Genomic DNA, 144,179 nt, shown 5'->3' with positions numbered 1-144,179 from the left:
GGATTAGCTGCTAAAAGGCTATTAGCAGCTTAGCGCTTTAGAAAAAGGCGCTGGGGAGCGAAAAAAACCCTCAAGAATCGCAAGACATTTTCGTCTTGCGAAGCAAGCCCATAGAGAAATTCATCCTGCGAAGCACCTCTGAAAACGAAAAACCCTTTCGTCTTGCGGGTTTTCCGTCTTGCGAGGCATTCGTCTTGCGGGGCACCACTGTATTAGTTATTCGGTATCACAGTAAAAGTTCTACTGAATTATGAATTTATTTGTCTGCAAAATTTCAAACATTTTAACAGCAATGGACGTTTTATTTCAGTTGCCTGCAGTAGCTGGTTGGTCACTTGATGGTGCACTGCCCTCTACAGCAGGCAAAGGCAAACTCAGCCCTCCAGATATTTTGGGACTACAACTCCCATCATCCCTATCTAACAGGACCTGTGGTCAGGGATGATGGGAGTTGTAGTCCCAAAACATCTGGAGGGCCGAGTTTGCCTATGCCTGCTTTAGAAGCTATTCTACAGAAAAGAAGGGGGGGACCCAATAGAGGTTTATAGGCTAAGCCTGTGTTGTGAGCTTTTACCACCACTTTACTTACTTTCAAGCCTGACAAGTTTCTAACAGCACACCGGCTATTCTCCATGTTCCCCTTCACAGAAAAGTTTCTGGGCAGCTATATGTGGACCACTGTTTAGTCACAAATGTCAAAAGGGAACTTGTCATTGCACCATCCTTACCATGTGGAGCCAGATGATCCAGTGATGTATGAAACACAATCTAAAAGATTCAATTTTTGAAGACCATACAGGTTGCCATGTAAAGCTGTGAATGCCCTGGCACCTCCTCCTGTTGTCATGACAGCCACCACTGGCACCTGTTCAACATAAAACATTTTTTAATAATCAAATGTTAGGGTGCATTAAGAAACCAATGATTAAAAGTAATAAATGGGGATACTATGATGAGGTCCTCACAGCCCCTGTTCTTTCTTTCTAAATAGGATGCTGAAGTCACTCTTAATATGATTTTGATATTGAAGTCAGTTGTACATCCTCTGAAGGAAGCAAGGTTCAGATCCGGGGAGGGCAGTGCATGAAGGGTGCGACAATCATGCCACTCGGGGCTGGTGTCACTCCAGCGGTGGCAGGGTCTGGGTGGGTGTGGTGGGCTCCATTCATCCCCCGCACCTCACTCCAACCCCAATGCAGGGCACAGACACACACACAGAGGGCTGCATGGAGACATGCTCTGTCACTGCCTGCTAGACCGACTTCCTCTCTGTTTCACAATAAGGATAGTAAGATTAATAAATGGAACCTTGGGAGAGTTCCGGCAAGGCAAGATGGCAAACGCCACAACCGCGTGGAGCTCCTGAGGACCGGCAGCACCAATGGCACATCCTTAAAGCCTTTGATTGCTTAAAATGGAAATATCTTCCTTCCTTCCTTCCTTCCTTCCTTCCTTCCTTCCTTCCTTCCTTCCTAATTGTTTAAACCAATTCATGAGCCAAGAACCTGTGATTGACCACTAATAATAAAACATACATTGTAGATATTTTTCCAATTTATTATGCTATTTTTGCGATATACAAATGACATGAGAAAACTTGGTACACTTGTTTGTATAACATTATTCTTGTTTATAAAACCCAATTTAAAAAAAAGAATGGCAATATCTATTAGCAGTATTAACTAACATGAAATTTGGCCCTAACTTCCTACAAACCCTCAAACAAATTTATCCCCAAGCCTCAGCAAAATGCAGAATTAACAATATGGACTCCAATAGCACAGCAATCCAAAGAGGCACAAAACAAGGATGCCCACTGTCTCCCTTCCTATTCATCTTGGCCCTGGAATGCCTAGCAATCCGACTCTGAGCAGCCCCAGATATCACGGGTATGGAAATAAAAGGTTTAAACCAAAATTCACCCTCATAGACAAAATACCCATGATCAAAATGATCACGCTCCCAAATCTAACCTACTTATTCCAAACCCTCCCAATCGGGATTCCCCCAACCTAACTCCATAAGTGGCAGAATAAACTACACTAGGTCCTTGAGCATCTTCGAAAACCTTCTCCTGACAACAAACGGACACAGCAAAGGGATGGTATCCACAATATACAACATACTGCTCCAAAATCCCACAAACCCCTTTGATGCAATCAAAAAACAATAGGAGCATGACATAGGCTATGAAATAAAACCTACCCAATGGATTAGAATGTGATCTAAACCTCCCTTTAAGTCCACATCAGCCAAAAGAAGGAAACTCACTCTGAAACTCACCTACGGGTGGTACTTAACACCATGGAAACATCTATAGGCACATACCTTCACATGTGGTGGGAATGCCCTAAAATCCAACCCTTCTGGACAGCACTTCTACAAGAAGCATGCAAAATAACTAAACATGTATTAGAACGCACCCCAGAACTGGCTCTACTGAACATCTTCCAAGATCATAATGACCACTCACATTATACAGAGCTTATAACCCACCTACTCTCAGCAGCCAGAAACCTCAGAGCCAGACATTGGAGAGACCTGTCAGGAGTAAACATGGACCAATGGTATCAAATTGTATGGGAAGCGGCCTTACTAGAAAAGCTAACCAACTGAAACTGACACAGGGATAAACAGAAGAGGATGCCTTCACCCCAGTATGGTTCCCCTTTATCACAAACACAGTCCAACAAGACAGCAACAACTATCCACCGGCAGCATGTGAATCAATCTGGCTTATCTGACTCAACAAGCCCTCTCCCCTCACAAATGAAAACAAACACCACTGCAGCCAACCACAGACAACCAACCACACCCTGCCCCTAGATCTTCTGCTTGTCTCTCATGGGGAGGCATTATAGATCAGTGGTATTTTTTGCTTGTTTGTTGTTTGTTGAATTTGTATACTGCCCTATACCCGCAGATCTGAGTTTTGCACACATTTGCATAAGGTCCACAATTCATTTTTTTAAATAAAATTTTTATTAGGTATTTTATACTTATACCTTGTATATAAGTATAAAATACCTAATATATATATATATATATATATATATATATATATATATATATACACATTAGGTATTGTATATATATATATACTTTAATTTATCGTGATACAATTTAATTTTCAATTTCCCAATTTAACGCATTAACACTTACTGTTCATATCGTTCTTAATATTCCTTCTGCTAAAACCGTATAGCTTCATTCCAATATACTTCTAACATTCATTAATTTTACAATATTTTTGTAAATATACTTTAAATTTTTTCCAATCTTCTTCCATCGTCTCTTCTCCCTGGTCTCAGATTCTGCCGGTCATTTCCACCATTTCCATATAGTCCATCAGTTTCATCTGCCATTCTTCCCGAGTGGGTAGTTCTTGTGTCTTCCAGTACTTTGCAATGAGTATTCTTGCTGCTGTTGTGGCATACATAAAAAAGGTTCTATCTTTCTTTGACACCAATTGGCTGACCATGCCCAGGAGAAAGGCATCTGGTTTCTTCAAAAAGGTATATTTAAATACCTTTTTCATTTCATTATATATCATCTCCCAGAAGGTCTTAATCCTTGGGCACATCCACCAAAGGTGAAAGAAAGTGCTTTCCACTTCTTTAGATTCCCAGCATTTATTGTCAGACAAATGGTAAATTTTTGGAAGCTTGACTGGTGTTAGGTACCACCTATACATCATTTTCATTAAGTTCTCCTTTAAGGCATTACATGCTGTAAATTTCATACCGGTCCACAATTCATAAGGTCCACAATTCATAAGGTCCACAATTCAATCCCAAGCATCTCCAATGGAGTGGGAGTTCATTAAGACCAACGTAATGCCAGGGACTTGGGAAAACCACAGTCACTCAAAGCAGACAGTACCAAGCTATGGGCAGACAAAGGGTTTCCCCAGTGGAACATGTCTACCAGAGGCGGTTTTAGGCTAGCAGACTGGTTCAGCCACACTTGGTGCCACACTGCTGGGGCACCGCAATGATACTCTAGAATGGAATGCAGTGGGTGTGTGTGTACAATAGTCTGCCATTGTGTCTACTGATAGTGGGAGGAAATTTTGACCAGTTTCCCCTCTCACCTGCAGCTCCCAGAGCTCTCTGAAAATCTGTTTGGAGGAGCAACAGCATACAGAGCAGCAACCGGATTCCATCCTGTGTTCATACATGTTCAAATACATCCCTTTATGGTGAATTCAGCCTTTATTATATCCCGTAAATAGTAAATTTGCTGAATTTTGTTTGTTTGTTTGTTTGTTTGTTTGTTTGTTTTATTTGCTGAAAACAGTCACACAAATAAAAACCACAATCAAACTGTGCCTACGAAGCATCTTTTGGTAAAAAAAAAGGAGAGGCTAAATCCTTCATACCAAATATTTATTAAGCAAAATGTTGTCCTACATACCTCATGATCTTGTAAGCCCTTCTTTAAGCCGAGAGCCCTTTCCAGGGCAGCTGCAACAAACTTCTTCCGTTTCTGTATAACTGTTTGTTCATCCATACATAGTTCATACCCCAAACGCACATCCAGGTTTCTCAGCCTTGCATGTAGGCCAGAGCAGAACAAAGAAAGCATCAGTGCACTGCATCCCCCACCCTCCATTTGTTATCATGTTCTTATGAAGAGCCAGAGTCTCAACAAAAAACACGAATCCAAAGCAAATGTTTCCATTTCAAGGAAAGCTTCCATTGACCCCTCTTAGAGGCCAATAGCAGCTTCAGGACCTTGGCAGAGCGAGAGTTAAACTTCATTCTCTATTTTATCCCCCACAGCTAGTATTTACTAGTTTCATGTAAATACTTCATGTACCAAATCTGGCCAAATCCTAGGAGCCCCCCTCAATGTACTATAATCCTCTAATTATTTAGATATATATTTCAGATAGTAAATAGAAGTCAAGTAGGCAGAGTTGGGTAAAATTAACACTATCGTGTTACCATTCTTTCACGTCCACACATAGATCAACTGTTTTGTCCTAGAGAGAGAGAAAAGATGGAATGTTGTCAGTAACCTGCCATAACATGACATACTGTTTGGTCTTCCTGGTATCCCCAGAGGAAAGCAGGCAGCAGCCACACATACCTCCATTCAGGGCTAGCAAAATGGGGCCTTGTATTTGATTCTGGAATGTCCCGCTTTTCCTCAGAACATCTCCATTTTCATCAGAGAAATATTGGAGGGTATGGAGTTATGCGACCCCTAAGCCAAGGAGATAAGCAACTACACAACCTTTAGAAGGCATCTGGAGACATCCCAGTAAAGGGAAGTTTTTAATGTTTAATATTTTATTATGTTTTTATAAATGTTGGAAGCCACCCAGAGTGGCTGGGGCAACCCAGTCAAATGGGTGGAGTATGAATAGTAGTAGTAGTAGAAATCGCTTCTGCACATGTCTGCAGCGCCGAAAATTGCGCCTGTGCAGAAGCAATTTCTGGCATCTGGGCATGTGCAGAAGCAATTTCCGGTGCCACGGACATGCGCAGACATGATTTCCAGCATCTGCTCATGCGCAGAAGCGATTTCCGGAGCCGTGGAAGAGAGTCCCTGCGCCGCACTGCGCCAGTTTAGCGCAGCACACTGGGACTCGCCGAGCAGGCGGCTTAGTTCTGGGGCGGCTCGTGGGCCAGTTAAATGGCCTCCGCAGGCCACTTCTGGCTCATGGGCCGCACGTTGCCGACCCCTGATCTAGCCCTTTTAGACAAAATACTGGTGAAGTCCATGAAGTAATATTAGGAGCTGCAGAACAATCCATGCAACTTTTAGAAATCACTAGCGTGTGTGAGTGTAAGAGAGAGAGAGAGAGAGAGGGCAGGAGGGAGGGAGGGAGATCTCCACCAGAATTTAATCCACAAGTAGCCACAGCAACTGGACCTTTAATAGTTGTGTGGATGAGGCTACATAAACACATATAGTCTGTCATCCAAAGATGAGAAAAGGTTTTGCTCATTGAATCACTTTGTTCTACACAACTCTTAAAGGAGCTAAGTTCTCCCTTGACTGCAGTCATCCTATTCCCAAGCATGATAGGCAAAATGTATGAATCACTTCTTCAAGTTTGAAAAAGCAGGTGTCATTAAGTTGTTGGGCTCCAATTCCTATTTTTTCATGCTGGCGGATGTGAATTGGAGTCCAATTAAATTGAAGTGCCACAGGTTCTCCCTTGCACACTTACTGGTGGTGGTGTGTGAGATGCTTCCCTTCATTTATTCCCATGGCTTTCTGGCAATGTGTGTGAAGGAATCCTACAAATGCAGCGGTGGCACAGTTCCTTTCTGTATCATCATCATCATCCTGCCCACATAATTTCTAGCAGGACCATGTTGGGTGCAATTTCCCCATACCTAAATGTTGTACCTTCTGTGCCCCAGATTTTGTACTTCCAGACACTGAACAATCAACAAATTTGTCCTGCCCATTCCAGTTTCTCTACATTTTTGCGTAGAATTATCCTTACCAGCTTGATTAGAGGTACTTTGCACAGAAAAAGGCTCTAGTACAATCCCAGGCTCTCTAGGTAAAACTGGGAAAGATCCCAATTCTGGAGAGCTTCTGCCAGTCAGTATAGATCAGCTTTCCTCACCCTGATGCTCTCCAGATGTTTTGTACTACAATTCCCATTCACCCTGCCTATTGGCCATGCTGGCTGGAGCTGATGGAAATTGTCCACAACATCTGGATGGGGCACCAGATTGGGGTATACTAGCATAGACGATGCTGAGCTAGACAGACATGGCTCTGGCTTGGTATGAGGCAGCCTCCTGTGGTATCATGGAATTATAGATTCTATGGTCCTGCTACAATTAACTGAACCCCCTTAACACTGTGATGGATAGAGGGGGGTGAAATCCCCAAAAAGGATGTTACTTTTTTTCCTGTATGCCACAACAGCTGCGAGAATATTATTAGCGAAGAATTGGAAGAAACAAGATGTACCAACTATCAAAGAATGGCAGATGATGATGATGGACTATATGGAACTTGCCGAGCACACTGGGAGACTCCAGGACCAGAGAGAAGAGACGGTGGAAGAAGTTTAAAGAATATTTGAAAAAATATGTTAATATTTAAATCTTAGAATAGCTTCGGAAGTGGATATAGGCTGTAGGGTTAGAAGTAGAAGATAGTGTATTTTAAAATAGTATGATTGGCAAGGGATAATATGTGAAGAGAAGGCTGATCGCCGAAGAATTGATGCTGTTGAATTATGGTGCTGGAGGAGACTCTTGAGAGTCCCATGGACTGCAAGAAGATCAAACCTATCCATTCTGAAGGAAATCAGCCCTGAGTGCTCACTGGAAGGACAGATCGTGAAGCTGAGGCTCCAGTACTTTGGCCACCTCATGAGAAGAGAAGACTCCCTGGAAAAGACCCTGATGTTGGGAAAGATGGAGGGCACAAGGAGAAGGGGACGACAGAGGACGAGATGGTTGGATAGTGTCTTCGAACAAACATGAGTCTGACCAAACTGCGGGAGGCAGTGGAAGACAGAAGTGCCTGGCGTGCTCTGGTCCATGGGGTCACGAAGAGTCGGACACGACTAAACGACTAAACAACAACAATATGTGAAGATTTTAAGTAAGTGTGATAAAAAAAATGGTTAAAAATTATGATATATGTAAACTGCTAAAGATGAGGTAAAATGAAAATCAGATGGGGGCACTTGGGAAAGCTCACTTAACAATGTTTAGAAAAAATAAGGATAAGACAAGAATTTGTTTGTATTGCTTGTTTTTATAAAATGAATATTTTTTGGGGGGGGGGACAAAACACTGATGGATAGTATGTAATTGCTGACTGACTAATCTTCTGCTATTCATCTTCTATTTGTAAATAGAACAACCACTTGGAGGATTTTTTTTTCACAATCAAGTGGTGTATGAATTTTGTTAATAAACAAATGATTTCGGCAGCACATATACTAAAATAAATAAATATATTTCCTCCCCGATTTTCCTCTTCCACTATGAAACAATACTTACCTTGCCTATGGTCACTTCTTTTTCCATACTAAGTGAATCAAGAGGCAAAGTGAAGCAAAGTCTTTTATTTGCATCATTACTTTCACCAGGAGTAAACTAAAAGAGAAAGAAGAAAAATTAAAATTATGCTTGCACACTTTCTCCAGACCATATATATGTCTTGAGAAAGTGTAGGCTCTTCAGTATTTTGATGTAAAATGAAAGCATTTTATACAGTGGAGGTAGCTTTACATTGCTTTTTAAATTGAAGAGATGATTTAAAAACGTACAAAGTGTGGCTTCTTTGCTGGTTCAATCTCCAGTGCAGATTCCATAGTCTTGATGCAGTGAAACACAAGAGGATCAGCAGGGCACAGCTCAGAGCCCTGGCTCTTTTCATAGGATCCTTTCACACTGAATGTGAAGTTTTGCTCTACAAAGGAAATAAAGAACCCTGATGTAATTGTCACAACATAGTTCAGTTCATGAGCATGTATAAATTCCCCTAAAAAAAGCAAACAAAGATTCTAGCAAAAGGGTAGCCAACTTGCTGCCTTCAAAATGTTGCTGGACTACAACTCCCGTCTCCTCTGACTGATGGCCATGCCGGATGAGTATTGACGTGAGCTTCAATCCAACATCTGGAAAGCCCCATTTTGGTGACTCCTGGTCCAAACTAATCTTACTGGTGTCAGTGCCATTCTCATGTGACCTCACCCTCCCTTCCAAATGTGTAGGTGTGTAACTACCAACTAGCCCTCCTCCATTTCTAGCTGGATGAGATTTGTGATGCTTCTGGTTCAGTGAAATCTGGTCCATTGTGGAAAATAGGGCACTGCCCCTCTGACTGCAGTCTTGATTCCTCCAAGATCACCTACCTACCTTCTGACTTAAAACTTTAAGAAGTTTAGATAAATCCATGAAAGAATAAAGAATGGGCTACTAACCATAATGGCTATATGTTGGAGGCAGTGTGCTTCTGAATATCAGTTGCTGGGAATCACAGGAAGGTCTTGCTTGGAGGCTTCCCATAGGCATCTGGTTGGCCATTTTGAGAACTAGATGGGCCACTGGATTAGGGCAAATGGGGCATTGCCCTAACAACCTTAGGTTGCCCTCAGCCAGCCACTACTTGCCTGCCTTCTTACCTACAACTAGTCCAGAGGGTAACACTGCCTGCCAGCTTCCTCCTCCTCAGTCTCAGTTTTACTCTTGTAGAACTCAAGTTGGAGGAGGATGGGGACAAAAGTAAAATTAATGGGATTCGCCTGTCCTTGGCTCTGGCTCACCTCCTATTGGCCTCTCTTGCCTTCCACCCTACCACTCCTAATGGCCACCAGCCACCACTGCTCTAGTGGTAGGTTCACAGCTCTATAGTTTGCTACCACATTTGCTCAGGTTTCTGAAGCTCAGTTCTTGACACTGGTGTGTGTGGGACAAGCGCCAGAACTCTGGGGATCAGGAGCCAAGCCAAGAAGATGTGCATGCCAACAGCAATTAGAACATTCAATTCCACCATTAATCTTTCACACATATGCTGTTGGCAATGAAATTATGATTTCATAAGATAAATACTTCTGCTAAGGTGCCAATAAAGATTATTGATATTTTTTTAATCCCACCCTTCAATAAACTTCGGCCTGGAAATGGACTGGGAAATAGTGTGGCTGGTATAGAACAATAATAATAAGATGAAGTGCTAATGGCAACTGAGCAATATTGCCCAGATGTATTCCATGCTTTAGTTTAAATGCAGTTTTCAAAGGGAACACCACAGTAAAGGCATTGAGACCTATAGATTATGATAATCATTCATTTACTTACTGTGTAAAATATACTACATCAATATGTCTTAGGATACACTTGATCATTTAAATCAGCTTTGATTTTTTTCCCCATTCGGGCTTGCGCTTACATTTGTGTTCAAAATAAGTATTATTTGATTATACACTATAGTGGAAGCCAATTAGCACATCATATTAAAATAGTTTTGACCAAACTGTGGGAGGCAGTGAAAGACAGGAGTGCCTGGCGTGCTCTGGTCCATGGGGTCATGAAGAGTCAGACATGACTAAACGACTAAACAACAACAACACTAAAATAGCAAAATAACCAAAGTGTTTGTTTGCAAAAGTCCAGCAATGAGACTTTTAATGAGCAAGTAAAGGGTTTTAATGATAAAACCTTTGAAACCATTAACTGTAAATCTATTTATATCTATACATAAAGGTACATATTAACCTCCTTGTTTCTTCTTCATTGCTGTCCCTCCATTCACCTGTACACCCAAGCAGGAAATTTCACGAGACTATAAGAAGAGAAAGGGAAATAAAAGAGCATAAGGTAAAACCTTACTGGTCACGATGTAGCTGTGATGTAACAGGTCCTTCTTTGGCAACGTTTTAAAGAAGATAGAACAAGCCTGGAATATGCCAATAAGTTATAGAATAGGGGTTGGCATATGGCCCTGAGTACATTTCATGGGAGTATGGGAGAGACCAAAATGGTGGGCAGAGGGGGAAGGGGGGGACCTGAAACTAGTGGGCCCTGACTGATTACACACTACACGTTAGCGTGTTGATTTAGGTGTGTCATACGAACGCTCCCCACGCTGCTCCCAGGGCTGGAAAGTGGTTAGTCACCCTTCGGTTTGCTAGTAAAACTGAATGACTGTGTCGCGAAATGATGCATGTCTAAAAAGTGTGCCACCAACATGAAAAGTTTGGAAAGCTCTGGAGAAGGCAGCCCTCGACTGAAAAAAGTTTCACCACCCCTGTGATCGTGCCAGAGCCGTTTGCCGGTTGTAAATGCATGACATCAACATAAATGTGCACAAACACAGTGACTGCTAAGCCACAAGAGACATACATGATGAACTCATTCAATGGTATTGTGTTGTGAAATGACTTAGTCCTCCTGCCCAAATGTGAAAAGAATTGACCAAGCTTCTAGAAATGATATTAACCATAAATTACAGCTGCAGTCCTAAGCACGCTTACCCCTGACTACAGTGGGCCTTACTTTTGAGTAATTATCATAAGTGCATATTTCTTGGTACACATGCACAGAACCTGGCTGCATAATTTTGACCCAGAGACTCAACACACCAGGGATCCTGCTTCTGGTGTTTCTGGACCTGGTGTTTACCTCCATGGATGTTGGTGATCTGACACTAAGTAAAAGCGAAACGATAGAAGTGCCATGGTCAGACCACTTCCTGGTGCAACTTGACTTCTCTGCGACCCTTCCCCTCTGCAGGGAGGTGGGACCGATTTGGATGGTCCGCCCCCGCCACTTAATGGATTTGAATGGTTTCCAGAGAGTGGTAGGGGTAGTGGTAGGGCTTTATCCCATGTTGATGGCCTTTCAGATGATTCCCTGGTGGCCCGCTGGAATGTGGAGTTAACCAGGGCTATTGACTGTTTGGCTCCGAAGCGCCCTCTCCAATTGCATGGAGCCCGGACAGCCCCGTGGTTTTCCACGGATCTGAGGGCAATGAAACAATCGTTGAGACGGCTAGAGTGCCGGTGGCGGAGGACCCATTCTGAAGCTGACCGGACACAGGTTAGAGCTCAATGTCGAGCCTACCAAGTGGCGGTAGCGACGGTGAAGAAGACTTTCTTCACCACCTCTATTGCATCTGCAGAAAACAGCAGCAGGAGACTTTTTTAGGTGGTCCATAATTTAGCGGAACCACCTGCTACATCGGGGCCCAGTACAGGCCACATGATCTCCTGCAATGATTTTGCACAGTTTTTTGCAGATAAAGTCGCTCAGATTTGGGAAGAGGTAGACGCCACCGTGGGAGCAGGGCCGGGGCGGGAGAGTGCTAGAGTCCTGTCTAGTCAAACTGCGTGGGATCAATTCCAATCTGTTACCTCTGAGGATGTGGACAGGCTGCTTGGACAAGTGAAACCAACCACCTGTCTCCTTGATCCTTGCCCATCCTGGCTTATAAAAGCTAGCCGGGAAGGGCTGGGCGATGGGCTTCGTGGGGTGGTGAATGCTTCCCTCCGTGAGGGAGCCTTCCCAGACCCGCTGAAAGAGGCGGTTATTAAACCGCTTCTTTAAAAACCATCTTTAGATGCGGCCACAATGGCCAACTATCGCCCAGTCTCAAATCTTCCATTCTTGGGCAAGGTGATTGAGCGAGTGGTTGCTGAACAACTCCAGGCATGCCTGGAAGAAGCGGACCATTTGTATCCCTTCCAGTCGGGATTCAGGCCGCATCACGGGACTGAAACTGCCTTGGTCGCACTGGTTGATGATCTCCGGCGGGCTAGGGACAAAGGTGAGAGCTGTTTCCTAGTTCTGCTGGATCTCTCAGCGGCGTTTGATACCATCGACCATAACATCCTTCTGGACCGTCTTGAGGGTCTGGGACCTGAGGGCACTGTCATACAGTGGTTCCGCTCCTTCCTCCTGGGCCGTGTTTAGAAAGTGGTGTGGGGGATGAGTGTTCAGACCCCTGGGCTCTCTCTTGTGGGGTGCCTCAGGGTTCTGTCCTCTTCCCCATGCTTTTCAACATCTACATGCAGCCGCTGGGAGAGATCATCAGGCGGTTTGGGCTGGGTGTTCATCAGTATGCGGATGATACCCAGCTCTACCTCTCTTTCAAATCAGAACCAGTGAAGGCGGTGACGGTCCTGTGTGAGTGTCTGGAGGCGGTTGGAGGATGGATGGCGGCAAACAGATTGAGATTGAATCCTGACAAGACAGAAGTACTGTTTTTGGGGGACAGGAGGCGGGCAGGTGTGGAGGATTCCCTGGTCCTGAATGGGGTAACTGCGCCCCTGAAGGACCAGGTGCGCAGCCTGGGCGTCATTTTGGACTCACAGCTGTCCATGGAGGCACAGGTTAAATCTGTGTCCAGGGCAGCTGTGTACCAGCTCCATCTGGTACGCAGGCTGAGACCCTATCTGCCTGCGGACTGCCTCGCCAGAGTGGTGCATGCTCTGGTTATCTCCCGCTTGGACTACTGCAATGCGCTCTATTTGGGGCTACCTTTGAAGGTGACCCAGAAACTACAACTAATCCAGAATGCAGCAGCCAGACTGGTGACTGGGAGCGGCGGCCGAGACCATATAACACCGGTCTTGAAAGACCTACATTGGCTCCCAGTGCGTTTCCGAGCACAATTCAAAGTGTTGGTGCTGACCTTTAAAGCCCAAAATGGCCTCGGCCCAGTATACCTGAAGGAGCGTCTCCACCCACATCGCTCAGTCCAGACACTGAGGTCCAGCCCTGAGGGCCTTCTGACAGTTCCCTCACTGTGAGAAGCCAAGTTACAGGGAACCAGGCAGAGGGCCTTCTCGGTAGTGGCGCCCGCCATGTGGAACACCCTCCCACCAGATGTCAAAGAGAACAACAACTACCAGACTTTTAGAAGACATCTGAAGGCAGCCCTGTTTAGGGAAGCTTTTAATGTTTGATGTATAACAGTATTTTAATATTATTTTGGAAGCCGCCAGTGGCTGGGGAAATCCAGCCAGATGGTCGGGCTATAAATAATAAATTATTATTATCATTATTATTCTGTCTCATATAGGCCCATGTCTCTCCTTCCTCTCCCCACAGTGACATCTGCTAATATAAAACAAGTAGCACTGACCCCAGTCAGTTTTATTAGCTACTACTTGTGTGGGCCAAGAGATCAGATATAATGTCATATTTTTTGTAGTAGAAGATGTTACCAAGGAGGAGAGCATGCAGGTATGTGTGCTTCATAACATCTCATCCCTTTCAGCCAAAGTTTTATATATATGAGAGAGACTCTACTGGTCACTGACCATAATAAACAGATGCTTCAATATATGAATCTACTTTTAATCACCGTATTTAATAAAATTTAATGACTAGAATTTAATAAAATAGAATATTGGTGGTTTTATTACCTTCAAGTATATATTTGAAATGGTCAGGGATATTTTATTATTATTTATTACCCATCCTTCACGCAAAGGTCCCAGGGTTAATCTGATAGTTAGGTACCCCTGCCTGTTAGGTCCAGTAGTGAAGAACTCTGGGATTGCGGCACTCATCTCACTTTACTGGCCAAGGGAGCTGGCGTTTGTCCACAAACAGCTTCCGGGTCATGTGGCCAGCATGACTAAGCCGCCTCTGGCAAACCAGAGCAGCGCACAGAAACACCATTTACCTTCCCACCAGAGCAGTACCTATTTATCTACTTGCACTTTAATGTGCTTTCAAACTGCTAGGTTGGGAGGAGCAGAGACTGAGCTCACCCTGTTGCAGGGATTCAAACCGCCAACCTTCTTGTTTAGCTTGTACGTAAATCCGGCACTGCTCTTTTGCATCTGATTCCCTACTCACATCCCACAGATTATTAGCTTCAGTGAAGGGTGGGTAATTAATCTAATCATTACCATCACGCTGGTTGTGTTAAACTATTCAGTCATTCTTTCATTCATTTTCATATACCACCCTTCATTGGAAGAACTTGGGGCGGTTCACCGAAGTTACATCTTTCGTAACTGTCCTGTGTTAAATCAAAGTGGGAGTTTCACTGGGGGAACGCATGCTTTAGACCTCGTTTAGAATTCAGCCTGTGCGCCATGCACCCAACATATTGCTGCCCTTGCTAATTTCCCAGGCTGCTGATTGGACTATCTCTGTAGAAATAAGTGACCACATCCGGCAGAATCCGAGACCAGGGAGAAGAGTTGGTGGAAGAAGATTGGAAGAAATTTAAAGACTATCTACAGAAATATTGTAAAATTAATGAATGTTAGAATGATGTTGGATTGAGGTTAAGTGGTTTTTAGTAATAATGTCATGAAGGAATATGCAAAAATGGATTGTTAACAGGTGAAAATTTAAAGTTATAATATATTAAGATCAAAGATAAGGATAAAGGTAAAGAGGGAAAGGATTTGCTGAATAAACAAATTGAACTGGAATACAAAGAGGGGAGGTGTGGGGAGGTCCGGGAAACAAGCAAATGCAAGATAAATTATGAAATATTGAATTGTTTTTAATTGTTTCTTATTTTTGTATTTTTCTTTTTTCTCTTTTTTCTTTGTAATGTTTTGAAAATCTTAATAAAATATTATATATATAAAAAAAGAAATAAGTGACCACATGGTTTGCAGGTTTCTAATGTGCCATGTTCACTGAATATTCTTTTAAAATAAAATCTCTGTAAGGACACTTTGCCTCCCCACACTAGCCTTCTGACCCGGAAACCCTACCCCCACCCCATCCTGAAATGTGTGGCCGAATGATATTAGAAGCAAGAACTTTTGGAACTGCAGCAAGATACCACAATCATATACCCATAACAGATATGATTTAAATATCACTTTTGTAAAAAGAGAAATCATTTTTAAAAAATGATATTACCACTAATACGCCATTAGTAACAATATGCTCATCAGGAACTGGGCTGCAAAACAAAATAAATATATTTGACATGTCATATCTGGTCTTTGGTAATGGAAATTTACGTTTCTAGTTGCTAGTTTGACATTCCATGTTAATGTAATTGACTCAACATAGCCCAGATCATGTAATCTAATTACAACAAGACTGGGGGGGGGGGGGAATTATCTGATAGTTACCCTTTGGCAATGCTTTGCCAGATCACAAGAAACTTGAGCTCCAGGTCCATCTGATTTGATATGCAACACAGTTCCGAAGTTTATTTTCTAGTGTTATATATTCTTAAATACATTGCATTGTTTGGGGTGTACTTACATGCTCTCCCGGCTAAACTCTACCTCCAGAGTTTCTGGAATCTGTAAAAGGATAATTACATTGTTTTGGTTTGAGATAATGTTTTCCTCAACTGTTAACAGAAAGAAAAGCTCCATGTGCAAGTATGATAAATCCCATTGCTGAATGGATCAATTGGGAGGGGTGGACAAAGCTCTCCATTTCAGTTTCTCTCTGTTTCACATTTCAGTTCATCTCATTTCCACATCAGTTTCCACATCATACACATTTGTTCGCATTTCTCCTGATATACACATTTTTGCAAACAATTTCCCATAACATAATGCCCTTTATCTTTGTTAAATATTCTCATATGCCCTTTCCCCTACTATACTATATGCTTTTACGCACGGCGATTCCACCTGTTAATAATGCCCTCCCAGCAGCCTTCGGTTCTACCTTCTTACTTTTGGATCCAATGGAAATGTGAGGTAAACTCTTTCTCCAAGCTGGATCTTGGAAACATCAAAGAGAACAGTGCAGAGATTCTTATCCACGAGGCAGTGGTCTTCATCGTGAACCATCATCTCCAAAACATTCTGAGAAGGGAAGCAAAGTTGATCATTGTCAGGGATAGAACTCAAAAGGGTGAGATGGAGGAGGAGGCTGGTGGGGAACACACACACACACCCTTCTCCTGACGCTGCAGGAGAAGAGGGAGGCAGCCTTGATTTACAGCAGGGCTTTGAGGAGTCTGAGGAAGGTCACAGTGTGGAGATAGACAAACAAAGGAGTGGAACATGTTAGAAGAAGAGGGGGAAATTGCAACAGGGCAGCCAGCTGACCCATTGTCATTGGAGAGTATTTCTGATCCCCCTTCTCCCAGAACTCGGTGTTCATTAAGGGTGTAGGAACAATGGAATCAGAGACTTTTGGCTACAAACAGCTACCCTATGTGGGAGGAGGAGCCCAGTTTGAAGCAATGCCATGTTAAGGCGTGTTGCGTTCTTTTGTCTCTTAGGATTGAATAAAACTAATTAAAAGGGACTCTCCTTGTTTTCTATGCTCTTGCTGCAGCCAGGAGAGGAATAGCTTTCCCACAGCCTTGACAGTCATCAAGGCTTGCTTCTGGACCACAAAGCCCAAACAACTAGAAAAAAGAATGTGTCAGCCCATTCTTTCCATACATTAGAAAGGAAGACAGAAAAGGCACCGGAAGGTATGTGGACATGAAAGAGAGAAAACTGGCATAAACTATCTTCTAAATCTGAATCAGTTACTTACTCGAACAATGGCTTACATCTTGAAGTAACATATAGCTGCAGTAGTACCCAGTGTATACTAACACAGCAGCAGCTGAAGCAACAGTGTGTCTTGTGGCAACTTGAAAGTCTAAGAGCACAATCCTAACCCTAGATCTGCTGGGATGTGGTGAATTTCCAGTTCAGGGAACAGGTTCCTGGCTCTGCCAGAGATATGCTGGCATACGGGCCCAACCCTGGCTCAGCTAGGGTAGGTTAGGTGAGCTAAGGTGCCACCATAAGCCCTGAAAAAAGAGCATTTGGGACATTCTATTCCACCTGTCATGACTAATAGCTGCTAATAGATTTAAGGTTAATAACTAACAACCATCTCATCTTCTGTACCCAAACAAGCAATGATTTTGGTGGGTCCTTTGTAGGTAACAACTTAGCAAAACAGTATTCTAAATATGGCTGAGGAGTTCAGACAAATTATTAATCGTTGACTTTGTGCCTTACTTTGACCCGCGTCTGTATCCTGAAGTAGAAGGTTTCATTCCATACTGGATCCTTACAGTCCTTAATAGTCTTGGTCCGAGGTCTTTCAAATGAAGCTGTTGGCAGGTACAAGCTCACATAGCAATCAGACTGGCTAACTGTTTTAAAAAGAGTCAATTTATTATTATTAGGCCACATTAAATCCTTAAACTTTAATGTTTACCATTGTCATGATCACACAGTGTATACAAGAGAATACATGGAAACCAAGTCACTTCTTCATTGTATCCCTTCTCTGTGCTCATCCATTTTAATTTTTATACCATAAAAATCTATTATATTGCATAAGCACTGTGAAAGAATTGGACTTCATTGTCCCTGGTTACGTGTATGCACTGTTGCATATTATATGTGGAAATACATATTTCACTTGTATGGGTGGTTGTATATCATAGGGTCATGCTGTAGCCTTATTAGACTTTACCGATTGGTTGGGTGAGCGTTGCTCCCGGACGGGAGGAAGGAAGTCAAATGACACCGAGGTTTGGTTCAGAGAAAGAGTTTATTCTGCTCTCCGGATAGTAGAAGGCACTGCGTGAATCGGATCACAGCAAGCACACTTAAAGAGCGGTTACACACAGCTTATATACCCTTTCTGGTCCCTGAGGAGTATTATTGGAAGTAATGCAAAAATGGAGAAGGGGAAGGATGATTTGTTAAGAGATGTAAAGGCAATATAAAGTTAAGAAATGCATAAGAAGTGGTTAAAATGGTGGATCATCAGAGGTGCTGATGGAAGTCTAAAAAAGATTGTATAAGTGATAAGTTTTGTGGTACATTTTATAATTTATATGTTAAAATCAATTATATATATGCCCCCTCCCCAGAAATCCAGCCACGTCAGCTTATACACATAAGTTGACATCCATGACCATAAACAGATGTTCCTGTTCCTGTACTCTTGACCATAAAAGGATGTTCCTCTTCCTGTATTCCTTATCTTGGGGTAAGAAGGTCACCAACTCTAAGAGCACTCCTGGCATCATTCCCGAGCGTGGGGGTGTCAGCGTCACACAAGATAAGATAAGCTCCAGCTCTGTCATCCTGTCTCCACTTTGGAACTGGAAAGGGCATTCATTAAGCGTCACATACTGATAAAGGAGAGAGCTTTGTTTATACAGCTGGGTTCTTGGCTCAAGTGCTCAAGTTAATGCATTTTAGCTAATGGAGAAGGAAAAATTGGGATTTTGGGGCCCGTTTCAGACTGACTGCACAGTCGGATTTTAGATTTGGGAAACCCATTCCTACAATGCATATTTTTTCTGTCTTACATATCTTTCTTGTTGTCCGTTGGGGGGTTCTAGAGTTATCCTGGAAGCCTAGCAAATAACCTGTGGCTCAAAAGTCAAGGCAGTTTCCCATTGTAGATGTGGGAAAGGTCATGTCTCCTGTTTGAAGGATTCCATGACTTCCAGTATCCTTTTAGATGGAGGCTCTGACTGGCAAGAAGAGGAGGAAAAAGAGTCACAGCAGCCTGTGGTTTGCTGCAGGTCATCCTTGTAATGCTAAATCATAGTTTGACATTACATAATCAGCTGTAGGACCGTACTGATGTAGCCTTTAGGATTCAGTATATGTGAGTTGTCTCTATTTTTTACCCATCCATACGCTACTCCAGTCACATGTCAAAGTTATATAACACTTATTTCATCTACAAACAGTGGAAGCTTTAGGAGTAGCAAAAAGGATCCCACAGTAATATTTTCAGTCAATTTGGTATGTCAGTGGCACAGAGCCATAGATACACAGCACCCAAAAAGCTTATTTGCTAGTGCTGTGGCAGATTGCATCAGATTCTTTGAGGAGCTTAGAAAACAAGCAAGAAGTGAAGAGTTATTTTGTAGTTAATTAGTAAATTATTCATAAATAATCGCTTGCCACTTTTCAAAGTGCCTGAAGAAAATAATATAGTTATTATAGGACAGGGTGGCTCTGTTGTTGTTGTTGTTGTTGTTATGCAACCCATCTGACAAAGTCTAATGAATGGACAATCTACAACATTCCTTCCTGATAGCGTTTTTTCCCCTTGCCGCTTTTGACATCACAAGTAAGTCAGAGCTAAGTCAGTAGGACATATATAGGATATAAAAACCATGTTTTGTTCCTGTTGTCCTATTTCTCTCAGAGGCAGGTGAAATTCATATTAAGAAGAAATGATGACTAAGCACAATATGTTTGTTTCCTTATGATGGAACATCTTCCTTGGTGTGGTTTTGTTTTGTTCTGTTTTAGAAAGCTATCATAAATCACCCATTTAACAGTTCTCATGGACTGCAAGAAGATCAAACGCATCCATTCTTAAGGAAATCAGCCCTGAGTGCTCACTGGAAGGACAGATCGTGAAGCTGAGGCTGCAATACTTTGGCCACCTCATGAGAAGAGGAGACTCCCTGGAAAAGACTCTGATGTTGGGAAAGAAGAAGGGGACGACAGAGGATGAGATGGTTGGACAGTGTTCTCGAAGCTACAAACATGAGTCTGACCAAACTGCGAGAGACAGTGGAAGACAGAAGTGCCTGGCGTGCTCTGGTCCATGGGGTCATGAAGAGTCGGGGCAGCATGATCCCATGGTGCCTGGCATGCTCTGGTCCATGGGGTCCATGGGGTCATGAAGAGCCCCCGACAGCATGATCCCATGGTGCCATCGCAGCTGCCCCACCCCTGCCTGCTCTCCACCTCTGGTGCCAGAGCATGAAGCTCCGCCACTGACGGAAGATGGTGTTGCTCTGTACATGGTCTGGAGAAAGCAGAGGGGGAGCGGTTTTTCTCCCTCTCTCATACATTGAAAGATTCAAGACAACAAAGTAAGAAATGCACACAGCAATGCACACAGCACATTGCTGACCTATGAAATTTGTCCCATAAAATGTAGCGGTGGCCCCAGTTTTGAAAGAGAATTAGAGAAATTCATGGAGGATAAAGCTATCCACTGTTACCAGGCACGATGGCTACATTCCCTCTCCTTGGTCGGAGGCAGAATGCCTCTGAAAACCAGCTGGTGGGAAACACAAGTGGGGAGAGCACAGTTGCATTCAGGGCCTTTTTATGGTCCCCAAGGCACCTGCTTAGCCACTGTGAGAAGAGGATGCCAGACTAGATGGGCCTTTGTATGTTTATAGAAAAACAAACAGAAGCCTATATTATGGATCGGCTCTGTAATAGAATTAGAGCAGGGTAGCTAGCATGGTTGCTTTTTTCCCAGCTGAAACTCGCCAGAACCTCACGGTTCCAACACCTCATGGTTGGGCGCCATTGCCATTCTAAGAGAATGAGGGAGGTGTTCATGGTGAGTTCCAGCCCCTCTTTTTCTAGAAAAATAGCACTGGTCTTCAACTTCCGTCAGCTGAAACTAGTTTGGCCAATGTTCGGGAACAATGGGAGCTAGCATCATGTTCATGTCTGAACTTCTTCATGGTAACCATTGCTCCTGTGCCAGAGTCATGTACAGTATATATTGTTGTTTCTGGCTCTCCTCCTTTATTGGGCGAGTGATGTCCCAACACTCCCCATGAATGAGCGCAATTGGCAGTTGAATCTGATCTACAGTTTTGTTATAAACTCCTCCCACGCCCTTTCCCAACTTCCATAATTTATGTAACCTTTATCGCAGTCTGTGTTGTGCCTTCTTTATATCTGATATGTAACTGAGATGCTCCTCAAATCACTGTCCTCCTGACAGCCTTCATATTCAAATTACAGGATAGCTATCATAGCTCATGCAAGATGTAATCAAGTTTTCTGCCTCTGTAAGCTACTGCTCTTTTAAATTCAAAATTATAATAATATAATAATAATAAATTTTATTTATATCCCGCCTTCCCCAGCCGAAGCCGGGCTCAGGGCGGCTAACAACACTAAAATAGTGCAACATTATAAAAACATTATAAAAATTAATTAAAATCAAAATTGATGGCAACCATAAACTAAAGTTTTGTAAAGATTGCCAAAGGAGGGAGTCAAGCTGCATCCTGACCAAAGGCCTGGTGGAACAGCTCTGTCTTGCAGGCCCTGCGGAAAGGTGTCAAGTCCTGCAGGGCCCTTGTCTCTTGTGACAGAGCATTCCACCAGATCGGCGCTACAGCCGAAAAAGCCCTGGCTCTAGTTGAGACCAGCCTAACCTCTCTGTGGTCTGGGACCTTCAAGATGTTTTTATTTGAAGACCGTAAGTTCCTCTGTGGGACATACCAGGAGAGGCGGTCCCATAGGTACAAGGGTCCTAGGCCGTATAGGGCTTTGAAGGTTAAAACCAGCACCTTAAACCTGATCCTGTACTCCACCGGGAGCCAGTGCAGCTGGTATAGCACTGGATGAATGTGATCTTGCAGCGAAGACCCCATAAGGAGTCTCGCTGCGGCATTCTGCACCGCTGGAGTTTCTGGGTCAGTCTCAAGGGCAGCCCCACGTAGAGCAAGTTACAATAATCCAGTCTGGAGGTGACCGTCGCATAGATCACAGTGGCCAGATCAGGGCGAGAGAGGTAAGGAGCCAACTGCTTAGCTTGGCGGAGATGAAAAAATGCCGCCTTTGTTATAGCTGCAATCTGCGCCTCCATGGAGAGGGAGGTATCGAAGATTACACCCAAACTCTTAACGGATGGTGCTGGCACTAATTGCACCCCCGCAAGAGATGGGAGTTGCCTCCTCAATCCCATATCGTCCCGTCCCTCTGTCTTCGAAGGATTTAACTTCAACTGGCTCCCACGTAACCATCCAGCCACAGCTTCCAAACATCTGGTCAGTGTGTCTGGGGCCAAGTCAGGATGGCCATCCATCAACAGATAGAGTTGGGTGTCATCAGCATACTGATGGCAGCCCATCCCAAAACTCTGGACAAGCTGGGCGAGGGGGCGCATAAAGATGTTAAAAAGCATCGGGGAGAGTATCGCACCCTGGGGCACTCCACACACCAAGGAGTGGCGTGACGACAATTCCCCCCCAAGCACCACATACAATTCTAATTAATAGAAACTGCCTAAGTATGTTACAGTTTGTTGTCGATAATTAGGTTTGTTATGTACTGATGTTCTCACCCTGGGCCAGCAGGGGGATACTGTAGATAGTTTTCACTCAGGTCCACGTCAGTTATTTTAGGCGGGAAACCCTGGGTTGTTGTTGATAGGCTTGGGCAAGGTCCAGCTTAGCGAAGACCTTACCTTCACCCAGGGAATGCAGCAGGTGTTGGACAACAGGAACCGGATAAGCGTGCTGCTGAAGTGCCTTGTTGATCGTGCACTTGTAGTCAGCACAGATTCTCACAGACCCATCTGGCTTGACAGGCGTGACGATGGGTGTTTCCCACTTGGCGTGGTCAACCGGCTCCAAAACTCCTTGGGCGATCAGCTTGTCCAGTTGTTCGTCCACCTTAGCCTTGAGAGCAAAGGGAACCCGGCGTGGCTTTAGCTTGATGGGGGCGACTTGTGGATCAAGGCTAAAGGAGATGGGCATACCTGTATATTGCCCCAAAGTGCCGTCAAAAACCTTGGTAAAGTCTTTGACCAGACCCTCAGTCTCTGCGTTAGAGATGCAGTTGATGCCAGTGACTTCCAGGCCGAGGGCATCAAACCAGTCTAGCCCTAGGAGGCTTGGCCGCTGACCTTCGACCACCACCAACCGGAGCAGGCCCGAAAAATCCTTGAGGGCGATCCGGAACCGGCCAACGCCTACCACGGGAATGTCGTTTCCCTGGTAGTCTCTCAGGTGTACGCGGTGAGAGTCGAGTTGCCTTTTGGACACTCTGGGTACCAGTCTTTTGATGGTGCTCCAAGACACGATGGACAGGGCAGACCCGGTGTCGATCTCCATGTCCCATGGAGCTCCTTCAATGAGCACCGTGACGTTCAGCTTGCATCGTGTAGGCGAGTCGGTTTGGCCAATCGTGGTTCCAGACGGGCAGCGGCAGTTGGTGAGAGTGAAATAGCTTTCCTTGGCAGACTGGAGTGAAGACTTGGACTTGCGAGTCGGTGAAGGGGGGGGTCAGATGGAGCCGATCGGCAGACCTTAACGATGTGGCCCCTTCTGGAACACTTCCTACAGATGGCGTCTCTGAATCAACACTTGGCACGGGAATGGTTGCCTCCGCAGCCGGCACATTCCGGTTGGCCCTTGGACTTCTGTTGGAACTTCCTGCGCTCCCGCTTTTTCTGGTGCACGTCATCGTCTTCACTGGAGGATGCCTCATCACTGCTGGCCTCTTCATGATGCACTGGAAATGGCTTCCTAGCAAGGCGCGGGCTGCTGGACTTGCGGATCTCCTGGGCAGAGCATTCAGCAGCTTCTGAGGCCACAGCCTCCTCAATGGCTTTCTGTAGTGTGAGGTCTGGCTTGGTGAGGAGACGCCGTTGCAGATGGATGTCCCGGACCCCGCAGACGATTCGATCCATCAGGGCATCGTCTAAGTCTCGGAACTCGCAGTTCATTGCAGCCTGTCGCAGGGCGGTGGTGTAGTTGTTGATTGACTCCCCCTCTGCCTGGTTCCGGTGGTAGAACGCATGGCGGGCAGCAATCTTGGATGGCTTTGGTGCGTAGTGGTTGCGGAGCTTCTCTTGGATCGTGTCCCATGGTGTTGCCTGGACTGCTTCAGGCGCAACCAATGCTCGGGCCGTCTCAAACACCTCAGGCCCACAGAGGCTGAGGAATAGGCCCCGCTTACGCTCCTGTGATACTTGCGTCAGCTCGTTGGCTTGGAGGTAGCAGTCGAACCGAGCGAGGTAGGAGTCCAATGATTCAGAGGTTGGCGCAAACGGCGGTAGAGGCATAAGTGAAGCCATGATTCCAATGCCGGTGTGAAGGGCGATGGATGGAACACCGTGCTCTAGCCAGAGCAGTCAGCTCTGAATTGGTTCTATTCAGTGATTTCGCTCAGTGATTCAGCTCAGTGATTCAGCTCTGCTCAGAGGGTGGCTGCATCTGGCTGTGCTCTGATGTCCATCGATCCCATCCTCGCCGCCAGTGTTAAGTTGTGGACGAACAAAGCAGACGACACAGTGATTTATCCAGAGCAGCTCTTTATTGTCAGCTGGACAGAGCTGAACAGCCACAGCTCAGCCGGCCTGCTTTTATAGGAGCCAGCTGTCAACATTGTAGCAACAACAATCCAGGGTTTCCCGTCTAAAATAACTGACATGGACCTGAGTGAAAACTATCTACAGTATCTTTGGCATCTTCCAAAGCCTTATGGAGCATCTCCTGCGAGGGCTTCCAGGCGTGGTACCATATTTTGATGACGTCTTGGTGTCCGCAGACTCACACCAGCAGCTGTTCGAGCGCCTCCGTGCCGTGCTGACCAGGTTCCAACAGGCCGGGCTCAAGGTAAAGAGGGAGAAGTGCCAGAGTTCCTGGGCTATCTTATCGACGCCTCTGGCCTTCACCCGACTACATCCAAGATCCGCGCTATCCAGCAAGCCCCCATCCCAAAGAACAAGACGGAGTTGCAGGCGTTCCTGGGGCTGCTGAAATTTTATAACATGTTCCTGCCCCACAAAGCCACGGTGGCTGAGCCTCTTCACCGACTCCTCAGCACAAAGACGCAAAACAAAACAAAAACAAAAACATTTAAAAAGAAAACACTTCCATTTTTCAAATTCCATCTTTCAATAACTTATTTCCTCGGCCTCCTCCCACCTCCCTTTTTGTATTCCAGTTGTTAATCAGATCAGCAAATTCTTTCCATCTTTCATTGCTTACTCGCTTATTTGCCTTAGACCATTTAAACCTTATTCTCCCATCAGCATCGAAAAAATTGTCCAAACTCCAATCTGCTAAGCAAAGAAAAAGAAGAAGAAACCTTAAATCTTATGCCCTTAAATCCTAATATCGTATACCCTTAAATCCTAATATCTCAAATCTTTATCTTATTTCCACTAAAGCCAAATAGAGTCATTCCACCATCTCCCAAAAGTTCTTAATCATACAATGTTATGCTAAATACTATTTTTAAAAGTTCCCAATTTTCCCCACCATCTCATCCCCCTGGTTTCGGATTCTGCCAGTCTTTTCTACAAATTTTATCAGTCTTTCCTGTCAGCCATTAGTTCCATCAACCCGGTTCCCTTATGTCCGAGGCTCTTAAATCTTCTCTCTGGACTGCCTGCAAGTTTCTTTCCAAGCCTAAAATTGAGTCCCAAAGAACTTCTTTCCCGACGTCTCCTTTTCTCCTCTTCAGCATGCTTGCCCAAGCTCCTTGTTTCAATTTATAGACCAAAAGATATTCCAAAGCGTACTCCACAGTCTCTTTGGGGTTGCAGAAATCCATTTTTCCAAACTTTCCCGCAGTGCCACCCTCCAACATATAGACCATCCATCTTGCCTTACTCAGTCCAAGTGGGGCACTGCCTCTCCAAGTCAAGTCAAAACCTTTATTGCATTAGCAAACTGCCATAGCAAAATAAGACAATACAAAAAAGAAAAAAGACAAACTAGAGACAAGCAACCCAGCAAAATTCAGGTGTTTTGGCTGGCGTAGTGACATTTAAGTTACCCGAAGACAATAATGCAAAGATATAATAGCCAGCGCCCAAAAACTAGTATGCGGGTATATATAAAGCACAAAATGGCCCCAGAGCAGACTCAGCATATTGAGTTAAAAGTAATAAAAAGATTAAAACAGGTCCAGGTCTAGGGCACGCTACCCTGTCAGAGTAGCCCTGAGTTTCAGAGCCTGCACTATGAATATTGCCACCCCACGTGAGATTTGGGGATTTGCGTCCACAAGAAGCGATTTCAAACAGTCTTCCTTAGATGTAATGGTGGACGGGATCAAAAGGAGGAGCTTAGATCTTATTGGCTCATAAATAGGGCAGTAGAAAAAGAAATGTATGAAGTCCTCTACTTCATTCATTGTGCATGGACATAGACGCTGGGTAATAGGGGTCTTAGAATAAATCCCCTGCAGGAAGGCCGTGGGTATAGAATGGAAGCGGGCCATAGTAAACGCTCTTCTCAAGTTGGGCTCCGTCAGGTCTATCAAGTAGTTGGCAAGTGATCTTACCACTTTCACTTTAGGGAGCCACATGGAGAGGCGAGCTGAGGTGGACTGTGCCCGGTCCATGGCCTCGTCTCTTGTAAGAATCCAGGCCCGGATTTTATGTTTGTCCCAAGAGGACAGCGAGTCAAGATTTGGGAGAGAGTAGCGTGCAGTAATAGTCACCATGGCCTTGGACCATTTATTGCTTTGAGAACACGTTAAAAAGGCTTGCCTGGCTAGTAGGGGATCTGGGGCATTGATTAATTTACAATAAAAGCTAATAATTCTAATGTGGGCTCTCGCAACAATGGAGGGGAGGCCCAGTTCTGTTCTTAACTGTGCTGCAACCGATCCCTTGGGGAGACCCAGTATCTTCCGTGCAAAAGAGTTTTGTAGAATCTCCAGCCGTTGTAGTGTTTTTAAATTCCACCCCCAGATTTCAACCCCATACAATAACATCGGGAGGACTTTGCTGATAAATGCTTTTCTGATTGGTGGAACCAGCTGGCCGCCTTTTGCATAGTAGAATTTCTCCAAGGCTTTGATGGTTCTGCGGGCAGCCAGGATGGTTGTATTTAGGTGAGCTGACCAGCTAAGCCCATGCTGAAAAATGATACCCAAATACTTGAATGCTGAACAATGTTCAATAGAATGGCCCTCAAAATTCCAGAGTGACTTCCGAGTTTTCATGCCAAAAGTAAGAATTTTGGTTTTGGCGAAATTAATTTTAAGGGAGTTGGTATCACAATATGTCATGAGCCCTCTGAGCATGTTGTTTAAGCCCAGCTTGGTTAATGACAGTATCACCATGTCGTCCGCATAGAGTAATATGGGGATCTTGAGCTGTTGTAAGGAGGGGGCAGATTGATTTAGGGCCTTCGTAGTTGTGACGATGTCATTGATATAGAAATTGAATAGAAAAGGGGCCAAGAGGCAGCCCTGTTTGACCCCTTTATTCAGAGGGAAAGAATCAGAAAGAGCTCCCAGAGGGCCGAATTTTACTCTGGCCGATATGTCATTATGAATTTCCATAAGAAGGAGGAGGAGTCTCTTATCTATGCTGGTATGACTAAGCTTCTGCCATAGCCTATCTCTGGGAATGGAGTCAAAGGCGGAGGTCAGGTCCACAAAAGCCGCGTGTAGTTTGCAGTTGAACCTGTTTAGGTATTTATCAATCAGGGTAAGTAGAACAAGACATTGGCCAGATGTGCTGTGACCTTTGCGGAAGCCAGCCTGTTCCGGATGGAATAGCTTTGTTTCTTCTGCCCACTCAATTAATTTCTCTAGCAAGAATCTAGAGTAAACCTTGTATGATGTGTCCAACAGGCTGATAGGTCGGTAGTTGCGCGGATCTTGTGGGTCCCCCTTTTTATGTATTGGGATAACTATGCTCTGTTTCCAGTTAGGTGGAATCTTAAGAGTAGCATTAATGGTGGTAAAGAGAGATGCTAAGATAGGGGCCCACCACGACTGGTTCGATAAGAATACCTCAGGTGGTATCATATCCTCCCCCGGGGATTTATCCCCTGATAGCATGCTAATTAGTTGAGTACATCTCTCTGGGGAGACTGGCTCCCAGGTGGGCAAGGCAGATGCTGGAAGGGTGGTGACTACATTTACGTCAGAATCTGAGGTGGAATACAGCTGAGCAAAGTGAGAGTGCCAGCTGGCTGCTGTGATGTTATTAACAATGAATGAGGGGGGTCTTAGACCTGCATTAATTAAATTCCAAAATTTCTTGTCGTCACGGGTTTTAATGGCCACTGACAGAGCCGACCAGCGTTCTTTCGCAAAGAGCAATTTCTTATGTTGGAGCAGCTTCTTATAGTATGAACGAAATTGGGCTAACTCCCTGATTTTGCTCTGAGTGCTGTCTGCTTTCATGTCTGACTGGAGAAATCTAAGCCTACTTCTGCACTGTTTGCATTCTTGGTCGAACCAGGTTTGATTCTTCCAGGATAGAATCGCACGGGAAGGTTTCGTAAGCAAAGGGAGCAAGTAGACTAGAATTTGCTGGAAAATTGAGAAATGATTCACATTCGTTGTTAACAGCTGAGCTTTCAGGGCTAGGATCTCAGGGGAATTTAGGAGGACTTTTATGTCTTGCTCCAGGTAGATGTCCCACTTCTTGCGTCCGGGGGCCAGGGTCGATGAATCCTGGGGGTGTGGTGAGCTGGGAGGCCCCAGCTGTGTGTGGTGAAAGGAGATGGCAATTGGAAGGTGGTCACTTTCGGTTCTGTTGAACACATTGAAACAGTATGCCTCATCATTAAATGCTGAGGAGGACCAGATGTAATCTATAACACTTGCCCCTCTAGATCCTAGAAAAGTATAGTATCCCCCGGACCAGTCTTTGGGTGTGCCGTGCAAGCTGTGCAGCCCGCAGTTTATAGTGAACTCCAGCAGTATGATGCCAGCCCTATTAATGGTCTTGTCCTGTGAATTCCACGTAGGAAACCACTCCTCTTCTATGAATAATTGCGACTTATCGGTGAATAAGCTTATATCTGCTCCGATTCTGGCATTGAAGTCCCCCATTATAAGGATCTCTGACTTTGGAAATTCAGCCCCAGATTTATCTAGAATAAATCTTAAATCCTCCCAAAGCTGATTTGAGTGAGAGGAGGAGTAGGTAGATGGATTGTACAAGTTTACACATATGAATTCCCCAAGCGAGCTGTTAGTGATGTGCAAAGTTTGAATGTAATTACTCTCTAACCAAAAGATAGGAGAGATATTAAGCTGAAGCTCCTGCGAAACAAATGTTACCAGGCCTCCACTAGGGCGCCCATACAAGTGTGTTTTGGTCGCAGGAATCACAAAGGCGTCATAGCCCGGTAGGGATGGGGGGGGTGAAGATTCTAAGCACCAGGTCTCTTGTATACCCATAATCTGGAATTTCGCTAAAAACTCTTTCATATCCCCGTCATCCTGTTTGGACGTCCATCCTGCCACATTCCAGGATAGCACATTAAGGCAATTTGAGGAGGGACTATGTGCTAGTCAATTGCTCTGGTTGCTGGTGGGAAGGACATTGCCAGGGGTCTGAGACAGCTCCAGGCGAGGTACTACCGAAGGTATCGAAGGGGTGGTGAGTTGATTGATGCGACCAGCAGGGTCTTCAGTAAAACCTAAGTTGTCTCTTTGCACAGTGGGTTCCTTAACGTTTATATATTGGCTTGAAAAGGTTGCGGATAAATGAGGTTCTACCAAAAGAGGTTGACTGGCAAAGGACGAGGATATAGAGTCATTTGACTGGACCGCACTGAATGAAGACTCCAGGTCAGGCATAGAAGAATAGGACATTGACAGATTACCAGGATGAGGTGTGTTTGGCGCGTTACTCTTTAAGGCGGAGGACGAGGTAGTTGATTGCAGATCTATTAGTAGAGGTGAAGGGGGTCTGCGTTGCGACGGTGTATGAGGAGCTTCCGCCAGGCAGACTGCCAAATCATCCGTTATTGGAGTCCCAGTATTTGGCAGGGGTTTCTGGGGTGTTAGCCCCTTCATAACTGGTTTCCTTTGATTTAATAGGTTGCTATGTCCAGGATTTGAGGAGATTTTCTCTTGAAGTACATGTGTAAGATGCTGCTTGAGTGTATCAAGCCTGTTTATAACTTCCTGCTGTTCTACTAATGGCAACTCGCCATAGGATGAAATAAGGTCCCTCTCCTCTGAGATATCCAGATGGCTGGGCCCGCTTTGGTCATGCTTCTTTGTTGCTGGAGTAGATAAACCAGGAAGCTTGGGCTGAGAGGGAGGGTGAGGTTCCCGGGTGGACAACTTGAGTTTCAAGACTGAGTCGCGCCTGTCTGGCGAGCAGCTACCTTTTTGTACGGTGCTGCGGAAGAGAGGTTTAATCCTGGTGTCATTAAAGACTCTTGTTGGGAAGATGCCCCAGGTGGCCAGAAACGCTTTACGCCTAACCAGTATGGAGGGAATTTTTGGAGACTGGAAGGAGAGCAATACTTTTTGGAGCCGATGGTGGTAGTTTAAAAGTTTCACTGTACTGAGGTCTATTAGCGGAGGCCAAATCTGAAGGAGTTGCCTCAGATGATCTTTGACATCTCTCGAATTATTCCACCTTGGGGACCTGGGGTCCCTACTGTGTATAGTTAGACATATTTTGTTTGGTTGTAAAATCAGAGATTGAGAGTCCAATTGAGTTTTTAGGAGGTGACCACCAGTACCGCTTTCATGTCTAATAAGGGAGGTATACCTCTGTCCCTTTAAATCCCTCGGAGGCAGAGTGTGGTTGAGCTGGAGCTCTAGCAAATGGGCCTCAAGCTTTTGGTGGAGATTATCCACCTGCATGGAGATCCCATTTATGCTCTTAAAGATGCAGCGTAGGGTCCTGGTTATTAATTGGAAATGATCGAGTCCCATGCCATCGCCGAGGGCCAACTCGGGCTCCCCCTTCGAGGTGGCTCTCACCTCTTTGTCATTATCGTTGGCATTATTCGTTGTCTTCGAGTTCACCCCCTCCACTTCTATATCGGCTGCGAGGTCAATTAAAGGATTAAAACGATTGTGAGTTTCAACCATGTAGCTAACTCCCTCATTATTTCTATTACAGTTAAGAAAAAAAGTATCAATCTTGGACTGTTTGGGCCTCGGGGGGGGCATTGCCTCATCCAGGTCCCTTGGCCGCTTGCCATGGCCCATAGTGGAGATTAGAAGCAATATCCACAGTAATTGGAAGTATCCTAATACACCTTAGAGAGTATTGTAGGAAGCAGGGGAGTGGAGAGCGAAGAAGAAAAAAAAAAAAAAAGTAAAGTTCGTTGCTTACTTACAATTCTCAGTCATTTCGGTTCAATGTCTTAAAGGTCAGACTTAGCCAATTTGCCTAATCAGTTTCCAGAGCAATGGGGAGGACTCCTGGCAACTGTAGGATAGTGCCGATATAGACCATCCATCTTGCCTTACTCAGTCCAAGTGGGGCACTGCCTCTCCAAGTCAGTCCTTCAACCTCCATAACCTCAAACTTCAATTTATATCCATCAGTTTGAGGCCCTAATATTGGGGCTTCCACATGAAATTCCTCTTGCAGAGACAGAACAGGTTTTGATTGTCCCATCCTCTTCTCCAATGCTCGTCCTTGCAAAGTTGGTTCCACTTCCCGAACCGCACCTGTTGAATTACTCACTTTCTGTGCCAAAATAGCCACATTTTGTTTCAGACCAGAGATACCCTGTTCAAGAATGCCCACTTTCTTTATGACTTGTTCCAACAGAGCTGTTATTCTATCAGCCATGTTCCCAGGCTCTTCTTGTTTTCCAGTGTTATCTACTACTCTTCAAGGCCGCTTGTTTGCAGCCTCCATGGAATTTTCCATCTCAGAAATGTAACAGTCACAGTTTCTAGAACTCCCTCTGTCGGCAACAGTTTCTTTTTGTTATTTTCAATCCGAGTTTCAGTTACAAAGTTACAGATCAGCTCCTTTTCCTTCCAAATACCACGAAATCAGTACCTAAAAATATATATCTCTGTTCATCCTTCCATAAAAGTATACTCCATTCCTCCGTTGTTGTTATTTTTTAAATTATAAAACCTTTTGACAGCCCGATCCCAGGCTTGAGGTCGTCTTTTTACTGTCCTGCAGGTCTCAATCATCCACCAAAGAATCTCCCCCTCTTCCCCTGCTTCCGAGGGGGGGGGCTCAGAAAACTTGAATGATGAAAATTTATACTTTACAAAGTCCTTTTCACAAGCTCCAGCTTACAGCAGCTTTGCTTTGATCTTTCTACAAAACGGAAGGTGGGCTTCCTGTTTAAACCTTCATATTCAAGTGCCAAATTCAGATATTTTTGTAATCCAATTCCGTTTACTTATGAAGTTTATTTAAGTCCAAATGTCCATAGGAAAAGTTGGTGCTTTCTGGTAACAGCTGTGCGGCTTCACACCCTGAAAATAGCGGTCGATTCGATGTGCCACGCCACTCACCCCACGTCGCTCCAGAGCCCCGAAACCGGGTCTCCCCATGAGTAGGGGAGGCGCAAAAGGCATGTGCCGAATCCCAAGCCCACGGTCTTCCTCCGACCGTGGTTTTTTGCGGGTCTCCGCCATTAGCCAGACGCACCAACCCGGAAGCCCCAAAAAAGAAGCACCATAGTACACACAGTTCAGCAATAAAGCAATAATTAACTTTTTACAATGTGAGACAAAATTCCTTTGAATTTCAGCTGGGTTTGCAACTAACCATGTGCCATTTTGAGTAAGCCTCACTCCCATCCTGTTTTTCAAAGCTTACCTTTCAGCTGCAGTGAGAGTGTGGTGTGTTAAAGCAAAGGATTGCTCCTCTAGCCTTCATTTGGCCTCAAACCAGACCTCCAAGTGTCCCTATTTTTCGGGGACAGTCCCGGATTTACAGAAACCATCCTGGTTTCTGATTTGATCCCAGAATGGCCTGCTTTTCCTTAGGACGTCCCTAATTTCATCTGAGAAATGTTGGAGGATATTGAGTTATCCAACCGCCAAACCATCTGACATCCCCTCCAACATATGAAAATAAGGATGTCCCATTCCATAATGATAATTATACTATTTATACCCCATACATCTTATTGGGTTGCCCCAACCACTCTGGCCAGCTTCCAACATATATAAAAACATAATAAAACATTAAACATATTTTTTAAAAAATTCCCTATACAGGATTGCCTTCAGACAGCTTGGGAGTTGAATAACTCCATACCCTCCAACATTTCTCCAATGAAAATAGAGGCAGCCTAAGGAAAAGTGGGACATTCCAGGATCAAATCAGAAACCGGGACGGCTTCTCTAAATCAGGGACATCAGACATGGAGGGTCTTATCTGAAGGCAGCCCTGCATAGGAAAGTTTTTTTTTAATATTTTTAATGTTTTATTATGTTTTTATATATGTTAGAAGCTGCCCAGAGGTGCTGGGGCAACCCAATCAAATGGGTGGGGTATAAATAGAACAATAGTAGTAGTAATAGGAGTAGGAGTAGTAGTAATAATGGAAGAGGATGTCCCTATTTTCGTGAGAGAGATGTTGGAGGGGTTTCAAAGCCTTAACAGCATGTTGAATGCAAAACATTCTGGGATTTAAAGTTTGTGCACTTTGGGGCACACAGAGGAACACAATTTATCCTTTGAAATAATTAATCAAATAAACAAAAGAAATGAATTATATAATCTTAGCATCTTTTCCTTGCTTATCTGCTTTCGCGCAATGGCAGCAGTTTTGCTATGTTACTGCCATGTCAAAATTATCATGCAAAGGCACTTCTGCTGCACAGAACCCCTGTTAGAAGTCAACATTACCACAGATTTGTGGAAGCAAGGGGGTACTCACATAAATCTGCCTTTCGTAGATTTTTTATTTGTACGATTTTCACACACAACAAATGGCAAGGTGACACCTCCATCTGCAGAACAATGACAAACAAAAAGTTAGTGAACTGTGCAGATATCTGTACAAGGGTTCATTTGGTGAAGTAGACATGAAACCTTATGCTATAATTAATTTGTTAGTCCTTAAGACGCCACAGGAATCTTGGCTGGTGTCAAGGGCGCCAGCTCCAGGGGGCCGAGCCCTTTTCGGCCCCCTCAATATTTGGGGGGTAAAGGCCAGGACCCCCAATGTCACATAAGCACAGAAGTGAAACGTGGAGCCCAGCATGGTACGACTCCAACTCCGACTCCTGCTATGGAGGGGAGGAGGGTTCAAGCAGTCTCCCACTGGTGGCAATGCCAGGATAGGAGAAGCCGCAGGCTATTGAAACTATGCAGCCACTGAGTTTGACTCTGCCCCTAGCTCCTCCAGATGTCAAGACGTCATGCACTGGATGTCAAGATGTCACATGTGTGTCACATCACATGCACAATGTTACCCCCCCCTCACAAGTTGGCACCTCTGGTTGGTTTTGTTGCAATTGTCAGCTACCCCTCTGTAAAATAAACTATGTGCTGGACAGAAATAAAATGTACAGATTTCTTTCTGCAGGTTCACAGTTACGTAGGCAGTGGTTTGCAATCTTTTGAAGATCCAGTTCTAAAGGATTTTTTAACCATAAATTTGGATGGCGCCAGAGCTGCTGTTGGGATCCACCTTAGGCCACTCCACCCACAATAGGTCTAATTGCTTCTTGGTGGAATATGTCACCATCAAGAAGTATGATGCCCTTATCTACATTGAGAGTTTAGTTTATCCAGCTCATTGGCCCTTATATAGCCCATTAATTCAAGACAGCTATTAGGAATGCCTCTAAGTGCTCCTGGAGACATGGAAAGGAAAGATAAAGACACATGTCACCTGCATACTGATGATATTTTGCTCCTGTTTTTAGATCTCCCCCAGCCATCTCACATGAAACAGGGCTGGGGAACCTACAGCTCTCCAGATGTTGTTAGACTCCAACTCCCCTCAGCTCCTCAGCCAGTGTGGCAGCTATGAAGAGCTGGCAGACTGCCAGGCTTGAGGGATCCTCTCCCTCTCCTAAATGGCACCAAGAGGCAGGAAGGAAACCAGAAAGTTCTTACATATTATTACAGTGGTACCTAGGGGTACAGACGCTTCAGGTTCAATTTACAGACTCCAAAAACCCAGAAATAGTACCTCAGGTTAAGAACTTTGCTTCAGGATGAGAACAGAAATTGTGTGGCGGTAGCTAAAGTGGCTACCTCAGGTTAAGAACAGTTTCAGGTTACAAACAGACCTCCAGTTGGCTCTGGAACTCTTAGCAATCCGATTCCGAGCGGCCACAGACATCAAGGGAATGGAAATAAAAGGCAGAACCTATAAATTAGGGCTCTTTGCAGATGACCTAATGGTCACAACAGCAGACCCCATAAGCACAGCAACCTCCCTAATCAGAGAACTCAACACATTTGCAATAGTGTCGGGCCTACTATGTGCTTCAACACCCCTCCTCACACCCAAAAAGAATTCACTAATGTCACCAAGATAAAACTTCGCCACACCAAGTTCAGATACCTAGGCGTACAAATAACCAGAAACCTCAATAAATTGTACCTCCACAACTACAAGCCCCTGTGGCGACAAATTAACAAAGACCTAAAGAGATGGAACAACATGAATTTCACTCTCTCAGACAAAATAGCCATAATCAAAATGATCACCCTCCCAAAACTAACCTACCTATTCCAAACCGTCCCAATCTGGATTCCCCTAACCAAACTCCGCAGATCGCAGAGAAAACTACACTCTTTTAGCTTCTCACATAAAAAACCAAGAATAAGCCCCAAATACCTGCACCTCCCCACCTCAGAAGGAAGATGGGGAATCCCCAACATAGAAGCATATTACATTGCCTACCGAATACACCATATAATCCCATATATACTAAAAGATGAGACAAAACAATGGATACACCTAGAGAGGCACACAATAGAAAATACCTGCACCACAGCATACCCACTCCTCCCAAACAAACTAAGGAAAATTCCCACAACACCATGCTCAAAGCATGGAAAACAGAAATAGGCAAACTATCCTCAACGCCATCCCCACTAATTCCCCTAGCGTACCACCCATTATCCCACCATGTAGCACAAAACCTCCAGATAAAAACCTGGAAAACCAAAGGCTTATGTCACCTAATAGACTTCTATAAAAAATAACAAATCTTTGTCAACACAAGAAATACAGGACAAACTAGAAGACACCCAAATGCCCTGGTTAGCACAACACCAATTACATGCCCTCTTAAACAACCCAGCAGTAAAATTAGCAGCAACTAGGCTCCTGAAACCTTTGAAAACCTTCTCCTAACAACAAAGGGACACGGTAAAGGGATAGTATCCACAATATACAAAATACTACGCCAAAATCCCACGAACCCCCTAGACACAATCAAAAAACAATGGGAAGATGACATAGGCTATGAGATTAACTCCACTCAATGGACCAGAATGTGGTCTAAACCCCCCTTTAAATCCATATCAACGAAAAGAAAAGAACTAACTCTGAAACTCATCTACAGGTGGTACCCAACACAAAGAAAATTAGCGCTAATACGACCAGGAACCTCACCAAAATGCTGGAGAGGGTGCACCACCACAGGCACATATCTCCACATGTGGTAAAGGTAAAGGTAAAGGTACCCCTGCCCATACGGGCCAGTCTTGACAGACTCTAGGGTTGTGCGCCCATCTCACTCAAAGAGGCCGGGGGAGATAGAGGGAGCTAGAGAAAGATACAGGAAATTGAATGCAGAATTCCAAAAAATAGCAAGGAGAGACAAGAAGGCCTTCTTAAATGAGCAATGCAAAGAAATAGAGGAAAACAACAGAATGGGAAGAACCAGAGATCTGTTCAAGAAAATTAGAGATATGAAAGGAACATTTCGTTCAAAGATTACCATAATAAAGGACAAAAGTGGTAAGGACCTAACAGAAGCAGAAGACATCAAGAAGAGGTGGCAAGAATACACAGAGGAATTATACCAGAACGATATGGATGTCTTGTACACCCCAGGTAGTGTGGTTGCTGACCTTGAGCCAGACATCCTGGAGAGTGAAGTCAAATGGGCCTTAGAAAGCATTGCAAATAACAAGGCCAGTGGAAGTGATGGTATTCCAGCTGAACTATTTAAAATTTTAAAAGATGATGCTGTTAAGGTGCTACACTCAATATGCCAGCAAGTTTGGAAAACTCAGCAGTGGCCAGAGGATTGGAGAAGGTCAGTCTACATCCCAATCCCAAAGAAGGGCAGTGCTAAAGAATGCTCCAACTACCGCACAATTGCACTCATTTCGCACGCTAGCAAGGTTATGCTTAAAATTCTTCAAGGAAGGCTCAAGCAGTATGTGGACCGAGAACTCCCAGAAGTGCAAGCTGGATTTAGAAGAGGCAGAGGAACCAGAGACCAAATTGCAAACATGTGCTGGATTATGGAAAAAGCTAGAGAGTTCCAGAAAGACATCTACTTCTGCTTCATTGACTATGCAAAAGCCTTTGACTGTGTCGACCACAGCAAACTATGGCAAGTTCTTAAAGAAATGGGAGTGCCTGATCACCTCATCTGTCTCCTGAGAAATCTCTATGTGGGACAAGAAGCTACAGTTAGAACTGGATATGGAACAACTGATTGGTTCAAAATTGGGAAAGGAGTAAGACAAGGCTATATATTGTCTCCCTGCTTATTTAACTTATATGCAGAATTCATCATGCGAAAGGCTGGGCTGGATGAATCCCTAGCCGGAATTAAGATTGCTGGAAGAAATATCAACAACCTCAGATATGCAGATGACACAACCTTGATGGCAGAAAGTGAGGAGGAATTAAAGAACCTTTTATTGAGGGTGAAAGAGGAGAGCGCAAAATATGGTCTGAAGCTCAACATCAAAAAAACGAAGATCATGGCCACTGGTCCCATCACCTCCTGGCAAATAGAAGGGGAGGAAATGGAGGCAGTGAGAGATTTTACTTTCTTGGGCTCCATGATCACTGCAGATGGTGACAGCAGCCACAAAATTAAGAGACGCCTGCTTCTTGGGAGGAAAGCAATGACAAACCTAGACAGCATTTTAAAAAGTAGAGACATCACCTTGCCAACAAAGGTCCGTATAGTAAAAGCTATGGTTTTCCCAGTAGTGATGTATGGAAGTGAGAGCTGGACCATAAAGAAGGCTGATCGCCGAAGAATTGACGCTTTTGAATTATGGTGCTGGAGGAGACTCTTGAGAGTCCCATGGACTGCAAGAAGATCAAACGCATCCATTCTTAAGGAAATCAGCCCTGAGTGCTCACTGGAAGGACAGATCGTGAAGCTGAGGCTCCAATACTTTGGCCACCTCATGAGAAGAGAAGACTCACTGGAAAAGACCCTGATGTTGGGAAAGATGGAGGGCACAAGGAGAAGGGGATGACAGAGGACGAGATGGCTAGACAGTGTTCTCGAAGCTACAAACATGAATCTGACCAAACTGCGGGTGGCAGTGGAAGACAGGAGTGCCTGGCGTGCTCTGGTCCATGGGGTCACGAAGAGTCGGACACAACTGAACGACTAAACAACAACAACAACAACAACAAAAATTACTTATCCATGCAAATTGAGAAAGGCAAAAATGGATCTTTTCTGGTTCATCAAACTGCAAAAATTGATGATCTTGTTGAAATGCTATGTTTAGAAAATGGAAATGGGAAGGAAACGCCTATGGTGTGTGGTTTCACCTTTACAGGTGAAGATAAGCCATTTCCTAACAAAACTTTGTATCGTTCTGCTATAGGCAAGCTAAATTTCATTCAAAGAATCTCAAGACCAGATATAACTTATGCTTTTCACTTTCTGGCAAAATTTGTGGAAAAGCCCACTACACAATGTTTCTCTGCTCTTAAGAGAGTGGTAATGTACCTTAAACATACCAAACATTATAGGTTGCGGTTTACATCAAATATTGACAAAGGTTTTGAAATTTTCTGCGATGCATCTCATGCAGTGGAACAAAATAATTGCAGGGGTGTGTCTGGTATGGTGTTTTGTTATAATGGTTGTCCTTTTGAATGGAAGTCCCAGAAACAAACCATTATTTGTCTCTCCACAACAGAGAGTGAATTATGTGCATGCGTTCAGGCCACTCGTGATGTGGAATGGTATATGCAAGTATTTGCAGACCTACAGATGCAAGTAACACTACCAGTAAAAGTTTACCTTGATTCCCAGAGTGGACTTGCTATCCTATGTTCAGAGACCAATACGCAGCGCACTAGAGTCTTAAGGTTACATTTACAATTTGTAAAGAAACTAATTGCTGACGAAATGATTGTATTTAAATATGTTCCAGGTGACAATCAAATTGCAGACATTTTTACTAAAGCACTTCCAAAGGTTACACATGAAAAACATGTACAAAGTATGCTTTATGTTTTTGTTCCACAATGATGAACCGCAGGGGAAATGTTGAATTGTTTCTTTAAATGTAAAGGTTCATCATTGTTTCACCCGATGTGTATATCTTTAAGGGGCCAGAGCAAAATAACGAGATCCAGCTTTACAGCTGTGAAACATAGCAGGTGCTGCTGAGTTGCATTGATTAAGCCGTGTCAGGAATTGGGTGTAGTATATAAGGAGCAGCACCTAGCTCTGCCATTACCCTGGGGGATGGGTTGGTGGTTGGGTCTGGTTTGGTTTGTTTGTTGATGTATTTAGTGTTTAAGGAGTTTTTGTTTTTGTAATTAAAGCCTTGTTTAAGTTATTTTTGAGTCCCTTTTTAATGCATGGTCTCCCCAGCAAGCTCTCTGCAGCGTTACTATACTGCAAAAAGCCAACATCCTAAGCTGCAGAGGCTCAGAGCAGAGAGGCAGAGGGAACTGGTTTCTCCCAGGAGGAGTGCTCGCCTTAAGGCCAGGAGAGGCGGGTCTCCTGGGGGCCGGGACCACCCCTGGCCTCAGAGAAGATAAAGGCCAGTCAGCCCAGTCCCAGGTTGGGGGAGCAACATCGCTGAAGAGCTGTTTCGGCCAGCACCCAGTCCAGTCCTGTTCCCCAGAGTTCCTGTCCTTGCCCAGCTCCTCGCTGTGGACCCCGCTTCACCCGTGGAGGACTGTCTGCCCACCCTCGACTCAGGTCCTGGACCTCGCCCCATGGTAACCTCTCCCCCCTGGACCAGCACATCTGGTCATTCCTCCATAATGAAGTTGCTCGCACTGAGCTCCTCCCCCTTTCCCCCTGCTTCTATGGTGTCTGTCCATGGACAATTGTCTCTGTGCTCTTTGTTCTTGCACCTGTAACGAATGCCACATTTTGGGAGAAGGGGGGTTGGTTATGCTATCCAGAGACATGCTCTGCCAGCTCTCCCCCTTCTCCTAAGACCGCATAACTCTGCTGCTCGCCTGTCTCTGAGCTGTTATCTTCCTCAAAGCCCTGCTGTAAATCGAGACTGCCTTCCTCCTCTGGGGAAGCTACAGGAGAAAGGGAGAGGGAGGGGGAGAGAGAGGGGGGGGAGAGGGAGAGAGAGAGAGACCTCCACTATTCCTCCTCCTCTTCAGTCCAGTCCCTGACACAGACACAGCTATTGGACCAGAAAGTTATCACAAACCTTTTCTTTGATTGTTGCATAATGATCTGCTGCCACAACCTGAAAATTGCAGGATGCATGGGTGCACCTGGCCCCCGTGATTGAGGGGGCCCGGGGCCATATGACATCATCACACCGTGCGCACATACCCCACGGCATGCTGACATAACTCACGCACACCGCCGGACAGGATGACATGCTGGGCGGATGTCCCGCAGCTTGTGCCCATGATACAAGCATGTGTGTGGCCACAGCTGCTGGGGAACTTTGGAGGGGTGGCCCCTTCACTGAAATTTTGGGAGGACCTCTGCCCCCTGCTCCCCCCCCCCACTCAGCACTGGTGGTGAGTTGTGAAGGGGGACTCCTTCCTTTATCTCTGCACCTGAGGAACTGGCCTGGCTGTCCATACTGCTTGTGCCAGGATAGAGCCAAAAAATGCCTGCTAATTGACCTCACTCTTCCAAATGCACAAAGACTGGGAGTGCTAACTCCACATCCAGGTAGGGACCACTTGAAGCGCTCGGGAGTAACAGAAGCCACTTTACTTTGGTCAGGAGCCTGGCAGGAAAGGACTTACAGAGTTCAATGGTGGTGCCAGGCCACAGAAAGGCCTTTGCAAGAAGAGTGGCGGAGAAAATAGTATTCCCTCTGCAAAGTGATTCCTCCTTCTCACATGCCTTTACCTGTCCTCTCTAGGAAGTGGGTCATCTCTAGTTTGATGGGGGTGTGGACAGTTTTTGATCTGTGGCGGGGAGGGTTTATTGACATTTGCCTCCCCTGCAATTAAAACAGAAGGATTGCGGAAGATAACAGCAAATATATTGAATTTCTTTTTTCTTTTTTGGGCGTGGGGCGTGGGAGTGTTGGTGAAATAATTCTAACCTGCGTCTTCTGGAGGCTTCCCAGGGGCAAAAATCCTGGCTAAATTCCAACACTGTCAAAATCATCTTCAGGTCTGCTCCACATAAATAGTTTTAATAATAAATATAGGACGCTATACAGTTTTTCCTTCCTCTATATTCATTTAATTGAGCTGGATGCACATCATATTGTAGGGTGTGAACAGCCAACCAACTTTTCCCTGCTTCAGGACTTCATGAGAACTTCTTTTATCTTCTTTGAGTCACTCCATACTCTGTCTTCTTCAGTCTGGCTCCCAAGCTGCTCTGTACATAACAGGCTCCTGAATCGCTTTTATGGAGAATATTGAAACAGCTGTAACATTTTCCTCTTTAGGTAGAAGGAGAATAAATGTGCAGGCACAAAAGCCTCTCCAGATTGCAGACAAATTGGTCTAAGAGCTTTTGTTGGAGTATTTCACACCCTGCAACAGGTCCCAGAGGAGAATTGGGACATGAATACATGACGCGATAGCACAGCCCTGCCAAAACCGGATGACCCTATTAAATAGGGACAGTTGAGGGGTATGGTATTACTTCAGCTTTCATGGATTACCAAGAATGATGATCAGCATCTGATGATGTGTACTTTAGCTGCTCTGCAGCTTACACCATAATAAAATTGTTAGTCTTTAAACTGCCAGTACCGTTCTCTTTGTTGTTTTTCTAAATTGCATGATCATATACCTGGTGGAGTTGTTGCAAGGATAAAAAGACTGCAAAACACTTTAGAGAATTTGAAATGCTTTTACTAAAAGAAGGTGTGCAGAGCCTATATGGGAGCCAGTATGGGAGCATGGATTGCACCCTGGCTGCCCTAGCAGCCAGCCACACATTGGATTTGCCGAGGATCAACATGTAAAATCCAGTGGTTATAAGCTTGATGACCTGGTTGTGTCTCAGAGTTTTTTCCTTTGATATTTAGGGTTTCTTTTTCATGTTTAAAAACCTGCACATCCCCCTATCTCCCCCATTTAAAAGAAGGGGTGGGCAAGCTGGAGAGAGGCTTTTTTATTTTGAGTATTCCTTATTTATCAGTATTATGTTTATATCCATTATACCATTTCTCCAAGGAGCTCAGGGTGGAATTCATGAGTCCCCATGTTATCCGCTCAACAAACCTGTGGGTTAGGCTGAGATACAGCGATTAGTTTCATGGCTGTGTTGTGCCTTTAACCCTGGTCTCCCAGCTAAGTCCATGTAATATCCTACCACATTATTCCAAATTCTGCTTAAGACATTCTGGTGAATAAGCTGGGGGCAGGGAATAGTGTTTTCTAATAGATCTTGGAATTTTATGGGAGCCCTGTGTTGAAGACTAACTAATTCAGGCTGAAATCCTGTATATACTTATCAGGGAGCAATCTCCATGGGGCTTACTTTGAAGAGTAATGTAGTTATTGTGCTATGAACCCACAGTAGAAATTGTGACAGCAGGGGTTCTTTCTGAACCAAGGTAATACTAGGAATGTAAAAAGTTGATTTCATCCTGATGTGTAGTAGAGAATTGTCTTTCTTCTATTTCATTGTTCTTGCATTCCACATAGCAAAAACACAATTTGATCCAGGGTTTCCCCCCCCACGTCAGGTCTTTATATAAACAATGCTACCATTGTGCAAGTTATGTTAATTTGCGATAGATATTTGCAGCTTTGAAATTAAGTGTCAACAACTGCTGCTTTGCAGGAAGTCAATCTGGTCCTGACAGTGAGGGAATATGCAAACAGCAGCCATTTCCACACCCATTACTGTTTTGACTGGCATTCTCACTTGGGCTGTTGTTGGCGTCTGTCTGTCTTTGTCAGGAGTCCAGGTTCCCAGCTTAATGAGCGTAGATCATTAAAAGGAGGATTTATTGCAAAAACAAACAGATAACTCCAGACGGCTCGAATAAAGCCTCTGACATCATTACTCATGATGAGCCTTCTAAAGACTCCTTCTGGGATCTACAGAAGATATTGAACTTATGTCTCTTACATCTCTTGTTTTGCTTCCTGTCTAACAACCCTCCCATATGCCGACCCTTAGGACTTAGTGGGTCAGCCCCACCTTCTTCCTGGTCTAAGAGGCTGACTCTGAGACACTTTGCGCCTTTTTGTGCTTCTAGCGAGCTTCGGCTGCACTCTTCTAGCCTGCACTCCATTAGAACTCTAGGCAGAATTCTAGCCTGCACTCCATTACTGCCTTGTCAGCTTGCTCATCAAAGAAGAGCCGAAGATGTTCCTGTCTCACATCTAACTCTCCCTGTTCCTGGCTGCTTTTTGAAGTTGGCTGCAAGCCTTCACTTAGAGCTGGCTCATTCCTGACAGTCTTTGACATATCCAGACTCTTCCTGAAAAAGTGGAGGACAGGTGATCATTTTTCTGGTTCCATTCCTTTTTCTTGCTGTGACTCCTTCATACTCCTAGAGCATCAGGGGTGGGGAGGTGGGAATCACTTATGTAAACAAGTACCCACAGTGTTGTTTGACTAACTGTTAATGAAAGTTGTTGAACTTCCGGGGGTGGGCATTTTTGAATAGTTTCAATTGTTGTGGGAAAGATGTTTGCTGTGGCAGAAGGCAGCTGCAGGTAGTCTTTTTGTCTATTATTAACGGGGGGGGGTGGAGAGAAGTTTTTCACTCCTTATGAGGGCAGCAGACTAATAATTTGATTTATTTGAATTTTATATAACTGTATTCTTTATCAGGTTACTTCCAGAAGACACAGACTATTTGTTGAGAATTTGTTTCCAGAGAGATTAGATGACGTTGCATTAAGCAAGTGCTACCCCACACTTTCCAGGGTATTTTTTCATCACTTTCCTGGTTGCAAAATGCCCAGTCTTTTGGAGAAGCGGGTCTGTTGTGCAGGAAATTCAAATCCACATTAATTGTGCAACCTGAATATGCTGGTATGTGACTGAATCCCTGAAAATAGTGACAATGGGAGGGGAAATCGATTTCCAATACAATAAAGCAATAAAAAAAAATACAGTTGAAGTTATAGGATAGCTCAGTTGGTTTGAGCATCTTCTTCTTCTTCGGCAATCACTCATAGCTAATAATAATAATAATAATAATAATAATAATAATAATAATAATAAATATTTTATTATTTTATTTATATCCTGCCCTCCCCAGCCAAAGCCGGGCTCAGAGCAGCTAACAACAGTGAAAATAGCACAGTTTACATAAAATCACAGTCAAGTAATTGAAATACATTCTAAAATCAATTCAGAATCAAATTAATGGCAACCATTGGGCTAGAGTTCTATGAGGATTACAGAAGGAGAGAGGGGGTCAGACTGTACCTTGGCCAAAGGCCTGGTGGAACAGCTCTGTCTTACAGGCCCTGCGGAAAGATGTCAGGTCCCGCAGGGCCCTAGTCTCTTGTGACAGAGCATTCCACCTGATCGGTGCCACAGCCCAAAAAGCCCTGGCTCTGGTTGAGGCCAGCCTAACCTCCCTGTGGCCCGGGATTTCCAAGATGTTTTTATTTCGAGACCATAAGGTTCTCCGTGGGACATACCAAGAGAGGCGGTGCCATAGGTATGAGGGTCCTATGCTGTATAGGGCTTTAAAGGTTAAAACCAGCACCTTAAACTTGATCCTGTACTCCACCAGGAGCCAGTGCAGCTGGTATAGCACCGGGTGAATGTGATCCCACAGCGAGGACCCCGTAAGGAGTCTCACCGCGGCATTATGCACCCACTGGAGTTTCTGGGTTAGTCTCAAGAGCAGCCCCACGTAGAGTGAGTTACAATAATCAAGCCTGGAGGTGACCGTCACGTGGATCACAGTGACTAGGTCAGGGCAAGAGCAGTAAGGAGCCAACTGCTTAGCTTGGTGGAGATGAAAAAATGCCACCTGTATTATAGCTGCAATCTGCAACTCCATAGAAAGGGAGGTGTCGAAGATTACACCCAAACTCTTAATGGACGGTGCTGGCACAAATTGCGCCCCCGCAAGAGATGGGAGTTGCCCCCCCATCCCATATCGTCCTGACCCAGCCTAAGGACCTCTGTCTTCAAAGGATTTAACTTCAACCGGCTCCCACGTAACCATCCAGCCACAGCTTCCAAACATCTGATCAGTGTGTCTGGGGCCGAGTCAGGATGGTCGTCCATCAACAGGTTTCCTTAGCATACTGATGGCAGCCCAAACCAAAACTCCGGACAAGCTGGGCGAGGGGGCGCATACAAATGTTGAAAAGCATCAGGGAGAGTATCTCACCCTGCGGCACTCCACACACCAAGGAGTGGCGTGACAACAGTTCCCCCCCAAGCGCCACCCTCTGTCCCTGACCAGGGAGAAACAAGCGCAGTCACTGAAGGACTGTGCCCTGGATCCCCACGTTGTCGAGATGGTGGTCCAGAAGTTCATGATCGACCATGTCGAAGGCTGCTAACAGGTCTAATAGATATAAGTGGCCCCAACCTGCCTTGATCCAGCTGCCTGCGGAGATCATCTGTTAGGGCGACCAGAGCCGTCTTGGTCCCATGACCAGAGTGGAAGCCGGATTGGAATGGATCCAGAGCCGATGCTTCATGCAGAAACCCACCAAGTTGTTCAGCAACCCAAGTAAGATTGTCTTCCATAAGTGATTGTGGAGGACAATTCTGGATCCACATGTCCTTCTACAGGACATAGGTTTCTGAGCGGGAATTGATCATGGTGAGGGTTTGCCAAGTTTGCCTTCCTCTTAGTGCATTTATCCCTTTCGTCCTGAGTTTGAGTGTCTTCAGAACCCATGAAACCTTTGCTAAAGGCTGTTCTCCAATCAGAGGGCTCACAGGCCATTGTTTCCCAGTTGTCGGTGTTTATACTACATTTTTAAAGATTTGCCTTGAGAGAGTAGTGGTTAAGAGCGGTAGACTCGTAACCTGGTGAACCGGGTTTGCGTCTCCACTCCTCCACATGCAGCTGCTGGGTGACCTTGGGCTAGTCACACTTCTCTGAAGTCTCTCAGCCCCATTCACCTCACAGAGTGTTTATTGTGGGGGAGGAAGGGAAAGGAGAACGTTAGCCGCTTTGAGACTCCTTTGGGTAGTGATAAAGCAGGATATCAAATCCAAACAACAACTCCTCCTCTTCTTCTTCTTCTTCTTCTTCTTCTTCTTCTTCTTCTTCTTCTGTTGACCACCAGCATTACACTTACCAATTTTAAGTTCAGAATAGGGTTCAAGCATAATGTTGATAACACCAGCATTGCAGGTTCAATCCCTGTACGGGGCAGCTGTATATTCCTGCATTGCAGGGGGTTAGACTAGATGGTCGTCAAGGTCCCTTCCAACTCTACAATTCTATGAACATAATATTATAACGACAAATGTAAAAACAAAAAAATAAAACTGAACAAACAAAACAAAACACACCCGCATTTGGACTGAGTAACTGTAGCAACTTTCTTGGAAGCTGTCCCAGTACTTGGAGTAATAATTTTTTTTTAACTGGTGCCAAAATGATAAGGAAGGTTGGTGTCAGGTGTGGTTGCCTGAAGAGAGGATTTAAAAAACAGGGTGTTTCCCAGTTACTATTTTCAGTGGCCACTAGTGTTTGGCTACCATCCTCACCCTCTCTGCATGCCCTTGAAAGAATGCTACATTATGTTATTCAGAAAATTCCACACACTTGATCCTACAAATTAACAACCCCCCCCCCCTTCAAATGTACCACATACTAACGGAGTGACAATTTTGTGGGACTAATTTGATCAGCCCTAGTTCTGATAGAGAGGTAAGCACTTTGTTACTTAAAATTGGACCGGTAACCAACGAGTGGGAGGGGGCAGCGGACTGAATAATAATAATAACGTTTGATTTCACAGGTAGTGCTGTGTAACTAAATGTCAAGTCAATTTGACTTACGTAAACTTTTGACTGAAAAGAAGTTGATTGTCCAAATGCAGCCTAATAAGTTGTTTGTTTGTGTGTGTGTGTGTGTGTGTGTGTGTGTATCACACACAACTACTTCACCAATCCCGTCACACAAGTAACAAACAAGTCTGGAAGCTGCTGTAAACAACTAGTATTGAGACACCTTCAAAGCAAGCCATGGTATGAAATCATCATATCCTTCTGCTTAATATGGAAGTTTTAGTTTGCTTGGAATCCTATCCATAGTTTCCTGGTTTTGACATAATGGGAAGTTATGGTTTGCTGCAATTACCTGTACTCATGTGGAGCAATGAAGCAGCACGCCCAACTCCCAAGAGACTGTGATCTACTCCCAGTATAACAAAACTGGCAGTGATCTACCCATTATCATTGGCGGGAGGAGGAGCGTGCGTGGGGTGGGGAGGACTGACCAGGGTTGTTGAGCTTTTTTTTAGGGGGGAATGGCATCAACAACAACAAACGCACACAGAGCTAGAGCCAATCATCCTATCACCTATCACCATCAGCTAACGCCAAAGGACCACCCACTTGACGCGGAGGAACACAGCAGGGGGGCTGGGATGGAGACATTCAGGCCCCCGTTTTTTAAATCCCGCAATCAACCAGGATCCCATGATCATGGTCGGCCAGTTGAACATGTCTGATATAAGAGATAAAAGCTTGTGAGCAGAGAAAGAATGTCTGACTAAGGATTCTCACACAGCCATAAATCTGAGCGAGCAGTTTTAACAGGGATTGTAATGCTCTATAAAACAACTCGTTTTGGGTGTGGGTGATGCTGTGTGCTCTTCTCCTGGCAGCAGACTTCAGACCCTGATGATTGAAGCAAAAAATCCAGCCAAGCCCTCCTGATATGGTACAGCAGCATGATAACAATGCAAAATAAATATACAAATCAGCCAACTCACTCCTTGTTTATATTTGCAAGCTGCTACGGGCTTCTTAAGTGTATTCTAAATTGCTGTTTTTAGTTTTTGTAAAGAAAGTTGCCCAGTGCTATTTTTCTAGAAAAAGAGGTGCCAGAACTCACCATAAATGCCTCCCTTGTTCTCTTATAATGGCAATGGCATCCACCTGAGAGGTGCCAGAACTGAGTTCAGGTGAGTTCCAGCTGGAAGAAAAAGCCCAGACATTGCCCATATTCCCTTGCCCATCCCTCCTCCTCAAAATGGAATGGAATGGATATGTACCAAAACTGAAATTTTGTAGAAAATTGCACCAAGGCTCTGGCAATTTATCTTAATGCTTATGGTTAAAAGATGATGGTGAAATCATATAAAGAAATCACAGTCAAGGATTTCCACAAAATCTATAATGCAGTCATGACAGAGTATAGCTAAAAAGTGTTGGCTATATTTTTCAGAACCCATAGACAAGATTATGGCCCCTTAAATTAATCCTGAATAGCAACCACCTCCTGCTGTCTCCTCTTCTAATCAGTAAACATTACCTACAACACATACATTGAAAGTATCACAATTTAATCACCCTTATTCTGACAAGCTACATGAGCAGCAGAATTCTATACACGTCCCATCCAAAGTGAGCCACACTCAGTTCAAGTAAGTCAGTAAGTAAAGAATTCCAGTCAGAGTATTAAGGCATTGCTTATCAAAGAAAACAAAGCTTGAACGATGCACTCTATGACTTTATTTCCTTCTAGAGTTAGACAGATTACTTATAAAGTTATATTATTACCATTGCAGGCATGCAGAAATAATAATACTTTATTATCTCATTCCAATAGTAATTACCAGCCCGGAATATTAAAGTCCTTAGTAAAGCGGAGTAAATTACAGTGGTGCCCCGCAAGACGAATGCCTCGCAAGACGGAAAACCCGCTAGACGAAAGGGTTTTCCGTTTTTCAATGCACCTCGCAGGACGAATTTCTCTATGGGCTTGTTTCGCAAGACGAAAATGTCTTGCGATTCTTGCGATTTTTTTCGCTCCCCACCCCCGTTTTCTAAGGCACTAAGCTGCTAATAGCCTTTTAGCAGCTAATCCCTTAAGCCTTTAATAGCCGCTAATAGTGCTAATCCACTAATAGGGTTGCTTCGCAAGACGAAAAAACCGCTAGACGAAGAGACTCACGGAACGGATTCTTTTCGTCTTGCGAGGCACCACTGTACAAAAGAAATAAACAGAAACAGAGCACAAGTATATTCCATTATATTAAAAAATCAGAAACTAGTCTCTCCTACACTTTCAGTCATAAACACATAAACTAGTCTCTCCTACACTTTCAGTCAGCCCTGAAATGGAAAACAATACATACATATTTTTGTCTAAATACAGTGGTACCTCAGGTTACATATGCTTCAGGTTATAGACTCCACTAACCCAGAAATAGTACCTCAGGTAAAGGACTTTGCTTCAGGATGAGAACAGAAATTGCACGGTGGCAGTGAGAAGCCCCATTGGCTAAAGTGGTACCTCAGGTTAAGAACAGTTTCAGGTTAAGAACGGAGCTCCGGGGAGGGCCACTAGGTGGCGCGTTGGAAGATGGCCGACAATAACATCTCTCTGACCCATACGAGGTATTAAGGGGCTGCTATGGGAAGTAGGCAGCCTTCCTAAACCCCCCCAAGGGCATGGGGGGGCCTGCCCTTGCCAGCTGTGTTCAATGCACCCCCTGATCCGAGAGACGGGGGTGCGGAACACTTGGCACAAGCCCTCGATGGATTCAGATCTTCCCGACGCCGATTCCAATTAGCGCGTGCTGGTTGCTTCAGTCTGGAATTATATTTGGACTAATTGGCGATAATGGATTGGAAGAAAGACTGAAGCACATATATCAAGTAAGGCTCGAGATAAGGACTGCTGACTAATGCATCTCTGTGACCGGGAGCGACGGATGGATAAGTAAATCTCTTGATGAATTACCACCATGAGAATGTAAGGCTGGAACGAAGGGGGGGGTGGAGGGAAAAATCCTCTTAAATCCCTTCATATGATATGATTACAATAATCCTCCACCCCAGAAAGAAATAAGATCGTCGCGTTTTAAATAACATAAACAGAACTTTAAAACTGTGTGGGGAAAGGATTACAATACGAGAAGATTGAAAGGCGAGAAGGAGGAAAATTTTATGACGCAGTTAAAAAAACATGGCGTCTCGCAAAGACAGGCCAGCAGGAGAACAGATGAGGGGGAGGAGATTCAGGAATTTGAAAAAGAAAGAAGGCTGGAATGCAAGTTGGACCTGACAGAGCCCCCGATATCGTTCGATTTATGGCTAGCCTGGGAAAAATAATGGACCGACCGAAGGCTGACAGAGGTCGCTCCTGAATAATATGAGTTTGGCAGCATACCCACACAGGGACGCTAAATCTTCAATCTGTTTGTGGAAACCATCAGAGACCGCAAAGAAAGGAATAAATGATAACAACAAGAAGAGAAAGAAGGAATAAAGATCTATCCGAATCGAACTGGATGGAACTGTCTAATAAAAGCAGCAAATAAGTGATGTCTGGAGTCATCTGGAATTTTGGACTCGTGCTGAGCTTGATATATGGGTACCCCCCAAAAATTTTAAAAATTTGGCTGTATAATTTGGAATTAATGTGATTTGAATAATGTGATGTGATTGGCCTATTAATAAAAAATTATTGAAAAAAAAAAAAGAACGGAGCTCCGGAACAAATTAAGTCCTTAACCAGAGGTACCACTGTAACTAGATATCTAAATAACTAAATAAGTGGAACACAACATTAATCTTTAAAGTTTAGACATGTTTTCTTACCTCCTTTGCTTTAGAAAAGGATGCCAACATCATTTCATTTGCATGTGGTCTGGAGCACAAATCAACAAATAGATGTTAGCACCTGGCAGCATTACCTCTTATAAGAATATTTCAAACTAGCAAGTACTCAGTGTGCTTAATTATGACTGTCAGAGCCTCGCCCCTTTTCACATTTCAGTGATGTGAGGCTACAGGAATGAGCAAATGATGACCAGATTGGATACAAGTTTCATCACATACTTCAGTTTTGCTGGCTGCTTTTTGTTTAATGAACACCTGGAACTGCGGAAGAGAGCAAGATCAGGTCTGCGGCATGGAGGGGGTGGGGGGCACACACCACGATCTAGTTGGAATCACCTTCCCTGCTGCACCTGATATGTCAAGTCAAGTCACCTTTATTGGCATCCCATAAGAACATTCAGAATACATTCAGAATAGATAGGCCAGTGTGATCTTGTCACCACCCCAATGGTACAGTCACCCTCCAAAGGGCAGAAGAGGTGAGCAATCCGCCTCATCTCTTTGGGTTTCCTGCAAGGGCAGGATCCTGTAGCATACTTCGGTGACAAAAAAAAAATCAAATAGAAGAAGAAGAAGAAAAAGAGTTTGGATTTGATATCCCACCTTTCACTCCCTTTAAGGAGTCTCAAAGCGGCTAACATTCTCCTTTCCCTTCCTCCCCCACAACAAACACTCTGTGAGGTGAGTGGGGCTGAGAGACTTCAGAGAAGTGTGACTGGCCCAAGGTCACCCAGCAGCTGCATGTGGAGGAGAGGAGACACGAACCCGGTTCACCAGATTATGTCTTGGTGAGCTCCTGGTCTCTCCCCTGTAATAAGAAGCACATAACCTCCATCTCTGGTTTCCATGTTGGAATACATAGATGGTGAAGATCATCATACATTTACGTTTAAGGGCCATGTGAGCTAGAGTTTCCACCAGGTGGGCATCGCATGGGCAGATCCTATCTCCTTCTGCCAAACCCGCAAACCTACCCCAAAGGAGGTTAGAAGGATTAGAATTGAACCTAGCCACCGAAAAGGCCCTTCTTTCTTGCGGATTAAACAAAAATTGTAAATAATTAAGATTAAATTCCTGCGCCCAAGAGAGTCGAAAATAAAGGGGGGAGCATGTTTTTCCATGCAGCTGAGATTAGTTCCTGGTGATCTATGTCCCACAGCCTAGTTTTTAACATGGTCTTGGCGACTGGGAAAGCCCAGGAGATCCTCCTAAAGCCCGTGTTGTCGTATCTTTGGTGCACCTGATATGCCCACTGGAAACTTCCACTTCCATTAAGGCACTGGGAGGTGGATTCCAAATGGGGCTGCAGTAGAGGCCCCAGTGTTAAAGCTGTACACCCCACCCCAGCCCCACTCAAGCTCAGGGCAGCTCTTGCTGTCTCTAAAACGGAGGCACCAACTTCTCAAAAAGATTGCGGGAGCCCAACACAAGGTCCTGATGCCATGTGTTCGAAGTTGCACAATGTCATGTGACATCGCAAGGAGCCAGGGTCAGAGCCAAACATGGTGGCAGCATGGCCCCAGTGGCTGGTGAGCCCCATTCCCCTCCCCACACACAAGGGAAAGAAAGGGGAAGCAGCCTGTGGCCACAGGCAGGCGGAGGAGGAGGAGGAAGAGCTGCCAGCGGGGAGGGGGAAGTGTCTCAGCCCCTCAGAGTTGGCACCTATGCTCTAAAACAGAACAAAGAAACAACCACACCATGCCAAATTGTGGGATAAAGTTGGCCAAGTGAAGTCTTTCTGCATAGTTTCCTAATCCACTGTGGGGATTTCTAAACATTTGATGATTAAAATACACTGTTCCTGGAAACCCTGGGATTACTGGCTGAGAGTGTTTTAAAGTGGTTTTTAGCTGTATTTTTAATATTTTATCATTGCTGTGTCCACCACCCTAGGCTCCCTTGGGAAGAAGGACAGGATGTAAATTGAATGAACAATTTTGTAAAGCAGCTACAGGTGGCTTCAGCTTGTGAGAAGAGGGGTAGAAGGGACTGTTTAACACCTTCCCTCCCAACTATTTGTTCACACCACCCCTTTGCCTACCCCAAGGGGTAAAATATACAGCACGTGGGGAACCTGGGAAGGGTCCTCCACTCAACCTGAAACCCTTTAAAAGGTTGCTTTCTTTTAGGAATCAGACAAAAGCTTTCTACTAAGTCATGAAAGTATTTTGTTTGCAATATTCATCTAATTATTGTTTACTTACTTGCATGTCTCATTTTGCAATTTTATGTTTATGTTTTTATACTTTTAACCATTTAAAAATAATAATTTATGATCAAGAGAAGTATGGAAATGATTTGAATTGAGACTCTCTTCCCTACCCCCAGCCCAGCCCAGCCCAGCCCACTGCTTCTATCAGTTATGTAAATTTGGCAGGCCCTGGAAAATGCGAAAGCAGGACTTCCGGCGGATCGCAAAGTGGAAGCAAGCAAGTGGGATTTCCTGCGTGCGGGAGAATCCAGCTATTGAGAGAGGAAAGGGGGGTCTGCAAGGGCGCCGCAGCCCCCCAAATACTCTTGGAAGGGAATCCAAGAGGCAGGGGTCCCAGCACTGCCAGTTAAATAAAGCTTGCCGGCTCAAGTAATAAGAAAGAAAACAAGACGGTGGACACCAATTTTTCCTTTGCCTTCAGGAACGGAAATTTTTTATGGATTTTGGGATTATAAACTTGCTACGGGAAAGACAAACCCCTCCCCCCCACTTCTCGGAGTTATAAAGAAAGAGATACAAAGTGCCATTTTGACGCCACTGAAGGAACTTCCTGTAGCCATTTTGTTGCAAGTAAAAGAACCTTTTCCCCTTTTGTGGATACAGTTATTAAGGATTTAATTTTGGGAGTTACATCTGAATGCGATGGTTTGGAAAGAAATTTTCTTTTAGGGATTTATTTTCTCTCCCCTCCCCCCCTTTTTTCTTCCCCTTGGGACTACGGATTTGAACCTTCCAGCTTGCATTTTGGGTCTTTCCATCACCATATATTTACTTTTGGATTTAAACAAGGCGACCTCTGCAGGACATGGTAAAAGGTGTAAGAGGGAAGCTCTTTGTTTTATTTTAAACTTTGAAACCAACCCCAGGGAAACAGCCAAGCAAGTGGCAAGAAGGCAAGAAGAGTGTGGAAAAAATTTTTTTGTTTCCAAGGGTCTTGATTCATTTGCTACATTTATGTAATAATTTGGAAGGGGCATATTGTTGATCATATATGAGTTATTTGTTGTGGGTATAAAAGGGAAATTAGAAATTGTGAAAGGGATATTGAAAATTGTTTTGAGTATTATAGAAAATTATCTTGAGTATTGAAAATAGTAAATCTGCTAATATTTATTTGTTTAACTAAAAATGTCACATATACAGAAAAAAAGTGAAGGTGCAACACCAGGAGAAAGAAAGGGTTCAAGACAAGAACCAGAGTGGAAAGCAGATATTGTTAAAATGTTTTACAGAATTGAAGGCGGATATAAAAGGTAGTGAGAAAAATATTGAGAATAAATTAGGCCAAATGGAAACAAAGTTGGAGCAAATGGACAATAAAATAGATGTAACATATTATAAAGAACTGAAACACACCCTACTTGTACCACTAAGAGAAGTAATGAATAATATATTGAAAGAAGGAGAAATACCGGAGACCTGGAAAGAAGCATATATAACATTTATTCCCAAACAAGACTCTGACTTAACACAAGTAAGGAACTATAGGCCAATCTCATTATTGAATAATGACTATAAAATGTTTGCAAGCATATTAGCAAGTAGAATGAAAAAGATATTAAAGGAAATGATTCATAAAGATCAAACAGGTTTCCTTCCCGGTAGACAGATGAAAGACAATATAAGAAATGAAATTAATATAAAAGAGTATCGGTCAAGCGGGAAGGATAAACAAGCGATGTTGATATTTGTGGATGCGGAGAAGGCCTTCGATAATATCTCTTGGGAATTTATGTTAAAGAATTTAGAATATATGGATATGGGTCAAGCTTTTCTGAACGGTATAAAGGCAATATATTCAGACCAAAGAGCGAAATTATGTTAATAATGTTACAACAGAAAATATTGCAATAACGAAGGGTACAAGACAAGGGTGTTCTTTGTCTCCGCTACTGTTCATTTCGGTCCTTGAAGTTTTTCTAAGAACAATAAGAGATAATGGAAATATAAAAGGTGTGACAATTGGTTGTAATGAATATAAGGTTAAAGCCTTTGCCAATGACTTGGTTATAACTATAGAAGATCCTGAGCAAAGTGTAAAAGAGGTGTTAGAAGAGATAGAACAGTTTGGTAAGGTGTCCGGTTTTAAGTTAAACAGGAAAAAAACTAAAATAATGGCTAAGAACATTGACCAAGAAATAATAGAAAGAATACAGCAACAAACGGAGATGAATGTGGTTAAAAAAGTCAAGTATTTAGGGATTATGTTAACTCCCAGAAATATTGACTTGTTTCAAAATAACTATGTACCAATATGGAATAAAATTAAACGGGATCTAGAGGTGTGGGGAAGAATGAAATTATCATTCTGGGGAAGGATTGCAAGATAAAGATGAGCATGTTACCGAAAATGTTGTTTTTGTTTCAAACAATTCCAATAATTAAAGGTGTGACAATATTTAAGGAATGGCAAAGAACAATATCAAGATATATCTGGCAGGGCAAGAAGCCAAGAATAAAATTTGAGATATTAACGGATGCGAAAGAAAGAGCAGGCTTCGCTCTGCCAGACCTAAAGTTATATTATGAAGCTTCGTGTCTTTGCTGGGTGAAAGAATGGATAAAGTTAGAAAACACACAATTGTTGGACTTAGAAGGGTATGACAACAGATTCGGGTGGCACGCATATTTATGGTGTGAAAAGAACAGAGTGCATAAAGGTTTTGAAAACCACATCTTTAGAGGACCGTTGAATGAGATTTGGAATAGGTATAAAAACCTATTAGAGTTTAAAACTCCATACTGGCTGTCACCACTGGAGATTTTGAGTGTAAGAAAGGTCAATATGTCAGGGAGATGGATTACATATGAGAATTTGATAATAAAAGAAGGTAATAAATGGAAACTAAAACCATATGAAGAAGTGAAGAAAAATGTAAATGATTGGTTGCATTATCATCAGATAAATGCAATGTTTAAAAAGGCATTGTTGGAAAGAGGCTTTCAAGAAAAGCAATCGAGGTTTCAACAGGAAATTTTGAATAATGATGTTAAAGTTTTGTCAAAAATGTATAAATTTTTACTTGAGTGGCATAGTAAAGACGAGGAAGTGAAGTCGGTTATGATCCAGTGGGCCAAAGATTTTGGATATAATATTCAATTTGACCAATGGATAAAATTGTGGAAAGAGGGAATGAAATTCACTGCATGCACTACAATAAAAGAAAACGTAATGAAAATGATGTACAGATGGTATGTAATACCAGTGAAACTTGGTAAGATGTATAAACTCTGTAACAAATGTTGGAAATGTAAAGAAAAAGAGGGAACATTTTACCATATGTGGTGGGAATGTAAGAAAGTGAAATGCTTCTGGGAAATGGTTTATAATGAGATGAAGAAAATGTTGAAATATACCTTTATTAAGAAACCAGAAGCATTTCTATTAGGAATAATAGGGAATGAAATTAGAAGGAATGATGTGAAATTGTTTAGGTATGCAGTGACAGCAGCAAGAATCTTGATGTCCCAGAAATGGAAGCAGGAAGAAATGCCGACCAAGGAAGAATGGAGAATGAAGTTGATGGAATATGCAGAGATGGACAAATTGACTGGGAAAATAAAGAACCAACATGATCAGAGAGTTTCCGAGGACTGGAATAAATTTACAGAATATATCAAAAATGTATGTGAGGAGCAACTAACGCTTGTTGGCTTTTAAGAAGCTTTGTGAAAAAGACTGATTGAAATGTTGTTTGAAAGATAGGTTAAGATTAAGAGTGGTAAAGTGCAATATAAATTCAAGAAATGTGAGATGTAGTGATAATATGGAGAATTGTCAGATAGGCTGAGGGAAGTCCAAAAGATGTTTATGTACAAGGCGAATGTTAAATTTGGATGAAATGTTTATTGGAAACTGAATAAAAATTAATTTAAAAAAAAAAGGAAAATGAGAAAGCAAAAAGAATGCCCAACCAGCAAAAAGGAAGCCAGGTACATTGCAGATGTTGTAGCTTTTCACCACAATTGTAGGGGAATGATTATGGCATCTTGAGTTGACAGTGTAATTGTTGTTTAACGTTTTGAAACAATATTAAATATGAAGTTCAAAAAGCAAGACAGAGATTCATGGTACTGTAACTGAAAGCACCTGTTGTTCTTTTTTTGCAATTTCAGCTTTCAAAATGACATTAGCAAACAAAATATTGGAGTGTGCTGGCTAGAAAATGGGAAAATGAAGCTACCTGAACCTGCTTCAGGTAGCAGGTCACTTCACATCAGACAACCTTACACATACTTTGTGCCCAGTTCAAAGAAGAACCTTGCTTCAGAAAATGCAAAGATTTTCATGTCTCCACATTGACTATCATGGGCACACTCAACAACAAACAGTTCTACCTTTTTCTTTTTTACAAATATAACTCCACCCTGGGCGTTTGTTTACTTTTTACAGAAGAAATTTGCAGTAATAGCATCCTCCTTTCTGAAGGACTGAAGAAGAAGAAGGATTTGAAGAAGAAGAAGGATTTGATATCCTGCTTTATCACTACCCGAAGGAGTCTCAAAGCGGCTAACATTCTCCTTTCCCTTCCTCCCCCACAACAAACACTCTGTGAGGTGAGTGGGGCTGAGAGACTTCAGAGAAGTGTGACTGGCCCAAGGTCACCCAGCAGCTGCATGTGGAGGAGCGGGGAATCGAACCCGGTTCACCAGATTATGAGTCCACTGCTCTTAACCACTACACCACACTTGTCAGATTTCAGACCAATGGGTACAGGTGTGTGACCTTATGCTAAGCACCTTTAAAGATTATTTGAGAGAGAATGATTTATCTCACGTTTTGCCTTTGTCCTCTAAGAAGCTGCCTTTGGGCAGAGGTAGATTTAGGGCAGCATGAATGGTTCCACTGCAATGGGTGCCAAGCCAAAGGGATGCTGCAGGGTGTCACAATTGTGATGGAGTGAACTGAGGAGAATGGAAGGCAAGGGTACAAATTTTGGCCTCACACAGGGTGCCACTTAAATTTGAAAAAACAAAGTCAACCCTTGCCTGGGGCAGCATGAGTTTTGTCAGTCTGTTGAATGTAGTCTGCTAATGTAGTGCTTGCGCAATTGCATGGTGACGCCCTGGAAATAAACACATGAGCACATGTATATTGGGTTAATGGGATAAATAAGGCCACAACTTTATTGGTTACAGATGTGAGCGGTTTGGCTTAGGCAATTGGGTGAAGCAAGACTATAACCTGACTCCTGCCCGACTGCAGGAAGTCTCTTTAAGGGTCAACCACAGGAAGGGGGAGCCCTATGGTGTACATCAAATGAGGGGGGGGCCTGGGTCACCGTTGGGGTTGTGCCATGACCCTAGCTCACACCGAGGCTTCAGATAGGGACCACACACCCCGGATCCCTTTAAAGGGATACCCTTAACGTGGAGGGGCAGGTGGAGGCAACAACTTCCCCTCCCATAATAAGGCTTACCCAATGCCTAACCTTATAAAGTTGTGGTGATTGCTCTTAGGTAGACAAAAACCAAATGGCTAGTGCCAATTATGCCAAGTGGAAAAATTCCTACCCAGCCCCGACAACCAGGCGACCAACATAAGTCGTAGCAAGGCCATAGTCGAACCACGCAAGAAAAGAGGGTGGGCGGGCTGGGAGATCCCACAGCTAGAAGCAGAAGGAGGCTGCTTCCCTGGCCACACCAATATTTAAACGGGCGTAGCCATGCCCCAGGCAAGCCCTGATTGGCCAGACAGAATATGATGCGGCCGGGGATCCTGCTGATGAGGGAGGCTTACCTCCACCCACTCCAGGGTCGCTGCGGGGACCCAGATCTCGCCCACAAAGCAGCCCCTCCTAAAAGGGGGGGGGCTGTCCTATAAAACTAGGGAGGGGGTGACAGCTAACATATATGCACGCAACAAGGAACACAATCCTAGGGTCAAACAGATTGCAGTGCTACTCACACACCTGCAAACAATAATAACGAGTTTGAAATTAAATGCAGCTACAGCTAGGGCCAGAAGAGGATAAGGTGGTAGTGAGTGAAACTAAGGCTGTGTACACATTACCATGTACTATTCTGGCTTCTATCTGTGTACACATGGCATTGGCCATAAAAGAGAGTGGGCTGGCAAAGAACAATGGAAAATGGACAGAGTTCAGATACATTGCTTCAGTGCATAGCTGTCAACGTTTCCCTTTTTTAAAGGGAAATTCCCTTATTCCGAATAGGATTCCTCACAAGAAAAGGGAAAAATTGACAGCTATGCTTCAGTGTTACTCCCCAAAGCAGGGTGATTTAAGAGAGAATGTCATTTCCTCATTGGAAGCCAGAGCTATCAGTCTCAAAACCACACCCCTTTCTCTCCCTCCTCTGTGCCTAGCATTGTTCATTTTACAGAGGTTGTTGCAAGGGGTCTGTGTCGCTCCAAATACCTGTAGCTTCATAAGTGGATCATTTTGGGATACTGCCAGGGAAACAAAGTCCATCATAACTCCACGGCATCTCCGGACGTCCATTGATCTCCCGTAGACACGCAGTATCAGCAATTAGCGACATGAGCTCCAGAAATAGCTTGCCACATTCCAGAACTGATGCACACTCTATAAGCAGATAATGCACAGTGAAAGATGCACCCAGGAGAGCATTATTTAGAAGTTTATTCAGCGTTGATCAGAACAAAGAAAAACATGACTGCCTGCTTCAGATGTCTCCGGCAGAGAGAGAGAGAAACGAAAGCAAAGACACAACATAAACATCCTGTGAAACAGGAAATACACAGACTCTGACACAAAAAGCCTGCTCCCTTTTAAGGTGGAACGGAAATATCCTAACATCCTCCCCCTTTCCGTGTAAACTGTAGTACCTGTGGTTCAACCCAATTGCAACCTCTGTACATAAACCTTAAGTTGTTCTCTGTTAACAACCTTAGACAACAGATCAGCAGGAATTTCATTTCCTGGCATGTAGGACACCTGAATGAGTCCTTTCTGAATACACTCTCTTGCACAATGTAGCTTAATCTGCAAGTACTTGGTTCTTTGCTTGCAACTCTCTGAGTTCAGCAAAGCCAAACAAGATCTATTGTCTTGATACACTTGTACAGGACATTTCACAGAAACTCTGATGTCCTTAAACAGTTACATCAACCATTCACAATCCATGAATGAAAATGACAGAGCATTGAGTTCTGCTTCACAGGAACTTAGGCTTATTGTCGTCTGCTTCTTGCACAGCCAGTCAAACAGACAGTGGTTGTACATGTAGCATACTCCAGAAGTGCTTTTACTATCCATGGTGTCACTTCCAAAACTTGCATCTGCAAAGATTTCAAGACCTCCAGTCTTCTGACTGGTGAACCTCAGCCTGTAATGCATAGTCCCTTTCAAATAGCGGGCTATGCGCTTCAGAGCTTTCCAATCCTGAACAGTAGGATTATTAGCATGTCTGCTAAGCAGGTTAGTGTTTACAGCTATGTCAGGTCTTGAGCATCTAGCAATGAAATTCAACTTGCCTAGAATGCATCTGTACAGCGTTGTGTCAGAAAATGCTTCAGCAGTACTATCTACCTGGTAACCCGTCACCATCGGTGTGTCTGCTGGGTTTGCATCAACCAAATTCAACCTGGTTAATACATCAGCAATTTTCTGTGTTTGGTGTACCAGAAAATTACCTGCTTGGTCCCTCTCCACCTGCAGAGAAAGATAGTTGGATACCTCACCAAGATCCTTCATGTCAAAGTGCTCTTTCAGCTGAGCTAGGGTGCTTTGGTACAAAGCCTGATTCTTCCAAAACATCAGAAGATCATTAACAAAACATAAAGAATACAGTTTGTTTTGCCCCTCCTCCTTGACAAACACACATGGATCAGCTTTGCCCTGGTGAAAACCTAGAGAAATCAATGTCTCAGTGAGTTTTGTGTTCCAACACCTGGCACTCTGCTTGAGACCATATAAGGATTTCCGCAGTTTACAGACCATTCCCTTCTCCAAAGATGTGCAATATTCAGAGCGGAGGGGAGAAGCGTTTACACGCAACCCTGGAAAAGAAACTCAAGAAGGGCAGTCAACTGTGAGTAAGGTGGAAGGAGGAGACCAAGCTTTTCATGCCACCATGTGACTCCTGTACTCAGGGAAAGGAACCACAGCAAAACAACCATAGGAAAACATCAGATATTGCATGAGTCCCACCAAGCCCTTGCAGCTGCAACTGGAGGAATCCTCCCACACTGAAGTCAAGGTAAATTACTTGGAGTAACAACTCAGAACTACTTAAGACAGGAAAGACCTCAGAACCTGAACATCATCCTATAACACAATTACTGTGTAATATTATTGTGTAATATCTTCTCCATTGTGTAATATCTGTCCCACCTGCACTCCATCTCATCAAATTTCTTCATTTCAAACATCTTTATGCTGACTTTCATCAGATAAGATTTCAGGGTGGTGTACAGGTTGCCAGGGACGGATAAGACAAGAAAAAGTCCTTACAATTTTTATTCAATATATACAGAGAGAGGCTTAGAACGCAGCCTCTTGGAATAATGGTGTTGTCTCAAGTGAATCTCCACCCCACCCCCGTCTCTTCCACTTTCTCATTCGTCAAGCTCAACTTCTCTACTGCGGGTGCTGAGAAGTGCCCTCTGTCTTTGAGCTCTTTGCTCTCCTACTTTCAAGGCTCACTGGGTTCTTTGAGGGGCGGGGTCTAGAATGCTTTCTAAAGACACTGTGTCCATCAGCTGTCACCTCCCTGGTGCTTCCTCTCCCATTATTTCCCAACTTTCCCCTCTGCCTCTGAACTGTGAGCTCCCTCAAACCCCTGTTGTAATTCTAAACTGTCTCCCTCTTCTCTGGAAGGGTCATGTCAGCTCAGAGGTGAGAGGTGGAAGGGCAGTTGTGTTATAGGGAACCTCTGAAGATCTTGCGAAGCAGTTCCTCCTCTGGCGAGAAGTAAAGTCCCGTCTCCAGTGGGGAGGAGGTGCAGGGACCAGGAGATGCTAGGGAGAGCCTCAACACGGAGCCTGAGCAAAGCGGAGGGGGAGGGAAGTACCCCTTTGCCAGCGCCCACTCTGTGCAGTAGGTTTCGGCGCAGAGAGGGGAGGAGAAGGATGGGGGTCACACGGCTGTTATGCTGGGGAAGGTACAAGGACCAGCCACACCCAGATTCTGCTAGTGACTGAGCCAGACATGAACTTGCAATGCTCTTCACTGTAAATAGTTTGCACTAATCATAAAGCTGGAAAAGAAAGGTCGGAGTCTTGCTTGTTTGCTCTCAAGCAACCACACCACCACCTGACAGGTCAGGCTGAGGAGGCAGTCCCCACCATTCCCCCTCTGCCCAGTCGCTGACACAGGGTGAATCATAGTACAGTGGTGCCCCGCAAGACGAATGCCTCGCAAGACGGAAAACCTGCTAGACGAAAGGGTTTTCCGTTTTGGAGGTGCTTCGCAGGACGAATTTCTCTATGGGCTTGCTTCGCAAGACGAAAATGTCTTGCGATTCCTGGGGGTTTTTTTCCGCTCCCCACCCCTTTTTTCTAAGGCACTAAGCTGCTAATAGCCTTTTAGCAGCTAATCCACTAATCCCTTAAGCCTTTAATAGCAGCTAATAGCCGCTAAACCGCTAATAGCGCTAATCCGCTAGTGGGCTTGCTTCGCAAGACGAAAAAACCGCTAGACGAAGAGACTCACGGAACGGATTCTTTTCATCTTGCGAGGCACCACTGTACATATTGACTACCATCTGGGCTGTGATGCATGTGTCATAGCAGCAATCAGCATCTAAGAAGATGGAGGAGGTGGAGAGGACAGAGAGTGAAGAAATAGCTTTGAACGAAGGTGCACACCATCCCCGTGGGTGAAGACATAAGGAATAAAGGGTGGAATGAATTAGACCCAACAACTTTCTGGGATTGGCCACAATTTTTTTGATTACTGATGTAGATAAGCTTTGGCTTAGGCATTGGGTGTGTATCCATTATTAGCCTCCCAGGGTCAAGCCTGGGTTATCTGCAGTGGTGAACCAACATTTCTGGAGTCCTGAAGCTTGAGGGCCCTTCGCAACCAGCAATGAAGTCTGAGTAACCACTGTTATCTTCTTCCATGGGGTTGCGTACAACAACCATTACAACATCTGTGCTACTGACTCTCAAACTTTGGGACTGTTGAAATATATTCAGCAAACTGGGAGGGGTAGCTAATGCCGCAGGGGACAGAATCAGAATTCAAAATGTCCTTAACAGATTGGAGAACTGGGTGCAAGCTAACAAAACGAATTTCATTAGGGAGAAGGGTGAGGTTCTGCACTTAGGCAGGAAGAACCAGATGCACAAATATAGGATGGGGGACACCTGGCTTACTGGCGTACATATGAAAAGGATCTAGGGGTCTTGGTGGACCACAAGCTTAACATGAGTCAACAGTGTGGGGAAGCAGCAAAAAAAGGCTAATGCTATTCTAGGCTGCATCAACAGAAATACGGTGTCCAGGTCAAGGGAATTAGTAGTACCACTCTATTCTGCCTTAGTCAGACACTTGGAATACTGTGTCCAGTTCTGGGCACCACAATTTAAGAAGGATGTTGACAAGCTGGAATGTGTGCAGAGGAGGGCAACCAAGATGATCAAGGGTCTGGAAACAGAGTTGTGACAAGCTCTTGAAGGAGCTAGTATGTTTAGCCTGGAAAAAAGGAGGCTGAGAGGAGATATGACAGCCATCTTCAATTATCTTATCTTAAGGGCTGACACATGAAGGAGGGAGCATGCTTGTTTTCTCCTGCTCTGGAGGCTAGGACTCAAACCAATGGCTTCAAGTTGCAGGAAAGCAGATTCCAACTAAACATTCGGAAAAAACTTTCTGACAGTAAGAGCTGTTTAGCAGTGGAACAGACTCCCATGAGAGGTGGTGGACTCTTTTTCCTTGGAGGTTTTTTAAACAGAGGTTGGATGGCCATCGGCCATGGACTCTTTAGCTTAGATTCCTGCATTGTAGGAGGTCCGATTAGATGACCCTTGGGGTCCCTTCCAACTCTAAGATTCTATGATTCAGCAGAAAATTAATAATTTGTGTAAAAGAAAGAACTGTGAGTAGAAGGGGGACCATCTGTACCAGAAACTGGGTGTGGATAGTGCAGCTGAATGGAGCACAGCTGTGGACAGCCTGAGGAAGTAGCATCTAACAGGGGCCTGCCTATAAAAATCAAATCTAGAGTGAGAGATTAGGGTGATGTCCACTGCGTCTAGGAACTCTTAGGATACTTTTGTGGGTGAGCTGAGATTTGGGACCTTGGGTGAGTTTGGACCTTGGGTGAGAACCGGGAAGCTGCATGGGAGAGTGCGTCAGAAGCAAAATGAACTGGTATTGATTTATGTATATTAGTAGCTTTGTATTAGTGTAACATTTTTATATGTAACTGTATCTTTGCATGGTACTGTTTTAGTTGTATTGTTGCTTCAGGTTTCTGTACACCGCTTAGATATATTTTAAATATTTTAAGCAGTATGGAATGTAAATAATCATCAATTTCCCCATCAGATTTTCCCAACTTGGTGCCCTCCAAAGATTTTGAACAATATATCCCATTAGTTTCAGCTATAATAGCCAATGGTGGGGCATGATAGGAGTTTTGATTTTAAACTTCTAGAAAGTGCTATGCTGAGGAAGACTGAAATAAAACAGCAGTATCAACACCATAGTGAAACAGGTATAGCCACAACATATGCCAAGGCATTACAGTCGTACCTTGGTTTTCCAACAACTTAGTTCTTGAATGTTTTGGCTCCTGAATGCCGCAAACGCCTAAGTGACTGTTCTGGCTTGTGAACTATTTTTGGAAGCCAAACATCTGATGGGGCTTCTGCGGTTTCCAATTGGCTGCAGGAGCTTCCTGCAGCTAATCAGAAGCCGCACTTTGGTTTCCACACGTTTTGGAAGTCAAATGGACTTCCAGAACGGATTCCATTCAACTTCCAAGGTACGACTGTATCTATCTTAAAATGTCTGTGTTCAAAATATTGTTTTGACTTGCTGATAAAAATTTTTTTTCCACCGCTGAAAAATGAACAAGAAAAAGGGCTCACCCTTGTAGTTACAGCATTTAAAATCTAACAGGTTCCAAAAGTAAATACAGGGTCCAAAAGTAAACCAGTGTCAATAGGTAAAGCTTTTGCCATAATTGTATTTCTATGTATGGCCCAAGCATCTTTAAAAACTGCCTCTTCGCTACGGACTCTCTTGGGTCTTAAATTCAGTGGAGGGACCTTCTTACTGGTTTCACTGCCCTCATCAGTTCAGGTGGTGGAGGCCCAGGAGGGCCTTCTCTGCAGCAGCCCCTAAATTATGGCATTCTCTCCTTACAGAGTTGTGTCAGGTACCTTCATTTTGCAGCTTTTATCATGTATTGAAGACACACCACTTTAGCCTAGACTTTGAAGCTTCAGTATTTATCATCAGTATCATAGCTATCAGTATTTATTTAGGAACCACTTCAATTGTGATTGTAATTTGTTTTAAACTGTTTTTAATATTGTGTTTTAGATTGCTGGTTTACTCAGGCATTTCAATCCATTGAATTAAGCATGTACAGTATAAACTCTCTCCCCAAATCCCATGATTACTAGGTGTTAGGACTCCAGTTCCCAGCTTGATAACACAGTGAGCGTAGTTAATTAAAAAGGACGATTTATTGTCAAAACAGATAGCTCTGGATGGCTTTACACAGTCTCCACCATCATCAATCAAGATGACCCTTCTGAAGACTGCATCCGGTGAGACCAGAAGCAACTGAACTTTTGCTCCATACATCTTTTGTTTTGCTTCCTATCTTGCAGCCCTCCCATTCGTCGAGACCACAGACTGAGTGGGTCAGCTCCCTCCTCTTCTCCATTCTCAGAGAGGATGTCTCTTAGCTCTTCCCGCCTGTTTGTACTTCCGGCAAGCTTTGACTGAGTTCTGGCTTGCTCTCCACAATTCCCTTATCGGCCAGCATTCCAAGGGGCGGGGGAGTTGGCACTAACCCATGCTCATCCTACATGGCAGTTAACCTTCTCTGTTCCTGGCTGCTTCCTTCAGTTGGCAGCAACTGGAAGCTGGCTGATTCCTGACACTAGGTGAAGTTGCCAAATTGTGATTAGATAGTATTGCACAAAACGGCGTGGGGGTGATTAATAAATTTAGAGTGGTGCATACTTCACTTGGGTGCATTGTAAATGTACCAGTCTTGCAGTGCTGAGTATGGGGAGATTTGCACATTTTTAGCAGAATTCATGCATGGTAGTGGTTCAACCTGTGTCCTAGCTTTCTGCAAAGAATGCTAATGAGCATAATACAGTGGTACCTCGGGTTACATACGCTTCAGGTTACATACGCTTCAGGTTAAAGACTCCGCTAACCCAAAAATATTACCTCAGGTTAAGAACTTTGCTTCAGGATGAGAACAGAAATCACACAGCAGCGGACCGGTGGCAGCAGGAGGCCCCATTAGCTAAAGTGGTGCTTCAGGCTAAGAACAGTTTCAGGTTAAGAATGGACCTCCAGAACGAATTAAGTTCTTAACCCAAGAAACCACTGTAAAAGAATAACCTAGGATGCAGTAGGGTCCGACGATGGGGGTCAGATTAAATATGGAGGAAACCAATTGTCTAATTCCCCTACTCTTGCTTTCCATTTCACCAACAAGTTCTGAATTGTGAAGATAGGCAAGTCTTTTTTTAGAGTGAACAAAAGCAGGTTACTTAAATGTTTCTTTCCAGATTTGTTTTATTTAAATTTTTATTTTGTCCCATTATGAAAGTCTGGGCTGAAAAGCTATAGCAAAGATCTGCAGAACAGGTTTTTAACCCACCTTGGTTGATTTTGCCCTAATTCAGAAAGGCCCAAACAAAAAATTCTTCCAAAATTGGGGAAACATTGTTGGAGTAATTGAGCATGAGAAGGGGTTAATTTCCTTCAATGTTAATAAAGCCAGTTACTACAGTAAAGGCCCAGTGCACCAACTATATCTTGTGATTAATGCATGCCAGCTCAGCATGTCAATCTGTAGTTAGTCTATCTGTCTCTTAGTCAGTTAGCCAATCAGTATTACTTGCCCAGTGTTATGTCTTGAATTGCTGAACTTATTTAGAGCAACAGATATTCATTGTACTTGTATGTATATATATATACAGTGGTGCCCCGCAAGACGAATGCCTTGCAAGACGGAAAACCCGCTAGACGAAAGGGTTTTCCGTTTTGGAGGTGCTTCGCAGGACGAATTTGCTATGGGCTTGCTTCGCAAGACGAAAATGTCTTGCGATTCCTGGGGTGTTTTTTTCCGCTCCCCACCCCCTTTTTCTAAGGCACTAAACTGCTAATAGCCTTTTAGCAGCTAATCCGCTAATCCCTTAAGCCTTTAATAGCTGCTAATAGCCGCTAAACTGCTAATAGCGCTAATCCGCTAATCCGCTAATGGGCTTGCTTCGCAAGACGAAAAAACCGCTAGACGAAGAGACTCACGGAACGGATTCTTTTCGTCTTGCGAGACACCACTGTATATGTATTTGAAAAAGCCTACAAGCTGTATATATAAGCTGTGTCCAGAACTGTATTATTGAGCCTTATCTTCTGCAACAGTAAACTATCTGAAACTTTATCAGATTTTGTGTGGTGACTGGTACTGGGAGCAACCAGTACTATGTTGGTATCTCACCTAGGATCCTCAACAGGTATCAGCTGAAGGGAGTTCCCTTCAAAAATAAAATCTATTCATATTTTCCTTGCCTGGAATGTAACATTAGCTACTGATTTTGATAAAGCCAGACCTGCAACTGCTCTTAATATTACAGTGATAACTATCTTGGGTGGAGAGCCAGTTGCTCCTGTTTTATCCCACTTGTTCAAAGCATAGCAGTGATTCCATGTGGCTGACTGGTAATGAAGAGTTTCTATTTCAGGCTGAATTACTGTCGTAGAATAATATTATTAAATATGAGCAAAGATTCTGCTCTGGGGAAGCAGGTGCTAACTAACTATTGCGAAAAACCAGTTGGCCATGGCTTACAGCAGAAACAAAACAATAGTCCAGTTGCATTTTTAAGGCTAAGAAACACATTATTGAATAAGCTTCCATGAATTATAAATAATGATCTGGTGAAGTGGAATCCAGTGCAAAATAACTTATGCCATAATAAAACTGTTTGCACCCTGGTATCCGACAAATGTTCCAGACATGTTTAGTTGGATTAAGCTAGGGGCCCTTTGTCAAATTTAAACCAGATAAACAAGGAAATACCTGCAGAGGGAAAACTTTTATAGGTATGGAAATCAACTGACATCAAGCCAAGCCTGCAGCTAGTTGGGCAACCCAGCCCTGTCTGTGGAAAAAGAGGATATGGCCTAAGGGTCTACCCCTTATTCCAGACCCTCCAAGTGTCCCTATTTTCCATGGAAATCCCTGATTTAGAGAAGCCATCCTGGTTTCTGATTTGATCCCAGAATGTCCCGCTTTTCCCTCGGATGTCCCTGTTGTCATTGGAGAAATATTGGAGGGTATGGAGTATTCAGACCCAGAGCTGTCTGAAGGCAATCCTGTCTAGGGATATTTGTTTAAATGTTTAGTGTTTTGTTAAGTTGGAAGCTGCCCAAAATGTTGGGGCAACCCAATAAGATGTGTGGGGTATAAATAGTATAATTATCATTATGGAATGGGACGTCCCTATTTTCATTGTAGAAATGTTGGAGGGTATGTTATTCTAAGCCTCAACTTCAAGGTGAGTAGAAAGGCTTTCATGCCCTCCAACATTCCTCAGATGAAACTAGGGACATTTCTTACTCCCCCGCCAAAAAAAAAATCTGACTTCACTCAACCCACCCCCACCCCCCATTTTTTGGTTGTCACCCCACCCCTGCAGAGCATTTCGTATCAGAAGGGTGAGTGCGACCACCATTACACCAACAGGACTCAGTGCATACATCCTCCATGTCCTGAAAAAACCCCTTTCTCTTCTCTTCTCTTCTCTTGTATATTTACCAAAAGCATAACATACACCAATAAAATTTTTTGGGAAAGTGGTAAGATTAGATGCAGATACACAAGACTAGGGACACGGGTGGCGCTGTGGGTTAAACCACTGAGCCTAGGACTTGCTGATCAGAAGGTTGGCAGTTCGAATCTACATGATGGGGTGAGCTCCCATTGCTCGGTCCCAGCCAACCTAGCAGTTCGAAAGCACGTCAAAGTGCAAGTAGATAAATAGGTACCACTCCGGCGGGAAGGTAAACAGCGTTTCCGTGCACTGCTCTGGTTCGCCAGAAGTGGCTTAGTCATGCTGGCCACATGACCCAGAAGCTGTACGCCGGCTTCCTCACCCAAATAAAGCGAGATGAGCACCGCAACCCCAGAGTCGGCCATGACTGGACCTAATGGTCAGGGGTCCCTTTACCTTTTTAAGATCAGATGCAGACACACAAAGTTGTTGTGGGTTTTTTTTAAAAAAGACTCCTTGCACTCAACCCCACTCCCCCTTTCTTCCTGCCCAGAGTGGCCCTGCCCTCTCCCCACCCCTCAGAGCAAGTGCGTCATGTGGGGCTGGGCCTTGGTGATGGCAGCTTCTCCTCCTCCTTGCCCACTCTCCAGCAGCTGCTATGAGCTGCCCAAGGGAAGAAGCTGGCAACAGCCTCCGTGGAAAGACAACAGGGTGCTACCGGCTCATCCCTTCCCCTGATCTCAGCAGCGGCAGGACTGGTGGGGGAAATAGGATCAATTCCTGTCTTTCCCCCAGAGTTCCTGCCCATTTCTCACCTTGCCCATGCTAGTGTGAAAAGGACTGGAAACTGGCCATCTTGTTTGCTTAACAAAAGGGTGAAAGACTTGAGAGAGCAGACCTGGCTATCTTTCTTCTTTCTGCCTTCAAATATCCTTAGCAATGTGTAGATGGCTCCCATTGAGGAGTTGAGTATCCTCAAATCAGAAACAGGGACAGCTTCTGTAAATCCAGGACTGCCCCTGGAAAACAGGGACACTTGGAGAGTCTGCAATTTAATATCCAAAAAGTAAGTGAGTGTTGTGAGAGAGAGAGGGAGTGGGCAGTTGTGTGTGTAAGGACAAGGGCCAATCTCTTTTTTAAAAAATAAAAATAATAATTTTTATTAAATTTTCCATTTTAATAATCCAATCAAATCACATTAAGTATTCCAAATTATGCAAATACATATCATATAGTCCAAATATTCTGCTAAATTATAATTTTTTAAAAAATGATATTTATTAAAAGTTTTATAGTTACAAAGATAGAAGAGAAAAAGAAAAAGAAAACACAATATATATATATATATATATATAAAAGAAAGAAAGAAAATATAAATTAAAAAATACATCAAAAAGCCAAAAAAGAAAACAATACCTCCACCCAACCAAGGAAAAAACACAAACACTTAAAAACACATCTTTTTTTTCCACATCTCTATCCTTTGATGACCTATTTCCTCAACCTCCACCCACCTCCCCTTTTTGTATTCCAGTCAATAATTAGGTCAGCAAATCCTTTCCATCTTTCACTGCTTACTATCTTTTAATTATCTTAATCTATTTTAACCTTATCTTCCCATCAAAATCTTAAAATTTATCTATACTTCAATCTAGTAAGAAAAAGAACCTTAAATCTTAAACCCTTAAATCCTTATCATATTTCAACTAAAGTCATATAAATTCATTCCACCATCTCCCAACATTCCTTAATTATACAATATTATACTAAATAATGTTTTAAAAATTTCCAATCTTCTTCCACCATCTCTTCTCCCTGGTGTCGGATTTTGTCAGTCTTTTCTATCAGTTCGATATAGTTCCTCAACCTGGTGCTCTTGTGTCCGAGGCTCTTAACTCTTCTCCCTGTCCTATCTGCAGTTTTCTTTTAGTACAAAAAATTAAGTCCCAAAGGGCTTCCTTCTTGGCAGCTCCTTGGCCCCATCTCAGCAAATTTGCCCATACTCCATATTCAAAGTTGTAATCCAAAAAATGTTCCAGGGCATACTCCACAGGCCCTTTGAGACTGAAGAGCTCCACTTTTCCAGTCTCTCCCTCAGTGCCTCCCTCCATCAGAAAGTCTGCCCATCTTCCCTTCTTCAGTACAAACGGGGCACCGTCTCTCCGATTCTGACTCTCCAACTCCATCACCTCAAAATTCAACTTATGTCCATCAATTTGTTTCTGTGGGGCTGGGGCCTCCACTTGAATTTCTTGAGGAGCCGAAACAGTTTGTTCCATCTTCTTCTCCCGAACTTGCTGTTTCAAAGTTGGTTCCTGAGTCACATCCTGAGTGGTTCCTGTTAAAATGTTCACTTTTTGCTCCATATCCAATACACTTTGTCCCAAAATGTCCATTTTCTTTACCGTCAAATCCGTCTTCTCATGTAGTTGTTCCAACAGAGCATTTATTTTTTCAAATGCATTCACTAGAGCTTCTTGTTTTTCCATTCTTATCCACAAACTTTCCAAGGTCGCCTCTTTCTCAGCCCTTGATTCTTTAGTGGAAAGTTCCACTTCGCAGTTACAAATTGCAACAGTTTCAGAGGCTCCCTCTATATGCAACAGTTTCTGTTTGTATCTATTCTTATTATTCCAAATCAAAATCTAGCATCAAAGTTACTGTTCAACTTCTCTCCTTTTGAGTACCACAAGGACAATGCAAAAAATATATGTCTCTTATTCAACCGTCCATCAGAATGTATTCCATTCCCAGCTATTAATTTTCTCAGAATGAAGCTTTTTGACAGCCCGATCCCAGGCTCGAAACAGTGGTTAATTATCTCTTTTCCCTCACTCTCCCGCAGGTTTAAACCGTCCACAAAAAATTCCCCCCTCTTCTCCTGCTTCCAAGGGGGTATTCAGTATCTTAAATGATGAAAATTTAATACTTTAGAGGGTATTTTCCCCAGGCTTTAGCTTGTGACATCTTTGCTTTGATCTGTTTACAAAACGGAAGGCGGACTTCCTGTTTAGACCTTCACATTCAAATGCCAAATTTAAATATTTAGTAGTCCAATTTTCTGTTTACTTATGAATATTTACTTATAGTCCAAATGTCCACAGGAAAAATTGGCGCTTTCTGGCAACAGCAATGCGGCTTCACTCCTTGAAAGAAGCGGTTGATTCGATGTACCGCGCCGCTCACCCCACGTCACTCCGGAGCCCCGAAACAGGGTCTCCCCGCGAGTAGGGGAGGCACAAAAGGTACCTGCCAAATCCCAAGTCCACGAGCTTCTTCCGCTCGTGGTTTAAGGCGGGTCTCCGCCTCGCCGTGGTGGTCAGACCCCGAATTCCAAGGAGCGGATTCCTCCGAGATGGAGGAAATCCGCCACTACCAGAAGCGCCAACCCGGAAGTCCAAATTATAAATTTTTGTTGGGGCTTCCCATGCTTCAAGTTCAGTGGGGTTCCAATCATCTTATGATACTACTACCTTGAGTTTCCAATAGTTCCTTCTTTAAATCTTCCTGTTGTTATCCTTCCTTCTTTCGTGGCCTCTGAGCTGTTTCCTCAGGCGAGTTGAAATAAACAATAATGTGCTTCTGTGTGAAATTTGTGTGACTCTCCTTTTTTTTTTTTTTTTTTGCAGCTGGTATGTCTGTGGTTTGCAGAATGTCCTCACATGCTGGTGTTTATGCTGAATCAATCCAAAAGTCTTTCTCTGGTGGCAGATGCCATCTTCACTCAGTTCCGATGAAATAAAATCTGGGCACTTGATCATTAATTTTCTCAGACAGGTTGCATCAAACATTAGTCTTTCTAGGGGAGATTTGCCAAATCGGACTTGAAGTACAGATATAATAACAAATTAAGAGCTCACCTCCCCCAAGTCTATTTATCTCTGCAACTTGTCCTTAGGACAAGGGCCAATCGCAACATGATAGGGCGGCTGCTTAATGTGTTGCCTGCCCTGTTTGCATGTAACATGGGGTCAAGCAGTCTATTATTTTCTCTTTTTTGAAACTATGTTTTTAAAGGATAAGGGTAGTAAGCTGCTAGGTTTTAAAGTATTCCAATTTAATCATGTTTAAACTGTAGTTGCTGCATCCCAGCAGCAGCAAAGGCAAACTCCACCTCCCCCTTTCCAGGGTCTTGTTCTGACCCTTCCTCATATTGTGCTGTGTGCCATTGCTTTCCTGCAGCAGCAGCAGCAGCAGCAGCAGCAGCAGCAAAGAAGTGCCTTTAGAGCAGCAATGACTGCAGGCGAGGACTGATTTGGTACCCTTCTGGGTGAGGATACACAAATCCTGTGCCCTTCTTGTTATGCCACGTATAACTATGGTCTATGTGTCCAGGGAACAATAACACAAAAGAAGAGGTATTCCCTAGTATTAATGAAATCCCCTCCAGTTTTAAATATATTACTTTTGTGTTTATATTCAGCCATAATTAGTTCTACCTACTCCTCTGATGGAGCTTCAACATGCCATGGGTTCTGTGTTTTTAATTACTGCAATAAATCCATCAATAAAAAGATGTTTGCTTAGTGTTATTCTCTTGCTTTTCCTGTCCTTCCACTAGTAGACAAGTGACATGATATCCTCGCCCCATTTACTGGGTGGCATAGTTTTGTTGTGAGCAAATAGCTGTACATGTGCTCAATGCTTCTTTTTCAAAGCTAAGATGTACACACAGCAGTTTAAAAAATGGAAAAAGTTTTACAAAATGCCAAGGTACTTATGCAAGAAAACAGGGTATCTTTGCTAAGGTGAATCACAAAAAGTCTACTTGAGTGGTCCTCTTGTACAAAAATGGTGCAGGAGGAGGATTAATCATCAGTCTCTTAAAAAAAAAAATGGCTAGTGGGTTAAGAACTTAATTCGTTCTGGAGGTCCGTTCTTAACCTGAAACTGTTCTTAACCTGAGGTACCACTTTAGCTAATGGGGCCTCCCACTGCTGCCGTGCCACCACCGCATGATTTCTGTTCTCATCCTGAAGCAAAGTTCTTAACCCGAGGTACTATTTCTGGGTTAGCGGAGTCTGTAACCTGAAGTGTCTGTAACCCGAGGTACCACTGTACACATGAAGGAGAAGGATTGGTTTTGCTTTCATAAATGATGCCATAAGCAGGCTAGCCTCCTTTGATACTGGCACAAAATTCCCCTCAGCTATGCTTACTGGAAGAAACAAGACACTCACCGACTCACAGGGAGTAATGAATTACAGTGCACTCCAACATCTTTAGTTACAAATTATACTCAATGCAAATAACTTCCAAATAGGTGTGCATAGGGATTGTACCATCAATCTCTTCCAGGTCGATTCTGTGTCAAGGATGGTTGTCTATCAGCTCCGTTTGGTACGCCGGCTGAAACCCTACCTGCCTGCTCACTGTCTCGCCAGAGTGGTGCATGCTCTAGTTATCTCCCGCTTGGACTACAGCAATGTGCCTATGTGCAACTACCTTTGAAGGTGACTTGGAAACTACAATTAATCCAGAATGTGGCTGCCAGACTAGTGACGGAGAGCAGCCACTGGGAGTATATAACACCCGTCTGAAAGGATCTACACTGGCTCCCAGTACATTTCCGAACACAATTCAAAGTGTTAGTGCTGACCTTTAAAGCCCTAAATGGCCGTGGCCCTGTATACCTGAAGGAGCATCTTAACCCCCCTTGTTCAGCCCAGACACTGAGGTCCAGCACTGAGGGCCTTCTGGTGGTTCCCTTACTGCAAGAAGTTACAGGGTACTAGGCAGAGGGTCTTATTGATAGTGCCCCAGTCCTGTGGATCACCTTCCAATCAGATGTCAAGGAGATAAGTAACTATACAACTTTTAGAAGAAATCTGAAGGCAGCCCTATAAGTTCTTAATGTGTGATGTTTTATTATGCTTTTATATTTGCTGGAAGCCATCCTGATGGGCAGGGTACAAATAATAATAAAAAAATATTTTTTATTTTTATAAAGTGGGGAGGAGGAGTTGTGGTGGACCACATGGCCACCCACTCCCCTCTGGGGCAGGGACAGAGTCCTGCATCACCCGGAAGTCCCGGCCATGCCATAGTTCCAGCCAGCCAATCCGCTGGCTGGAGGGCATGACCAGGACCCATTCAAACCAAGGTGCAAGCCAGGGAACTTCCTTCTGGCTCACTTCCTTGATCTCCCGCCCACCCTCTCTAATTTCAGGTTTTGACATTGGCTTTGCTATGGACCTCAGTTGGTCGCCGTTGAGGGGCCTGGTAGGAATTTTTCCACTGGGCAAATGGCTTGGGCTATTTGGTTTTCGCCTACCTCGTACCAATCGTCACAACTTTGTAAGGTTTGGTGGTTAGGCATTGGTCTTATGATGGGGGAGGGGAGGTGTGGCCATCACCTGCCCCTCCAAGCTTAAGGGTATTTCGTTAAAGGAATCCGGGGGGGGGGGTGATCTTGTCCGAAGTCCGGGGCAGAGCTAGGGCCTTGCCTCAACCCTGTCGGGAACCCAGGAGGAGCTCAAGTTGCTTTACATCGACCGGACTCCCCCTACCAGTTGTTGACCCCTACAGGACTCCCTGCGTGACGGGCAGGAGTCAGATATAGTCAGGTGAATTCCAATGCCTAAGCCAATACCACTCACATTCTGTAACCGATAAAGTTGTGGCTAAATTTGCCCAATAACCATTAACTTAATATCCGTGTCCTTGTGTCTTATTCATCAACGCAGAGGTAGCCTCGGGGTCTCGACACGCAAATGTGAAATGAAAGAATGATTAAAGGGATGGCATATAAACACCCAGCAAGCAAATCAGGATGCTCATTGTTATATAAATTACCCTGCTGAAGGAATGGGTTTCCCAAACCCAAAACTGACTGTGCAGGCAGTTTTTAAACTGCACCAAAATCCCCATTTCTCCTTAGCTAAAATGCATAAACTTTAGCCGTTGAGCAAATGCAAAACAAGAACACATCTCTCTCCCTTATCAGTTTGACGGCAAGACTGGCCTTGACTTTACACAGACATTCTTATGTCCTGACCACAAATGACGCAGAGACCCAAGTCTGGGACTAACGCCAGAGCATGTTATCAGAAGTAGTAACCTCTTGCTCCAAGATAGGAGTAGGAACAGGAATATCCTTTTATGGTCAGGAGTGCAGGAAGGAAATCCCTTTTATGGTTAAGAGTGCCGGAGCAGGAACATATGTGATGTCAACCTACGTATACAAGCTGACGTGGTTGGAAGGAGGGAGAGGGTGCCTGGAGGATATATATACTGCATGAAACTTGTCATTTATTTGGACTTGCTGTGGACTTGATCACACAAGTGCCTTCTGCTATCCGGAGAGCAGAATAAACTCTTTCTTTGAATCAACCTCAGGTGTCGTTTGACTTCCTTCCTCCTGTCCCAGAGCAACGCTGACCCAATCGGTGAATTCCAATAAGGCTACATTTCTTGGGGGCTCGTCCGGGATTCCACATTCTCTGAGGACAAGGATGAAGGACCGAGGCGTCACTGCTTAGCGAACAGCTTGGTCGGTGTCGGTGGCTCCAAGCGCGCACCCTACCATTTCTGGGGGAGCCCCCCATCCCGTACCTGAGTGGAGACGCTGCAGAGACAGAAGAAAGACAGCAGCTGCACGGGAAAAGGCTGCCCAAGGGAAGGGAAAGGTAGGCTCCACAGCTTGTTTTTTGGGAGTCAGGGGCCCAGTAGGAGCAGTAGGATGCCGCTGGGTTCCACCAGTAGAGAAGGCATTAATGGGGTAATGGGGCCCTTTGGATGTCCAGCAGTTCTTTGTTGGGCTCAAATTGTCGTTTTCTTGTGTGTATTGAATATATGCTATATGGTGATTTGTGGACCTAGTAGGTATCCAAAGCCATTTGCACATGGCGAAATATGTTTTTTATCAAGGTAATTCTATCAAGGTAATTGTTAGACCCTGATGATGACCAACCCATAGCCTATTTGTCTGAAAAATTAACCACTACAAAACAAGGTTTGCCTCCCTGCATGCGAACAGCAGTGACTGCTGCCACTCTGATTACGAAAGCTGACGAGTTCACCTTTGCACAGGAAACCACGTGTGTTTTCCTCACGCTGGGCCAGCATTGCTGGACATGAAAGGAACTTATTTTTCTATCTCCCTTTGCCAAGCACTGCTCATGCACCCGCAGTTGCAGCTTCGAGTTACTGAGGTTCTTAACCCGGTTATGCCACCACCTATGGGAGAGAATGGGCCTCCAACACCTGACTGCATATATTCCAGCAGGCTGATTTGAAGGATGAAGCAAACCCCAGGCAGTATCTGATTGGGCTGCTACAATTGATCTACACCAACCCCTTCAACTCACCAACTCTCGGTGCCCTACAGACGCCGCCTTATGCTTCTCCTCACCACATCAGCTCAGCGCCCCCACCATCAGACGACCGCCCTGCTAGTGTCACTTACACACAGCAAAAGAAGAATCCAGCGTGGACTAAAAGAGGACATTTTCTTTTTTCCCCCTTTGAATAGATAGTTTTGTATGTAGTTTTGTGGGAGGTACCCCAGGTGTTAGAAAAAGAAGGTATTAGGAAATAGATATATCCCTGTGCCCAAATGATGCAGATAGGGCTGTGGGGGGACATGGTTTTAGCCAGAATGGTAGTCTTCTAATTTCTGGCCATCGCCGCGCCCACACCACTTAAGGTAACCACTTAAGGCTAATGAGAGAATGGGGTGCCCGCAACACGCAGAAATGGAAGCCCTATTTTGCAAAACCGAACCAATTGCACGGTCTGCACCCGGAAGCTCTCGCAATCTGTGACCTACAGATGCTTTTTGTGACCTACTCCTCCTTTGGGAGGAGTACCCCTCCTCCCTGTGCCTTGGAATGAGTCCTCAGTTACGGCCCCGATTTTGGCTTCCGCCAGATTTTGGGATGCGTTAAATTTGACAGAAGGAGCCTGTGGCTTTAACATCCCTGACCATGGTGTAGCTATTCGGCACCTGGCAACAGAAAGAGAAAGTAGCCCATGCTCCTGTCCCAACCAGGAAGGGATGGGACATGTCTTGGTTGACTGAGTGGCTTCCAAACCTTGGGTAGCTTAGAGGACTTGTAATGATGTTAATGGACTAATCTTGCTTCTTTTCTGCTCCTGTATACCCTGCTTAATGCAATGCCTGCAAAATAGGATGCATAAAATGATGTTACGAATGATTCGGCCCCAGATTACAGCACTGACACGAGAATACCGGCCAGTACCTTGGGACGAGCCAAAAGGCTGTCCAAAAGAAGAGTAGGGAATGAAGGTGCCCAGAACTGGACACAGTACTCCAGGTGAGGTCTGACCAGAGCAGAATACAGTGGCACTATTGCTTCCCTTGATCTAGATGCTATACTCCTATTGATGCAGCCCAGAATTGCATTGGCTTTTTTAGTTGCCGCGTCACACTGTTGGCTCATGTCAAGTTTGTGGTCAACCAAGACTCCTAGATCCTTTTCACATGTACTGCTCTCAAGCCAGGTGTCACCCATCTTGTATTTGTGCCTCTCATTTTTTTTGCCCAAGTGCAATACTTTACATTTCTCCCTGTTAAAATTCATCTTGTTTGTTTTTGCCCAGTTCTCTAATCTGTCAAGGTCGTTTTGAAGTGTGATCCTGTCCTCTGGGGTGTTAGCCACCCCTCCCAGTTTGGTGTCATCTGCAAATTTGATCAGGATGCCCTTGAGTCCATCATCCAAGTCGTTGATAAAAATGTTGAATAAGACTGGGCCCAAGACAGAACCCTGTGGCACCCCACTAGTCACTCTTCTCCAGGATGAAGAGGAACCATTGATGAGCATCCTTTGGGTTCGGTCAGTCAGCCAGTTACAAATCCACTGCGTGGTAGCATAGTCAAGCCCGCATTTTACCAGCTTCTTTACAAGAATATCATGGGGCACCTTGTCAAATACCTTGCTGAAATCAAGGTAGGCTATATCCACTGCGTTCCCTTCATCTACCATGCTTGTAATTCTGTCAAAAAATGAGATCAGGTTAGTCTGACATGACTTATTTTTCAGAAATCCATGCTGACTATTGGTGATCACAGCATTCCTTTCTAGGTGCTCACAGACTGTTTGCTTAATGATCTGCTCCAGAATCGTCCCTGGTATTGATGTCAGACTGACTGGGCGGTAATTATTTGGGTCCTCTCTTTCCCCCTTTTTGAAAATAGGGACAACATTTGCCCTCCTCCAGTCTGCCGGGACTTCACCTGTTCTCCAGGAATTCTCAAAGATGACTGCCAGTGGTTCTGAGATCACATCTGCCAGTTCTTTTAATACTCTTGGATGCAGTTCATCTGGCCCTGGAGACTTGAATACATCTAAATTAGCCAAGTATTCTTGTACTATCTCCTTAGTTATTCTGGGCTGTGTTTCCTCTGCTGAATCATTGGTCCAAATTCTTCAGGTCGGGCATTGTTTTCTTTATCGGAGAAGACTGAGGCAAAGAAGGCATTGAGGAGTTCAGCCCTTTCTGTGTCCCCTGTTTGCATTTCACCATCTTCTCCTCTGAGTGACCCCACTGTTTCTTTGTTCTTCCTTTTGCTACAAACATACCCATAAAAGCCTTTTTTGTTGCTTTTAACCTCTCTAGCAAGCCTGAGTTCATTCTGTGCTTTAGCTTTTCTGACTTTGTGTCTACACGTGCTGGCTATTTGTTTGAATTCCTCTTTGGTGGTTTCCCCCCTTTTCCATTTTTTGTACACATCCTTTTTTAATCTTAACTCAGTTAAAAGTTCTTTAGATAGCCACCCTGGCTTCTTTAGGCACCTTCCATGTTTCCGTCTCATTGGTATTGCCTGAAGTTGTGCTTTTACTATCTCCCTCTTAACAAACTCCCAGCCATCATGAACTCCCTTTCCTTTTAGTATTACTGTCCATGGGATCTCACCCAGCACTTCCCTAAGTTTTATGAAGTCGGCTTTCTTAAAGTCAAGAAATTGAGTCCTAGTATGCTTGGCTGCTCCTTTCCGCTGTATAGTAAACTTCAGAAGAGCATGATCACTCGTGCCTAATGATCCTTCCACTTCTACCCCACTAACCAGGTCATCAACATTGGTTAGGACCAGATCTAAAATGGCTGTTCCTCTTGTTGCTTCTCCCACTTTCTGGACAATGAAGTTGTCTGCAAGGCCAATGAGGAATCTGTTTGACCTTATGCTCTTGGCTGAGTTTGACATCCAACAAATATCCGGGTAATTGAAGTCCCCCATTACTACTATCTCCCTTCCTTTTGCATGCTTGGCCATCTGTTCCAGGAAGGCATCATCTATGTCCTCCGTTTGGCTTGGGGATGTATAGTAAACTCCCACAATGAGGTCACTGTTATTCTTCTCTCCCTTAATTTTGACCCAAATGCTCTCACTTTGGCTTTGAGGTTCTAAATCTTGGATCTCTTCACAGGTATACACATCCCTGACATATAATGCCACTCCTCCTCCTTTCTTGTCTGGTCTGTTTCTTTGAAATAGATTGTATCCCTCCATTATTACATTCCAATCGTGGGACTTATCCCACCAGGTTTCAGTGATGCCTATTATGTCATATTTAGTTTGCTGTACCAGGAGCTCAAGCTCATCTTGTTTATTTCCCATGCTTTGCACATTACTGTACAGACATTGAAGTCCATTAATCATTCCCCCGTGTCTCTTATTTAAGGATTTTTTCCTCCCACCACTAGGTCTGCGTGCTGTTTGCTCCATTTGGTCTATGACATTTGGATAATCATCTTCATCAGTTGATAGACTCCTACCTTCAGGAGCACTGTCTCCTTCCCCCACATTAGTCAGTTTAAAGCCCTCCTGATGAGGTTTCTGAGATTTTTGGCAAAAACATTCCTCCCAACAGTTGTGAGGTGCAGCCCATCGCTTGCCAGAAGTCCATCTTCAAGAAACTGCAGTCCGTGATCTAAGAATCCAAACCGTTCCTGTTTACACCATTTGCGAAGCCAGCTGTTCACTTCCACTATTTTTCCCTCTCTCCCTGGGCCATGTCGTTCAACTGGGAGGACAGATGAGATGACAGTTTGTGCATTTAATTGCTTCAATTTCCTGCCCAGAGCCTTGTAGTCTCTTTTGATCTTCTGGAGGCTATTGCTTGCAGTGTCATTGGTTCCCACATGAACCAAGAGGAAGGGGTATTTGTCAGTGGGTTTTATGATTCCTTGCAGTCGTTCAGTTACATCTTGGATCTTAGCCCCGGGGAGACAGCACACTTCCCGAGACATCTTGTCAGGCCCACAGATCACTGCTTCTGTTCCCCTCAGTAGGGAATCCCCTATCACCACTACGCCTCCTCTTAGGTTTGGTCGGGGTTGCTCCGTGAGCTGTCCGTTCCAAGGTCACCTGCACATTCCCTGAGGACTGACTTTGCTGCTCGTCTTCATATACCTGATCGACTGTAATGAGGGAGAGATCCTCAAATGGAGTCTGCTCCTCGTCTTCCATGCTAGGGGAGAGGACCTCAAAACGATTGTGTATTTCTAAACAATCAGAGCGAACCCTGGGCCTCCTACTTCTTTGAGTCATGTTTCTCCATATATCTGGCTCCTGTGTTGGTGAACTAGCCTCCTTCTCAGGGGAGTCCCCTGTCTCCTCCTTGGTGGAGACGGTGTGTTCTGTTGCTTCCAAGAAGAGCTCCAGCTCTCTAATTCTTTGGAGCGTAGCTACACGTTCCCCCAGTTGCTGGACTTTGTGTTTTAGGAGGGCAATCAACATGCAATTGCTGCAGGTAAAGCTGCCTGCAACTTTAGTGAAGTTGAGTGCCTCTTGAGATGACAGACAGATTATAAATGAAAAAGTATGCAATATATTAATTATGTGTGTGTGGCTCCAAAGCTATAAAAAAGCCAGGCACTTTTTGCTACACCCTTCATAATTAAAGAGTTCAAACCAGACCATGCATCCAAGCAGGAAAAGCAAAACTCATGAACAGAAAAAATAATGAAGTGACTAGGTGGCAAAATTTTATTGTTGTTTGTTCATGCTTTTGATTTTAGCATTTCTTCACATGAAAGAACCATAAACTTTTCAGCTGATTATATACATCTACCATCATACAGGAAACTAGTTCTTAAAACAAAATACATGTGAGTAAGAGATAAATGTAGCCCATTAACACACACACACACACACACACACACACGATTAAATACGGTAGCTGTAACTTTGTGCCTACAACAATGAATTAGTATTAGGTAAGAGAACAGATCTGACAATGAATTAGTATTAGGTAAGAGAACAGATCTGACAGCGCATGTTTCCTCAGAGTCAGCAAGAAGCTCCACTGAATTCAATGGGACTTACTCCCAGATAAGAGCATATAGGTTGCAGCCTGCGAGATAAACAACCCTCTAGGGTGTAACTCAATTGTTCAACCATGATTTCAATCTGGCATTTATATAAGTGTGTTATGGGCTGTTTTTCCAGTTATTAAAAATAATACTTTAGTCTTAATAGTATCTAGATGAAAGATTAACCACCCTTTTCAAATGAGTTAGAGAAAATACTGTGAGAAAACTACCTTGGCTGGTTTATAAAGAATAGTAAAGAATCAATATTTATGCCTACAGGGAAACATTTGAATAATAAGGGATCTGAAAATATGGAAGGAATTGCAATGGTCTGTATGCCATGATCCAAACTTTTGTGGGCTCAAGTGCACAGATGGAACTCCACCTCCCACCCTGCCAATCACATACTAGAACCATTGCAATGATAGTAAACATTGAGAAAGAGCTATCTGTCCTTGTCTTGGCTAGGTGAGGTCTCCCATGTTGAAAAAAAAACTAAGAAAGTCAGTTTTGAATTATTTGAGTTCCTTTACAACCAACTACCATTTTGATCAGCTATTAGATCTCTTCCCCACTTACAAGTTTTCTTCTTAAGCTGGCAAGGAAGTTGGGATGGGCAAATCTCTCAATTTCAGTTTCTCATTGTTTCAGTCTTAAGTTCATTTATCCACCTTTCACATCAGTTTGCATTTTTTTTTAAAGCACTCATGTTAATTCAACAGCATTTGAGTGCAGATTTCTACTAAGACACAATTTTGTACATTTTTGCCTAACGTACACTTTTTGCAAAGCAATTCCCCCATATGTAATACACTTTTGTACATATTGCTTCACTATTATATGCACTTAATGCATAATTTATCCTAGCATATGAATTTTTGTACACATTACTTGACTGCAGAACTGCATTGCAAAATTCAGAGAAGTGCAAATTTTGAAGCCTTGCTGTGTTTTGGTTTGCATAAACTTTTGGAAAGTGCAAAGTGGCACCTTTCAATGGTAACTGAACTGAATTTCTCCCCCCATCCCTACAAGAAAGGTGTATTCATGAGGCAACCTGAGATGACCAGGCCTGTTTTTTCTGGTCTACTACTTTGTGCAAAACATGAAGGATTGTGCTTGCATTATTCTGGACATTGTAGTTAGTTAGATTCAGTAGCTTGTTGAAATCCTCATCTTGCAGCGAAACCTGTCTTGTGGAATATGGAGAAAAGGCACTAGAGATATCAACATTGCCCAGTGACATTTCAGCAGTGCTACGTTCCACACCTACAGAAGAAAAGAAGAAAAGGGAGTCAAGCCCTTAGCTAGATCATCTCCAAAGCTTAGCCAGTGGAATCAGAAGACATGCCAGGAAGGGCAGCAACCCTGTCTCTATCTAAATTTCATTTTTGGGGAGTCCTTTCTGACCCAAAGGGAGTGTGCTTCAAAGACTAGACTGTTGGCTTCGATGTGGGGCACTCAGGCTCAGATTTTTAGATGCGAAGCTATGTGGGTGGATTTAGGCCAAATCCAACTCTCAGTTTACAACTTAATCTACCTCAATTAGTCTATGGGGCTAGAAAGCCATTCTGAGCTTCAAGAGGAAGGGAAAATTACAAAAGTGTCAAATAAGTAAAATAATGAATGTTTAAAAAGGAAGCATTCAGGAGATTACTGTGCAATCCTGAGTCAGGAGCATAAGCAATTTGCACTTTAGATTCCATAGAACAGGGGTAGGCAAACTAAGGCCTGGGGACCAGATCCAACCCAATTGCCTTCTCAATCCGGCCCGCAGACAGTCTGGGAATCAGCGTGTTTTTACATGAGTAGAATGTGTCCTTTTATTTAAAATGCATTTCTGGATTATTTGTGGGGCCTGCCTGGTGTTTTTACATGAGTAGAATGTGTGCTTTTATTTAAAATGCACCTCTGGGTTATTTGTGGGGCATCGGAATTCGTTCATTCCCCCCCCAAAAAAATATAATCTGGCCCACCACATGGTTTGAGAGACGGTGGACCAGCCCACGGCTGAAAAAGGTTGCTGACCCCTGCCATAGAACAATTCCAAACAGGAAAATAGTTCTTCTGTATGATCAGGAAATGTTCAAATAGTTTGTTATGTTTAATTGTGTCATTGATTTTATTGATGAAATACAGCTAAGGCAGAAAGGTGGAATACAGCAATAATATAGCAATTTTCAGATAATTTTAATAAAATGTGGGGATGTGGAAAACTTTTTTGGGTTGTAAATTGCTTTGAGTTATCTTGAGCAAGAGAAAGTAACTAACATATTTATTATTATTATTAGTTCTGATTGGAAAACAAATGTCCAAAATTTACACTTCTGGTGTATCAAATTCCTTCCCAGTCCCAGATTATGATTTCAGTACTCATGAAATTGCCCTACAAAAATAAATATTCCAAGCCTACCTAACCTCACCTCACTATAAAAATATGGTCTAAGATCTTAATTGAGAAAAATCCACCCTAATCATTGTGCAACAATTTAAATGAAGTATCAGATTGTAAGATAAAGCATGCTAGCTAGGAAATCATTGGACTCTATCGGACTTGCTTTTGAATATGACTAAGATTGAGCAGTAAGGTCACAAACCAAAATACATTTCAACTTCATTAAAACCAGTAGGACTTTCTCAAAGAAAATGTGGGATTGTGTAAAATCTGTTTTGGATGAAGTACTTGAAATAAATGTTATTTCTGTTATATATTGGCTGCCATTAACTCACCGGGTGCAAGATATCTTTGGAAGGTGTCATTCACTAGTGGGAAATAAATCACTGTGGGAGCATCTGGGTTGTGTGCATCTTCAAACACGTAGCACTCCTTTAGATTTTTCTTTTCTTCATCATTCAGCAAAGTGTTGGGAAATGGGATTCCTTGCTCTGTGAAGTATGTAGAGGCCCGCTCCAAAGGCTATGGTTGCAAAATGAAGCATTTTTAGCAGGGGCCAAAGAAGAAACCAGCCATGGAGTTCTTGACAAGCAGTAATTTCATTTCAAATCATAATGTGATCATGATGGGATGCAAAACAAGATATAGAAAACTGTCTATGCTGTCAAAACAGGCATTTAATTTGTCATGAGAGGGAACCACTAGAGCCGAAAGGAAACTTTGAAATTGACTTTGAAATTCAGCAACATTGATTTTTTTAAAAAATAACTTTTTTCTAAATCTTAAACAGACTTAAGAAAAACACAATTTAACCTAAAGGCATGTTTATTAACTTTAAAGCACTTAAATTCAATACCAATTTGCCTCTCCTATACTTTTATACCTTTTTAATAAAAAAAAAATCAAACCAGCAGCATCAATAAGAATCATGAAAAATGTGAACAGTAAACTTTTAAATTTTTGCAACCAAATTTAGGCTAGGAGCATATGATTTTTTTTTTTTTTTTGAAATAAATTGCACTTTTCTTGTCTACAGAAATAGCTGGAAAGTTGAGATCTTTTGGATAATGAATTAAAAGACCATTTTAATCCTAATGTTGTGGCAGACCTCCTTTGGTTTTGAACTATGATATTAACTGGATTGTTTAGAACTTTAATAAATAAATAATAATAATAATAATAATAATAATAGTTATAAATTTCCGGATATTGTTTTCAATACATACATTTGGATTATCTTTCAAAAAGATTTAATAATAGTAAAAATTAATATACCCATCTAACCTTAGCTTGTGATCCTCCAGTGTAATTGAAGTGCAGAATGACATCAACTTTCCTCTCTGGTCTCAGAAGTGGAGGGCAACTAGTATCAAAGAAAAATGCTGTATCCACCAGTTCCAGGTGATCTGCTGAATCTCTCAACTGATTAGGGGCTTCATCAAGCACAGTATCTACAAAACAAGGCATTGGCTTTAAAATGAAAAGAACCAACAAAATCCAGAAGCAATCACCTTTCTGCTCGCCCCTTCAGAAAAATAATTTTATCACAAAACTAGCACAAATAAGACAATACAGTGGTGCCCCGCAAGACGAATGCCTCGCAAGACAGAAAACCCGCTAGACGAAAGGGTTTTGCGTTTTGGAGGTGCTTCGCAGAACGAATTTGCTATGGGCTTGCTTCGCAAGACGAAAATGTCTTGCGATTCCTGGGGTTATTTTTCCGCTCCCCACTCCCTTTTTCTAAGGCACTAAACTGCTAATAGCCTTTTAGCAGCTAATCCGCTAATCCCTTAAGCCTTTAATAGCCGCTAATAGCCGCTAAACCGCTAATAGCGCTAATCCGCTAATCCGCTAATGGGCTTGCTTCGCAAGACGAAAAAACCGCTAGACGAAGAGACTCGTGGAACGGATTCTTTTTGTCTTACGAGGCACCACTGTAGATGTGGCAAAGAAGAACAAATCGCATTTGCTGGTCTTGCTCCACATAATAATTTTATTATTTGTACCCCATTGAACTGACTGGGTTGCCTCAGCCACTCTGGGTGGCTCTAAACAGATGTAAGAACACCATCAAACATTAAAAACTTCCCTATACAGGGCATAGCTATCAACTTTTCCCTTTTTTAAAGGGAAATTCCCTTATTCCAAATAGGATTTGTCGCAAGGAAAGGGAAAAGTTGACAGCTATGATACAGGGCTGCCTTCAGATGCCTTTGACCTCTATATGTTCTTCTACACTGAGCCTGTGGTATACAAGTAGTACACACACATACAATCTGCATCCTGTACACATACATTTTGTGCTGGTTGGAAGTGAGTGGTTGATTAGGCCCAGGAACAGTGTGCCCACAACCAGGGAGCAAGGTTGGGAAGGTGCAATAATCACAGGACAAACATCCTGTGATGTAAACAGGCCACATCCTTATTGACCCCAGATGTTAGTAGGTTTTGGCTTAGGCATTGGATGTGTATTCCGAATCATCCAACCTGTCTGCTGATTGTTTGGCACAGTTAATCCTGGGTCAAGAATGACATACATCAAATTGGGGTGATCTCTCCATGGAAGGGGGGTGCTGTGGCTCATCGGCCCCATCTGGGCATCTGGATAGAAGCGCCTCCCCCTGGTCCCCTTTAATGGGGTATCCCAATTCTTTGGAGCCAGAGGGTAGACTCCCAAACCCTGCCTTCTGCCTTGACTAAGTATCCAACCCAATGCCTTATGCGCCAACAAGTTGTGACAATGGCTATGAGGCAGGCAAAAACCTCAGACATGCCCAATTTCTCTGGAGGAAAATTCCTGTCTAGGCCTCTTTTTAAGCCTAGGGATAATAGCAGTTGGAAGACAGGGGTGTGGACACTTCCCTGTTGTATGCCTGCCAAGCCATGTCGCCTGGCTTGTTTGTGATTGGTCAAAACACTGGGGCAGCCCACACAGCCAGTGGAGGAAGAAGTGACAGTCTCCATTGGCCACTCAGGGACCAGAAGACCACCATGGATCAGCTGCAGCTAAGCTGGACCTCAATCACTGCTCCCCACCTTACAGTAAGCCATCCTTATTCCCAGAATCTGCACATGAGTCTTGCATTGCGGCCTTCCAAACACATTAAGGTAAAGGTACCCCTGACTATTAGGTCCAGTCGTGGCTGACTCTGGGGTCGCGGTGCTCATCTCACTTTATTGGCCAAGGGGACCGGCGTACAACTTCTGGGTCATGTGGCCAGCATGACTAAGCCGCTTCTGGTGAACCAGAGCAGCACATGGAAACGCCGTTTACCTTCCCGCTGGAGTGGTACCTATTTATCTACTTGCACTTTGACGTGCTTTTGAACTGCTAGGTTGGCAGGAGCAGGGACCCAGCAGCGGGAGCTCACCCTGCAACGGGGATTCAAACTGCCGACCTTCTGATCATTAAGTCCTAGGCTCTGTGGTTTAACCCACAGCGCCACCCACGTCCCTCTTCCAAACACATAAGGTAAAGGTAAAGGTAAAGGTAAAGGTAAAGGGATCCCTGACTATTAGGTCCAGTCGTGGCCGACTGTGGGGTTGGGGTGCTCATCTCGCTTTATTGGCCAAGGGAGCCGCCGTACAGCTTCCGGGTCATGTGGCCAGCATGACGAAGCCGCTTCTGAAGAACCAGAGCAGTGCACGGAAAAGCTGTTTACCTTCCCGCAGAAGCAGTACCTATTTATCTACTTGCACACTGATGTGCTTTCAAATTGCTAGGTTGGCAGAAGCAAGGACCGAGCAACGGGAGCTCCTTCCAGACACATAGCAGTCCCTTAATGTCTCACACACATTTCAGGCCTCATTAAAGAAACAACTTAGCATTCAGCTACACCTGTAGAAAGCAACTTGCAACTATCACGTGAAGCCTGCTAAAAATGACTTGAAGTTTACATTGTAGGTGTAGTAATAGTAATAAACATCTGGAGGCCAGTGGAGATCCAAAAGTCATACTGGACAATCTGGGATCACCCGCCTTCAGGATGCGAGGAAACAGTGTTTTCAACATAGCACAGCACGACATAGGTCACCTGCCGAGGGTCAGGCACACTCCACACAGTACTGACACAAAAGGACTCTACCCCCTTTGTGCTAGTGCTTCAGTTATGTAGAGTGGTGCCAGCAGCAGCTGCTGCCATATGCAATGATGTGCCAGAGGTGAGGAACCATTCCAAAGCTACAGATGAACACAAGAGTCTTTTCACCTAGTAGGAGTAAGTGCAGTTTCCACTATCCCTTCGCCTTCCATCCTGGCCCATTCATTCTCTCTCTCTCAAAGCACAACAGTTGGAGCAGTGACACAGTAATAATGACAGTAGTGAATTCTCTTTGATGAGGAAAAAATGTAATTGATTTAGCCTATGCTATGCAAATTGTTTATTTCCAAATGAAATTTATGCTACGGGTATACCTTTCCACTTAGAAAACTGCAGATCCTGTGCATACTCATTATGCAGTTGGAATCCTTTTAAAAAATTATGGTACTTTGACACCGCTGGACGGTCTGTCAAAATATCCCGTAGAGTATTGGAAAGGCTGCCTGCTGGAGTGAACATGCGAGTCGGCATCTCGTGAGGTCTCTCCGGTAAGTCAGGTACTTCATCTGAAGAACAACAAAGTTAATTAAGGTAAACAGGTGCATGAAAAGGGATGAGGGACAACCTATTTTAAAAATCAGGTTCATCATCTAAAGAAAGATAAAATTAATTAAACTAAACAGATACATGGATAGGGATGGTGTGCAATATGTTTGTTTTAAAATAATTCAGGGGAGCTAATTAAAAGGTGGGTGAATTTTAGGATCAGACCTTTACTCTTGGGGTAAATATAGATACCATTATCTATAGTCACCTTGGCCTAGTAGATAAGCAATTACTCACACACAGTGAAGAAAGAGAGCATGGCTGTACTTCCTCTGAACCACTAAATGTGCACATGGGAATAAAATTTTTCAATAGGTCTGTTGAAATATTACATCCACACGTATACCAAAAATCTAATACCCATAAAACCCAAATTGCATGTTTGATTTCTGGATTTTATTTGGGCCAACATAGCCATGCTAGCTGGGATTGATGGGACACGTTGTCCAAGCCATCTGGAAGGCACCAGGCTGGCAAAGTTTGCATTATATCCACGAATGGCCAGTGACCACAGAGGCGGGACAGGTGTGCAAGGTGGGTGAAAATGAAAGGCACATTCAGGCTGCCAACCATGTATAGGAGTATGCTCAGACATGAGTATCTACCATTCTGGAACAAGGTAATCTTATGATGAACTAAATCTGGGTGTTGAAGTTGCACCTAAACAAAGCACTTGCATTGCAAAGTTCAGAATGAGGTATTTCCACGCAGCAAGAGGCCAGCCCCCAAACCAATCTGTATATGGTTACATCAAAAATCACATGGAGCGTGGACTATAATTTACCAATTTCAGTGATATTATCTTGGGTCCACCTGTTCCAGAAGTCCTCTGAATTGTCAGCTGCATGCCAGGCATCCAACAGATTCTTGGAAAATATGCTACTCCACATTCCTGTGAAAGAAAGAGACGAATGAAGTAGAAGCATTCTCTTCTCAAAACTTTATCCTGAACTGGAAGCTGGTCCAGCAAATTATCTACCTCAACCCTCTTATTCTGGGCCAAAACAGTGGCACAATTTAAACTAGTATACAAATGTAGTTGATGTCCCAGATTTCAAATTACATTTCATTTGAATTTATATATATTCCTGTTGTGACTTGTTTTGGGTTTTTCCTGGCCAGGACCAGCTGGCTTGTTTACTGCTGCATTTGAAACAATCTGTGTAGTCTTCCTAACCCGGCATCTTCCAGATATTTTGAACTATCACCAACCCCCAAAGCAGCGGTTCTCAACATGTGGGGCCCCAGATGTTGTTGGACTACAACTCCCATCATCCCTGAGCTCTGGCCTTACTAGCTAGGGGTGATGGGAGTTGTAGTTCAACAACATCTGGGGACCCAAGGTTGAGAAAACCTTCCCTAAGGCTACATTGATGTGATGTATGTATATGGTATATGCATATGGATATGGATCAGGATAGGACTACACAGAATGAGGAACACTAACATTTTGCAAGAAAGAAAGAAAGAAAGTTGGTAAACTGCAAGTAGTAACAACATTTAAAAAGCTCTGCTGCACCAGACTAATGGGCCATCAATGGCTGCTAGACGTAATGTCTGTATAGAACCTCTAAATGTCATTTGCTGGTAGCAGGCATTTTGTTGGTCACAAAACAGGATGCTGGATTAGATGGGTGTGTGATATGAACCACCATTGCTCATCTTATGCTATGGGGTGACTGGAACTGTATTTTGAAGTGTGGCTAGACTATAGATTTGTAAAAGGTCATTATGATACTGGCAGATTCATTTCTGTCCCCCTTCCATATAATCCCTAGCATGGAATTCGCCTTTTTTATCATTTAAGCATAATCTATAGAATTTAAAGTTTGCCTCCACCCCTGGGAGTCATAATGCAATGAAAACAAAAGACACAGTGAGTGTGGAAATGTAACAGAAACCTGATATGCATCAGTGTTCCCCATTTTCCCCCAAGTAGTGCAGGCTGTACCCGCATTACCGAATGCATCATCGCCTACCTTCTTGTCAAGTTATGTCCTCCCTCCCACCCACCCCAGACATAAAAAGTCACCTTGCATAAAGCAGATCCTTGATTCTGGGAGCTTCTTCATCAGGTGCCCCATGAAAAACTCGCTTCCAAAATCTTCAGCACGAACGAACGCCCCATATTTCAGGAAGCCCGCCTCATAGGGTGTGAACTCTACCCACTCTGCAAGGAAGCCAACATTCAACACATTTACTATACTATGGAAAGAGGATGGGAAGCTTTCTCAGTTGAAAGTAATCACACGAGGGGATTATGCTTATTTTCAGTTTTGACTAACCCAGCAATTTGTGTTCATCAAAAAGGATTAGGTATTTAAATAACAACTTCTGCAACTCATTTCTGCTTTTTAATACCTACAGGAAATACTAAAGATACACAAGGAAGTATTTAGAGACACAAGGAAGTGTTTTATTCAGTCCGACACATTCCAAGCCAATGTCTTCCCCGTGGGCCATACGCAGTATTTAAAAAGTATAAAACAGTGCGACTGCCTTCTGTTTCCCCAACCTTATGCATTCATCAGTAGCAGCATGTGAAAGGGACAGAGCAGTAAGGGTGCCCTCCTGATTGTGGCTCTGCACATTCCAGAACGAGGAGGAACTCCAGGTTGGGGTGGCCCATAGCTCTCCTGCCCTCGCTGCTGCCTCCCCCTGCCTTGTCCCCAATCCCAGCAAGCAGCAGTGGCACCATGAGAAGGAAGAGGGTGCCACTGCTGCATTCTACTGTAGATACACCAGGGAGTGTATATATAGGATCACTGCCTGTCCTACAGTGCACATAGAGGACAACCGTTGAATTATGGTACATCAAGGGTTCAGTGCTATAGCAGAACGGATTTTATCACAATGTGTGTGTTGACTGGCTTACCAATCCCAGGATGTTTGTATTATCAGCTACCGTTTTACTGTGAATGGTCACTGTCAATAAAGTAATTATCACAGTCAATACTTCTCTGCATTTTTACACCCCACTCCCTAAAATATACATGCCACGTGTACTTGCCACTCAGAATAATGCTGTATACATCTGATAAAGTAAACAATGGTCCATGAAAGCTTATGCCATAATCAGTGTCTTAGCCTTCAAGGGTGCCTCAGGACAGACGGACTAACATGGCTACCCTTCCAGAAACAGTGACAATGGAAAATTCTTTTAAATCTACACAGTTGGTTAAGAAAATATGAAGATCCCTGTTGGATTGAGACAAAGGACCACCTAATCCAGTATCCTGTTTCAACAGGTGGCCATTCTAGGTCTAATAAATGACTTGTAGGGTAAAGTTAAGATGGTGTCACCCGTTCTCCTTCATCACAATCTGGAAGGGTGCTGGCACAGTTGTATCATGTAGTGGTAACTTTGGGTCCTCCAGATGTGACTGAACAACAGTTTCCATCAATTCTAGAAAACAAGGCCAATGGCCAGGTATGATGCACGCCCAGTGCTATTTTTCTAGAAAAAGAGGTGGCAGAACTCACTATGAACACCTCCCTTGTTCTCTTATAATGGCAATGGTGCCCATCAGAGAGGTGCCAGAACTGAGTTCTGGTGAGTTCCAGCTGGAAAAAGCCCTGGTTCCACCATATCTGGAGGGCCAAAGGTTCCCTATACCTGGTGTGGAGGAAAGGATCAGAATAATGCTGCTGCCCATGGGCTTGAGCTCAGCTTGAGTCCAGAAGATGAATTTTCCCTTTTTGTTGGTTCTGATATGTGCATACCTGACCATGTAATTTGCCATACAAACTTAAATATGAAGAAGGTTGGGGAAAACATTACCTCTAAAATCTCTTGTGGTAACATTGTCCTTAACGTTCAAAGCCAGGTAGATTGGAAGAGGGTTCTGGCCTTTGCTCAATGCTCGTCGTTGATCTGAGAGTTTATGGTGGTTGTTCTGGGTTTTTGTAGGGAAAATAAATACACATTATATATTTGATTATCTGGGAAAAATAGGAACTTGTAAGGCTGACCCCAAACATTTTGCTGCCTCAGGTGAACAGCAAATGGTATCATCCAGCTCTCAAATCGAGGTGCACAGTACCCAAAGCTGTCTGGGTTGTTTTGAAACCTGAGGTAAAACATTCCACAAGCACCTCTCCCCCTCTCTGTCAGTAAAAATACAATAATAATAAATGACATAGCTAACGGTTTTCTGCCTTTAAGGGGGGATTTCAATCATGATGCAGGTTAAAGAAGGCAATGCTACATGTTTCCTCCCTACACAGGAGCGGCCCAAGCCATTTTGCTGCCTGAGGCAAAGGACAAGTTGCTGCATTTCCCATTTTGTGCACAAAATCTGACTAGAGAGGTAATTGAATCACTAGTGATGGGTCAGGGTCCTCCACTGCACCCTAGGACAGCAAGCTAGCTGGCTTAGGCGCTGCAGGGCAGACCACACATCAACATTCCTATCTACTTTCCACCCCTCAGAATTTGCCGCCTGAGGCAGCTGCCTCCCTGTGAATCATGCAAGGGCTGGCCTTGTCCCTACAGGTTGAAATCACAACAAAAATCCCTCCTAAGTATTGCATTTTTTAAAAAAGGATCCAGCATAAATTCAAAGCACAGAATGAAAAATAGCCATGAAAGGACAATATAGAACAGCCTGTCCCAAGTTGCTGTCCTTCATTTGCTCTGAGCTACTACCCCCATCATCCCTGACTTGCAGACATGCTGACTTGTGTTGATGGAAGTTGCCGTCCACAATGTCTGGATGGCAACAGATTGGGGAAGGCTGATACAGAGGGTACCAAAGTTTGCAGCGATTTCATCTCTGTACTAAACACATATGGTTGCTTAGACTGCACTTTCCAAAGGCAACATCCTCCATACCCCATCTGATTCCATCTACAGTATATCAGGGGAACATGGTATAGCCTTTATGTTTATTTTATTTTATTAGCATGAGGGCAAAGCAAGAGAAGAAGAGCAGCTGGCTCATCCAAAGTGAAGAATTTTGTTGCTCAGTGGCGTAGCGTGGGGGGTGCAGGGGGGGCGGCCGCACCGGGCGCAACATCTGGGGGGGGGGCGCTCGCACTCGCAGCTCTCTGCCCCTACCTGGCTCACTCACTCTCTCTCACTGCAGTGCTGGCTGTGCGAATCCGATCCGAGCCGCCGGGTTGCCACCCACTGTGGAGGGGGGGGTGCCAGGTGTGCAGTGCGGTGCGGTGCGGAGAGGAGAGGAGAGGAGAGGAGAGAGAGGAACTATCTGGGGGAGGGACAGTGCAGCGGAGGGGGGGGCGCAAATTATTTGCCTTGCCCTGGGTTAGGGGGCACAAATTACTTGCCTTGCCCCGGGTGCTGACAACCCACGCTATGCCACTGTTGTTGCTGATGTCAATGTGGGAATAGACTTTGGCTGTCGGACCAACTGCAAATTGCACGGAGCTAAAATGATTAATAATAAAGTGAACCATCAGAAATATCCTGACGTTGTCCAGCTCCTGAGAGCCAACCCTGGCATTCAGCTGCAATCAGTGGTCATCACCAGAAAACCTGAATAGCAGCAGAAGCAGGGAGTAGTTTTTCACCCAAGCATTTGGCAGAGCTGTAGCTACGAGGGGGGGGGGGACTAGCCAGGTGTTTTGCCCTGGGTGAAGCCTCCAGAGGGGCACCATTGAGGCTCCCAGTCTATGTTTGTGCGCATGCAAATGTGCATAGGGGGTGCCAGACTGGGTCTTTGACCCAGGTGAACGAAAGCCTCATTTCACCCCTGCTTTTGGGAATGGTAAGTGAGATTTAGCAATTGTGTATTTTGATGACATTATGCATCAGTTTGGCAATGTATTGATTCTACTCTCCTCAGCCCTGAGATCTTCAGATGATACAAATAATTCTGAAGGAAGAAACAGATAACATTTCTGAAAACAAACACATATAGAATACCCCATCATTCAGCATGGCTTCGATCATGAGTCCCCAAAGGTCTATGAAGGATGTCTTATATCCTGCTATGGTCCTCTGGCATAGCTCCTTATGGTAAGCTTTTAGGCTTTCCAAGGAAAAGGCACTCATTTTAGATTTGGCTGCTTGAATTCGAGCTTTCTTGATGATCTCCCCAAGATCTTTCTTTGACCAATCAGCATCTTCATACAAATCTGACATCGTCCTGGAAAAGAAAGGAAAGGAGATATGATTTGGTTTTATTCCAGACTGTATAATACAGGTTAAGTATACAAGTAGTGTTGTGCAGAACCTTTTGCAAGACATTTTTTTCAACCATTCACTAGTAAGGGGTGGGTGGGATTTCGAAAGAAATGGGCTGTCACTCCCGCCGCCACCACTCTTTCTCACTTTTGTAGGCAGGTGTTATTTTTGAAAGTTAAACATGTTGTCTTTGAATGCTTGAACTGAGACAAACAACTGGAAAAACAATTCAGACACCCTATCATCTAAAATATGCTATTTAATTTTAGTTTAGCTTAAATGTCCTTTTAAAAGAAAACACAGATCAGCAGCCCATCAACTAATAATAATAATAATAATTTATTATTTATACCCTGCCCGTCTGGCTGGGCTTCCCCAGCCACTCTGGGCGGCTTCCAAAAAAATATTAATACATCAATGTAATACATCAAACAATTAAAAGCTTCCCTAAACAGGGCTGTCTTCTAAAAGTCTGGTAGTTGTTGTTCTCTTTGACATCTGATGGGAGGGCGTTCCACAGGGAGGGCGCCACTACCAAGAAGGCCCTCTGCCTGGTTCCCTGTAACTTAGCGTCTTGCAGTGAGGGAACCGCCAGAAGGCCCTCGGTGCTGGACCTCAGTGTCCGGGTAGAATGATGAGGGTGGAGACGCTCCTTCCCACTCTTCCCACTCAGACATGGGGTTTGGGGGAAAGAGACTATCCTGCCAACTTCTAGCATCTTGGTCTGCAATTCTATACTCATTCACCTGAGAGTAAGCCCCCTTGAACTCAATGGGGCCTAATCCTGAGCAGACATATGTTGTGTTGTATTAGACTGTTGGGAAATTTCGCTCAGCTCACTGTGTTCTTTGAAACCAATAAACTAGCTCAGCTATTGAGGGGGGGAATTTGCGTATACTGAGAGGCACTGTTCTCATTTCTCCACTCCCAGGTAATAAATTATTAGTCCTGCCTTGTGACCTGACCAAACAACTGACTCACGGAGCAACTGAGGAAAAATTATTCTGCATAGACTCACAATACCAAGGGCGTTCTGGAGTTTCACAAAATTTAAGTACTTCCTTTCTGGTGCAGAAAGCCAAAGGAGAAACTATGTACACCTACTTAATTGTAACAGTACGCTCTGAAATCAATTAATAATTGCCTCTAATTTCACTGGTAGTCAAATAATGATGCAATATTGGAAGAATGGTTTCAGCACATGTAGCTCACACAAATCACAGTTCTCATCCCTTACCATGTTGTCCCTGATGAGCCTGTTATATACGAAACACAGTCCAAAAGCTTCAGTCTCTGGAGACCCCAAAGGGTGCCATACATAGCGGTTAATGCTCTCATTCCACCTCCTGTAGTTGTCACAGCAATCACAGGCACCTGTTGAACGCAAGAAAATAACCAGTTTTTTATTGGTTATTTTATTTATTTCATCTGCAGATCTCAGGCCAGTTTCCTATGGCCACTTCCCAAGAAATATAGGATTGCAGAGTAACTTTTTTTTAACTTTTGTATAATGTTACTGTATTGATTTGCTGACACATAAACTGCCTTGACAGCATAATTTATTCTGAAAGGCATGTTAAAACTCCATTTAATAAATGAGTCCAGGGCCTCATTAGAAAGATAAGCAGAAGCTTCTAAGATGCAGCAAGATTGGGTCACAACATTTTGTAGTAGTGAAGAAATACACAGGACTAACACCACAGAGCCAATTTCCCATCATAAAACCAGAGTCTAAAAATGCTTAAGTGCAGCACTAGATACCAAGATCTGTAGGGAGAAAATGGCACTCTTGTGATCCACTTACTTCATGGTCTTTCAGGTCTTGGTCTAAATGAAGAAGACTTTTCAGAGTAGCAGCAACCACTTTCTTCCTTTTCTGTAGGAAATTCTTTTCATCTGAGCACAGATCATATCCTAGACGCACATCAAGACTTTTCGGCCTTTTACAAAGCAGGCCCTGAGTCCTAAGGCCAAGAGAAATTTACACAGACAGTTTTAAAGCCTGCTGCATCTGCTGACTGCAGTCTATCAAAGAAACATTTGGTAGCATGTGCACATGTGTGCACAATGTATTTTTTCTAACCATTAGGGTAGAATGCAGCAGTAGCAGTCTTGCTCCTACCCCATGCTGAACCACAAGCTGATTTTTAAACAAACTGAATAGGTTGCTGTCAGGGGTGGCTGCTGTCCAATGGGGCTGACAAAATGGAAAGCAAACAGGAAGAGGAACCAGAGCCAATGACAGGCAGAACTAACTAACGCCATACCTTTAAAAGGTAAAGGTAAAGGGACCCCTGACCGTTAGGTCCAGTCGTGACCGACTCTGGAGTTGCGGTGCTCATCTTGCTTTATTGGCTGAGGGAGCCAGCATACAGCTTCCGGGTCATGTGGCCAGCATGACTAAGCTGCTTCTGGCGAACCAGAGCAGCGCATGGAAACACCGTTTACCTTCCCACTGGAGTGGTACCTATTTATCTACTTGCACTTTGATGTGCTTTCGAACTGCTAGGTGGGCAGGAGCATGGACCGAGCAACGGGAGCTCACCCCGTCACGGGGATTCAAACCACAGACCTTCTGCTCGGCAAGTCCGAGGCTCTGTGGTTTAACCCACAGCGCCACCTGCGTCCCCATACCATATCTTTACAACACATCAAATGTACATTTAAGTTACATGACTCCCTGCAAAGAATCATGGGAACCACAGTTTCCCCTCTCACAAAGTTACAACCCCCACAGTTCCCTTAAACTACAGTTCCCAAGATTCTTTGGGAGAAGTCATGTGCTTTAAGTGTGTGTTGGATGAGCCTTAAATTTATGCTGTTGCTCTACCCAAGTTACGTCTCCACCCTCTTCCCTGATGGGTTAGTTTTACAACAGCAACACGGAGACCAAGGAGGAGGAATCTGACAGCAGTGCCACCTCCTGGACCAGGTGCGTGGTGCTGGCTGTATAAGGAAGATGTAAATAAAAAGGCAGGGAAGTGGAGGCTCAAGCTCAAGGTTTCTATGGAAAAAAGAAAGGGGAGGGAAGACTGAGCATATGATTCCGGGGAGCAATGTTTTCTGAGCAATGCCCATAATGTGGTTTTGTTAAAATCTGAACACACTTAAATGCAATGGACAGTATCCAGAAGATAAATAAGTGTGCTTAAATGTATAGAAATTATAGTGCATAACAGTTGGATTGTGTCTCATTTGGTCCACGTAATTGCTAAGCATCTTAAGAACTGTTTCTCAAGGCAGATCACCTGGACAACAAATGGTTTTAAAAAACTTGGTACCAAATTGCTTTGAAGATGCATGCATTTCTTACATTCACACATAATGGTTTTTGGTGTTAATTCACCTCAAGCCAGACATTCAAAGCATCATAGGTTTGTGAGATTCCATATAAAAGCAAAATAGTTAAGGAGTGAGGGGAAAGACATGCGACTGGGGAGGCTGAGGTTTAGAAGAGGTTTTCTTACCAGTCTTTTGACTTCACACTCAAATCAAATGTTTTGTTCTGGAAAATAATAATAACAAAATATATACATGAGGAATGAACTGAATGTTTACATTTGAATTTTGAATGTCTGGGGGGAAGACCCTTCCCCCCCAAAAAAGAGATGCTTGGTGGGGGAGGCCAAAGTTTAGGTTAAACATTTGTTTTTGAAAATGTACACTTTAATGAGATGCTAAGGGATTATTCTCATCTTTTGCTTAAAAGTAACTGCTGGGTGGCAAAAACCCCGAAAGATGCAAAAATGATCTCCCTTCATTAGTGGACAGAAGGTTCTGCAAATCCTGGGTGGAGATACATCCAGTTCAGCTTGAAGATATATTTTTAAGTACCAAGGGACATTTGAGTATTCATTTCTGTCTGTTCCAGAAAGTATTTAAATTTCTCTGTGGTTCTACTCCTCCCCAAAAGTAACCCAAAATACATGTACTGTAGGTGGCAATTGCCGTCTTCCTGTTAACCATGCAGAATTGGACCTGCATTCCCAAAACTGTATTTTTAAGTAGATCAGAATCTCAAAATAGAACAATGCATTAATACAATGGCCCAAACAATGGCCCAAATAATGAAAGAACCAATCGGCTCCTTATTATGAAGTTAAAAATTGGTGATGGTAATAGATAAAATATCTACTGGGTGATGAATATGAACTTGGGATATGAGGAGTTTTATAACTACAGATCTTCATTTGTAAAGAGAGAAAGGGGAGAGGGGGGAGAGATAAAAAGTCTGTTTTCAAATCAAGCAAATTAAATAAATATGAACTGTCCTGGTTTGAGTGATAATGAAAGTATGGATTAGTTTACACCATAATTTATGGCAGGCAGGAAATTGTGAAACTTTCTTATCCATGTGCCCTGCATTTGGTGCTGAAATGTGCCAAAAGCATTAATATAATTCAGACTCTAGCTAAATATAAATCAGACAATGTGGACCACATTCATAGGAAAGCTTTACCTCAAGTGAATGACAAGAAAGAGTTAACATGGGATGGGGTTTTTTTTTTGGTGTGGATGCACTTAATATTGTCCCATTATTTGAAAAAAAGTGTTAATGTGGGGGGGGGGTTATCCCTAGGAGTCAATAGGAAGTCTCACCGGTGGTATTGTCACTTGCTCTTTGATAGGAAGAGTGTTCAGGGGGACAGTTGCTGACTCATTCGTCTCTGAGGAGGCCTGCATATAAAATGAAATTTATCAGTAGGAGAAAATCATCTAAAGCAGTTGATATTCTCTTTCAGGAGCTTCTGAGGCTAAAACCTGGAACCAGCTGCTCAGTGGCAAACTATGAGGGTAAAGTGTCTCCCTGGGCACTTGAAGCAGTGGGAGAGGAAGGGGGCAGGGGGGCAGTGTGCCCCGGGTGCCAGCCTGGGGGGTGACATCGCCACGGGTGGGCACCTCCCCCTTGGGACACTCGGGTGGGCAGATGCCGCCCCATTGGCGTGACGTTCACTCAGGCGGTCGCCGCCCCCTTGGGACATTCGCACAGGTAGGCACCGCCCCATTGGGAAGCTCGCATGGGTGACATGCCACACCCCCCGCGTGTGACGTGCCACGCCCCACTGGCGACGTACCACAACCCCGCCATCTCAGATACCGAAACCCCTTCCTCTGCAACTGACTTGAAGAGTTCCCAGTTACTGCACTGAAATGTCCTGGCCCGCCCAAGACTGGCCATGGCCCTCTTCACCAGGAAGGGCTTCTCTGTAAAGGTTTCCAGCACAGGCTGGCAAGGATGGTCTTGCCCAACACTGACTTATGGTGCCTCTTGGTATGTCCTCTGGCCTCATTGCCTCAGCTCTCACCCCTGGTGTCTCCTGCCTCCTACATGACGAATGTCTGTGGCTCAGCCTCCCCTCAGCCTTATTACGGAGCCAAGAAAACCCAACATACCGTAAGAAGCTGTCTCCTCGGCAGTTCAATATCCAATTCCGATTGGTTATATTTGATGTAGTGAAATTTAGCAGGAGCAGCACGGCAAAGCCAGGTGCGCAACGTGAGGTTTTGAGCTTCTTCATGGGATCCCCCCACGGAAAGAGTGAATTTTCTTTCTACAGAAAGGTGGTGGTGGGGAAGCAATAACGAGATCTATATATTAATAATCCCTCCAAAAAAACTGATTTAAAATGGCTTTCATAAATAGTCTATAGATGCTGGAAGCAGCCTGGGACCCACTGTAGCCTTTTTGCGAATGGAAGGCCACCTCCTGTTTGCAGAAGTGATGGCGCTGCAATAGAGGAGAACCCTCACAAAAAGGGGAAAGGAGGCAGTACTCAGATTTCCTCCAACCCACTGCAGCAGATTTTGAAGGAATCAGGGGAAAGGAAAGGCCATTGAAAGCTATTTCCCACCAGGGCCAGCAGGGTCCCCTATCATGTAGAGCCGTGTTTTCCAAACTTGGGTCTCCAGCTTTTTTGGGACTATAACTCCCATCATCCCTAGCTAGCAGGACCAGTGGTCAGGGATGATGGGAACTGTAATCCAAAAAAACAGCTGGAGACCCAAGTCTGGGAAACACTGATGTAGAGGGTTCTACTCATGTTAAGTGAAATCCGCTTGCAGACTTTCTCTGCTCGATACAGGGAAGCATGGGGTTTGCCTCTTACTAGTGTGGAGATTTTGTGTTCAGGCATAATGCCTGAATAGGACTACAGCTAAAATGGTCATGAATGTTCTATGTCTTCACAGCAATTCAGTAAAGACTAGGCATGGAGGTGACAACAGCTAGCTTGCAGAGAGGCCAACAAAACACCAGCTAGTTCTTATTTTATTATATTACATATACACATCAAAAGCTACCATATATCAAGTCACACCATTGGTCCACCTAGCTCTTTATTGTTCATACCGGCTGGCAGCAGGTCTCTGGGGCTTCAGACAGGAGATCATCCCAACAATAACTTGGGATGCCAGGGACTGAACTGGTTGTACCACTGCCCTCCCACTGAACTAAGGCACTCCCCCAACCCCAATTAAAAATCGCCTACCTGTTTTCCTTCTTCCCCCATCTATTTGAACTTCCAAACAGGCAACTTCACGCGCCTGTAAAGGATAAAAATTAGAATCAAAGAGTGAATGTAGAACATTTTTATGCCGCAGCCTGGTTTTGCTATGTAAGGTGCTATTATGATGCAAATGTAATAAACTTGGGCTTAATTTTAGCCACAGCCAGTCCCCACACTTAAACCTTCCAGGTCAAAGGTTATGTGTTCAGATAGATTTAACTCTGGCTTCTCTGAGTACTACAGTCGTACCTCATGTTAAGTTTGCTTCATGTTACGATCTTTCAGGTAATGTCCCGCGGCAACCTGGAAGTACTGGAAAGGGTTACTTCCGGGTTTCGCCGCTCGCTCATGCGCAGACGCGCAAAATGACGTCACGAGCATGTGCAGAAGCGGTGAATCGCAACCCATGCGTGCGCAGACGTGCTGCTGCGGGTTGCGCTCTTTTCATGTTGCGAACAGGCGCCCGGAACGGATCCCATTCGCAGCCAGAGGTACGACTGTATATGCAATGTAGCATTACATAAAATGTAATCTCTCTTATAAATTTAATGAATTATTTGCTTATCCACAATGAGCCAAGTAAATAGGATGCAACTGAAAAGACTGTTAGGAAACGAACAAAATTCAGGGTAAATCAGAATTTATTGGTGGATGTTCACACCTATGGAAAAAATATTACCACAGCACTTGGGGACTTTATTACCATGGAAACAAATCCTGCCCCCTGCCTCCGATACTAGATGGCCCAACCCCCCAAAAAAGGAATTCTAGACTGCCTTGCAATATACAGACTCTGTCTCCACTACCACAGAAATGGTTTTGGAATCTAGAATAGAAAGAAAGCAGATACAGTATCTGCCCATCATAGTGATGAGCATTTTGCCAATGAAGGAACAAACATAAACCTCTGGATTGCTTTAGTGCCAAACTTGTCGCCACCTTCTGGTGAGCAATGCTTATGCCAACTTTGAACCTACAGAGGTGGTTTAAGATCAGCTCTACAGCTGTCCAGTGATCCCATCTTCTAAGTTAGGAGAAAGGCTGGGGGTTGTTTCCAAGGCAACTGGAGTGCCTCAGCCACACAAGACCAAACCTGTGAGAGCAGGAAAGGCCAGAGTGGTGGGGTTTGCTTGAATGCCTCTGGGGAAAGGCATCTTGTACTCCTTTGCTTAGTAGCCCTTGGGCAAGAAAACTCTCACCCACCCACTCTTTTCTAGGGAAAGACTGGGGCAGGGTTGGTATCTTAGAGACTGCTACTTTTGAAGGCACCTTGGACACCTTCAAGCAGCAGTGTCTAAGCTCATCATTAGGGAGGTGATAGCAGGAGACAAGGGGCTGCTCGGGACTTCGTGGAAAGCATGGCCTCCATGGGGCTGTCCCTGAATAAGTTTGGCCCAACTCATAGTCATGGACATGCCTTAGACCTGGTGTTCACCTCTAGTGACGTGGGTGATCTGACACTAAGTAAAAGTGAAACAAAAGAAGTGCCATGGTCAGATCACTTCCTGGTGCAACTGGACTTCTCCGCGACCCTTCCCCTCTGCAGGGAGGTGGGACCAATTAGGATGGTCCGCCCCCGCCACTTAATGGATCCAAATGGTTTCCAGAGAGTGGTAGGGGATGCTTTAGCCCATGTTGATGGCCTTTCAGCTGATTCCCTGGTGGCCCGCTGGAATGCGGAGTTAACCAGGGCTATCGACTGTCTGGCTCCGAAGCGCCCTCTCCGATTGCATGGAGCCCGAACAGCCCCGTGGTTTTCTTCGGAGCTGAGGGCGATGAAACAATCGTTGAGACGGTTAGAGCGTCGGTGGCAGAAAACTCACTCCGAATCTGACCGGACACAGGTTAGAGCTCAACGTCGAGCCTACCAAGTGGCGATAGCGACGGCGAAGAAGACTTTCTTCACCGCCTCTATTGCATCTGCAGAAAATAGTAGCAGGAGACTCTTTCAGGTGGTTCGCAATTTAACGGAACCACCTTTACCACCGGGGCCTTGTAAAGACCCCAAGATCTCCTGCAACGATTTTGCAAACTTTTTTGCAGATAAAATCACTCATATTCGGAAGGAGCTAGACACCACCGTGGGAGCAGGGCCGGGGCGGGAGAGTGCTAGAGCTCTGTCTGGTCAAGTTGCATGGAATCAATTTCAATCCGTTACCCCCGAGGATGTGGACAGGCTGCTTGGACGCGTGAAACCAACCACCTGTCTCCTTGATCCTTGCCCATCCTGGCTAATAAAAGCAAGCCGGGAAGGGCTTGGCGATGGGCTCTGCGGGGTGGTGAATGCTTCCCTCTGTGAGGGAACATTCCCAGATCCGCTGAAAGAGGCGGTCATTAAACCGCTTCTTAAAAAACCATCTTTAGACCCGGCCAGTATGGCCAACTATCGCCCAGTCTCAAATCTTCCATTCTTGGGCAAGGTGATTGAGCGCGTGGTTGCTGAACAACTCCAGGCACGCCTGGAGGATGCGGACCATTTGGATCCCTTCCAATCGGGATTCAGGCCTCACCATGGGACTGAAACTGCCTTGGTCGCGCTGGTTGATGATCTCCGGCGAGCTAGGGACAAAGGTGAGAGTTGTTTCCTGGTTCTGCTGGATCTCTCAGCGGCCTTTGATACAATCGACCATAACATCCTTCTGGACCGTCTAGAGGGGCTGGGAGCTGGGGGCACTGTTATACAGTGGTTTCGCTCCTTCCTCCTGGGCCGTGTTCAGAAAGTGGTGGTGGGGGATGAGTGTTCAGACCCCTGGGCTCTCACTTGTGGGGTGCCTCAGGGTTCCGTCCTCTCCCCCATGCTTTTTAACATCTATATGAAGCCACTGGGAGAGATCATCAGGGGGTTTGGACTGGGTGTCCATCAATATGCAGATGATACCCAGCTCTACCTCTCTTTCAAATCAGAACCAGTGAAGGCGGTGAAGGTCCTGTGTGAGTGCCTGGAGGCGGTTGGAGGATGGATGGTGGCTAATGGATTGAAGTTGAATCCTGACAAGACAGAAGTACTGTTTTTGGGGGACAGGAGGCGGGCTGGTGTGGAGGACTCCCTGGTCCTGAATAGGGTAACTGTGCCCCTGAAGGACCAGGTGCGCAGCCTGGGAGTCATTTTGGACTCACAGCTGTCCATGGAGGCACAGGTCAATTCTGTATCCAGGGCAGCTGTCTACCAACTCCACCTGGTACGCAGGCTGAGACCCTACCTGCCCGCGGACTGTCTCGCCAGAGTGGTGCATGCTCTGGTTATCTCCCGCTTGGACTACTGCAATGCGCTCTACGTGGGGCTACCTTTGAAGGTGACTCGGAAACTACAACTAATCCAGAATGCGGCAGCTAGACTGGTGACTGGGGGCGGCCGCCGAGACCACATAACACCGGTCTTGAAAGACCTACATTGGCTCCCAGTACGTTTCCGAGCACAATTCAAAGTGTTGGTCTTGACCTTTAAAGCCCTAAACGGCCTCGGCCCAGTATACCTGAAGGAGCGTCTCCACCCCCATCGTTCTGCCCGGACACTGAGGTCCAGCTCCGAGGGCCTCCTGGCGGTTCCCTCATTGCGAGAAGTAAAGCTACAGGGAACCAGGCAGAGGGCCTTCTCGGTAGTGGCGCCCGCCCTGTGGAACGCCCTCCCAGCAGATGTCAAAGCGATAAATAACTACCTGACATTCAGAAGACATCTTAAGGCAGCCCTGTTCAGGGAAGTTTTTAATCTGTGATATTTTATTGTATTTTTTGTTTCTATGGAAGCCGCCCAGAGTGGTTGGGGAAACCCAGCCAGATGGGCGGGGTACAAATAATAAATTATTATTATTATTACTGTTGGGAGAAATGAGGGGTTGCCGAGCACAATATTTTGCTTGACTAGTAAAGTAGCCCAAAATGTAGGCTCCTTTGCCAGGATTTCTCTTCTGTCAATCAACTGTCAATATCCATTATTGCAGGAATGCAGGAAGCTGTTGATATCTAGCTCCCATAAGCCCCAGCCAGTATGGCTAATTGCCAGGGATAATTGGAGTTGTAGTCCAACAACACCCTGCAGCTCAGCAGTTCCTCACCCCTGCACCAACAATGTAACACGGTTTTATAGTTATGAATATTCTGCCAGCACATGTTGGAGTCTGTTAAATTCTCTAGGCAGTGCAGGGGGGGAAGGTTAGGCACAAAGAAGCTTAAATCAATTATCATGTCCCAATCTCAGTGTTTTAGGAAGCTTCAATATGAAGGTGGCAGGGATAGAATGCTTTGATTTTTACCACTTGGTGGCACTCATCTGATGGTGGAATGGGAGGTGAAGGGTGGCAACTGCAACCAAGCTTCCCTGTTCCAGTCTGAGCTTCCTCGCCTTGGGGGAATTGAGTGGGAGAGCTAAGTAGCACAAGTTCCAGCTTGTCATGCACAGGAAAGTTGTGTTTAGGTATGCAGAATTTGAGTGCCAGCACTTTATAGACCTAAGCTCTACTAGCTGGTCAGATAAAGAAACAGAATTCATAAACTTACCACCAAAACTCCATTAGTAAATATCTTCTCTGGGACATCTGGGCTGAAAGGTAAAAGAAAAGAAAATTATACTCTTCCAGTAACCGTAAGGATGGCATTTTATTTGTATTTTGTTTTCTCATTTGGAAGCAGCTGTGTCTTTTGCGGCTTCCTAGTGGCTCCACAACTTGTTTGGCACAGCCAAATATTCACAAAACCAGGCCAAGAAGAGACATGCCGTCCCCAGCATGGGCAGCATCCTGACTCAGCCTGGGAGTTCTTCAGGTACATTGGAAGCTGCCCGATACTGAGTATTGTCTGTACTGACTGGCAGCAGCTCCCCAGGTTTCATACAGGGGACATTCCCAGTCCTACTTGGAGATGCTGGAGATTGAACTTGAGACCTTCTGCTTGCCAAGCAGATGCTCTACCACTGAGCTGCCGCCCTTCCCCAAGAATGAAGAAGAAGAAGAAGAAGAGTTTGGATTTGATATCCCGCCTTTCACTCCCTTTAAGGAGTCTCAAAGCGGCTAACATTCTCCTTTCCCTTCCTCCCCCACAACAAACACTCTGTGAGGTGAGTGGGGCTGAGAGACTTCAAGGAAGTGTGACTAGCCCAAGGTCACCCAGCAGCTGCATGTGGAGGAGCGGAGACTCGAACCCAGTTTCCCAGATTACGAGACTACCGCTCTTAACCACTACACCACACTGGCTCTCCAGAATGGTGTCCTTTCCAGTGCGGGGAGGGCTATGAGCTCAGGAGGACACCCAAGACAGCGAACAACAGGAGAGGGGGAGATGCCAGGAATTGGGGAGCCTCTCTGAAATGCTCATTCCAAAGGACACATCAGTGTGAGGGGCCTAAAGGAAAGCTGGAAAAGCAATTAAACAAGCAGACTTCCAAGCAACGTAGAACTTCTGGCTAAACCAATTGCATCAAGTTCTGGAGTAACAAAAACTCAGAACAAGCATATTACATATGCTTAAAATGCTAATCATCTGCATACTCTCCCTTGCTTTTTCCTGTAAACCTAATTGTAGTCGTTAACAGTCATCAACAGGTTTACCATACCCATTGAGTCAATCACCCATCTCCTGCTACCCTCCTGAGAAAAAACCCACCCCACCCTCTCACTATATATAAGGGTCTGGTGACTTCTGTTTCAGTGTATCTGAAGAAGTGTGCATGCACACGAAAGCTCATACCCAGAACAAACTTAGTTGGTCTCTAAGGTATTACTGGACAATTTTTTAATTTTTATATATATATATATATATATATATATATATATGCTTTCGTAGATTTTCACGGGTACAGGAATGCAGGTTTTGGTGTCCTCGGGTGTCTTCCCGTGTAAAAGTTGGGGTGTCTAGGCGACGTTTCGACGAGGTCTCACTCGTCATCTTCAGGCTGGTGCTTTCGGCTTCTTGTTACTGGAACAGAGCAGGATCTCAGTGTTTGAGTTCCTATAAATACTGTTGAGGAGGTGTGGTGTATAGCCTCCAATGTTCTGGGCAGAGAGGAGGTTCCCAGGCTAGTGTGCCTTTTCTTCTTTTGTTCCTTAATTACTTGAGGGATATCTTGAGTGATTTCTTGAGTGATTTCCTGAATCCCACTTAGGTGGGTCATTAGGTGTGGATTAGTTGCTAAAGCCTTCGTGTCTTGAACTCTTGAACTTTGTGAAGAGTTTTTCTGAGAAGATGGCTGTACTGCACTTGGTTGTGCTCTGGCTTGGCTTCGTGTATAGGGGCGAGCTGTGGTTTTGTGGCCTGTGCCAGCCAGATCTGTGTAGGGATTGCAGGGGGGTGCAGCATCCGGAGGTGCCACCCTGGTTTGGCTACTGGATGGTGTCTGTAATTTATCTGTGGAGAGGGTCTGGGTTTGGGTCTGGTGTGGTTGATTGGTGATGGCGTTCTGTGTGCCTCTGGATCTGGTGTCAGATTTTGTGGGGAGGGCTAATTTCCAGATGTCTGGCAAGCGGGATGTGTCGTCACGCTTGTTCATGTTGTGAGGGTGTTTCTCTATCTCGATGGCTTCCATGATTATTCTCTTGTGGTGATGTTCCATGTTAAAGAGCAATTTGGAATCTGCAAAATTAATTTCGTGTCCTGTTTCTTTCATGTGTTGGAAAAGAGAGGAAGTTTTTTCTTCTTTTTTGACGGCATTCTTGTGTTCTGCGATCCGTGCATTTATTCGTCTGTTTGTTTGTCCAATGTACGTGGCTGGGCAGACTTTGCAGGGTATTTCATAGACCCCTTGGTTTTCCAACTGAATTTTATCCTTGGGGTTTCTGAGGATATTGGCTATTTTTTGGTTGGTGCAAAAGGCTGTTTTGATATTGTGTTTATGGAGGATTTTGCTAATTTTATCTGTAGTGCCCTTGATATAAGGAAGGAGGGCTATGCCATTGTTTTCTTCTGTGTCTTGGTTTTTGGGGGGTGTTTCTTTTTGGATTAGCTTCGTAACCCTGTTTTGCTGGTATCCATTGGCAATTAACACATTTGAGAGATTCTGTAACTCAGTTGTCAAGTGGTCTTCGTCAGCCAGGCGTTTGGTTCTGGAGATGAGAGTCTTGGCTACGGAGTTTATTTGTGCAGGGTGGTGGTGTGATTGTGCATGTAAGTAGCGGTTGGTGTGTGTTTTTTTCCGGTAGATAGTGTGTCCTAGGGAGCCATCAGGTTTTTTGTAGATTAGGACGTCAAGGAAGGGAAGTTGGTTGTTGGCTTCTATTTCCATAGTGAATTGTATTTTGGGGTGTAGGCTGTTGAGATGTGTGAGGAAGCTATCCAGTTTTTCCTTCCCGTGTGGCCAAATTACAAAGGTGTCGTCAACATATCTGAGCCAAAGTTTGGGTTTGTGTTCTGACTTGTCTAAAGCATTGGTTTCAAAGTGTTCCATGTACAGGTTAGCGATGACCGGTGAGAGGGGTGATCCCATAGGTGCTCCTTCTATCTGTTTGTATCTTTGTCCATTGTGGATGAAGTACGTGTTGGTTAGGCAGTGGTTGGTCAGGTCCAAGATGTATTCGGGGGGATTGTATTTGTTTTGAATGGCTGTCAAGGCTTCATTAATGGGCACTTGTGTGAAGAGAGATACAACATCGAAGCTCACAAGTAGGTCATTGGGTTGTAGGTTTTGCTTCTTTATTGTTTCTATGAACTGGAAGGAGTTTGGAACGTGTGAAGAGATGGATTCTGCATAGGGCTGAAGTTGCTTGGCGAGAAATTTAGCGAGATTTTGTAGAGGTGAGCCTATGGAGCTGACTATTGGTCTGAGTGGTGTTCCTTCTTTGTGTATCTTGGGGAGGCCGTAGAGTTTGGGGCATCTGGATGATTTTTCTCTGGGGATGATTCTTAGCTGGATTTCTTCACTGATAGGAGAGGCTTTTATTTTGGATTTGGTGGTTTTTTCCAGATAGGTGGTGGGATCTGTTTTTATAGGTTGGTAGGTAGGGTCTTGGAGTAGATTTGATAGTTTTGCTTGGTAGTCCGATGTGTTCATCACAACAGTGGCATTACCTTTGTCTGCTGGGAGAATGATTATGTTGTTGTCTTTCCTCAGGTTGGTGAGTGCTTTCTGTTCTTCTTTGTGTAAATTGCTTCTGGGTGGTTTGCTGGAGCAGAGGATGTTGGTGACTTCAAGTCTGATTTTATTGGCTTCATCTGGATTGATTTTGGTTAGGCTAGCTTCGACTCCGCATATGATGTTTTCCGTGGGGATGCGTCTCGGGGCGACTGCAAAGTTGAAACCTTTGGAGAGTACTTTGGTTTCAGTTGAGGTGAGGATCCTGTCTGATATGTTATGTACTGTTTGTTTCATGGGTTGTTGTGGAGGGTGGCTGGGCTTCTGGCGTTTCTCTAGTTTGTGGAGTTTGTTGGTGTGTGTGTCTGTCTTGTGTGAGGTCTCCGTTTCAGCTCTCCAGACGGCTAGTTGTTTGCATTTGTCCCAGAGTGCAGGGTGGATTTTGTTACAGAGTTTGAGGTGAAGAGTGAGTAGATCTTTGTTGGTTTGGTTTAGTAGGTATCTTTTCTTGTGTAGTTCGTTTCTGATTAGAGATAGTTCAGTTCGTTTCAGGATCCTTTCGGTAGCTGGGGTTTTAGAGTGGAATTTAAGTTGGAAGCATGTGGGAATTAAGTTGTTGTCTCGGCAGTTGCGTAGGAACAAGAGATCACATAAGATGGTGGCTCTTCGGATTTCTAGTTTCTCGTAGGTTCTTGTCAGCTGGAAGGTTTCCTCCCCGTAGAGGTGAGATATTTGCTTTCGTAGATTTTCACGGGTACAGGAATGCAGGTTTTGGTGTCCTCGGGTGTCTTCCCGTGTAAAAGTTGGGGTGTCTAGGCGACGTTTCGACGAGGTCTCACTCGTCATCTTCAGGCTGGTGCTTTCGGCTTCTTGTTACTGGAACAGAGCAGGATCTCAGTGTTTGAGTTCCTATAAATACTGTTGAGGAGGTGTGGTGTATAGCCTCCAATGTTCTGGGCAGAGAGGAGGTTCCCAGGCTAGTGTGCCTTTTCTTCTTTTGTTCCTTAATTACTTGAGGGATATCTTGAGTGATTTCTTGAGTGATTTCCTGAATCCCACTTAGGTGGGTCATTAGGTGTGGATTAGTTGCTAAAGCCTTCGTGTCTTGAACTCTTGAACTTTGTGAAGAGTTTTTCTGAGAAGATGGCTGTACTGCACTTGGTTGTGCTCTGGCTTGGCTTCGTGTATAGGGGCGAGCTGTGGTTTTGTGGCCTGTGCCAGCCAGATCTGTGTAGGGATTGCAGGGGGGTGCAGCATCCGGAGGTGCCACCCTGGTTTGGCTACTGGATGGTGTCTGTAATTTATCTGTGGAGAGGGTCTGGGTTTGGGTCTGGTGTGGTTGATTGGTGATGGCGTTCTGTGTGCCTCTGGATCTGGTGTCAGATTTTGTGGGGAGGGCTAATTTCCAGATGTCTGGCAAGCGGGATGTGTCGTCACGCTTGTTCATGTTGTGAGGGTGTTTCTCTATCTCGATGGCTTCCATGATTATTCTCTTGTGGTGATGTTCCATGTTAAAGAGCAATTTGGAATCTGCAAAATTAATTTCGTGTCCTGTTTCTTTCATGTGTTGGAAAAGAGAGGAAGTTTTTTCTTCTTTTTTGACGGCATTCTTGTGTTCTGCGATCCGTGCATTTATTCGTCTGTTTGTTTGTCCAATGTACGTGGCTGGGCAGACTTTGCAGGGTATTTCATAGACCCCTTGGTTTTCCAACTGAATTTTATCCTTGGGGTTTCTGAGGATATTGGCTATTTTTTGGTTGGTGCAAAAGGCTGTTTTGATATTGTGTTTATGGAGGATTTTGCTAATTTTATCTGTAGTGCCCTTGATATAAGGAAGGAGGGCTATGCCATTGTTTTCTTCTGTGTCTTGGTTTTTGGGGGGTGTTTCTTTTTGGATTAGCTTCGTAACCCTGTTTTGCTGGTATCCATTGGCAATTAACACATTTGAGAGATTCTGTAACTCAGTTGTCAAGTGGTCTTCGTCAGCCAGGCGTTTGGTTCTGGAGATGAGAGTCTTGGCTACGGAGTTTATTTGTGCAGGGTGGTGGTGTGATTGTGCATGTAAGTAGCGGTTGGTGTGTGTTTTTTTCCGGTAGATAGTGTGTCCTAGGGAGCCATCAGGTTTTTTGTAGATTAGGACGTCAAGGAAGGGAAGTTGGTTGTTGGCTTCTATTTCCATAGTGAATTGTATTTTGGGGTGTAGGCTGTTGAGATGTGTGAGGAAGCTATCCAGTTTTTCCTTCCCGTGTGGCCAAATTACAAAGGTGTCGTCAACATATCTGAGCCAAAGTTTGGGTTTGTGTTCTGACTTGTCTAAAGCATTGGTTTCAAAGTGTTCCATGTACAGGTTAGCGATGACCGGTGAGAGGGGTGATCCCATAGGTGCTCCTTCTATCTGTTTGTATCTTTGTCCATTGTGGATGAAGTACGTGTTGGTTAGGCAGTGGTTGGTCAGGTCCAAGATGTATTCGGGGGGATTGTATTTGTTTTGAATGGCTGTCAAGGCTTCATTAATGGGCACTTGTGTGAAGAGAGATACAACATCGAAGCTCACAAGTAGGTCATTGGGTTGTAGGTTTTGCTTCTTTATTGTTTCTATGAACTGTTACAGAATCTCTCAAATGTGTTAATTGCCAATGGATACCAGCAAAACAGGGTTACGAAGCTAATCCAAAAAGAAACACCCCCCAAAAACCAAGACACAGAAGAAAACAATGGCATAGCCCTCCTTCCTTATATCAAGGGCACTACAGATAAAATTAGCAAAATCCTCCATAAACACAATATCAAAACAGCCTTTTGCACCAACCAAAAAATAGCCAATATCCTCAGAAACCCCAAGGATAAAATTCAGTTGGAAAACCAAGGGGTCTATGAAATACCCTGCAAAGTCTGCCCAGCCACGTACATTGGACAAACAAACAGACGAATAAATGCACGGATCGCAGAACACAAGAATGCCGTCAAAAAAGAAGAAAAAACTTCCTCTCTTTTCCAACACATGAAAGAAACAGGACACGAAATTAATTTTGCAGATTCCAAATTGCTCTTTAACATGGAACATCACCACAAGAGAATAATCATGGAAGCCATCGAGATAGAGAAACACCCTCACAACATGAACAAGCGTGACGACACATCCCGCTTGCCAGACATCTGGAAATTAGCCCTCCCCACAAAATCTGACACCAGATCCAGAGGCACACAGAACGCCATCACCAATCAACCACACCAGACCCAAACCCAGACCCTCTCCACAGATAAATTACAGACACCATCCAGTAGCCAAACCAGGGTGGCACCTCCGGATGCTGCACCCCCCTGCAATCCCTACACAGATCTGGCTGGCACAGGCCACAAAACCACAGCTCGCCCCTATACACGAAGCCAAGCCAGAGCACAACCAAGTGCAGTACAGCCATCTTCTCAGAAAAACTCTTCACAAAGTTCAAGAGTTCAAGACACGAAGGCTTTAGCAACTAATCCACACCTAATGACCCACCTAAGTGGGATTCAGGAAATCACTCAAGAAATCACTCAAGATATCCCTCAAGTAATTAAGGAACAAAAGAAGAAAAGGCACACTAGCCTGGGAACCTCCTCTCTGCCCAGAACATTGGAGGCTATACACCACACCTCCTCAACAGTATTTATAGGAACTCAAACACTGAGATCCTGCTCTGTTCCAGTAACAAGAAGCCGAAAGCACCAGCCTGAAGATGACGAGTGAGACCTCGTCGAAACGTCGCCTAGACACCCCAACTTTTACACGGGAAGACACCCGAGGACACCAAAACCTGCATTCCTGTACCCGTGAAAATCTACGAAAGCAAATATCTCACCTCTACGGGGAGGAAACCTTCCAGCTGACAAGAACCTACGAGAAACTAGAAATCCGAAGAGCCACCATCTTATGTGATCTCTTGTTCCTACGCAACTGCCGAGACAACAACTTAATTCCCACATGCTTCCAACTTAAATTCCACTCTAAAACCCCAGCTACCGAAAGGATCCTGAAACGAACTGAACTATCTCTAATCAGAAACGAACTACACAAGAAAAGATACCTACTAAACCAAACCAACAAAGATCTACTCACTCTTCACCTCAAACTCTGTAACAAAATCCACCCTGCACTCTGGGACAAATGCAAACAACTAGCCGTCTGGAGAGCTGAAACGGAGACCTCACACAAGACAGACACACACACCAACAAACTCCACAAACTAGAGAAACGCCAGAAGCCCAGCCACCCTCCACAACAACCCATGAAACAAACAGTACATAACATATCAGACAGGATCCTCACCTCAACTGAAACCAAAGTACTCTCCAAAGGTTTCAACTTTGCAGTCGCCCCGAGACGCATCCCCACGGAAAACATCATATGCGGAGTCGAAGCTAGCCTAACCAAAATCAATCCAGATGAAGCCAATAAAATCAGACTTGAAGTCACCAACATCCTCTGCTCCAGCAAACCACCCAGAAGCAATTTACACAAAGAAGAACAGAAAGCACTCACCAACCTGAGGAAAGACAACAACATAATCATTCTCCCAGCAGACAAAGGTAATGCCACTGTTGTGATGAACACATCGGACTACCAAGCAAAACTATCAAATCTACTCCAAGACCCTACCTACCAACCTATAAAAACAGATCCCACCACCTATCTGGAAAAAACCACCAAATCCAAAATAAAAGCCTCTCCTATCAGTGAAGAAATCCAGCTAAGAATCATCCCCAGAGAAAAATCATCCAGATGCCCCAAACTCTACGGCCTCCCCAAGATACACAAAGAAGGAACACCACTCAGACCAATAGTCAGCTCCATAGGCTCACCTCTACAAAATCTCGCTAAATTTCTCGCCAAGCAACTTCAGCCCTATGCAGAATCCATCTCTTCACACGTTCCAAACTCCTTCCAGTTCATAGAAACAATAAAGAAGCAAAACCTACAACCCAATGACCTACTTGTGAGCTTCGATGTTGTATCTCTCTTCACACAAGTGCCCATTAATGAAGCCTTGACAGCCACTTCCGGGGGCGGCGCGAAACCGTGATGGCGGACCTCTTCGAGCTCTGAAGAGGGGCACCGCAGAAAAGGGTTGTTCGCGACGGCGCAGCGACAACCCATCAAGAGAAACCACGGGCAGAGTGAGTCCGTGGCCGTGGGACCCGGCGGGCACCTGGAGCGACCCCGAAATCACGAAAGGAACCCCGTAAGGGGCTCCGGAGTGAAGGAGGGGGAGTGGTGCTGTGGGTTCATCGCTCTTTCTGCGGAGGCGAAGCCGCGCGGCTGTCACGGATGAGCGCTGATCCTTCTTCCAAGAAACATCGGGCTGAAACATCAAACCCGTGAGTAAGGACCTAAGATCCTACAAATTAATTCGGAAAATTTGGCTGAAAACGGGAGACGAGAAAGAGGAAGTCCGTCTTCCGGCACTGCTTGCAAGATCAAAGCAGATGATCTAAAGAGCGGAAAGCGCTGTGAGTAGAGAAGCTTTCAAGCTTTAAATTGGGACTTTCGTGCACATTGGAAACTTTCCTTTTAAGAATAAATACAGCATAAATTGGACCTGAAGTGGTCCCCCAAGGGGCAAGGGAAGACTCTAACTCCATATTCCCGGGTGGCCGGTCAAAGTTGTATAAACTGCGGAACTGTTGCAAACTTCCAGACACTTTTTGTAATTGGAAAGTGTAACTTTGAGCTTATTTAGCTGAAGTGGATACATTTGCAGGCACCTTGCTGGAACTTTGTTACATGTTTAAAAGTGCTCTGCAGGACTCTTTTCTTAGTGCGTTGGAACTAATTCGCCTTTAAAGGTGCTTTCAAAGGTGCTTTAAAGGTGCTTTCAAAGTTGGAACAAAGGGACTTTGATGGCGGAAAAGTTACCTTCTTCTCACTAAAATTTTGGTGGCACTCCCCCTAGAGGATATTGGTAATATAGAGGCCTGGGAAAAGTTTTCTGTTTATCCTCTCTCAATGGACTGTTTTTAAATTTGGGCTTGTCTTTCCCATGGGACTATAACATTTGACCTTGAACATTGACTGATGAGTGGCGCAGGAAAGACAAGAGCAGCCAAAGCTAAAGAAGCTAAGGAGAAAGAGAAAGCAAAAAAGCAGGCACAGCTTGTTCAAACAACTTTAACTCAGGGACGCAGATTATCAGTTCCAGCTGTGCTTGCGACACAAAAAGTAGAAACCGAAAAGCCTGAAAAATCAGAGGAGGGAGATATGGCAACAGGAGGAGCTGAGGGTGTACTGAAACAAGTTTTGGAACAATTGGCAGTGATAAATCAAAAAATTGATAATCAATCAATAAAAATTGATCAATCAACATCCTCAATCCAGAAGTTGACAGAGCAGGTTTCCCTACATAACCTAGCAATTGAAAAATTGCAAGGAGCATCAGAAGAGAATCGTAAACTGGCAGGGGAAGCCGCTCAAATTGCAATATCGGCTAAAAAAGAGGTTGAGGAAGTTAAAGCGGAAGTCAAACCTCTTTACAAACAGATAGGTGACCAACAAACCTATCTCTCATTGGTGGAATTGAAAAATCGGGAGACTAACCTCAGGCTGAGGGCAGTCCCAGAAATTGAGCAAGAAGATTTGATTGGACTCTTGACAACAGAGTTTACAAAGTTCTGGGATCTAAAAGAAGAAAGTGACTTTAAAATTGTATCGGCTTTTCGGTTGGGAAGATTGGTAAGAAAAAATAGATCCAGAGACTGCTTAATAGCTTTGAGATCAAGGGAAGAGAGAGACAAAATACTAGGCCTACACTTTAAAAACTCAATTGTGATACAAGAGAAAAGGGTGGAAATTTACCGAGACATTCCCAAACAGTTATTGGATTTGAGAGCCACCTATTCAGAATTGGCTAAATTGTTGAGACTTAACACAATTCCTTACAGGTGGGAGTTCCCACAAGGACTATCATTTACTTACAAACAGAAGAAGGCTAAAATAAGATCACCAGAGGACCTACAAAAGTTCCTGCACGACCACGGAGAAGATCTCCAAAAAGAAGCAGCAGCTAATTGGCCTTTACCCAACCCAGGTGGACCAACGCCTGCACCTTCGGAACCAGAGGAGAAAGAAGACACACCGCTCTAGGTGTGACAGAATAGTTCAGGATGTCTCTGCGGCTACTCAGTTGGAATATTAATGGCGGAAATTCCCCGGAGAAAAGAAGGAGGTTATTTCACATATTGAAGAAAGAACAATTGGACATTATTTGCCTACAAGAAACTCATGTGACCAGGCTCCATAGAAAGGTTTTAGTTAATAAAAGATTAGGCCAAGAATTTATATCGTCGGACAAAGTAAAGAAGAGAGGAGTGGTGATTTATGCTAAAGAGAGTCTGACACCTAAATTTTTATTCAAGGATGAACAAGGTAGAATTTTGGCAATTGAAATTCAAGCTCAAGGAGAAAGAATATTGATATTAGGAATTTATGCTCCAAACGATGGGAAATCAGAATTTTTCAAGAAGCTGCATGAGACGCTGCTGGACTATCTGGATTATGCTAACATCATAATGATGGGAGACATGAATGGAGTGGTGTCTACACACATGGATAAGTCTTACAATCAGAATTTAACATCAGATGGCAGACTGCCTAAAACTTTTTTTGAACTGACTGACAATCTGGATTTGATTGACATATGGAGGACAAAGAACCCCCTAGGTAAAGAAGGAACTTTCTTCTCTGAGGCCCATCTGTCCTGGTCAAGGATCGACCAAATTTGGACCTCCAGGGGGATGGCACCAAAGACTAAAAAGGTGGAAATCTGCCCAAAAACATGCTCCGACCACAACGCCTTGAAAATAGAATTTAGACTAACTCAACCCGGTTCCTTCAGATGGAGAATGAATGACACATTATTAAGAGATCAAGAGATTGTGAAAAAGGCCCAAAAAACACTAAAGGACTACTTTGAGATAAATTTGAATACCACAGTAGAAAAAAGAACGATCTGGGACGCAAGCAAAGCCGTTATGAGAGGGTTTCTGATACAGCAGAATACAATCAAGAAAAAATTCTGGAATGGAAAGAAAGATAAAATATTGGAGAAAATACACCAAGGAGAGAAAAAATTGAGAACTAAACCAAAGTCAAAGGAGGTGCTGAGAGAAATTAAATTCCATCAAGCAGAATATTCAAAATTGATTAATCAGGAGATTGAATGGAAAATAAAACAGATGAAGCAAAGATCCTTTGAATCAGCGAATAAATGTGGAAAGCTGCTAGCATGGCAGCTGAAAAAAAGACAAAAGTTAAACACGGTTACAAATCTAGAGATTGAAGGAAGGATGATTCAGAAACCAGAAGAAATCAGGAAGTGCTTCCACAGATACTTTAAAGAACTGTATGCACAGGGGCCTCAGAAAGAATCAGAGATAGATCAATTTTTAAAGACAAATGGATTATCAAAGATAACTCAAGATAAAAAATTAATCTTGAACTCTACAATAACTTCACAGGAAATTGAAGGTGCCATTCAGAATATGCAACTAGGCAAATCTCCAGGCCCGGATGGGCTTACCTCCAAATATTACAAGACTTTGAAGGACTATTTGATACAACCCTTGTTGGAGGTATGCAACCAGATCATGGAGGGGAAGAGGGCACCAGAAACGTGGAAAGAAGCCTTCATCACATTGATACCCAAGTCAGAATCTGAAAAGACTCAGCTCAAGAACTACCGTCCCATCTCACTCCTAAATGTGGATTACAAAATATTTGCAGACATTTTGGCAAATAGACTTAAAAAAGTATTAAATGAAGTAATTCATAAGGACCAAGCAGGCTTTCTCCCTGGTAGACACTTATATGAAAATACTAGAAACATCATTGACATTTTGGAACTTTTGCAGACTGATAGGAACACAAGGGCGGTGTTAATCTTTATTGATGCGGAGAAAGCATTTGACAACATATCTTGGATGTTTATGAAGAAGAACTTGGAAGGGATGGGAGTGGGACGGGGGTTTGAGAATGGATTACAAGCAATTTATTCAGAACAAAAGGCTAAATTAATAGTGAACAATGTGGTGACGGAGGAATTTAGAATTGAGAAAGGGACACGACAAGGGTGCCCCCTATCCCCTCTGTTATTTATTTCAGTCCTGGAGGTGCTATTGAACATGATCAGAGAGGACCGGTTGGTACAAGGGATAGAGGTCGGAGTGAAACAATATAAACTGAAAGCATTTGCAGACGACCTAGTTTTGACACTGCAGGAGCCAGAACCCAGTACAAAAAGAGTTCTTGAACTTATATCTGAATTTGGTCGGGTGGCGGGATTTAAGTTAAATAAACAAAAAACTAAGGTGTTGACCAAGAATTTGACAATTACAGAAACAGAGGGGTTTCAGAGAGAAACAGAATTGAATGTGGTAAAAAAAGTGAAATACCTAGGGATCTATTTGTCCTCCAAAAATTTGAATTTATTTAAGGATAACTATGAGAAATGTTGGTTGGAAGTTAAAAAGGATTTAGAAATTTGGTCAAGATTGAAACTTTCCTTGTTGGGAAGAATCGCAGCTATAAAAATGAATGTGTTGCCGAAAATGTTATTTTTGTTTCAAACCTTGCAGATCGTGGACAGAGTGGATTGTTTTGGAAAATGGCAGAAGGACATATCTAGATTTATCTGGCAGGGCAAAAAGCCCCGAATAAAGTTTAAAATACTAACAGATTCAAAAGAAAGAGGGGGGTTTGCCCTGCCGGACTTGAGGTTGTACTATGAGGCTGCAGCCTTCTGCTGGCTGAAAGATTGGTTTTTGTTGGAAAACACTGATGTCCTAGATCTGGAAGGATTTAATAATGCTTTTGGTTGGCACGCATACCTATGGTACGACAAGGTTAAAGTACATAAATTGTTTAAAAGCCACATTGTCAGAAAAGCAATTTTTGCAGTCTGGATGAAATATAAAGACCTACTAGAGAGTAAAACTCCGAGGTGGTTATCACCAGTGGAGGCCAAGGCCCGAAAAAGACCCAATATGGAGGCCTACTGGCCGAAATATTGGGAACTAATTGAAAAAATTGGAGACAATTGGAAGCTGCAGAGCCAGGAGAAATTAAAAAACAAGGTGCGAGATTGGTTACACTATGCTCAAATTCAAGAGGTTTTCAAAATGGATAAAAAAGTTGGATTCCAGGTGGAAAAGTCGAAACTAGAGACAGAATTGTTAGAACCAAAGACAAAGCTGTTATCTAGAATGTATAACTTGCTGCTTATGTGGAATACACAGGATGAGATAGTTAAATCTGCTATGATTAAATGGGCACAGGATGTTGGACACAACATTATGTTTGAAGACTGGGAAAGGTTATGGAACACCGGAATGAAATTCACGGCAAGTACTGCCTTGAAGGAAAACATCATGAAAATGATATACCGGTGGTACATGACCCCAGTCAAGTTAGCTAAGATACATCACCTGTCTGACAACAAATGTTGGAAGTGCAAAGAAGCAGAGGGGACATTCTTTCACCTCTGGTGGACTTGCCCAAGGGTTAAGGCCTTTTGGGAAATGATTTATAATGAGTTGAAAAAGGTATTTAGGTATACCTTTCCCAAGAAACCAGAGGCCTTCCTGTTGGGCATGGTGGACCAGAGAGTGTTAAAGAAGGACAGAATTTTGTTTATGTATGCTAGTACAGCAGCAAGAATACTCATCGCTAAGAACTGGAAGACACAAGATCTACCCACGCTGGAGGAATGGCAGACGCAGTTGATGGATTACATGGAGATAGCTGAATTGACCGGCAGAATCCGAGATGTGGATGTAGAAACAATTGAGGCGGACTGGAAAAAATTTAAAGATTATTTGCAAAAGTATTATAAGCTGTATGAATCTTAAGATTATGCATGATTTGGAAATGATATGCTTTAGCAACTATGATTAAGTGAACAGTAAATTAAGTGAGAAAAGAGAAAAGGAGATAATATGAATTGAACATGTTACGTTTATTTTTAAAGGTATAAAAATGGTGACATAATATATTGAATTTGGATACATAACATGTGAAAGTTACAATAAGGTATGATATAAGGTAACAAATTGCTGACATTGTTAATACAAAGAATGCAGAATCGGAAGGGGTGGGGAAGTCCAAGTTAGGACTCTTTTTTTGGTTTGATTTATATTGTTTTGCTATACAAAAAAAAAAAAAAAAAAAAATGGTTTCTTGTAAATTTGTAGGTATGTTTGCAATGCACAAAATTTGGAAAGAAACGCAATAAAAAATATTATAAAAAAAAAAAAAAAATGAAGCCTTGACAGCCATTCAAAACAAATACAATCCCCCCGAATACATCTTGGACCTGACCAACCACTGCCTAACCAACACGTACTTCATCCACAATGGACAAAGATACAAACAGATAGAAGGAGCACCTATGGGATCACCCCTCTCACCGGTCATCGCTAACCTGTACATGGAACACTTTGAAACCAATGCTTTAGACAAGTCAGAACACAAACCCAAACTTTGGCTCAGATATGTTGACGACACCTTTGTAATTTGGCCACACGGGAAGGAAAAACTGGATAGCTTCCTCACACATCTCAACAGCCTACACCCCAAAATACAATTCACTATGGAAATAGAAGCCAACAACCAACTTCCCTTCCTTGACGTCCTAATCTACAAAAAACCTGATGGCTCCCTAGGACACACTATCTACCGGAAAAAAACACACACCAACCGCTACTTACATGCACAATCACACCACCACCCTGCACAAATAAACTCCGTAGCCAAGACTCTCATCTCCAGAACCAAACGCCTGGCTGACGAAGACCACTTGACAACTGAGTTACAGAATCTCTCAAATGTGTTAATTGCCAATGGATACCAGCAAAACAGGGTTACGAAGCTAATCCAAAAAGAAACACCCCCCAAAAACCAAGACACAGAAGAAAACAATGGCATAGCCCTCCTTCCTTATATCAAGGGCACTACAGATAAAATTAGCAAAATCCTCCATAAACACAATATCAAAACAGCCTTTTGCACCAACCAAAAAATAGCCAATATCCTCAGAAACCCCAAGGATAAAATTCAGTTGGAAAACCAAGGGGTCTATGAAATACCCTGCAAAGTCTGCCCAGCCACGTACATTGGACAAACAAACAGACGAATAAATGCACGGATCGCAGAACACAAGAATGCCGTCAAAAAAGAAGAAAAAACTTCCTCTCTTTTCCAACACATGAAAGAAACAGGACACGAAATTAATTTTGCAGATTCCAAATTGCTCTTTAACATGGAACATCACCACAAGAGAATAATCATGGAAGCCATCGAGATAGAGAAACACCCTCACAACATGAACAAGCGTGACGACACATCCCGCTTGCCAGACATCTGGAAATTAGCCCTCCCCACAAAATCTGACACCAGATCCAGAGGCACACAGAACGCCATCACCAATCAACCACACCAGACCCAAACCCAGACCCTCTCCACAGATAAATTACAGACACCATCCAGTAGCCAAACCAGGGTGGCACCTCCGGATGCTGCACCCCCCTGCAATCCCTACACAGATCTGGCTGGCACAGGCCACAAAACCACAGCTCGCCCCTATACACGAAGCCAAGCCAGAGCACAACCAAGTGCAGTACAGCCATCTTCTCAGAAAAACTCTTCACAAAGTTCAAGAGTTCAAGACACGAAGGCTTTAGCAACTAATCCACACCTAATGACCCACCTAAGTGGGATTCAGGAAATCACTCAAGAAATCACTCAAGATATCCCTCAAGTAATTAAGGAACAAAAGAAGAAAAGGCACACTAGCCTGGGAACCTCCTCTCTGCCCAGAACATTGGAGGCTATACACCACACCTCCTCAACAGTATTTATAGGAACTCAAACACTGAGATCCTGCTCTGTTCCAGTAACAAGAAGCCGAAAGCACCAGCCTGAAGATGACGAGTGAGACCTCGTCGAAACGTCGCCTAGACACCCCAACTTTTACACGGGAAGACACCCGAGGACACCAAAACATATATATATATATATATATATATATATATTGACTGCGTCAGACCAACACGGCTACCTACCTGAATCAGGACAAGCAGATTATGGGACGAATCTCCCTTCCTGGGAACAACCATATGGTGGGCGAGACTTGAGCGCATGGCTGGCATATGCTACAAATTAGAGCTGTGCGCTCTGAGGCAACCCCTGGGCCAGCTGTCTCTCACTGGCATCTCTCCACACCATGCTTACACATATGACAGCTCCGGTGCCCACACAGAGCTTCCCCACCCACAAGAGCAGCTTTTCCATTCATTTAGATAAAAGCAGAAGCTGTATGTACAATAATGAGTTGTCTCTCCATGGAAGTGAACAGAGAAGAGTGGTTGTACAGGAGCCCTATAAAATGCTACAGAGCGGTGGTTCCCAACCTTGGATCTCCAGATGCTTTCAAACTACAATTCCCATCATTTCTGACCATTGGTCTTGCTAGCTAGGGATGATGGGAGGTGTAGTTCCAAACAGCTGGAGACCCAAAGCTGGGAAACACTGCTATAGAACATGCGAGTCTCTGGATCAGGAACATCATGGCACATGATGTGCAGGAACTCTTCTCCCTGGTCTCCTTGGCATGTTTAGCCTGGAGAAGAGGAGGTTAAGGGGTGATATGATAGCCATGTTCAAATATATAAAAGGATGTCACATAGAGGAGGGAGAAAGGTTGTTTTCTGCTGCTCCAGAGAAGCGGACACGGAGCAATGGATCCAAACTACAAGAAAGAAGATTCCACCTAAACATTAAGAAGAACTTCCTGACGGTAAGAGCTGTTCGACAGTGGAATTTGCTGCCAAGGAGTGTGGTGGAGTCTCCTTCTTTGGAGGTCTTTAAGCAGAGGCTTGACAACCATATGTCAGGAGTGCTCTGATGGTGTTTCCTGCTTGGCAGGGGGTTGGACTCGATAGCCCTTGTGGTCTCTTCCAACTCTATGATTCTATGGTCTCTAGCTTTCTGTATGCAGGGAGTTTTATATGGAGCATCCAGTCACAAGGTTTCTCCATCTGTCGACTGAGATGAAACAGTAAAGCAGTAGTTCTATCCTGCAATCTCCTTGATGAAATATTCCTGGCCTTCAATAGCTTCCCTATAAATAGCCAGTGCTGAAGCCCTTTAGCAAATGCTACTATATCCCCATCAATAGGTTAGCCCCTGCTATGCCACATCGATCCTTCAGTGACCATTATTGCCCCAATAACAGAATATGAATACACACCATCCAAAATACCTAGTTAGATATATATTAAAGATTTTGTACCAAGAGAGATACAAGGCAAGCTCTTTATCAATGCTGCATTTTATTTTATTTTTTGCATGGCAGTTTTGTTAATGGTATGTTCTTACCTGCTCTCCATTGTGAATTCAACTTCTAGTTCCTCCTGACCCTGAAAGTTTAAAAAGCAAAAACAGTGACGGCATGTTCACACATTTCCTTTGAATAATAAGCCCACTTCACACATTACTAAAGTGAAGGGAGTCCATGCCCTGAGTTGTGGACATTCATGCTATGGAAGACTAGGAGCATAATATTCCATAGGTGCTAGAATCCTGTCCAACCAGGGTTACAACTTGCTTCTGCAACTCAGAAGTCCACCCTCAACGAGAGGAAGTCAGGGGCAGGACTGAGAAGCCAAGTCACCTCAGAGGCAGCTAGGGATAGAAGGACCTGACCATTTGGGTTTTCTCAGTTTCTCATCTTTCCAGTCATAAATCCAGTTCTCCACATTTCTGCAGAAACTTGTGATTATTATTTTTTAATCCTCTTGGAAATTTGTCAGCATTTTAGTGTGGATTTCTGCTAATAAACACATTTTTAAGTGCAGTTTTGACTAATATATACATCTTTGCAAGCAGTTTCCCCTAAAAATGAGCATTTTGGTAAAGATTCTTCAGCTGTCCCTAGGCTACACTGTGGGAGCCATTGACCAGGGGGTGGATGGGATCCTACTAACAAAAGGCCGTGCTGATGTGCCATGCCCGATTATGTCCCAAGACAGCTAGCTCTCCATACCACATGGAAGCACTGGTGATGCCCAAGCAGCTTTGGCTGCAGTCCAAACAGGAAAAAATATAGAACTCAAATCCCTTTAATTTCAGTCAAAAACAATTAGCCACATTTAATTCAATGGGACTTGAGTGTGGCTAGCACTCTTTGGGTTTGGGTCCTGGTGTAGATTGCCCCATATGAACTGGACACACATACTGTTCATACTTTACATGTTTGATATGGGAATCAGTGGTGTATTCAGCATCAAAATGTTCAGTTCTATTCAATTAGGTCAGAACAGAGATATGTAATCCTCTATAGGTGGGTGATTTATTTATCAACAGCCACTGCTTCTGTGAAGGGTCACCAAGCTCATTTTCATACATTTAAGATCTCAGTATATTGCCACAGCTACGTAATGCTAAAATAACTAACCATAGTTGTTGTGAAGGGTAGGTTTGCATAATTTTAAACTAACTGAATTATCAGGCTATACTTTTTCCCATTCCATTGCCATTTAACTCTAACCTTTAGATTATTATTGTTTTTCCTTTACACCCATGTACTTATATGTGTTTGTGTGTATACACACACACACACACACACTTCATGTATCTGATGAAGTGCACTCCAGTTCACAAATGCTTATGCTATGATAAAATTTGTCAGTTTTTAAGGTGCCACAAAACTCTTTTGTTGTTGTCATCTGTGTATTCAAAGCAAGTGTAATTCTTTTATATGGTGCCATTGCTGAATAGCTGAAAGGGAACTTCATTGAAAATTGAGAGAAATGTGGATTTATTTTCCACACAATATCACACAGCCTGCTTTTTGCTTGCAGTACTCACTTTTGGATTCAGCTGAAAGCTCAGGCGGGTTGTTTCACCAAGTTGGATTTTAGAAACATCAAAGAAAACAGTGAGGAGATGGTCATCTGCAGTATGCTTATCTTCATCAGTAACTTTAAGCTCCAGAATGTTCTAGAGAAATCCAGAGAAGAACTTTAGAACCTTTCATAGACTAGCCTCTCTGTCTAGGGGCACCTCATCCAAGGAAGAGGAGTGGGACTCCAGGAGCACCAAAAACCCCAAAGAGCTCACAACTGAGCAGCCTGATGTCCCCCACCCCAGGCCTGAACTCAGGGCTGGCCCTACCAATAGTCAGAGTGAGGCAGTACTTCAGGTGGCAAATACTTGTGGACACGAAGCTATAGAAAGGTGTCAGCAGACTGAGCTGTATGCACACCACATGGCTTGCCCTGCAACTCCTAAGCTAGACTGCTGCCCTCAGCTGTAGTGAATAGAATTGTCCCACCACTAGTGCTGAAGGATTCAGTGCCAATCCACTGTCCTTCAGCTTCAAATGGGTATTTGGCCTCAGACATCAGAATGTATTGTGCTGCCCCTTTCTACACCATCTTCCCCTCAAGCCAGACTCTCCCTCTTTACTTCTAACCCCTCAAAAGCAGATAGTCCAGCAAGACATCCACGGTCAGTGGAGGGGTACTTATCCAACAGCCGTAGGATTTCAATAGCAGGGTTTTTTCTCATGAGGAGGGAGAAGCCAAAGGAGGACATATTGTGATCCAGAAGATGACCAGGAAAACAGAGGAGCTGCCTTAGAGGATATAAACCTTCCAATCTTTCCTGGACCCTTGCTGGGATAATAATAATAATAATAATAATAATAATAATAATAATAAATTTTATTTATATCCCACCCTCCCCAGCTGAAGCCGGGCTCAGGGCGGCTAACAACACTAAGATAGTCCAACATTATAAAACATTATAAAAAATTAATTAAGATCAAATTGAAAATTGATGGCAACCATAACTAAAGTTTGTAAAAATTGCCAGAGGAGGGGGTCAGGCTGCACCCTGACCAAAAGCCTGGTGGAACAGCTCTGTCTTGCAGGCCCTGCGGAAAGATGTCAAGTCTTGCAGGGCCCTAGTCTCTTGTGACAGAGCGTTCCACCAGGTTGGAGCCACAGCTGAAAAAGCCTTGGCTCTAGTTGAGGCCAGCCTAACCTCTCTGAGGCCTGGGACCTTCAAGATGTTTTTATTTGAAGACCGTAAGTTCCTCTGTGGGACATACCAGGAGAGGCGGTCCCGTAGGTACGAGGGTCCTAGGCCGTATAGGGCTTTGAAGGTTAAAACCAGCACCTTAAACCTGATCCTGTACTCCACCGGGAGCCAGTGCAGCTGGTATAGCACCGGATGAATGTGATCTCGCAGCGAAGACCCCGTGAGGAGTCTCGCTGCGGCATTCTGCACCCGCTGGGGTTTTTGGGTCAGTCTCAAGGGCAGCCCCACGTAGAGCGAGTTACAATAATCCAGTCTGGAGGTGACCGTCGCGTGGATCACAGTGGCTAGGTCAGGGTGAGAGAGGTAAGGAGCCAACTGCTTAGCTTGGCGGAGATGAAAAAATGCCGCCTTTGTTGTAGCTGCAATCTGCGCCTCCATGGAGAGGGAGGTATCGAAGATTACACCCAAACTCTTAACGGACGGTGCTGGCACTAATTGCACCCCCGCAAGAGATGGGAGTTGCCCCCTCAATCCCATATCGTCCCGTCCCAGCCAGAGGACCTCTGTCTTAGAAGGATTTAACTTCAACCGGCTCCCACGTAACCATCCAGCCACAGCTTCCAAGCATCTGATCAGTGTGTCTGGGGCCGAGTCATGATGGCCATCCATCAGCAGATAGAGTTGGGTGTCATCAGCGTACTGATGGCAGCCCAGCCCAAAACTCCGGACAAGCTGGGCGAGGGGGCGCATAAAGATGTTAAAAAGCATCGGGGAGAGTATCGCACCCTGGGGCACTCCACACACCAAGGAGTGGCAGGATGACAATTCCCCCCCAAGCGCCACCCTCTGTCCCCGACCGGAGAGAAACGAGCGCAGCCATTGAAGGACTGTGCCCTGGATCCCCACGTCGGCAAGGCGGTGGTCCAGGAGTTCGTGATCGACCATGTCGAAGGCTGCTGACAGGTCTAGAAGAATCAGCAGCCCCGACCCGCCTCGATCCAGCTGCCTGCGGAGATCATCTGTTAGGGCGACCAGAGCCGTCTCGGTCCCATGACCAGCGCGGAAGCCGGACTGGAATGGATCCAGAGCTGATGTTTCATCCAGAAACCTACCAAGCTGTTCAGCAACCGCTCTCTCAATCACCTTACCCAGGAATGGAAGATTCGAAACTGGGCGGTAATTGGATAGATCTAAGGGATCTAATGATAACAACTTCAATTTATCTTAGTGCCTACTGTGAACTTAACCTTCATCCAGCTCGGATTTGCCCTGCTCCCAAGTATGAGGAAGTGTTGACAGACCCAACCAAGGACCTGACTGGTATAACCATCCTCACTACGCTGAAGATCTTTGTCACAGTAACACATGCCTCACCCCAGAGGTGAGGATGGGAAAATCAGTGACCCTTCAGATATTGTTGGTCTTCAACTCCCATCAGCCACAGCCAGTATGGCCAATGGTCAAAGATTAAGGGAGTTGTAGTCCAACAACATCTGAAGGGCTATAGGTAACTCATCCCCATCCAAGGAGGTCAATCCAGGGGTAATTCCCGTTCTAAACTTTTAACCGTTTAATATTATGTATGTGTCGTCTCCCAGAAAGTAGAACAGTCCTGTTTGAATTTGTATGATGTTAACACTTGGGAAGAGGAGTAAATATTGGGAGTATCTCCATAGTGATGTCTCATTAGTTATGGCCCTGCTTTTAAGTGACATCTATGCAGTTCCCAGTCCTCTGCTTCTGTGATTGCCTAAATAAGTAGCAATTCCTGTTTAAGAGCGTTGGCACAGCTCCTTACCTTTACTTCATTCTGAATCCTAAAGTGAAATGTTTCATTCCACACCGGGTCTTTGTTGTCCTTCACGGTCAGGGTCCTAGTCTTTTTCACTGAAGCAGTAGGCATCCACAAAGTCACGTAGCAATCAGACTGGGTTACTATTGCAAAAGATGTGATTTTTTTAGCAATAAAATAGCAATATGCAACTCATAAGTATTTACAGCACAAGTCTAAGCATGTTAAATTTTGGAATGACTCCAAATGAGTTCTGTGAGTCTTCCTTCTGAGTAAATATGCTTAGGATTTAACTATCAGTGCAGTGTTTAAGCTGTGCTTATTATATATAAATTCAGATATTCATGTCAGGTTGAATACAAGGTTTTTCTGGCAGAAATAACCAGTACTATGAACACAATCCAACTGGGACCTTAACGCAGGGTGGAATTTTAGCACTTGGCACCCCCCTCCCCCAAAAAATCCTGATGTGGATGATTTTCGTTTCAGGAGTGGTGCCCCCAGTCTGAATTGGGTTCATGGTGAGGGATAAAGGGCTCAGGTCCCTATATTTTCCATGCCAAAATCCCAATCTGGATTAGGAATTGAGCGGGGGGGGGGGGGAGTAGAGCATTCTGGTGATTTTTGTAAGGAAAATTCTGCAAACAGCATTATCAACGTCCCACGTAATTGGTCCCTTAGATCACTCTTAGGCAATACACTCAGTGCAGTGCAGAGCAGAGCAGCTTATATTTTATGGCATCACAGACACTGCCAAAGCTAGTAAACGAGGTACTAATTATTCCTTATACAAGCAGGGCTGGAGCTTTATTGTGGTGCATTCCCGGAAGGCAACCACATCTTAGTTCTAGATTAAGGGATGTTTGTCCTACACAGCACTTCAGACAACAGCAAGGAATTCATTACAAGAGATCACACATGTCAGGAGCCCTATATTTTTTTCCACCTGCATATCAAAAAAATGATACTTAATGCAACAAACAAAATTAATTAACACAAACCCTGATGCCAAAGCTGTTGCTTTGAATTAACAAAAAGAACTGGAGTAGAGCGGATACCAAGTCCAACATTCTGGTGGAGTTTGTGCTAAATAAAAAAAGGCATTTGGGGGCACTTTCCATGCCCATTCAATCCCTTTTAGTAGAGGAGCCCTTAGCATGGAAATCATACTTGTTCAAAGCTAAATGGAAAGCCATATTTGGGGGGATGGAAGGGGGTAGCTAAATGCTGTAGCAAAATTTCTAACACTATCACAAGAAACCCTTTCATTCAGATAGATAGATAGATAGAAATTTATTTGTCATTGTCCGTATATACACAGTATACACAACAACGAAAATCAAACACCCACCCAAAGACCGGCTTCACATACACATTTGCACGTACCTCCAACACTCTCATCCCATTCAGACATAATCTATAAAACATACATAATCCAGAATATAACATGACCTATTAAAAGCATAACATGACCTAAACCCTATCTCATTCCTTCCTACTCCCTGCTTGCTATTTCTTACAAATGGCCCTGAGATCATTATTTAGTGCAATCAGAGCTCTTGGATAGAAACTATTCAGAAGGCGTGTGGTTCGTGTTTTCATTGTCCTATATCTTCTGCCCGAAGGCAACAGTTCAAAGAAGTTGTGAGCAGGATGGGTGGGATCTCTCAGGATATTGTGTGACTTCTTCAAAGTGCGAGACGTGAAGATCTCATCCAGGGTTGGTAGCTGGAGCCCTATAACATTCTGGGCAATTTTTGTTACTCTCAGTAAAGCTTTTTTATCCGTTTCAGAGCTGCTTCCATACCACGATAATATACTATAGGTTAAGACACTCTCGATGGTACTGTGATAATAGGACAGGAGTAGGTGCTGAGATAGATTCAGTCCCCTGAGCATTCTCAGGAAATACAACCTCCCCTGCACCTTCCTCACAACCATGTTAATATTTGCAGTCCATGAGAGGTCCTCAGAGATATAAATGCCCAGGTATTTAAAACTACCAACCCTCTCCACCTCCTCGCCATTTATGTGCAATGGTAAAAATACACTTTTCTTTCTCCTAAAATCAACTATGAGTTCTTTGGTTTTTTTGGTGTTAAGCATAAGATTGTTTTCTTTACACCATTGAATTAACCCCTGTACTTCTTTCCTGTAAGCAGTCTCATCGTTCTCACTAATGAGCCCCACCACTGTTGTATCATCCGCAAATTTGATGATTGTGTTGGACTTATACAGTGGGGTACAATCAGATGTGTACAGGGAATAGAGAAAGGGACTTAGCACACATCCCTGAGGAGCTCCTGTACCTAATACTAGAGTAGAAGAATAGTAAGGTCCCATTCTCACTGTCTGCGGCCTGTCAGTCAGGAAATTCCTTACCCACAGACAGATCTTCTGATGTATACCCAAATTGATCATTTTAAGAAATAACCTGTCTGGCAAAATTGTATTGAAGGCAGAACTGTAGTCCACAAACAACAGCCTTGCGTAGGTTCCCTGTCGTTCTAAATGACTCAGTACAGTGTGGACAACGATGGAAATAGCATCATCAGTAGATCTATTTCTTCTGTATGCAAACTGGAATGGGTCTAGAGTGGATGGAAGACCAGCCTTAATATGATCTAGCACCAATCTCTCGAAACATTTCATAACGATAGATGTTAGGGCTATTGGTCTATAGTCATTGAGAGATACCACCCCTGACTGCTTGGGGACTGGCACTATAATCGATGTCTTCAGACAGGTAGGGACAGAACCCTGCAACAGGGATAGATTAAAAATGTCCGTAAATACACCAGCTAATTCTGCAGCGCAGTCCCTAATTACCCGTCCCGTGATTCCATCCGGTCCAGCTGCCTTCCTAATGTTAATGCACCGAAAGGCACGTTGTACATCAGAGGTCTGTAGTAAAAATGGTTGTCTATCAGTAGTAGCTTCTGATGATGTGCTGGTAGCCAATGCTGTAGTGTCAGTAGTTCCAGTTCCCACCTCCAAGCGACTAAAAAATTGATTCAGTTGATCAGCTAAGCGCGCACTGCTGCTAGCCAGTTCGTTTTTAATATTTTGCCCATAGCATCTATGGATTTGAAATAGTATTTTCAAAGAGCATCCGTGGACTGGAAATTTCACTTTGAGGGATATTTTGTTTTTGTTTTTTCTCATTCTTTGCTTTTGCTTAACTGAAAATCAATAATAAATTATTTTTTTAAAAAGGAAATTGGAATCTACTCTTGCCATTTAACTTTGCAGCATCTTATGTACTTTGTATAAAACTCATTACAGAAGCAAGAGACAATTTCATGAGATTAAGCACTTTATCTGCAGCTGCTGCTAAATTAGTTTACAGTCTGATCTTTCTGCATCTATGAGGCACTTTATCTTCCCACTGCTAAACTGAAATGTGTTTAGTTTGGTTTTATCTGGCTTTTGATACATTGCACTCTCTTGGCTCCAGGGTTTTGGATTTCTGCTCAGTTGTTTCACTAGATGCTTGTGCAATTTTAAGTTGCATCAGCTCAAAAGGAAGAAAAGCACCCAACTGAAGTTATTACAGGCAGGGGCAGATTCAGTAAAGAGAGGACTGACAAACTGGTTAAGAATGAAAGGGAAGTTGAAGGCTTTCCTTCTTCTGCCCCTCCTCCATTCTGGTTATGGGAATTAATTTATCAATACCTTTTGATGTGAATATGTGGTTTCATTCATTGTTTTTAAAAAAGCATTCCAAGGACCTCGAGGTTAGGCAACAACTAGCTGGTCACAAACATACCTTTCTTGGGTGATTGCCCTGAAACTCCAGATATTTTTGGATATCACCAATTATCTGGATCCATTTAAATCTGGTTTCAGGCCTGGGTTCTTCGTGCACTGATGAATGACATGCTGAGAAAAGGATCTGGGGAGTGTGACTGAGCAAATTCTCAATTAACTCTTGTTGGCTGTGGATAGCATGGACTATGGTATCCTTCTGGACTGACTGTCTAGGATGAAAAATGGGGACTGTCTAGGATGAAGATCCATGACCAGCAGATGTTGTGGAGACTAGAGATAAAGATGAATAAGCTCAAAGGGGAGCTGATAAGCCAGCCAAGGTCCAAAGGAGATTGAGCTCCTATATAGCCATTGCCAGCTCTTCCTCTGCCCAAACTTCTGTTGGGTCATCTCCCCATTCCCAGTTAGACCCTGACTGGATCTTTAGCGAGCCCAAAGCCCACATGACTACAGAATGTCATCAATGCCCACTGAATTTAGTATGGTCTTGTTGGAGTTCTGTACTCCCAAACTCTGCATGTGAACAGAGGGCAGCCTTGCTCTCTCTCCTGCCAACTGGGCTTTGGTGCACTGCTATATATCCATGACATTTGAATAGGCCATACACCTGTGAAATCCAACACATGTCTACCTAAACAATATGACTGATATCCCAGATAAAATCCAGGGATGAACCACACAGTTGGTGTCTACATGTGTTGGATTTTAAGAGTACATATAGCATATTCAAATGTGACACCCACAAATCAACAACTGGTGCCTTCAGAAGCGTGGCAGATGCACTGAATGGATGGGGAAGGAAGAGACTGGAGAGAAGTAACAAGCTTATATCACTAGCATACGTCTAGATGGGCCAAGGTGCACCGTATTACCAAAAAGGCCTGTAAGAATAAGTCTATGTTTCAAAGGCAGACACTTGTGACTGGAACTAAACAGGTTTTGCAGCATGCAGCCTCATAGACATGTGGGTGGAAAGAAAGCTCCGTGATTTTCCCAGCTGACTTGGGACAACATTCCTTCCCAGTTCTCAAGTATGTTGATGATCAATCTGATTGCAGTCATGCAAGCAATACCTTGTCCATCCATCCACCCCCATGGCTCCCTATAGAATAGCATCTCTTCCTGTTTTCCAATTCCTAATTCTTTTGCGTGTCACTAGTCAAGACTCAATAGGTGGGGTTCTTCTTCCTCGCCTCCACCCAGACTTAGACCTTGGGCGCTGAGTAAAGCATACAGACCAACAATTAGTGGAATCTCAATCAGCCGCTAACATCAAAGTTCAATAGTCCTCAGGGATCCTTTCAGGCATATCAGAGCTCTGAGACATAACTGTGGCAGTTGCTGTCATTTTTGCCAACAGCAATGACAGACCCTGGGGTCTCAAATTTCAGCAGTTCCCTGTGTGTCACCAAAATTGGGGGGGGGGCAGCCTCTCATGCTTCATTCTAAAGCATAGTTTGGCGCCCCTGAGGCTCTGCTGGTCACACACCCCTAAATCTGCCTCTGTGAAGTGGTCACACACCCCTAAATCTGCCTCTGCCAACAGTATAAGGTCAGATGATCAGGAGGCCAGATATTTCAGAATAATGTTAATGTTATAAATTACAACCAGGGTTTAGGCAAGAGTACACACACACAAAGTCAAATCCACTTGGCAATTCTTCCTGTGCCATTTTTTAAAAACAGGGCTTCTTCATGTTGATTGCATTATCCCACATAATGGGGATCATCACACAGCATGATAACATTAAGAGCATGATACCATTATGATGCTACAGTGATGCCATGAAATACAGCTAATTTGTAGCTGCATGGTGAGTGTGTCACTAAGCCATCTCAACAACGGCAACCCTTCCTGCTTTTGTTCTCTGTCAGCCGATGGATACTTTTGCCGCTATCAACACAACACAACATTGCTGATAAGTGATCGGCAGTTTCCAGCCAATTAAACATAATAACGTAAGTGCATAAGAATAGCCTGCTGTATCAAGCCAATGGCCCATCTAGTCTAGCATTCCTGTTCTCAGTGACCAACCAGATGCCTGCAGGAAACCAAGGAGCAGAACATGAGCACGAGAGCACTCTTCTGTCCTGTGGTTTCCGGCAACTGACATGCCTCTTACCATGGAAGCAGAGCATCAACAGCATAGTCATCAATGGCCTTTTCCTCCATGAATTTGCCTCTTTTAAAGCCATTTTAATTGGTGGCCATCACTGTCCCCTGGGGGAGCGAGCGCCATAGTTTATGTGCTGTGCGAAGAATAACTTTATTTTCTCTGTCCTAAATCTTTCAACATTCTGTTTCTTTGGATGTCTGCAAGTTCTACTGTTATGAGAGAGGGAGAAAAACTCCTCTCTATCTACTTTCTCAATGCCATGCATGATTTTATGAACTTCTATCATGTCACCGCTTACTCACCTTTTCTCTAAAATAAAAAGTCCTAAGTGCTGCAACCATTCTTCATCAAGGAGCTGCTCCATCCCTGTTATCCTTTTGGTTGCCCTGTTCTGAACCTTTTCCAATATTCTTTTTGAGGTGAGGTGAGGCAACCAAAACAGGACTTCAAATGTCGTCACACTATAGATTTGTATAATGGCATTTTGATATTGGCAGTTTTATTTTCAATTCCTGGCTGCCGCCCACTGGGTTGACATCTTCATTGAGCTATCTACTGTGACCCCAAGGTCTTACTCCTGTTCTGTCACCTCCATTTCAGACCCCACAAGCATATACGTGAAATTAAGATATATGTATATTTTGCTCCAGCATGTATTACTTTACACTTGTTCATATAGAATTTCATTTGCCATTTTACTGTTAGAGTTGTACAACAAATACCCCTGATCTGGACCTTGTGTAGAATTCAATTCACTCCACCACAAGAAAGAATTTTAAAACTTTACCTCAGAACAGTTTTAAACACTTCGTTCTTTTGTAACATTTATATTTTGTAACTTAAATTATACATTGCAAAAATAAGCAATGATTTTCAGTTCCTATATCTGCTCCCAAAGTGAGATATTAAGCATCTTTAGTAAAATGAAGTTTCTCTGTACAGGAGTGTCAACTTGAATAAAACAAATAAGCCCCACACTGCATAATCAGTCTCATGATTGAATGGGAATGTCCATCAACTTTGTGGGGGCCCAGCCCCTCAAATATTTTATTGTGGGGGCCAAAGCCTCCACGGCCCCTAGGAATTGGCTCCTAAGTCTCCCTATATCTAAAAGAAAATTGCACTGTATCTGACTGATTGCTTCTGCCTGTTGCAAGCAACCTCCAGGTAAATAGACTTCCACGGGTTCTCTTTGGTTGTGTCTTGTGATGGGTCATGAGATGAGCCACAAGATGTTTAGCTCATTCACAATGGAAAAACACTACCTCTGTGCCTAAGGCACACAAAAAACCCGCCTTCCCATACAGCATTTCTAAATACAATACTCTTAAACACATTAAACTTATAACTAAAATTTACTGCCCATTCACCCAGTTTGGAGAGATCCTTTTGGAGCTCTCCACAATCTCATTTTGTTTCTGTTTTCTGTTTTTTTTTAAAAAAAAACCTGAACAATTTAGTGTCATAAGTAAACTTGGCCACCACAAAGCCAACCACTACCTTTTCACCTCCTCCCTAACCACTATTAAGATCAAGGCTAGAAGTACATATGTGTCATCCATCAAATGGTTGTGGGAATAAAAGAATATGTTATGCTCCACTCAATTGAATTTAATAATTCTACACAGCAAGAGAAGTCAGATGTCCAAGGACAAGCAGGTTGGTCCAGCAGAGGCAGTGTTCTCTGGGAGGCAGTCTGAGGGCTTTGCTGTTGAATTGTGGAGCAGTTCCAGTCCTAAACTGTCCCAGTCCTAAATTGTATATAGTATTCCAGGCCATGAGATCATTTGGTTAATATTGTATAATTTAATTTTTTTCTCATAATCCTGTGAATCAGCAATGTCTTTCAATTTAGCTTTGGACTCAGATGGCAGCACCTTGCTATGTCAGCCTACCAAATGTTGCAAAAATACAAGTTTAATAACTTTCCATTTTAAAACATTCTGCAGTAGATGTTATTTCAACTACCCAAACAAGTTTACATGAATAAAGTCTTCTGCTTTCTTCTGGTTCTTTTCACCTCACACTTTTTTCCATTTAGAGCTTGCTGCATTTAAAAAATAGAATAAAATATTAAGGCCAGGGCACATCCTTTCCAACCTTTTTACTGGCACAACTGGCACATTTTACTAGCACAATTTGTTTGCGCAACACCTTCCTATTATTCATGATGCTAATCTGGCTTCACATAAAATGAGGCTTGGAGATGTTGCTGATCACAAGCTTCCAGTAGCGACATACAAGAGACAACTTGCCAATTACTGCAATCGACGGTCGTACTCTTTGTTACTATAGTCTCCCTGAAATTGCACAGACATCAGAGACTATGCCACCATTATTTGGAGGTAAATGGTTTACAGGCAGCAGCTGAAATATCACCAAGTATGGTGGTATCTAACTAGTGACAGATGCCCACAGAGGCATTTTCATACACTTTCCCAAGGCTGGGTATTTGTTAGAACTCCTGGAATAAAATAAAAAGAAACAAGTAGAACCTGCAGCAAAACGTTGCCATGTGGAACATTCCACTTTCAGCTGGCCAATCATGCCCTTTTCCAGGAAACTCCATTCTATTTCCACTACCCCTGGTTTTCCTTCCACTAAGAGAAGACTCCCTGGAAAAGACCCTGATGTTGGGAAAGATTGAGGGCACAAGGAGAAGGGGACTACAGAGGACGAGATGGCTGGGCAGTGTTCTCGAAGCTACTAACACGAGTTTGACCAAACTGCAGGAGGCAGTGGAAGACAGGAGTGCCTGGCATGCTCTGGTCCATGGGGTCACGAAGAGTCGGACACGACTAAACGACTAAACAACAACAGTCCCCCATCAGTCAGCATCCTGTGATGACTGAGTTTGCTCAGTTCTCAATGAGCTGTTGGGGGAGCTTCCCTATTAGGTTCCCCCCCCCAAGCCTAAGATGTTTGTTTTTCTGCCAACGCTGGGGTTCACCCAAGCCTGCTATTGCATGTCTTTTGGTAAATAAAAGATCTATGCTCAAAGATGCACTTATGTGTGATCAATTCTTGCTTCATCGAGCCATCATCTCATGTTAAGTAGTAAAGATACAGTGGTACCTCAGTTTACGAACTTAATCCGTTCCGGAAGTCCGTTCTTAAACCAAAATCGTTCTTAAACCAAGGCACACTTTCCCTAATGAGGCCTACAGCCACTGTTGCCCTTCCACCATTCGGATTACATTGCGTGGCAAAGTCCTGACCCTCCCCCCCCTTGGTTGAATAAAGACACATGACTCAACTATTTAAGGTTAATGGGCTAAAAATGCCCACAATTTCATTGGTTACAGATGAGTGGTATTGGCTTAGGCATTGGATCTAACCGATTATATCTGACTCCAGCCCATCTCAGGGAGTCCGAGAAGGGTTAACCACCAGTAGGGGGAGTCCTGCTGATGCAAATCAACTAGGAGCTCCCCCAGGGTTCACCGATAGATGTAGTGCCTTAGGCCCTAACCTCCCTAGGCTTTGGACAGAACCACGCCCCCCCGGAATCCTTTAACGGAATACCCTTCAATATGCGGGGCAGGTGATGGCACAACCTCCCCTCTTCTCTTCTCCAGAAATATTCCAATGCCTAACCACCAAACCTTAAAAAGTTGTGACAATTTGCTACGAGGTAGGCGAAATCCAAGTGGCTGGTGCCAAAGTGGAAAAATTCCCACCAGGCCCCTCAACGGTGACCAACTGAAGTCCATATCAAGGTCAAAAGAGATGAAAACCTTGAAGGGCGGGAGGGTGGGAAAGCCAGAAAGAGAGAGATCTCCCGCCCTGACTTTATCGGGTAGGCCACACCCCCAGACCAACAAGATTGGCCTGGCCAGTGACCCAGCTGGGAATCCCCCAGTCACACGGGGTTGGACACCCACCCCCTGCGCACGTGGAGGGATCATGAGAGTCCACAACACCACCTCCTCCTTAAAGTGGAAGTGGCCTTCTTAGACCGAGGTAAACTTCTCAAGCCAGGACACTATTTTCAGTTTTGCGAAGTTCATAAACTGAATCATTCTTAAACAGTACTGTTCTTAAACCGAGGTACCAGTGTACTTTCAAATTGTATTTGCATAGGGCTGGGTGTAGTTTAGATCCTGCATAGCACAACTTTTTCCTTCTATATGGCAATGTTTGAGCTAAGTTGGTTCTGCAGATGTAATTCTCTACTTGCACTGAATATAAATGCTGACTTGTGAGGCATGCATATAAAAATCATTCAGTGATGAGTATATTTGTATGATTATGACTCTAGGCTTCTTAAAATGACAAGGAAGCTCTCACAACAACCGAAATACTCACGCAGGTCTGCCTTCCGGAGATTTTTCATTTTTATGACCTTTACAGTGAGAAGGCTGCAAGGAGCAGGTTCTGCCTGCAGAACAAAATCAAACATGAAGGATGGGTTAACATTTAGCTTATTGTAAAGATGGCATCTAGCTGACTTTTGACATACCACAGGATGCAGAATCGCCGCCCCTCCCCTCCCCAAAGGAGGAAGAAAAGCAAAATCGCAAGCCCATCCTAGCAAAAACTCACAGATGCCTTGCTGCAATGAGGCATTAGGTTGCACTGATGTAGCTAGAGCAGCATCAAGTTGCAACCCAAGCAAGGGAAATCTGTTCCGCCATATTGTCTGAAATCTACTTACAATAATATACACTAGCCCATGAGTGCATCTGTCTGTGCTGTTGCAGATGGATCTAGGATGGCACGTGTTGGTTATCTTCTCTCCTCCACTCCCATCCTCCTCCTTAACCCTTTTGTATCCTTTTCCATCACTTCAGCCCGGTGTACCATGTGATGCACTGCATAGGTTTATAGTGACTGGCACCTTCTACTCTAGTTATGAAATAGTGATAACGCAGGTTCTTTTTGCTGCCTGAGGCAAAGCGCAATATTGTGTTTCCTCTCATTCCACATATGGAAGCCAACTGAACTAGGAATTGAATCTTACTTTAACATTCATGCACATGCAGGGAGGAGGCCAAGCACGGAGCACAGCAGCTGCAGTCTACCTTCTCCTGGCACATGAGCGCCAGCATCACAGCAGCAGGGACAGGATGCCCGCGTGGCCTGGTGGGGGCGGGGTAGGGGTGGGATGTATCACATGACACATCACGTGATGTGCCTTCCCCAAATGTGGGGGGTAAGTCAGCGCCTCTGATAGGGGATGTGAGGTAAAGGGCCAGAGTGGAGTACAGGGTCAGGTTTAAGGTGCTGGTTTTGACCTTTAAAGCCCTATGCGACCTAGGACCCACGTACCTACGGGACCACCTCTCTTGGTATGCCCCGCAGAGGAGCTTAAGGCCCTCAAATGACAACATTTTGGAGGTCCGAAGCCGCAAGGTTGGTCACAACTAGGGCCAGGGCCTTTTCAGTACTGGCCCCGACTTGGTGGAACGCTCTGTCACAGGAGACTAGGGCCCTGCGGGACTTGACATTTCTGCAGGGCCTGGAAGACAGAGCTGTTCTGACTGGCCTTTGGTTTGGACCCAGTATGACCCTTGTTTCCCTCCCCTTATGGTTTTGTTGAGGCTGCATTTTAAATTGCATTTTAACCTGTATTTTAAATTGGTCCCCCCTCCATTATGCTTTTACTGTAATTTTACTGTTGTTAGCTGTCCTAAGCCCGGCTCTGGCCGGGGAAGGCAGGGTATAAATAAAATTTATTTTTATTATTATCATTAGAGGAGGAGAGACAGTTGCTAGAAGTGACCTTTAGCTGTTGATTATTGCCTTCTCACTGAACAACCTAGGCCCAAATGCCTATCACAGCAGATGCCATTTGCCACTGCCTTTTAGCAGCTGCCCAAATGAGCAGCTTTGGCTAGCAGACAATTTACTAACACAGCTGAGTTGGTCACACCTCTTCATGCGCTGGAGGGAGGAGGTTTCAGCAAATAGCATCCAAGTTCTTTGGCTATCTGGCCGTGTGCTAAAAAGAACACTTTCCTCAGAATTTCTACAAATGTGTCACCAGAACAAGACCCTTGAAATATATCTTTAACTCCACTTGTGAGGAAATGCAGTTAGAATTGTGGAAACTCTCCTGACCAGATAATAAACGCTGATTTCTCTATAGAAATTTCACCATATCATGATGCATATTTCCCTCCCCCACACAAACAAAGCACACACCTTGCCCAGAATTATATATTAGTCAGATGTGTGAACTCCACCCGGAGAATTTCAACTTTCCTTAGATTCTATGTAGATATTTTATTTTGAACCTTGAATTTCATTTTAAATGAACGCTGAGGAACCTCTGGAGTGTGGGTCTAATTAGGGTCACTATTCCTCTGCATTTGACCTGGGAGGTCATTTTGGCTAATCCAAGCAAACCTGCTGCTCTATATGTTGGGCAGGTAAAGATGGAGGTGGGCCAAACAGGGTTAACACATGAAGCTATGCAAACCCCAAGCTGATTTAACTTCAGAGAGAACTTCACACTTTTCACGTGATTATGTCTGGTAAGGTACACAGGACAAGACTAGATCTACCCGTGACTCAAAATGCAATCAGTTGAAAATATCTGTTATGTATGCACAGATCAATGCCTTTGCACCATGCTCCACCTGATACAGTGACCGTTGCCAGATAACTAAGAGCATTTGCAACATCCTGTGTGACTTCGTCACATGTCATTCGTTCTGCCAGTTGTGGCACAACTCTGGGCTGTTCCAGCAAAGATAGTTTTCCTGTCAAGGGATAGAGCCAGACACCTCCTATTTTCTGGCAGACAATGTATCTCGTATTAGCTGTTGATGTGGAAGTTACTGAGGATGATATGACAACTACTGGAGTTTGGTATGAATGATGAGGCTGTTAATGATACCCAAGAAAGGTCAGGCAAAGGTTTAATTATTATTTTATGAGGGTAATTGAGCTTGGTGGGTTGCCAGCATGGTATAAAATATCCATTCTTGGCTCTTAGATCAGCCCAAAATCTGAGAAGGGTTTGTGCTCAGAGAAATGCATATTCACTTCATATTACCTAAAGCTCTGGTTAGCCCACCAAACCGTTTGCCCTTGCCTATAACTATTGCAACAAAAGTGCTTCCCATCCATGTTCATATAGGCCACAGAAGCACTACCCCTTCCTTGATGTCCTCTCCAGTGATGCTCAAAAAACGTCTGAGGTCCTTCGGACTTTTTTAAGGACCTTTCACTAAGCATGTATAATTGGTTCATAGTTGAACTAATGACCAATTCCATTTTTTTCTGCCAGCTCTATCTCTGATGCCTTTTACAGCTGCTCTGTTCAGTTATTAGTGGCCTACACAGTGACTGGAGAGGCTGAGTTATCATATTGATAAAACCACAATGCATTGCTATGCAGCCACTTACCAACTTTCACCATTAGCCTAATCAATGGGGGCTAACCTACAGAATACAGAAGATGTCATGGATGTCATCTAGAAGGGTGACTGATCTCATTTTGTTTCTGAATAAGGTGAATTTGGGTCCCCACCAGCACTCCATCAAATATACGTATTTTGTAGAATTAGCAGGTGGGCCACAGCTATTCTTTTGATATAACTTGCCACTCATCATACTATTATTTTATATCACCAAAGCTGACCTGAGATAATATCCAATAGCATGGGGTGGGAGTGATGGAAATATACATATAATGGTTTGTTATTAATGGTCCTTTCAACCCTTAAAAGTTCTGAGAAGTGCTCTACTCCAGGTGATTCTTGGTGGAGATACTTATAGATAAATCTAGAGAACTCTTAAAATGCCAACTTTGTGCACTCCAAGCAGTTTGGGAATAATTGAATCAGGAAAATGCATGGACTATGCTTTGAAGTGGTGGCCAGAAAGTGAAAGAAAAAGAAGAATAAATCAATTAAAAGAGGATAAACACGGCTGCCAATAGAGCATCAAGCCCCTGGGCATAACTTGTAATTATTTTGCTTTATAGTGCAACTCCTCCTCCACCACCCATGTCTAAGGCAAACATAAGTACTTCCCTTGCTAATCTAAAAGTAACCTTTCTCACCATGCTGAAAATTCAGTTCCTGTGTGTTATTGGTAGATTTCCACATGTTTTTTAAACAGAAACACAAAAGAAAGCTAAGAATTCTAAAGCATGAACATCTAGTGTTTATTTTAATGTAACTTCAGCTTTGTATACACACAAAATCTGGAACTGCTGTTCTACATGGGGCTTTCCTCTGGAAAAGAAATGTGACTTTTTCCTCTGTCAGAGGCAAACTCTGCACTGCTCCCACGCTGACAGCTTCAGATTATACTGTTCTGGAGGGATAGGATGCATCATCAAGTATACTTGGCCCACAAACACGAGCTCTGTGAAAGTTTCATGATTGCTACATAAACTGTGCTCTAGCTGACAAGAGCTCATCACTGCCTCAAGAGCTTTAACCCTTCTCACACTTTCAGCCCAGCCACAGTCTGAGTGGATGTTTACGAATTAAACCTTTCATGGGAATCTGACCGTTTTCTTAGCCAGCACTTTATTGATCAAGATGAAGGTATAGCCATAGCTGTCAAACGTCCCTTATTTGGCGGGAAAGTCCCTTATCCCAGCGCCATGTCCCGCTGCTGTCCCTTATTGATTGAGGCTTCATTTGGCTGTTGGCTGGGCTTTCTGCCTTTGGCTCGGAAGGGCTCAGAAGTTGAACATACCTGTGCCCAGAAAATCACTTATTTTGGCTGCTGATCCCTTATTTTCAAATCTGTAAGTTGACAGCTATGGGTATAGCCCACAAATGCCTAAGAAGAAATGTTTTACAAAGCTGGAGATAGCAGAGAAAAAGCATACTAAAGAATCTTTGCAAAGACAAATCCCTACTTACAGTGCCCAAACAGCTAATCAAATAAAATGGATCTGAGTTGGTATTCTCCAACTCCTTACCTGTTGTTTGCTTGAAAATGCCCCCATTGTGGCCCTGGTCTGCTAGATTCCACCACAGTTTCCCAGCAGGCAGCAATGGCTAAAGCAAGTTTACAGCCTTTAAACTCAGGAGTTGTTGAGCAGGTGTTTTACGATCTAACTCACAGCTCCACCCCTGCTTAATTTCTCTCAATGTGTTGCAATCTCTTTCATTAAACTCATGTGCTAAGAGCAATGATCAAATGCAGCAGAAGTCTACTTGCAGCTTTAATGAATACAAGACTGAGGGAATTTGAGACAAATCCCTTAGCAACAGACTAATAGCAAAAAAAAACGACTAACTTTTTAAATTTGGGAAAGGGAGGAAAGGACCCAGAAAGTATGTGAAGAGGGCATGCTGGATTGAGATATTTAGGAATTTTATGTCGCATTACCCTTGTTTCTGTGAGGTCATCTGCGTGGCAAGTTCTACAACCCCCCTAGTGTAACATTTCAAAGTTCTTAGGTGGTGTGCACCC

General features: G+C 43.9%; 2 protein-coding genes across 4 annotated transcripts in view; both read right to left on the bottom strand.

Annotated features, from left to right (window-relative positions):
* The window catches only part of LOC310681937 (cytosolic phospholipase A2 epsilon-like), a 68,665-nt gene extending 17,612 nt beyond the window's left edge, over window positions 1–51,053 (bottom strand). Inside the window, exons 1-12 of one of the 3 annotated variants that reach the window (XM_083450094.1) lie at window positions 50,930–51,053; window positions 33,727–33,799; window positions 17,405–17,541; window positions 16,112–16,243; window positions 15,687–15,727; window positions 15,333–15,375; window positions 10,212–10,278; window positions 8,261–8,403; window positions 7,992–8,087; window positions 4,950–4,987; window positions 4,417–4,552; window positions 729–865 (exon numbers count right to left, since the gene is read on the bottom strand). In XM_083450094.1, the coding sequence (XP_083306220.1) occupies window positions 729–865; window positions 4,417–4,552; window positions 4,950–4,987; window positions 7,992–8,087; window positions 8,261–8,403; window positions 10,212–10,278; window positions 15,333–15,375; window positions 15,687–15,727; window positions 16,112–16,243; window positions 17,405–17,541; window positions 33,727–33,799; window positions 50,930–50,962 (1,076 nt within the window). In that variant the 5' untranslated portion in view covers window positions 50,963–51,053. Of the gene's footprint in view, window positions 1–728; window positions 866–4,416; window positions 4,553–4,949; window positions 4,988–7,991; window positions 8,088–8,260; window positions 8,404–10,211; window positions 10,279–10,991; window positions 11,089–15,332; window positions 15,376–15,686; window positions 15,728–16,111; window positions 16,244–17,404; window positions 17,542–33,726; window positions 33,800–50,929 lie in introns of those variants that run through there. The other 2 variants (XM_083450095.1, XM_083450096.1) reach the window with 2 other exon arrangements.
* Window positions 51,054–81,998: 30,945 nt separating this feature from the next.
* Window positions 81,999–143,823, bottom strand: LOC310681933 (cytosolic phospholipase A2 epsilon-like). The gene is made up of 20 exons (XM_083450010.1): window positions 143,683–143,823; window positions 139,101–139,173; window positions 128,911–129,047; window positions 125,937–126,068; window positions 124,446–124,486; window positions 106,537–106,579; window positions 102,025–102,079; window positions 100,931–101,088; window positions 100,136–100,213; window positions 99,004–99,041; window positions 97,341–97,500; window positions 96,774–96,910; window positions 95,276–95,498; window positions 93,170–93,284; window positions 91,421–91,558; window positions 90,173–90,280; window positions 89,157–89,348; window positions 86,027–86,193; window positions 85,078–85,264; window positions 81,999–83,616 (listed from the first exon to the last, which is right to left on the bottom strand). Exons 1-20 carry the CDS (start codon window positions 143,707–143,709, stop codon window positions 83,393–83,395), a joined length of 2,433 nt encoding a protein of 810 aa, XP_083306136.1. The 5' UTR covers window positions 143,710–143,823; the 3' UTR covers window positions 81,999–83,392.
* Window positions 143,824–144,179: the final 356 nt, after the last annotated feature.

Source organism: Podarcis tiliguerta (genome assembly GCF_965153285.1).
Source record: "Podarcis tiliguerta genome assembly, chromosome: 1".
NCBI classification, from domain to species: Eukaryota; Metazoa; Chordata; class Lepidosauria; order Squamata; family Lacertidae; genus Podarcis; species Podarcis tiliguerta.
The sequence above is the reverse complement of the archived record's forward strand: the minus strand, read 5'-3'. Positions and strand labels throughout refer to the sequence as shown.

Bases quoted from the DNA above. Each gene is read 5' to 3' on its own strand.
- LOC310681933 (XM_083450010.1), bottom strand. From the start codon at position 143,709: ATGGGGGCATTTTCAAGCAAACAACAG. The intron at 126,069-128,910 runs GTAAGGAGCTGT...GGATTTCTCTAG, and splicing joins GGATTCAGAATGAAGTAAAG to AACATTCTGGAGCTTAAAGT. The intron at 93,285-95,275 runs GTATTCTATATG...ACAAAAACCCAG, and splicing joins AAGCCATGCTGAATGATGGG to AACAACCACCATAAACTCTC.